General features: G+C 40.5%; 1 protein-coding gene across 1 annotated transcript; it reads right to left on the minus strand.

The window, feature by feature from the left end:
- Nucleotides 1–10825: 10825 nt before the first annotated feature.
- On the minus strand, nt 10826–99562 carry LOC124717348 (1,5-anhydro-D-fructose reductase-like). The gene is made up of 7 exons (XM_047244177.1): nt 99380–99562; nt 82805–82972; nt 70824–71024; nt 53808–54064; nt 34929–35088; nt 17109–17206; nt 10826–11855 (listed from the first exon to the last, which is right to left on the minus strand). The coding sequence occupies exons 1-7, from the start codon at nt 99452–99454 to the stop codon at nt 11813–11815; spliced, it is 1002 nt and encodes a 333-aa protein (XP_047100133.1). The 5' UTR covers nt 99455–99562; the 3' UTR covers nt 10826–11812.
- Nucleotides 99563–144179: the final 44617 nt, after the last annotated feature.

Raw genomic sequence — 144179 nt, forward strand, 5'->3', positions numbered from 1 at the left:
ATATTTTCCTTAATTGAGAATCTTATCTGATGATCCTACTTGAGTACTAAATAATTCTATCCCTCCCAACATTTTTCTAGCTATTTGCAAGATCAAGATGCTCTGTCCTCTCTGTCTGTGTGTGCCTCCTGGAATCTGAAGCTTATCGTTGTTAAATATCTTTAATAAGCACACAAGTGCATCTATCTTTCTTAACAGTGAAATAAATCTGCAAAGTTTAACAGTTATTTCTAATTATAAGTTTCTGTAAATGGTTAAACAGAAATAACCTTTATGGTAATGAGAGCACAAACAGCAAGAGATGTTTAATAATATAAGAAGAGCCCGTTGAAACTAAGACTGTGGTAGTGTTTATATATGCCTGGTTTATAAATTTTGTTTATTATACTGATTTGAGTTGCATAATAGCAGAAAAAATTGGAACTGTTGTGTTGTATATTGTTAGTCAGGTGTCAGATTAGAAAAAAAGGCGAAGAAGATTCTGGTATCTTTCGTTAAGCGAGTGAGTTGGTGGCTCACATTCAATATAACTAAACATTCGAGATTTGTCTACAAATATTTATAGAAAGTTCAAATGTTTCCAAAGACAAATATTTACATAGAAAGTTTATGGCTGAATTTTATTTCATTATTATTATTATTATATCAGCTTCATATTACTTTTAACTCTGTTTATTAGTTTGTGTATTTCTGTTATAAAATTGGAAAATATTGGTCTGTCCTCAAGAGAACACTTGTCAGGTTACAGTAATTTTAAATACATGACTAGTTTGTCTTTTCAGACTCCCCAAAATGCAGCCTAGTTTGTCTGTTTGAAATCAGATGTTAGATTTGTTGAATGTTCACTGCATTCCTCACTTTCCTAAGGGATTTTCCCAGTGTATTTGACCAATTTATATTTGGGTTGTACTTGTCAAATTCCTTTTCATTCTCTCACAGTGTTGCATTAGTTTGGTGCAAAAAATAATGTAAACATATTAAAATAAAGTATAAATCTCATTGTCGATTATCGCACTAAACACAGAATCCTTTGGGTGTGTTTTTTAATATGTACAGTATCTGTGCAAACTGTGTAGCGACTACAAGCCTGGAATATTACAACTAGTGTAACAGTGGGAATGTTGAGTTTTGGAAACCGAAGGCCCTTTTAGGAACCAGAAGGAAAATAGTTTGTAGTATTCTCGTTGTATTTCAGAGTTTAGATTTACTTCAAGCAATGAAGACTAAATATTATTCTGCTTTTCTTCAGTCGCTGTTAACTGTAAATTGCACGATTTATGCCTGAAGGCAATGGCATGAGACAATGTCTACTGTTCTTCAATAATTTTTCAAACGAAAGATGCTGTAACTTACCAAACGAGAAAGTGCTGGTAGATAGACAAAATAAAAAACACACACACAAATTTCAAGCTTTCGCAACCGAACGTTGCTTCATCAGGAAAGAGGGAAGGAGAGGGAAAGACGAAAGGATGTGGGTTTTAAGGGAGAGGGTAAGGAGTCATTCCAATCCCAGGAGCAGAACGACTTACCTTAGGGGGGAAAAAAGGACAGGTATACACTCGCGCACACACACTCGTATCCATCCGCACATATACAGACACACAGACAGGGTCTGCCTGTGTTGCCTTGGGTTGCGAAAGCTTGAAATTTGTGTTTTTTTTTTTATTGTGTCTATCTACCAGCGCTTTCTCGTTTGGTAAGTTACAGCATCTCTGTTTTTTATATATATTTTTCCCATGTGGAATGTTTCCCTCCTTATCTTTTTTTATTTTTTTTTTCAAAATTGTTTATGAAGTCAATCACATAATAAAGTGCTTCAGTCTCTGTATTCAAATGTGACACACTACTTCAGAGTTCTGAATGAGAATTGACAGTTCAGATTGTTTGTTTTACAGATATATCCATTGTTACCTGTGTGCATCTATTCTAGGGACTACACACTACTACTACTACTACTACTACTACTACTACTACTACTACTTAGGCCAGCAATTCATGGAGTGTCTACATTGTGCTCACACAGGTACTGCCTCTCTGTGATCGTTCGTGAAGTTACTGTGATATCCGTCCCATTTTGGAGATATGCTTCTGTACATGCGCATAGAACAATAAATCCACACAATAGCTGTATTCTCTTATATAAACTTTGTCTCCCCCTCCCCCCTCTCCCTAATATCATTTTTCGGTAAGGCATACACAAAGATACACATTACTCTTTCAGAGTGATATGTAATACAAGAAGTGTATCATTATGGGCAGTTGAAAATATATATAGCAATTACATGTGGCTGTAACTATTTAGTGCATAGTGATACATCAACAAGAATTACAGAGAATGTAAAAATAAGTTGTAAAAATAGCGTACTTTATAGGTGTTCTTTATGACTCTTCGGTCTCACAATCTCGTGATACTCCATTTCATACCATACATTCTGAAGCACATGTAGAGTCATTCACACGAGCATCATAGAAATGCATTTTATTAGTTCTGGAATAGTTTTTGACCAAAGAAGCAAATACGCTGTTTTTCATATCACCCCATAAAATTGATTCTTGGGTGTCATGTTCAGATGGTGTCCAAGGGCAGAACACAGCATCACCAGTCCATAGTGCTCCCATATCAGGTTCCCTGAAGATAACTTTTCTGTTAGTGAAAAAAATCTGGTCTACTTCACCAAGACGGGTAAGTATTGGAGTGAGTTAAGCTTGTAATTTGATTATTTGCTCAGAAACTGGCCAATGACAAATCACTCATGCTTTCATTAATGACACAGCTGAGGAGGCAGTCCATTATACCTTTGTCCAAATTGCTAGTAGCAGTTGGAGGGTAATCTCACAGTGTCACCTTGCCTGGCTTTTATTTCTTTGGGGTCATCCACTTTCTGATTTTCCATTTTATCAACTGTGGTGCAAATTGAGGTAATGCTTCCACAGTGTGCAGCCAAAAGGCACCCCAAAAACAGAGTGCCTCTCAACGCCAACTTTCTTCAAAGAAGGTGGCTCTAACTGCCTCCACTTCCACTCATCCTCGCTGGGAAAGGGAGTGGGGAAAGGAACTCAACATTCGGGTCAAAACCTGAGCCTGGTGCCATCAGACGTCATTCTGGCGCATCTGACATGATGATGACGACATCATAGATTTTGATGCCTCTTCACCAGACGCAGTCAGCCTCTGCACTCCGCCTCGCTCTACAAATGCCTCACCACCTTGGCGCAAAGACGGGCAAGTCAAGACCACATTGATGAAATTGCTCCCATACTCCAATGAAATATCAATGGATACAGGACTCATCTGGAGGAATTGAGACTCCTTGTATAGGACAGACCCTTCTGCGTTTGCCTTCAAGAGACTCATTGTAAAGAGACTGACACACCAGTACTTGGAAGCTATCACCTTTACAAAAAAGACGATCTTACTGGTGATAGGGTAAAAGGTGAGGTTGCAGTGTTCATAAGGACACTTTTCACGCCTCGCCTATTCCCTTAACAACACTACAAGCAGTTGATGTTCGGATGGGGGCCCATGTTGACTTCACTGTGTACTCATTGTGCTCGTTGACAGTGGGGTCCTCATTCGTCTTCTTGATTAACTCCCCAGCCCCTTCCTCCTTTTTTGGGACTTTAATGCGCACAGTGCACTATGGGGTTCTCACACCACTTGACCAAAGGGTTGAGCACTTGAGGATCTACTGCACACAACAGATCACATACTTTTGAACACGGGTCAAGCTACATATATTAGCACCACTACGGGTTCGTCTACCACCATAGACCTCGCCTTCTGCTCACCTGCTCTTGGGGACACTGCTCAGTGAGCAGTGGACGATGACCTTCATGGTGGTGACCATTTCAGTATCTGGATCCATCTGCTTGTTGGAGCTGATTCTGAAAGAAAGCCTCAGAGATGGTTGTTCAAAAAGGCTAACTGGGTGCTTTACAGACAGTCAGCCGTTTTCGAGCAATGTGACTGCATCCAGGACTGGATGGATCACATCACAACTGTGATTCACCATGCTGCTGATGCATCCATCCTAAAGTCTGTGGAAACGCCTAGGAAGCAACCTGTCCCTTGGTGGAACGATGAGTGTTGTTTTGCAAGGCGAGGAGAATAATTCAGGGGAGTAAGCAGAGGTCTTGGCAAGAGTTCCTGAACTCGCATCAATAGGTCCACACCTGCACGTAAAGTATGGGAAGCCATTGGGAAGATCTCAAGGCACAACTCTCGACCACCAATAGCAGCTGTTAGAGGGGTCTCTTGAAACATCGACAAGGGATATAACTCAGACATGGCTGAATCATATAAATTCATTAGGGCCGATTCCAGCCTCGATCCCGCCTTCAGTCGATATTGGGAGGCTCAGGGGAAGGCTGATCTTGATTTCTGGTCCACCAGCATGAAAGAATACAACCAGCCTCTCTGTGGGAGCTGGATTCTGCATTGTCAGTTGCTTGTGATATGACCTCTCGAAACGACCTGATAACCTACAGCGTGTTGCAACAGTTGGACCGATGGTCAAAAGAAGTCCTCCAGCTCTTCAATAAAATTTGAATAACTGACGACTTTCCCAACTTGTGGAAGGAATCTATTTTAATCCCAATTTTAAAACCAGGAAAGGATCGGATGGACCCTGCTGGTTATCGGAGTATTAGCCTGACAAGTTGCGTAGGAAAGACAGTGGAGCGTATGGTCAATTGGTGCCAAGTGTGGGTTCTGGAAACCAGGTCCCTACTCAGTTGCTCCCAGTGTGGGTTCAGGAGGTATCACTCCACTCTCGATAACCTGACCCTGCTCGAAGCTGCAATTCAACAAGCTTTCCTTCTTAAGCAACACCTTATCGGTGTTTTCTTCGATTTGGAAAAGGCCTACTACAATACTTGGAGGCGTAATGTTTTGTCGCAGCGCCATCAGTGGGAATTCCGTGGACATCTACCAACCTTCATGTGGTCCTTTCTCTCTGAGATACAGGGTTGGGAATGTCCTGTCTGACCGTTTGAAGCAGGAGAATGGTGTTTTAAGTGTCACGGCTTTTTCCATCGCAGTCAATATTATTACAACTACAGTGGGATGTTCCTTGTTTGTGGACGACTTCATATTCTGTGCATCCTCCAGCCTCACCACGGCTACTTGGCAATCGCAAATGATGATCAGGCGGTTGGAGGAATGGTCTCGCACCACAGGTTTTAAATTCTCATTAGAGAAAACAGTTTGTGTTGATTTTAATCATTCCCATTGTCTGTTTAATTTGCCTGTTTTGAAACGGGAACACTGTTCTCACTTTTAAGGAAAATGTGAAGTATCTGGGTCTTATCGTTGATGAGAAGTTAACATGGTTGCCACACCTTAAAGACCTGAAAATGAGCTGTCTCAAGGCCTTAAACATCCTTAAATGTGTTAGTCATAGGTCTTGGGGAGCCAACAGAGCGCATCTGCTCCAACTTTATAAGGCCTTTGTGTGACCCTGGCTTGAATACAGATGAAAGATTTATGGGTCAGCAAGGCCTTCATACCTTAAAATGCTGGATGCAGTTCACCACGAGGGTATTAGGCTGTCAACAGGGGCTTATCACACAAGCCCTGTTAGCTTGGGTGCAGAGGCTGCTGAGCCTCCACTGTCTATTCGACGTCGTCTTCTCATGGTACACCAAGCATATAGGGCATTCCGTTCCTACATTGCCATCATCCAGTTACATTGTTCAGCTGCCGCTGGAATGGCTGTTCGATCATCAACCACTAGCAACACGGCCATTTCCATTTGGGGTTCGTGCACAGGGAGAGCCATGAATTATTACAAGGAGGGGGGGGGGGGGGGGGCATTAAGGTCCACCAGGGGTGGAGTAGGGTCTCCCCCTGGCTACTGCCAAGGCCTAGACTGCTTTTAGAACTGACTGCTTACAAGCAGCATTGTACCCCAGACCATGTTTTTAAAATTAAATTTAATGAAATTTTACGTAGCCGCCCATATTTTATTACCATTTACACGGATAGTTCTAAGCAGGGAGACGTTTTCAGTTGTTCTGTCGTGTTCCCCGACATTGTACTCAGGGTAGAGCTCTCAGAACAGTTTTCAGTTATTACACAGAATTGTTTGCTATTCTGCGGGCAATAGAGCAGATGGGACGGCGTTGTGACAAAAAATTTATCGTCTGCTCCGATTCTCGAAGTGCCCTTCCCGCGGTTGGACAGATGTGCCCAGCAGATCGGATGGTGCAACAAGTGCAGGACACTCTCCTTCTCTTGTGAAGGCAAAACAAGGAAGTCATTTTTTGCTGGGTTCCAGGGCACATAGGCATCCAGGGAAATGAACACTCTGATGCTGGTGCTAAGGAGGCTTGCTCCCTTCCTCCTCCTGTCCCCGTTCAGTCCCTGTGTGGGCTGTCACTTCATTTGTGACTATGAAGGCCATTTGTTGGTGGGCGTCCCAGTGGCTGGAAGTGAGGAACAATAAGCTACGTTCCATCAAGACTCCAGTGCAACCATGGATCACCTCCATCCGCTTGCAGTGTGACGAAGTACCCCTTACTCGGCTAAGAGTGGGACATTGTCCATTGATGCATGGCTTCCTCGTATGCTGGGAGGAGGCCCCAGTATGTCAGAGATGCAGGACACAGCTGTCAGTATGCCATCTTTTAACCGAGTGTGTTTTATATGATGATCTGAAGGTTGAACTGGGTCTCCCACAGGATCTTCCCTGTATTTTAACTAATAACAAGTCTTAAGATTTCGTGTGGCGTCTGGAATTCTTCCCAAAATACTTGGTGTGAGATCGTAATGTGTCACAGAGTGGCTGGGTCACATATTATTTCTAAGTCGTGGCCTGGACATTAGCAGACTACCCTCCCTAACTGAAGTCTGTGACGTTACTGCCTGGAACAAGGACGTTTCTCTCTCCGATGATGTAAATGATGTCTCTTTACAGGATACAGTGGGCAAAGTGCACAATGACATCATGCCCCTGTGTGACACTTCTTTGTCTATCCTTTCATTTCCCCCATCCCCGCCCTATCTACAATGTGTACAGTCAATGTTGTGGGCCTTAAAATACTGAGATACAAGATTACACAGCGTTCGTCTTTCCGATAGCGCAACCCGCAACTCACATTCAACTAATGGGCAGTTTCCAGATGTCAGCAGATGCAGATGAGGACCACATCACGGCCAAGATCTCAGGTGACAGTGTAACTCCATTATTGTCCCTCTGCATCTGCCATCCACAGACCATGTCCTGGTCGATGAACCACCTCACTCTCATGCAGGATTTCACTTATGCCCTCCTACGTGGCTACAGGACTTCGTTGTGTCCAGCATCTTTCTCTGCTCTACTGGTGAACGGGCTCTGATGACTAATGATCACTCAAACAACACCTTTGTGCTTTGGTTGAACATACTATCTCGTTTTACCTTCACTTTCGTTTCTGTGCACTGTCTGGTTCACATACTGTGTTCTTGTGTATTCAATATTTACAAATAAAATTGTGTTCAATAAGTTAATGTGTGTGTACGCTACTATTCCCCCATCTACTGCAAGGGGACAGAAGTCACCACAGAGTCATATACAAGATATTGTCACTATGTTCACTTCAAAGAGCACAAGCGCAACTTGAACAGAAGATTGGTAAATACCACACGGGCTTTTGACCAGGACATTTGTGTATAGAGCAGATCTTAAACCTGAAAACAACACTGAACTAGAAGGTAACCCAAAACAGCCGAACCGTTTGCACTTTCATCAACTTCAAGAAGACACTGACACAGTATCTTTTTAACTAGGCCTAAAGACGTCAAGTCTCATCAAACAAAGGCACCAAGTCCAAAACAAAATGTTGGGGGAAAATATCAGAGCCTATAACAAAGCAGATGGATTCTTTCCCACCATTATGTTTTTCTATCCCGCAAAGTTATTTTATTATATCTTGAATGCTAATATTGATTCACGGTTTATTCATCTTAACTCTACTATCTATTATATGCCTATGGTTATCTGCAGTCAATTAATGTCATTAATTTACCTAAGAACCATGCTAATTACGAAACATCAATAATTTCAGACTTAATTATCATTGTTCATATATAAACATATAACCAATTACTAACTTCATGATAAAGGAAATGAAAAAGCTACATACATAAATGAAGCATCCATAAGATCAATGATCAAATTCTTTTGGCAATACTTGCACTCATTTGATTCCAGAATCATTAAAACACAGCTAAAACTTTGTCATTAAAATTGAGATGTAACATGTCATTCAAAGAATCAGATGTTCAACTTCCTCGATATCCATTGACTGACAAAAGACGTTCATGGACAAAGGAAGGTAGTAGGTAGCAAGCACCCTAACATTGGGAGGTTTTTTAATTGTACCGATCTTGCACTATTGGCAATGTGGACTGTGGACTGGCAGTTCTACTGGCTGGGTAGAGTCGTTTGCTCCATGGGGCCACAAGAGAGAGGCTTGGAGCACACTTGATCTCTACAATGCCAGTAAATTTCATGAGGGACAGGTGTTTGTAGATCTGACTTTTCACAGTTTTAGCAACTATGGTTTATTGGTACTGAATTGAATTTTATCATGCAGTAGCATACAAGGAGGACTCAAATGAATACGAGACAAACTATATAATGAGTATGGGGCAGATATCTATAACACAGATAGATGTGTGTATAGTATTGCTCGCTACTGGGAATCGGGAAGGAATGGCATGAACATTCACCACCATGCCGTTTCTCTGTTAGACATGCTCAATGTGAGATGGGCAAGTTGTGTGTTGTTCTGACTTCACTATGAAGGCCACAAAAGAGGAACAGCAAAGTGTAGTGTGTTTTTTTGACTGTAGAAGGAGTATCAGGAAGTGAAATTCATGCTACCGAGCCCAAACGCCCAGGAATGTGGACAGACAGCATCATTCTGCTGCAGATTACAGTGATTACTTTTGAAATAAGAAACAGTTTATTACTTACTTTTCCATCTGCCTTGTTTTCATTGGACTGACCCTAGTATTGTGCTGTAAAACTGTTCTGAAAATGCGAGTGATATTATATTTACCATTTTGTAACTACTTTTGTGAATGGGTCACTCAGGACTAAACAAAATCAACTTGGTGTTCTGTGCAGACCAAGGAGTGAGTGTGTTTCCAACCCCCCCCCCCCTCTCCCCCCCCCCCCCCCCCCCCACACACACGTGTACAGGGTGAGTCAGGAGGAAAGGTACATGCTTTGAGGGGTGATACTAATGGTGATTCTGAACAAGAAAACTCCTAATAAACGTATGCCCTTTTCATAACCGTTTCTGGGAAAAACAATGAAAACAACTAAGAACGGGAAACGTGTTACTAACCATGTCAGTATGCAGTTCACTTGCGCAGGTGCAGCTGTTTTCATCTCAGTCCGGCAGTGTTTGTCATAGTGCACAGCACTACAGTACTGTTACGTGAACAACGAATATAGTTTTGTGTAGTGAAAATGCCATGGATCTTCACACATGAAGAGTATGTTGTCATGTTGTTTGTCTATGGTTTGTCCAATAGGAATACCAGAGCTGCTGTGTGAGAATACCAGCAACAATTTCCAAATCACAGAGTGCCAGACAGCAGGGTGTTTCACAGATTGTGTGAGCATGGTACACTTCCCAGCATAAACATTGTCTCTGAATGTCCCGTACAACAAGTAGTGGAACGCAACCCTACTACTAGCTCTAGAACAATTGCTGCCCAACTTGGTATTCCACAAACACAAGTGACACGCACAGTACATGTGCATGGTCTGTATCCCTTTTATCGGCAGAGTGTACAACATCTGCATGAAAGAGATGCTGCCGCCCGGCAAGCATTCTGTCAGTGGATCATTGCCAATGAGCAATTACTCCCACGTATTCTGTTCACTGATGAGTCAACATTTACCTGCAACAGAATCAACAATATCCACAACTCTCATGTATGGGCAAATGAGAATGTGCACGCTACTGTGGAAATGAATTTTCAACAACGTTTCTCAGTCAATGTGTGGTGCGGTATTATCAATGACCAACTCATCGGTTGAGTTGTTTTAGATAACCGTCTTACTGGGACACAGTATCTTCAGTTTCTTCAAAATGTGTTACCAGAATCCATGGAGGATATCTCTTTGGCAACAAACTCCTATGTACTTTAAGCATGGTGGAGCTCCTACACATTCCGTACGGCCAGTGACACAGTATCTCAACACAACGTATCCTGGTCGTTGGATCGGTTGCTGTGGAGTCACTGCCTGGCCACCAAGGTCACTCGACCTTACCCCATTGGATTACTGTTTGTGGGGATGGCTGAAGAGCGACATCTACAAGCGCAGAGTGGACACGAGAGGAACTTCTCGCTCATATTTTACATGCTTGTGCCCAGGTAAAGGAATGCAAAACTGAGCTCTGATCGGCGACACAACACCTGTCTAAAAGAGCAGCAACATGCATTGAAGTTGGCGGTAGACTGTTTAACATCTTCTGTGAGGAAATGTACACAATTAAACAAGTCATAAAATAATAGTATCTTAATTTACCGTCACCTGCACCTTTCCAGTTCCTAGCTGTTTTCATTAGTTTACCTGGAGATGGTTGAGAAAAGGGCATATGTTTATTAGAAGTTTTATGTTCAGAATCACCGGTAGTATCACCCGTCAGAGCATGCTCCTTATGTGTGTCTGTGAACTGGTTCTAGTAAACTAACTTTTTACTAATGAAAAAATGTGATGAGTTAATACTAGCTTTATTGTTATTAAATTACTGGTTTCCAGTATCAACACTTGCCTGCAGTACAATTAAATATGCAATTGCATTTCACATACAATTAGTCTTGTATTGCCAATACATGTTGGTCAAAATAATTACAAATTTCTTGACCAATTTACTTAAAATATTTATATAGTACTCTAATGAATATATTTTTAAATATATATAGTATATAAATAAATACATGTAATATATAAGGAGGAAATCTTATTCATGAAGCAACCGTTTGTTGCGAAAGCTTGAATTTTGTGTGTATGTTTGTGTGTCTATCGACCTGCCAGCGCTTTTGTTTGGCAAGTCTCATCATCATTGTTTTTATATAGGGAGGGGGAAGGCAGGAGAAGATGGAGAAAGGGGGGAGAGGGGAGCTGGGTATTAGGACGTACCTCCAATTCCCATGCATATTGAGCAATTGCGAAGTATTGCCAAGTTTGCTAGCTATTTACGAGAAACGGAATTGTCAGGTTCGCTACTTATTTGCAACTAAAAGATGCACATTTTTTGTTGTTGTTTACTCTATCGAAGTTATGAAAACACTGTGGAAATACAAAAAAAATCACCACATATAAAACTATTAAACAAGCACACCACGTTATGTCTTCTACAATATCTTTAGAAAATGCAACACCTTGCACTTTGTTTTAATAATAAAAAAATGTAATTCACAGTAACTTCATCTATATCAGATGGGCCACCACAATAAAATTTAATCAGCAGTGTTGATTGTTCATCAAAAATGTTAGTGCAATCATATCACTGCAGACTTCGAGTTAATGCTACAGGCTTGTCTGTAGCGTATGACATCATGCTTGAGCTATAATGCCTTACTGTCGAAGTATGTGATATTGCATTGACACACAGCTGCTTGATAATATTGGTGTCTCCGTGACCTTGGACTGTCCCACTTGTTTGGAAATTGCTGTCAGGCATTTATTTTACACTATTGTTTTTTCTAGGTATTTAAAGCTCTTGCAATGCATTAACCACCAATTAAGATGCTACTGCATTTCAGTATCTTCTCATTGCTGGATAATGTTTTCACAACAATATCTCATTAATAGCGGTACTTCCATGGATATTCGGGATGATTTTCTTGTCTGAAAATTTAAGAAGCATAAGTTGGGGAGAACATTACAAAGAGCAATTATTAAAAGTATGAAGATAAACTTAACCAGTCATTAAGAATGCAGAAAGGTAACAATCACAGCTTAGTTTTAATGTCAGTAACATTTTCTGTACTACACACCTTTACTAAAGCTTTTGTTTCTTTCCTTAATCATAAAGCATTCTAACCAATTAGCACCATAAATACATCTTATACATTTGTGAAAAATTGTGTGTTTGAGCAGTTTACAAACTATGTTTAAACATTTGTGAAATAAAACTCACTCACAAATATATAGAATACTGACCATAATAAAACTGAAGAGTTGGTGGAAGAAAATGCTAACCCTAGGTAGTTAAGGGTTAGGCTGATCACATTATCTGTTTAGTTTTCGACTGCACCACATCTTGGTAACACCTAATTCCATATGTAATGCCAAAAAACGATGCCAACTAAATAGTTTTGTGTTATTGTTTTCCTTATTTTATTTATTTATTTGTCCATATCTCTTTTTTAGTACATATATCGTACACAGGATATTGGACAGAAAATCTTTTTATCTAATGGTTTTTCAGCGTGTATACGTGGACAAGGAAAAAAAATTCCTGGATTTTTCCCGTATTTCCCAGTTAAAAATACACATTCTCCCGGACGAAAACACACTTTTTCCGTGTTAAGTGACAGTATACTCTTCCTTGGCACTGTAAAAGTCATCAATCCTTTGAATGTTTATGGTTTTATATACCGACATATAATTTCCCGGCACTTTAGAAAACGAAACTCAGGAGGAAAAACATGTTCTGAAAGACCTTTGATGTGCAGCAACATGTACACTGCATATTTTCGTAATTACGACGGTATAAATTTGAATTCCACCAAATAACGCATGTCACTTTCCGAAGCATTGAAACTGAGACTGCGATGCGCTTTTGTAAGCGTCATAGCTCATTCACGTGACCCCGCCAGCTGGTGACAGCAATAGGACACGTGATGTAGTCAGCCAATAGCAAGAACACTCTTAAGTAGCGCGAATACACAAATAAGAAAAGTTAATGGCTTAAATTAATGTACATAGCATTCACATATAATACTGGTCTCGAAGATTAATAAGTTGGAAGAGAAGCTAAGCTTCCACATATAATGTTGATCTTTTTTGCGCCTGTTGCACTTTAAGATAACACACAAATGCGCCAGTAAAATTTTTAATAACGACGCAAATGACTCATCTTCTGGGCTCGAAATACTTCTAAATAGTCGTCCTCAAAGAGTTGATTTTTAAATGAGAGTCAAATGCTTTGTGATTTAAGAAATTCATTGTACATTCTCGCACATAATTCATCTTGCGTAAAAGGAAATCTGCTTTGAATGTAACGCTTTTCAAACCACCATTCGCAATATTTTCCCGCCACCTGTTAGAAATAGGTTCGTTTCAGCAGCAGTTGCGAGAAAGCGCCAGATATCTGGCGTCACCGCGCTTGCGCAGCTATGATGAAGCAGGAAGCCCATTATGTTCGTACGTGTAAAACGTTAAAAGATCTTATATATGTCATAAAAGAAACAAGACATCAAAGGATACTTCAAGAGCGTCGGGATTTCGCGAACCATACTAAAGTGCATAATTCAGCTTAAAATGCACATCTGTATGTAAATTTTCTTGGAGTAGGCCTACCAGTACTCAAGTTTGGTTCTTTATTACAGCATAATGCCATACGTGCACTTGAAATGAAGCGAACGGTTGGAACTAGCCAATAGTGTGAAATTAAACACTTCGTTTCAAATAAATTGACTGCCTCAGTAGAAAGGATTAATAAAAGCCAAATCTCTTTAGCAAACCAGCAAAAATAACTTCATTGTTCTGTAATGCGATTAATGCTTGACTGTCAAAGGTAGAAATAAAATCTGAAATTATTAACATATTTTAGCCTGCCGTAATTATGCGAACGTATTTTAAATCATTTGATAGCTCCCGGCCACAAAAATCCTTTTAGTTAGCATTTAACGTGAGAGCAATAAATGAAGAGGAAACAACAAAATCACTGAACGTAAACACAGGTCACGTGGAGACGACCCACTTCCCCACCACAACTCTGACTGTTCTGTGCATCAGCCCCGGATCTATGATATTTCCGAACCAGGCCAATATAAAGTAGTGGCGCCCACCCACACTTCCGTAACCAGAAGCGGGAGAAGGTACTACTCATATGCGACTCAACTGCGCATGCGCAAGAGCCCGTCCGCAACTGCTCAAACGAATCTAATTTAAACAGTTATATGTACTTGACTTTGAATTTCGCGATAGGCACAATATAAAGATTCACACAATCATGGCTTCCGCAGTGTAGTTTCAGCTCTCTGAGACTGCAGACGTGTGTGCAAGTTGCGCTTGCGTGAGTGTGTGTGTGTGCGTGTGTGTATGTGTGTCTACTCCTGACAAAAGCCTTAATGGCCGAAAGCTATGATTGTGTGAATCTTTTTATTGTGCCTATCACAACTCATCATCTCCGCTATATGGTGAGTAGCAACTTTCCTTCTCTCGTATTGCTCCATTCCATCCTGGATTTTCCATTGTTTGAATTTAACGCTCTTGGCCTTAGCATTTTCTTCTGCTGAATCCTCCAATTACACATATGCTGATGTAGGATATTCAAGATGTAATACTTGAAATGAACAGCTAGTTATTACACTTTGTAAACTCCAACACTGTTAAAAAAAAAGTAAACATGTGACAGAAATCTTCATTTAAAGTAACAACAATGTAGGAAAAGATAGATTGGTACGTACTGTAAAGATGACATGTTAAGTTGAAACAGGCACAATTAAAAGACATTCACTCATAAGCCTTCAGCCACAGCCTTCATCAGAAAAAGAAATACACATTGCTCATTCATACAAGCAAACACTCCTCACGCACACAACTGCCAACTCCAACAGCTCTGACCGCCAACTCTGACAGCTCAGACCAGAATGCGACTGTCATGTGGAATGGAAGCAGCAATCTGGAGGGGTGGGGAAGGGGAAGCGACAGCAACGTATGGGTGGGGGGGAGAAAGGAGCGCCATCTGGTGGAGTGTGCAGGGACTAGAACAGGTGCAATGTCAGGAGGTTGTGGAGCAGGGAGGTGGGGAAAATGGCAAAAAGGAGAGAAGTGAGGAAAGGCACGTGGGCGCGTTGGCTGAGGAAGTCAACAAAGAGGGTGAGGGATGAGAATGGGAGGAGATGATAGGGCAGAGGGGATGGAAACTGCTGGGTGGAGGGTGTAGGAACAATATGTTACTGCAGGGTGAGGTTGGGATAATTACGGGGGCACAGAATGTGTTGTACAGAAAACTCCCATCTTCCCCGTTTCAGAAAAAGCTGATGCTAGAGGGGAGGATTCAGATGGCTCAAACAGCAAAGAAGCCATTGAAATTGAGCTTGTTATGCTCAGCTGCATGCTGTGCCACAGGGTGGTCTACTTTGCTCTTGGTCACAGTTTGGCAGTGGCCGTTCATCCTGGTGGACAGCTGGTTGGTAGTCACACCAATATAAAAAGTTGTGCAATGATTGTAGCAGAGCTGGTAAATGACATGCCTGCTTCACAGTGGCTTGTTTCCTGATGGGGTAGGATAAACCTGTGTTAGGACTGGGTGGGTGGATTGGGCAGTCTTCCACTGGGATATGATAATTGTGGCAAGGATTGTGACTGGGAGTGGCATAGAGATGGACTAGGGTGTTGTGGAGGTCAGGTGGGTCGGCACTGGGAGTGGCATAGGGATCGACTAGGATGTTATCGAGGTTGAGGGTGACATAACACCACTTCAAGAGGGGTGGAAATTATCTCGGGTATGATGTCCTCATTTCAAGGCAAGATGATAGGTAATCAAAGCTCTGATGAAGGATGTTGTTCAGTTATTCCAGTCTGGGGTGATACTGGGTCAAGAAGGAGGAATTTCTTTGTAGCTGGTTCTTGGGGGTTGGGGGTGGTGGGGGGGGGGGGGGGGGGGATTGGCAGTGTATGGGGATATGGCATGGGAAATCCGTTTATGGACAAGATCTGGGGGATATTGGCAGTCGGTGAAGGCCTTTGTGAGTCCTTCAGCATACTGGGCAAGGGAGCTCCTGTAACTGCAGATATGCTGTCCCCAGGTGGCCAGGCTGCATGGGAGAGATTTTTTGATATGGAAAGGATGACAGCTGTTGAAATGCAGGTGTGGCTGGTGGGTCTAATGTGGATAGAGGTGCAGATGGAGCCATCAGAGAGGAGGAGGTCAACATCCAGGAAGGTGGTGCACTGGGTTGAGGACGGCCAGGTGAAATTGACGGGGGACAAGATGTTGAGGTTGTGAAGGAATGAAGGCAGGATATCTTGGACCTGAGTCCAGATCATGAAGGTATTATCAATGAATCTGAACTAGTCTAGAGGTTTGGGGTCATGGGAGCATAGGAGGTCTCCTCTAGATGGCCCATAAACAGGTTGACATAGGAGGGTGCCATAAAGGTGCCCAAGCCTGTGCCATGGATTTGTTTGTACACCTTCCCTTCAAAGGAGAAGTAGTAGTGGATTAGGATGAAGTTAGTAATTTATGAGGAATGAGGCAGTGGGTTTGGAGTCTGAAGGACATTGGGAATGGTAGTGTCACAGTAGCAGCAAGACCATGGATGTGAGGGATGTTGGTGTATACGGAGGTGGCATCAACAGTGATGAGTAGGAATTCAGGAGGTAAAGTGGTAGGGATGGTGGAGAGTCAGTGAAAGAAGTGGTTGATATGTAGGCATGCGGGCTAGATTACGGGCAATTGGTCAATGAGGGTTGAAATTCTTTCAGCGGGTGCACAGTAACCAGCCACAATGGGGTGTCCAAGATTGTTGGGTTTGTGGATTTTGGGGAGCATATGTAAGGTGGGTATGAGGGGTCTCGTAGGGCTGAGGAGCGAAATAGATTCAGAGAGGTTCTGGGAAGGGCCTAAGGCTGTCAACAGAACTGGAGGTTGTGCTGGACTTCTGGGATGGTATCACTCTGGCAGAGTTTATAGGTGGAAGAGCAGAAACAGTCACAGAATTTATAACAATCATTCTGCAATTTATAGAAAACTATCACAATGAACAGTGGCTGCTTTTTGTGTAGTAATACATAATCATCTTTATGCAGAAAATAAAAATCTGTCACTGCAGTCAAACTGTGTCCTAACAAATCATTAAAATGACTAAGTAGTTTTTGAGGAACAATGGAGTTTAATGACATCCAGTATCAGTAGTAAAAACTTACCCTGGAAAAATTACATCATTCACTTGTCGGCCCCGTTCTCCTTTATCCAAAGCTTCCAGTGAATACATGTCTTCTGGAGAAAGTTCAAAGTCAAAAACCTGGAATTTAAAGACTTTGTTAGTTTAAAAGTACAGAATTAAAGAGATGGGCATGGATAAACTGAAAGGACCAGAGGTTGTTGAGAGTTTAAGAGGGAGCATTTGGCAACATTTGACGAATTGGGGAAAGGAATACAGTACTAGAAGATGAATGGGTAACTAGCAGATGATACAGTGAAGGTAGCAGAAAAGCAAACAGGTAACAAGATAAGGCTGAATACTGAGATTAATTGACAAATTGAAAAAATACAAGAAAGCAGTAAATGAAGCATGTGAAAGAGAGTACAGGCATCTGAAAACTGAGACTGACAGAAGGTGCAAAATGGCTGAGGAGGAATGGCTAGGGGACAGATGTGAGGCTGTAGAAGCATGCATACCTGGGAAAGTTAGAAGCTGGCTATAGGGAAATTGAAGATACATTTGGATCAGAGAAGCAACTGTGTGATATTAAGAGCTCAGATGGAAAGCCAGTACTCAGCAAAGAAGGAAAGCCCAAAAGATGGAAAGAATATACAATAGGGCTATACAAGGGAAATGAATTTGAAGATAAAATTATATAACCAGAAGAGGATTCAGATGAAGCTGAGCTGGGACATATGATAGTGCAGAAAGAGCTGAGTAAATGGTATTCCTTCGTAATTTTTATATCCTCGAGAGGGCCAGGAATTCTATAACTATTTTTCCCGGTGTGCAATATATTTGAGACAGGCAGAATACCTTCAGACTTTGAGAAGAATATAATGATTACAATTCCAAAGAAGGCGGGTCCTGAAAGCTGGGAATATTACTGAACCATCACTTTAATACGTTATTGTACTGAAATACTTACAAGAATTATTTACATGAGAATGAAAAAACTGATACAAGTCAATCTTAGAGGACACAAATTCAGGTTCCGGCAAAATGTAGAAACACACAAGGCAATACTGATTGTACAACTTATCTTTGAAGGTAGGTTAAAGAAAGGGAAACCTACAATTACAGCACTTATAGGTTTAGAAACAGCTTCTGACAACGTTGACTGGAACACACAGTTTGAAATTATGAAGGTTGTTGTTGTTGTCTTCAGTCCTGAGACTGGTTTGATGCAGCTCTCCATGCTACTCTATCCTGTGCAAGCTTCTTCATCTCCCAGTACTTACTGCAACCTACATCCTTCTGAATCTGCTTAGTGTATTCATCTCTTGGTCTCCCTCTATGATTTTTACCCTCCACGCTGCCATCCAATGCTAAGTTTGTGATCCCTTGATGCCTCAGAACATGTCCTACCAACCAGTCCCTTCTTCTTGTCAAGTTGTGCCACAAACTCCTCTTCTCCCCAATTCTATTCAATACCTCCTCATTAGTTATGTGATCTACCCATCTAATCTTCAGCATTCTTCTGTAGCACCACATTTCGAAAGCTTCTATTCTCTTCTTGTCCAAACTATTTATTGTCCATGTTTCACTTCCATACATGGCTACACTCCATACAAATACTTTCAGAAACGACTTCCTGACACTTAAATCTATACTCGATGTTAACAAATTTCTCTTCTTCAGAAACACTTTCCTTGCCACTGCCAGTCTACACTTTATATCTTCTCTACTTCGACCATCATCAGTTATTTTGCTCTCCAAATAGCAAAACTCCTTTACTACTTTAAGTGTCTCATTTCCTAATCTAATTCCCTCAGCATGACCTGACTTAATTCGACTACATTCCATTATCCTCGTTTTGCTTTTGTTGATGTTCATCTTATATCCTCCTTTCAAGACACTGTCCATTCCGTTCAACTGCTCTTCCAAGTCCTTTGCTGTCTCTGACAGAATTACAATGTCGTCGGCGAATCGCAACGTTTTTATTTCTTCTCCATGGACTTTAACACCTACGCTGAATTTTTCTTTTGTTTCCTTTACTGCTTGCTCAATATACAGATTGAATAACATCGGGGACAGGCTACAACCCTGTCTCAGTCCCTTCCCAACCACTGCTTCCCTTTCATGCCCCTCGACTCTCATAACTGCCATCTGGTTTCTGTACAAATTGAAAATAGCCTTTCGCTCGCTGTATTTTACCCCTGCCACCTTCAGAATTTGAAAGAGAGTATTCCAGTCAACATTGTCAAAAGCTTTCTCTAAGTCTACAAATGCTAGAAATGTAGCTTTGCTTTTACTTAATCTATTTTCTAAGATAAGTCGTAGGGTCAGTATTGCCTCACACGTTCCAACATTTCTACGGAATCCAAACTGATCTTCCCCCTAGGTCGGCTTCTACCAGTTTTTCCATTCGTCTGTAAAGACTTTGCATTAGTATTTTGCAGCTGTGACTTATTAAACTGATAGTTCGGTAATTTTCACATCTGTCAACACCTGCTTTCTTTGGGATTGGAATTATTATATTCTTCTTGAAGTCTGAGTGTATTTCGCCTGTCTGATACATCTTGCTCACCAGATGGTAGAGTTTTGTCAGGACTGGCTCTCCCAAGGCCGTCAGTAGTTCCAATGGAATGTTGTCTACTGCCGGGGCCTTGTTTCGACACAGGTCTTTCAGTGCTCTGTCAAACTCTTCACGCAGTATTGTATTTCCCATTTCATCTTCATCTACATCCTCTTCCATTTCCATAATATTGTCCTCAAGTACACTGCCCTTGTATAGACCCTCTATATACTCCTTCCACCTTTCTGCTTTCCCTTCTTTGCTAAGAACTGGGTTTCCATCTGAGCTCTTGATATTCATGCAAGTGGCTCTCTTTTCTCCAAAGGTCTCTTTAATTTTCCTGTAGGCAGTATCTATCTTACCCCTAGTGAGATAAGCCTCTACATCCTTACATTATGAAGGTGGCAGGTATAAATACAGGGAACATAAGGCTATTTACAATTTATGCAGCAAACAGTCTACAGTTATAAGAGTAAAAGAACATGAAAGGGAAGCAGGGATTGAGAAGAGAGTGAGACAGGGTCATAGCCTATCTGCGATGTTATTTAATCTGCATATAAAGTGAGAAGTAAAGCAAATGTTCAGGAAGGAGAAATGAAAACTTTGATGATAATGAAAACTGTGGTAAATCTGCATTTAGCACTACCATTTGACATCCACCAAGCTTTCAGCTTAGCACTCCATGCTGGCCACGCAAGCAGCCCTGCGGCTCCTCACGCGAGCTCGAGCTTGCCAGATACGGATCTGGGGCCAACAACAGAGGCTCCACTGTCGCCCTCCAGTGCAAGTCTGTAACACCAGACAGGCACACCAACTTGACAGTAACACCGACAACACTGGTGACCACTACACTGGCACACTGGTGACCACTACACTGGCCTATATCTGGACCCATCCCAGCTTCTGACAATCATTCTTTGTCTTGCTACTGTCACCGTACCACGCTGCACCTCAGATCTGGTTACACTACACTGCTTGGACTTTGCTCTCAGTAACTTAACATATCTGCAATGCTACACTACACACTACAGAGGACTTGAACTTTGCTACGGACCTTTTCTCATCTCCAGCTGTTGCTTCCGTGTTGTTGTACTCTGCACCATTTTGTGTTCGATTCAATAAAAAAGATGGAGCATGCACAGAATAACCTTGCTGATAGACGCACAATTGGCAGGGCAAGTGGGGGGAGAGCGGTAGTGGTGGAAGTTGCGGGCAGGCATTGTAAGGGAAATGCCAAGCACTGGATGGGAAGTGCCATCTTGAATTGAAGCCTACACTCACATTTTTTGTAGATATTAAATCGGCCCTTTCCACATCCACCCTAGCAAGGTGACCATCCAAAAAGATCTGCTGTCACCTCTGCTTTGGCTAGTGCCTTAAAAGAATTCCATCCGACTTATTAACAATTTTAAAGTGTCAGAGAAGCATCATGAGAGGCAAATTTTGAGTAAAACCCACATTCCTCTTGTTGCATGTTAAAATTTGCTTCTTTTGCCAAAATACAGAGGAGTTTACACAATATCACCTCACTAACGAGTTATGAAGACACAGTTGTGAGAGAATTCTGAAACAGTGGTTTATTAATTTTATTAAGTGAGGAACTAAGCAAAATAAGGTCAATAGCTAACAAAAAAAGCACATCCTTAGTAGAAAAAAAAATGTATTATGTCTTCAGTTATGCTGTTCCAAAACCCACAGCATTTCTTGTTTTAACAGCTATTGATGGCCCTTAAAAATTACATTCTTTGATCAAAAAAGTCTAGGCAGCAGAATAACACAGTGGAGAATGAAGTTTTACATAGTAACCATGTGGCAAAGTACTCCTTTCTGTGCGCTCTCATTCGCCAAAACCTTTTGTGAAATATGAGGAATGTTGTAGATATTTCATTCTCGCTTGATCGCTGGTGCGCATGACCACAAATGGGTTTGTTACATCAATTTTCTTGAGATTGGTGATAGATAGGGACCCCACCAACTCTGAAGTAAAATTCAATGTGTTACCCAAATTTCATAAAGAGCAACATATTACATAATATGCACCAAATGCAAAATCATAGTGACTCCTATTTTTCACTCATAGTGACTCCTATTTTTCACTGCAAAGTTTTCCGAATTTTGCGTGGAATCTTACTTAAATCCAAATATCACAATAACTATGACATAAACAAAATATGGCCAAGTCGTCATGAAGCTGACATATAAAGCTAAAAATAATGCAAAAATGATTTTTTTTAATGAATAGTTTCTGTAAAATTGTTTGAGAAAGATTGCGGGGCATGCATCTCGATTCTGTCATCACGGCACGTAGCCATCTGGCTGAAAGTGGTCAAACAATGTCGGCCTCCTCGTCCCTCTTCCAAACAAATGAATGAACTCACCCAGCACACTGGATGAAAATTGGAGACAAAGAGATGAATACCGTAAGCAGGTTCCGATGAATGTAGTTTACAGTAGTTATTTGGAGATAAAGAGGTTTGCACAGGATAGACTAGTGTGGAGAACTGTGTCAAATGAGTCTTCAGACAGAAGACTGCAACAACAACAACACAGTACAATATCAAAAACAGACTTGTGACAGAGCTTCATAGTTCAGTTGAAAATATGTGTAAAGCAAATGTATTGCTCCATGGGCTGAAACCTAGAGGAGAAGTGGGCACACATACATCTCAAGCTATTTTTCACAATCCAGTTATTACACACAGTTAATGAATATGAAAAGCAGAGAATGAAAAGAATGTTATTGGATTTCAAATTGTGTAGGTTTCTGACTGAATTTTTGATTGTTTGTTGTGTGGATACATGTGCTCCAAAACACTGTTTAGTGCACGACAGAGATACTCCATCACAGTAGCACTTATTTCCTTTGCTGTTTCATCCCTGTACATATTGACGATCCTCAATGTGTGTTCTGCTCTCTTTATCTTATCCTCAAGGTCCTTGTACAATATGCATGACCGAGGCATTGTAAGCATTTTTCAGTCTACGTAAAGTATCAATTTTCTACACAAGGTATGATCAAAAAGTAACAGGGATTTTGTAAATTTGCATGCTGTATTAGCTTCATTCACATGAACATCCTGTATTAGCCCAATTGCATGGTTTCATTTGTTGTTGTGTTGGTAAACAAGTCTCAAAAGTATCTGTACAGTGTTAGCCATACCATATATTAAGCCTGCTGTCAGCTGTCATAAGTGTTGCATGTGTTTTGTTAGCATTGGCAATTAATCATGTGGCATATTATGGAACAGGTAATTCATATTAAATTTTGCTATTAACAATGTTTAATGCCATTTGTGTGAAGCACTGAAAAAATTCATGGCTTTTGCACTACGATAATGCATTCTTGAATGAATTTTTGGCCCAAAAACAATACTTTAATAGTGACCCACCTCTATATTTGCCAAACATGGCCCCATATTTTTATTCTGTTCCTGAGCACAGATGAGATTAAAAATACACTATTGAGAGAGCTAATATTAAAAGTTATAATACAGATCAATTTCCACAAGTGTTTTGGGGATTGAGAGTGTATAAAAATGTACAATATCTAATGGGAACTATTTTTAAGAGGCTTACATCGAAGCAGAAGAATAAGTAAAATTATTTCCCAAAACGTCAAAGATTCTCATTATTTTTTTTGAACACACCTCATCTTTACTTCTCTATGAGAAGTCATTATGTTCCTTCCAATACTCACATTCCCATGAATCACTTAGCAATTCTGAATGGACTACACCAACACATAACAACCCATGTAGCATATGTCTAAATTTCTTCAAGCTCTTCATTCAGGCCAATGTTATAAAAATCAAATACTGGAGGAATTGTGAATACCAACATAAAAGTACAGTATGCAGTGTGCTGGTTGCCTAGCCTTTCTTTTACATTTTCATTTTAATGTTTTCAAAAATGTAGAAAAAACAGATTGCTATTTACCATAAAGATGCAGATAGTGCAGATAGGCACAATTAAAAGACACTTGCATAATTAATATTTTCTTCTAAGGGTCAAGTATAGTTCATTGTGACTTACATCCCAAGTAGGTTCGCAATTTAGGGGAGGTCGTACATTCCTGTGGAAAGTGGGCTGCCAACGACAGGCTCCCTGTGCACCCATTGTTGGTAGCTGATAGGATGCATGTGAGAGAAATCACACCACACCTGCCAATCACCACCTGGACCACAGTCTAGCTCTGGCTTCCATCTGGCAATCTTCATCTACATCTACAGAGATATTCCGCAATCCACCCTAGAGCGCATGGCAGAAGGTACCCCTTAGCACTGCTACTAACTTCCTTTCCTGTTCCACTCGCAAACAGAATGAGGGAAAAATCACTGTTTATATGTCTCTATACAAGCCCTAATTTCTCATACCTTATATCCCTGCTCCTTACATCCAATATAGGTCCAAGGCAACAGAATCATTCAGCAGTTAACTTCAAATGCCAGTTCTCTGCATTTTCTCAACATCTGACAAGAACGTCACCTCCCCTCCAGGGATTCCCATTTGAGTTCCTGAAGCATCTCTGTAACACTTGATTGTTTTTCAAACCTACCAATATCAAATATAGCAGCCTGCCTCTGAAATGCTTCAAAGTCTTCCTATAAACCGACCAAGTACAAATCTGAAACACCTGAGCAGTATACAAGAATAGACTGCACTAGCATCCTATATGCAGTCTCCTTTACAGATGAACCACACTTTCTCAGAATTCTCCTGCTAAACTGAAGACGACAATTCACCTTTCTTACTACAACCCTCACGTGCTCGTTCCATTTCGTAATGCTTTGCAATGTTACGGCCAGATATTTAAATGATGTGACTGTGTCAAACAGGACACCACTATTGCTGTATCCAGACATTATGGGTTTGCTTTTGCTACTCATCCACATTAACTTTCATTCATCTACATTTAGAGCTAGCTGCTATTCATCACGTCAACTACAAATTTGGTCTAAGTCATCTTGTATCCTCCTACAGTCACTCAACTTTGACACCTTACCATACATACAGCATCATCAGCAAACAACCACAGATTGCTGGCCACCCTGTGTGCCAAATCATTTATGTATATAAAGAATAGTAGCTGTCCTATCACACTTGACTGAGGCACTGGAGATAATGGACTAATATCTTTGTCTCTGATGAACACTTGCCATTGATGACGGCATACTGGTTTCTGTAACTTAAGAAGACTTTGAGCCATTCACATATCAGTGAACGTATTCTCATATCTTCTTTAACAGCCTGAAATGTGGCACCATGTCAAATGGTTTCTGGAAATCTAGAAATATAGACTCTGCCTGTTGCCCTTCATCCAAGTCTGTATTATATCACATGAAAAAAGGGCAAACTGAGTTTCACATGAGTGATGCTTTCTAAAACCATGCTAATTTGTGGACATAAGCTTCTTGGTCTCAAGAAAATTTGTTGAATTTTAACTGAAATTATGTTCAAGGATTTTGCAGCAGACTGATGTTAGGGATATTGGCCCGTAACTTTGTAGGTCTGTTCTGTTGCCCTTTTGTACACAGGAGTCACCTGCACTTTTTTTCCAGTCACTTGGGACTTTGCGTTGGGTGGCAGATTCACGATAAATGCAAGCTCAATTAGGGGCCAATGCTGTTGAGTATTCTGTAAAAAACTGAATTGGGATTCCATCACGACCTGCTGACTTATTTTTCAACTCCTTCAGTTGTTTCTCTACACCAGGGATGCTTATTAGTATGTCATCTAAATGGAAGTATGTTCAATGGTCAAATGATGGTTATGTTCTACATCTATAACTACATTTATACTCCGCAAGCCACCCAACAGCGTGTGGCGGAGGGCACTTTATGTGCCACTGTCATTACCTCCCTTTCCTGTTCCAGTCGTGGACGGTTCGTGGGAAGAACGACTGCCGGAAAGCCTCCGTGCGCGCTCAAATCTCCTCATTTGTGATCTCCTCAGGATGTACATTTAGGGGGAAGCAATACATTCGCTACCTCATCCGGAAACGCACCCTCTCGAAACCAGGACAGCAAGCTACACCGCGATGCAGAGCGCCTCTCTTGCAGAGTCTGCCACTCGAGTTTGCTAAACATCTCCATAACGCTATCATGCTTACCAAATAACCCTGTGACGAAATGCGCTGCTCTTCTTTGGATCTTCTCTATCTCCTCTGTCAACCTGACCTGGTACGGATCCCACACTGGTGAGAAATACTGAAGTATAGGTCAAACAAGTGCTTTGTAAGCCACCTCCTTTGTTGATGGACTACATTTTCTAAAGACTCTCCCAATGAATCTCAACCTGGCACCCACCTTACCGACAATTAATTTTATATGATCATTCCACTTCAAATCGTTCCGTACGCATACTCCCAGATATTTTACAGAAGTAACTGCTACCAGTGTTTGTTCCTCTATGATATAATCATAGAATAAAGGATCCTTCTTTCTATGTATTCGCAATACATTACATTTGTCTATGTTAAGGATCAGTTGCCACTCCCTGCACCAAGTGCCTATCCGCTGCAGATCTTCCTGCATTTTGCAGCAATTTTCTAATGCTGCAACTTCTCTGTATACTACAGCATCATCTGTTTGTGCAATTCTCTTGCATGAACGATTTCTTGGACACGAAGTTGAAAACTTCAGCTTTCGTTTCACCATCTTCAACAGCTACATTATCCTGTGCTGCGGTGATGGAAGCTGTTGGCCAGATGATGGAGTAGTTCTCTGTTGCCTTAACAGCCACTACGGAAACAACCCGGTGGCAGTTGCCAGCTGCCGTCACCAAGTCGGGATCATGCCGTTACACCACCGGAGGTGAACACTGACTGCAGTCGTATGTCGAACACTGTTCCGGTTTCTGTGAGGTTTTAGATAAATGATAAAGTCACGTCCAGCTGCTCCTGATCTTTTCAGCCCCCCCAGCTCTCTATAAAAAAATGAGCGATAGCATTAACAGTTTACATCAGTCCTATAATGCATGAAAGTAGTGTGATTTTGCCTGTCTTTTCATCAATTTTATGAACATTACTTAAAGCTTTTTTTGCCCTATCTAGTATTTATCTTACAGCTCGAAACATCTATTTAACATGCATGGGCAATGTTACAATAATTACATTTAGATTATTGATACACAATATATATATAGATTAAATGCTATTAAGTAAAAGATAATTTAAGTATATTTAACATAGCATTCCTGAGGTCAAATCATGTCAGCACCATACTGTATGGGCACTTCAATAAAAGCCATTTTTAACTCATTTTTAAAAATTCTACCAGAAAGCTGTTTCAGGTTGTTTGGCAGAGAATTATAAAATATTGCTCCATTAATGAATGGGGTATTTGTTGTTAGATTCAATCTTCTGCTCACCATATGAAAGTCTGATTTGTGTCTTGTATTGTAATCATGGATTTCCATATTCCTGTTTGTCACTTTTTTGTCTTTTTTCACTAATAATATTGATTGAAATATATATACTGCATAGATAGTCATAATATTAAAATTATTAAACAGGTTTTTGCATGAAGTTCTGAGTCTTACTTTTGCCATAGTTCTTATTACTCTTTTCTGCAATACACATACCCTTCTTAAATTGTATTGGCCACACCCACCCCACAATACAACTCCATAAGATAGATGGGGATACACCAACCAAAAATACGCTATTTTTATAGCTTCAGTATCTACATATTGAACTAATCTCCTTAGTAAATACAGACTAAATGTTATTTTACCACAGACATGATCTATTTGCTGATTCCATGAAAGTCTGTCATATATATATATCCCCAGAATTTTACATTCTGAACAGGTATTTTCCTGAATGTCCTCATTTACAACAGTGTTTTTATTTGAGCCACTTGTCTTAAAATAAATTAAATTAGTTTTTTTAAATAGTGACCCTCAGGTTTTCTTTTTCAAATTGTGTTTGGGCTTTTTCAACAAAATTCTGTACCACTGAATTTAGGCCATCATTACTACGTGCCCTGCAAACCCCAGAGGTGTCATCAGCATACATAGTAATATGATGACTGGTGTCTAATGCTTCTGGGAAATCACTCATGTAGCAAATAAACAAGAAGGGGCCCAAGATAGAGCCTTGTGGCACACCAAGCACACCTACAGTACAGTATCCATATTTCCAATATCAAAACAAGGGACACAAATTAGAAGTTGAAATGAATCAACATTTTGTGAAACTTTCATTAATACAATATCTATACAGTAGTTCTTTGTTAAAACACACAGTATGTGCTACAACTACATAGACCAGTGTGCTTTTTGTTAAAACTTGCACTAAAAAGAATATTAAAATACATTACATTACTAAGCAAGTAAATCTTTTATTGTATTATTGCTGTCACATGGAAACAAGCGTGCAAAATAATTTCTCACTTCGCTGTTCTAACTTCAGAAATGGAAACTCAACTTTAATTTTATCAGTAAATACTAACATTTCATTGGCATGTCAGTGAAAAGTTAGCAATATGTCACACCAAGTAACATAAACTGTGAGTCTGACAGTCTAAAATAACACTTCTAAATGTGGTGACCTGAAGCAGTAGGTATGCACAAAGAAAGTGGAAGTGATAAAACTGCTTGCCACATAAAATCAAATAACTTCACTCCTTGTTCAGTTTGGCTTAGTCAAAGAGTGAATTTATTTTATTCTTTGGGTATGACCAATTAGTGCAACATTTGGTTATGCAACACATTACTTAGAAACACGGTGTTTCAAAATGTATGTGACAGGTAATGAAAGACGTGATAATACATGTCCCATAAGTATTTTGCAGAGACAATGGGACACTTAATATAAATATGGGACAATCCCATAAAATACAGAATGTCTGGTCACCCTAACCTATTGACACTAGAGGAAAGTGCTGTCCCACTTGGTAAACTTCAAATAAATTGTTCTTAAGTTCTACAAAACTATCTGTGTTCTCTGCTATATCACTGTGCGATTATTTAGTTGCTACATAAGTTCTGACAGCTGCAGCAATACAGTGGCTTAGGACCGAAACTGTCATTTACACATTAATTTTCTGGACTGAGTCTGGTTACAAATGGCTATCAGTGAATTTTTCTGCTCTTTTTGTGCTTCTTGTCAATGCTGAATGTCTTCTGGACCTCTTTACATGGAACAACAGCATTATTGAAAGTGACGTCACCACTTCACTGACTGTTCTGTACACTTTGGAACAAATGTGGAAGATCATAAATAGCAAACACTCTCTGCTCATTAATACCAAAATACCGTCTTTAAGGAGTAACATGTAAAAGCTTGAATGTTGTTGTTGTTGTTGTGGTCTTCAGTCCTGAGACTGGTTTGATGCAGCTCTCCATGCTACTCTATCCTGTGCAAGCTTTTTCATCTCCCAGTACCTACTGCAACCTACATCCTTCTGAATCTGCTTAGTGTATTCATCTCTTGGTCTCCCCCTACGATTTTTACCCTCCACGCTGCCCTCCAATACTAAATTGGTGATTCCTTGATGCCTCAGAACATGTCCTACCAACCGATCCCTTCTTCTGGTCAAGTTGTGCCACAAACTTCTCTTCTCCCCAATCCTATTCAATACTTCCTCATTAGTTATGTGATCTACCCATCTAATCTTCAGCATTCTTCTGTAGCACCACATTTCGAAAGCTTCTATTCTCTTCTTGTCCAAACTATTTATCGTCCATGTTTCACTTCCATACATGGCTACACTCCATACGAATACTTTCAGAAATGACTTCCTGACACTTAAATCAATACTGGATGTTAACAAATTTCTCTTCTTCAGAAACGCTTTCCTTGCCACTGCCAGCCTACATTTTATATCCTCTCTACTTCGACCATCATCAGTTATTTTGCTCCCCAAATAGCAAAACTCCTTTACTACTTTAAGTGCCTCATTTCCTAATCTAATTCCCTCAACATCACCCGACTTAATTAGACTACAGTCCATTATCCTTGTTTTGCTTTTGTTGATGTTAGCTTGAATATACCTAGATTACTAGCTACTTGATCCAGGACTACTTTTGGTTCCAGTTTTGCATGCTACAATAAAATAAATAGTTGCTTGTCACGCCCCACTAAACGTGTGTTTTGCTCCTGAATTAGATAAAAAGCATGAAACAGGTGTGATTGCAGTAAGAGTTAAAATCCCATGTATCATCTACTAAATCCAACAACAAAATCAATGAATTTTTGACAAAATAATACAATTGGATAGATAAAAAATATACTCATCAAGTGATGGCAGGACACACGCATAAAAGAAGGTTGTAATTAGGCAAGCTTTCGGAGCCAGTGGCACCTTCTTCAGGCAGAAGGGTTGAAGGCGAACAAAGAGGGTGAAGGAAAAGGACTGGAGAGGTCTAGGAAAAGGGGTAGATTTTGGGAAAGTCACACAGAACCATGGGTCAGAGGAGAGACTCAGTCTTTCCTTCTCATGCCGTCTGGTAAGTCTCCCCTGACCCACGGTTCTGGATGACTTTTGAGATTTTTAAAAAAAAAAAAAAAAAAAAAAAAAACCGAACATACCATGAAGGCCCAACGGTACCGACCAGCCGCCATGTCATCCTCAGACCATAGGCATCAGTGGATGCAGATATGGAGGGGCATGTAGTCAGCACACCACTCTCCCGGCCGTATGCCAGTTTCTGAGACCAGAGCTGCTACTTATCAATCAAGTAGCTCCTACCCCTACCCCTTTTCTTAAACCTCTCCAGTCCTTTTCCTTCACCACTCTTCCTTTCCCTTCAACCCTTCTCCTGAAGAAAGAGTCACTGGCACTGAAAGCTTGACTAATCATAACCTCCTTTTATGTGCGTGTTCTGCCACCACCTGGTGAGTAGATTTTTATCTGTCCAATTATATTATTGTACTAAATCTAGGTATTTTTAGTATTCCAGATGTCGCACTGTCGACATCTTGTCGAAAGAAATTACACTGACCATACCTACAGAAGTTTTTGTCGCAAACTTCTTGCTAAGTTGGTCAAAAAGATTTTTGGTGAAGATTGGTACAACTTTTGTGTCACCAGTGAATCATCCAATTGTAGACATACCTAATAATATGAACCCAACACAAAAAAGTTAGTATGCTACTAGAGATTTATAAAATATCACTAGAGATGAATTTTTCTCAATAGGGAACAGCTGATGTTTTTTTTACTTTCGCATTACATTTCAGCCATTGCCTTGGGACAATCACACAGGAAACAAAAATATGTTGCCCAAGCATACTATACAATTACAAAGAAGGACAGCACTAATGATTACTTGTTTGACCCATGGGTGAATGTCATGGAGATGATGAAAGAATTGAAGTGCAGATACTCAAAGACAGACTCAAACTATCCCAAGAAAGCCTACTTACAATGTTTTGAGAACCAGATTTAAGTTATGATTGTTTAGGAATAATCTACAAGCCCCTACATATTGCTCCTGCACAGTCCGAAAGCCCACAGATGCATTTAAGCGATCATTCTTCCTGCACCCTACAATATGTGAAATGAGGGAAAAGCCATAATAACTGACACAAAGGTAACTACTCTCTGCCATGCACTTCACAGTGGTCTGCAGAGTACAGCAGTAAATGATAACTCTCTTTCTCTAAATCCATCAAAGATCTTATTTGTGTGTGTGGGAGGGGGAGAGGGAATGCACTGAAAGTCTAAAAACAATTAAATTCGAACTGTTGCATCAGTCTGAAGCTTAGAATACTTTCATAACTTGCCTATAATTGTGCTTTCATTTTTTAACATTCTTATTGTGTACATACTGCGAAAAATGGGTCTTACATAAAGTTCCAGCTCATTATCACTAAGATCGACTACATACATTTGGCTCATCCATGACACAGTGTAAGGCCACAGACTTTTACCGACCATAGTGCTACTTAATCAGTGTTGCACAAGTAACGCTGAGGCACTGCCAATGCCTGGCGGCTGTTCCCCAAGGTGGGTTTCCTGCCAAAGAGCATCATAGGGCAGTCTGGTTCTTATGTGATCTAGGGTTCAACAAACAAATCAGCAATAACAGAAGAAAAATATTTAAATACATCGATACAATGGTGAACTCAGATGAAAGCATAATCTTCCCAACAGAATTTGTAAATTTCTTCCATATTCCTGGAACAGCATCACAAAAAAGCTTCTAAACAACAACACAGAACTGGAAAGGTAAGGACATGTCAGCACTCATAACACGAATTCCACCCACTTCATCTAACTTTCCATTCAGCTTTAAAAGGCTTCAATTTACGATAAGACTATCATACAGTACTACTCTCATACAGCACAAGGACAGACATTCCCCTGCTGCAGAGAAAATTTAGAAGAATATTGTTTCTCAATTGGAGAACTACATGTAACAGATTCATATGTACAAACAACAAAACTTATTTGAAAACAAAAGCAAAACACCAAATGTAATTTATACGAATATACTTCGAATAATTTTAATGGAGAAGTAATGGTGAAAAGGATAGAATCTGATAACAGTATTCCTGGATTTGGGAAAAAATGACAATGTACCAAAGAGTAAAATATGGGAATGGTCCAGAAAAGATAATGTCCCTGATTCATTGATTATAAAAGCTCAGGTACTACATGAAGGTTGTGAAAGCAGTGTACAAGTAGGAGGTGGAAGATCAAAACTATTTCACAGAGAGGTGTTCAGCAAGGCAGTTCATTTTCCATGCTATTCTTCATTACACTCATGGACACTATCACAAAAGAAATGAAGGAAGAAGAAAATGAAGATCTCACAATGCTCTTGCTTTTGCTGGTGACATCACCATTTGGGGAAAGACAGCAATAGGGGTTCAGCGGAGGCTAGATTAATGGCACGAAAAATTTAAAGAATTCAAGTCAACTGTGAGTAAGAGCAAGACAGTGACAATGAAGATGAGCAGGACGCCCACACCTGTAAGATATACAAGAAGGTGAGAAGGCTGAATGTGTGAAAAGTTTCAGTTATCTGGGTAGTGTCATATCAATTGAAGTGATATCAATGGAAGTGCCAAACTAGAGTAACTAAAGGAACTAGCTTCTTCCACCAAGTAAGAAACCTAATCTGGAACAAAGGAGTCCCTTCAAGAGCTACACAGACCATCTGCAAAATGTATCTCCTGCCAATCGTGATGTACAGTCTGGAGACCTATGTTGTAAATAAGAAAGAAGAGAGTTAGATGCAGGCATGTGAAATGAAGTGCCTCAAGTCAGCTCTACTAAACACCAGGAGGAGAAGGAGGGAGGGAGGGAGGGAGGGAGGGAGGAAGAGAGAGAGAGAGAGAGAGAGAGAGAGAGAGAGAGAGAGGGAGGGGGAGAGTCAGGAATGAATATGTAAGGAGAGACCTGACGTGAACTTGGCAATGGAGGAAAGAATGAGTGCTGCAAGTCTGAAATGGTCAAGTCATGTGAAGCAAATGTGCCTGACTAACCCGACATCAATATTTGGAGATAGAGGTACCAAGGAAAAAGAGTGATTGGGAGGCACCTAGGAAGACATGGACAGACCAAAATTATGAAGCCCTCAAGAGGAGAGGAGTAATGCGGGATGAAAAAAAAACTATCAGGCAATGGAGGCATATCATTCACAAAGTTCCTTCCTAGTTCACTGGAAGGAAATCCTGATGGCGATGAATTTTGGATGAAACCAGACCACTCATAGAAGTGCATAAGTGTTGTCTGTAGGAACACACAAAAGAAAGAAACTTTTATCTGGGCAGCAGTTTGGCAGTGGCCATTTGTCCTGGTTGACAGCTGGTCAGTAATCATATGAACATAAAAAGCTGTGTTGTGTAGGCAGAAGAGCTAGTATATGACATTGCTGCTTTATAACAGGTGGTCCGGCCTCTGATGTGGTAGGATAAGTTAGTGACAGGACTGGAGAAGGAAGTGCTGGGTGGGTGGATTGGGCAGGTCTAGCACCTGATCCTTCCATAGGGATACGATCCCTGTGGCATGGGTCATAAGTAAGGATCCTGGGCAGGATGTCCCTCATTTCAGGGCAAGATGAGAGATAATTGAAGCCCTAGTGAAGGATACAGTTTGGTCATTCCAGGTACTGTTGGCAGTTAGATGGGTTTAATGTGGACAGAGATTTCGATGGAGCCATCAGAGAGGTGGATGTCAGTGTCCAGGAAGGTGACACACTGGATAGAGGAGGACCACGTGAAGCAGATGGGAGAGAAGGTGTGAGGTTGTGAAGGAATGCAGATAGGGTGTCTTGGCTGTGACTCAAGATTTGAAGATATGATCAATAAACCTGAACCAAACTAGGGGTTGTGGGGTTTTGGAGGCCAGGAAATTTTCCTCTAGACAGCCCATAAACATGTTGGCAGAGTAGGGTGCCCACGGATGTGCCACAGATCTTTTTGTATAACTTCACTTCAAAGGAAAACTAGTTGTAGTCAGCATTTAGCTGGTAATATGTACAAGAAATGAGGTGGTGGGTCAGGAGTCTGAAGGATGTCGGGAGAAGTAGTGCTCGATAGTGGCACCGCCACAGACATGAGGATGTCCATGTATATGGAGATGCACCATCAGTCACGAGTATGGATCCAGGAGCTTAAGGGGTGTGATGTTGGAGATTCGGTGAAGGTAGTAGTCGGTGTCTGTGATGTGGGAGGCTAGATTTCAGGTAATTGGTTGGGCATGTTGGTCAATGAGAGCCAAAGTTTTTTTCAGTGGGATCGGAATAACCAGCTACAATAGCATGTCCAGGAATGTTGAGTTTGTGGGTTTTAGGGAGTATGTAGAAGATGGGTGTGTTGGATGTTGTTGGGGTGAGGAGCAAAATGGACTTGAGAGAGAGGCTCCAGGAAAGGCCTATAGATTTCAGTAGGGACTGGGCATTATGCTAGACTTCTGGGATGAATCACTCTGGCCGAGCTTATCAGTGGAGGAGTCACACAATTGGCAGAGGCCTTCTGCCCAGGTAGTTGCTGTGATTCTTAATGACAGTGTTTGAGCCTTTGTCTGCAATTAGGATGATTAGGTGAGTATCTGTTTTCAGATTGTGTACAGCTATCCTTTCTTCTGCTGAAACAGTATTCTTTACCTCCAACTCATCCTCATCATCCTTCCCCAGAACCATTCCTAAGAACACTAACCTTTTTCCCAATTCAGAAAACTAGTAGGGAGGAAAAAGAGGTGAAGCAAGTCCTTTTCAGCTGGTGGTAGTAGTAGTGGTGGTGGTAGTACTAATAATAAAAATGATCTTGATCCCTCCAAAAAGTTTTCTGGTGTTAATTTTCAAGATGGACACTGACATATAGTGAAAGATAAATGTTTACATACTCACATCAAAATTTTGCTGAATGTGCTCAGGATTAGTACTCTTCGGTATAACGGCCACTCCAAGCTGCATGACAAACCGAAGCAGTACCTGTGCAGCTGACTTCCCGTGTTTCTGGGCAATGCGCAAGACAACAGCATCACTCAGGGGATGTTGTTTTGGTATTCTGAAACAGGAAGAATGATGGCAGTTGCATGTAAGATCCTACAACGTTTTGGCATGTCCCTACTGGTCAATAGTGCAACAAATGTTATTACAACAACTGCATCAGTAATTGACCATGTGGCCACAAATATGGACAGAGAAAACTGTGATGTAGTGGTAAAAGATCTTGGATTACCAGACCATCTCTGTCAAATGACAACAGTAAAATCAGTCATCGAATCATTCCCTAAACTACAAGCCTACAAACGACATCCATCAGAAATCAAAATAAAAGATTTTTCAAAGGAGCTAGAAAAAAAAAACTGGAATGAAGTGTATAAGGAAACCAATGTGAATATGAAATTCTCTAAATTCTCCACATTGTTTAAATTGAACTTTGAAAAGGCATTTCCAAAAGTATGTATGTCTGTACCAACATCTCACAAAAACAGATGGATAAAAACAGGTATTATGAAGTCCTCCCAAACACTTCAACACTTCAGTTCCATGAAAAAGATTCACAATGATCCCGAATTCTTAAATTTCTATCATAGATACAAAAAGATCTATAGGAAGGTGCTGATTGCTGCAAAAAAGTCATTTAATGACAATATAATATATAATTCAGAGAATAAAAGCAAAGCAGTCTGGGGTATTATAAAAAGGAAATGGGGAGAGGCAAACAAATGTAGAATAACATACTGCTATGGGAGGGGGATAAGGTAATAAATGATCCACAACACTTAGCAAACTATGTAAATGAGCATTTTTCAAGTATTGCAGAGAAGTTACAGCAAAAATTCCCCAAAACAAATATAACGCCTGTAAATAATGTTGCACTAAATACAATGATGTTACTTCCAACCACAGAGAATGAAGCCAATAAAACTGTTCAACAACTAAAAAATAAAAAGTCAGTAGCCTTAGATGAAGTACCAATGTGTGTACTGAAACAATGCATAGGGATTATACAAGACCCCTTAACAAAAATAATAAATGAATCCTTCACATCAGGGACATTTCCAGAGCAGTTAAGACAGGCAAGAGTTGTACCTTTGCTTAAGAAAGGTAATGCAGAAGACATACAAATTACCGGCCCATTTCCTGCTGCCAGCATTCTCAAAAATAATAGAAGCAATTATGAAAGACAGATTAATGAATTACCTGAATAAATACAATCTTTTAAGTGAATCACAGTTTGGTTTGCGAAGTGACAAAAATACGGAGTCAGCCATAGCAGAATTCACAAAAGTTGTACTTGATACTCTTGATAAAGATTAGTGTGTCACAGGCATATTTTTGTATCTTTCTAAGGCGTTTGATATAGTTAACCACACAATTCTATTAAATAAATTAGAAGCATTAGGAATAAGAGGGGTAGCTAATGACTGGTTTCGATCATACCTAACAGGTAGAGTACGAAGAGTAGGGATAACACATACCTCAAATAGATCTAAACTTTTAGTAAAACACTTATCAGAATCAAAATACATTAATATAGGGGTTCCACAAGGTAGCATATTAGGACCAACACTGTTCCTGATTTACATCAATGGTGAAAAAATTCTCTTCGCTTATGACAGCAATATTATAGTCACTGAGAAAACAAGAGAACTCCTTGCCGAGAAAGCAAATGAAATTCTCAAGGAAGTTTATGATTGGTCAATAAGCAGTAAAGTGACAATGAACATAAAAGAAAACTAATGCCATGAATTTCAGTTTGAAGAGGAAAAATAACCATGTTAGATTAAATGTAGATAGCACCTCTATAGACTGTGTAACAAATGCAGAATTTCTAGGACTGAATATTGATTCTTATTTGAAGTGGCATGAACACACAAAGGTACTTGCAAACAGAATGTCATCAGCATGTTATGCCCTTCGAATCCTATCATCAGTGTGTAACATACAGTGTCTTTTAGTTACATATTATTCATATGTACACTCAATTCTTAGCTATGGCATTCTTTTTTGGGGAACAAATGCACAAAAATGAACACAATTTTCAAACTACAGAAAAGAGCCATAAGAATAATAACTAAAAATACTAGTCGAGCTCATTGTAAAGATCTGTTCAAAACACTAGGGATTTTAACTGCTCCATGTGAATACATTTACCAGCCAGTTGTACACATAAAAAATAACATTTGTAATTACTGCACAAACAACTCTGCCCATGACCATGCAACAAGAGGTAGACTCAACTTACATTTACCAAGATAAAATAAGCAAAAAACTCAAAACAGCATTTTCTACCAAGGAATAAAACTGTACAATAAATTGCCAAAAGAGATTAAAGAAATTGCAAAAATACACTTATTTAAAAAGGCAGCTAAAAAGAACCTTTTATGCAATACATTTTATAAGTTGAAGGATTACTTAGATAAAACAGAGTAGGGGTTTGATAATGTTATGCAAATAAATAATAATAATAATAATAATGATTATAAAACATCCAACAATTCCACATAACCTTCACTTTATGTTTTTTCCCCTTCTTCTTTCCTTTCTAGAAATACTTATCCCCAAGCTATGTATAGCACAATACTAACACCCCTTCCTCTTTCTGAGCTCAACATCTAACTCATTATGGAGGGATGCTGACTCATTTTTTCAGGATAGCAAATGGGAAGTTGCGGTACAAAAAATGGCCCAGAGATCACCAGTGTGTGTGTGTGTGTGTGTGTGTGTGTGTGTGCGTGCGCAGTGAGTGAAGTGTTATGAAACAAAGTGTGTATAGTCTGTGCAGTGACTGGTAGTGAGATATGAGTGAACAGTGTGGCATTACATTATTTAATAAGTTACTTGTAAGAAAAGTATTGTATACCAGGAGTAAATCTAATGATTGTCTCTAACTAGAGTTCTGTAAATATATGTGTATAGAAATTAGCTTATTTTAAATTGATCTAAACTTGTAAATAATATGAATATAATAGAGGGAAACATTCCACGTGGGAAAAATATATCTGAAAACAAAGATGATGTAACTTACCAAACAAAAGCATTGGTATGTTGATAGACAAACAAACGAACAAACACATACGCAAAATTCAAGCTTTCGCAACCCACGGTTGCTTCATAAGGAAAGAGGGAAGGAGAGGGAAAGACAAAAGGATGTGGGTTTTAAGGGAAAGGGTAAGGAGTCATTCCAATCCCGGGAGTGGAAAGACTTACCTTAGGGGGAAAAAAGGACAGGTATACACTCGCACACATACACATATCCATTCGCACATATACAGACACAAGCAGACATATGTAAAGGCAAAGAGTTTGGGTCAACAGCTCTCGTTGCTAGTCTAGCTTGTGCAAGTCTCTTCATCTCTGCATAACTACTGTAATATACATCAATTTGAACCTGCTTACTGTAGTCAATCCTTGGACCCCTCTACAATTTTGACTCCCAGCCCCCTTCCCCCCCTCTCTCTTCCCTTCATTATCAAATCAATGATTCCTTGACGACTATGTGTTCTGTCAATGAGTCCCTTTTTTTAAAATTAGATTATACCATAAATTTCTTTCCTCCCTAATTTAATTGTTATCTCCTTTATCTACCAATCCAGTTCTTCAGCATTCTTCAGTAGCACCACATTTCAAATGCTCCTATTCTCTCCTTGTCTTAACTGTTTATCAAGCATGATTCATTACCATAAAAGGCACACTTCTGACAAATACCTATGCAAATATTTCTTAATATCTAAATTTTTATTTAATGTTATCAAATTTCTCTTTTGAAAATGAAACAATGGAAAAACCAGAACGGAATGTAACAATATTGTGAAAAGGAAAGTTGCCACTCACCATATTGCGGAGATGCTGAGTTGCCGATAGGCACAGCAAAAAAAAGGTCACAAATAAGCTTCCAGCCAGCAAGACCATCACCAAAAATAGACAGACAGACAAACACACACACACACACACACAGTCACGCAAATGCAACTCGCATGCACACGCCTGCAGTCTCTGGCAACTGAAGCCACATTGTGAGAGGCAGCAGCAGTGCTTGATGGGGGTAAGGAGAAGGCTGGGGTGGGGAGGGGGAGGGATAGTAGTGTAAGGGATGGGGGACAGTGAAGTGCTGCTGAGGAGCACGCAGGGAGAGAAGTTAGGGCAGCTATGTGCAGTTGGGAAGTTAGACGAAGGGGGGAGGGGGGGGGGGGGGGGTAGCAGAAAAGGAAAGAAGTAAAAAGACTGGGTGCAATGATGGAATGAGGGTCGTGCTGAAATTGCAAATTTTTTGGGATGTAACTCTACATTATTTACATAATTTTTCATATTTTTTCCATCACCATGGAGCCTTGCTCCTTCTATCTGCATCAATACAGAAAAGTCTCCTTATCCCTAGCCAGAACCCAATACCACATACTGTTCCGGCATTGTTGCTTGGCTCATGGAATCCCTCCAAATGGCCTTACCATCAAATTCCCCATATCCAGCTGCCACCCCTTCTTCCTCAATGACCTCCATATGTTCAGATTCCACCAATCCTTAGCCCTCACATAGTCCTGCAAAACCATATCAACCAAGCCCAAACCTCCTTGCAGTATCTTCTCTCCATCTACAAAATTCTCCTGCTATGCAATCCCAAAATTCCTGGAACCCGTAATATACATTGAAACTAGAGCAACATGCACAATACCACCTCAAAAATCTCTCCACTCTGCTCACTTTCCACTCTCGCCTTAGAGTATCACTGCCCACCACCTCTACAACCTCCAAACCTCCCCCATGTCCCCTCATGGCTGACAAACCCTGTCTCGCAGATCTACTACATTTACCCTGCCCTCCAAAATTCTCTCTCACCACCACACAGAAGCCAGAACACAAACAGACCTGAAACACAGTCACGAACCTTTCCTCTAGAAGCATTAGGCCCACAGAAATATTCCTAAAGGCCTCGCCTTTTGCCCCAGTCCCAAATTCAATCATGCAGGACTTGTTAAAGACTTTCTCTCTTTCTCCCGGTCTCTACAGTGGAAACACTTTTTTGCCGCCAACCCTACCGAGCAGACTCAACCGAAGACTGATGCTGAACCCTGACTCAGTACACTCCTCCATCCAACCGTGAACCACCACCACTACTCCGAAATCACCCCTTGTTAACTTTCTAGAATTTTTTGACCTTGAACCTTGCCTCACCATCATTCCCCAAATTCCCTAACATGCAAACTACCTTTGCAACCGCAGAAAGAACCGCAGTCCACCACCTAAAAGCTGATTCCGACATATAATCTTACCCGCGAACAAAGGCTCCAGCACTGTTGTATTGAGCCGCAAGGGTTATCTGGCAGAAGAACTCCACCAACTATCACCTATCAAGCTTCCCACAGTACCCCATTCCAGAAATCCAGCAGGATCTCCAGTCACTCCTCAAATTCTTAAGCCCTTCCCAGAACCACTCCCCAGAGTCCATCTGTCTGCTCATCCCTACCACTCCCAGCACTCCTATCATGTACATACTTCCTAAAGTCCATAAACCCAACCACCCAGGATGCCCCACTGTGGCCAGTTACTGTACCCCCAAGAATCTCTGCTCTCATAGCCCAAAACCTTCAAGCTCTTACCCGGGATGTACCCTCATATATAAAAGATACCAGCCATTTCCTCCACTGACTCACCAAAGTTCCTGTCCCTTTACCACATGGTGCCCTGTTGTCACTATAGATGCCATTCCATTTAAACGAACATTCCTAATGCCTATTGCCTTACCGCTATTGAACACTACCTTTCCCGATGCCTGAAGGATTCCAAACTTACAACCTCCTTCCTAGCAGCTATGACCAACTAATCCTCACCCACAATTACTTCTCCTTTGGAGGCATTACCTACAAATAAATCCAAGGCAAGGCTATAGGCACCTGCATGACACCATCCTATGCCAACCTACTCATGGACCATCTAGAGGAACCCTTCATAAATACCCTGAATCCTAAACCCCTTACCTGGTTCATATTCACTGATAACATCTTTGTGATCTGGATCGAGGGTGAGGACACACTCTCCACATTCCTCCAGAACTTTACTAGGTTCTCCCCAATTTGTTTCACCTGGTCCTACTCAACCCAACAAGCCACCTTCCTAGATGTTGGCTACATCAGTACCTCTGTCCATATCAGATCAACTAACCATCAGCAATACCTCCACTTCGAAAGCTGCCAACCATTCCATACCAAGACATCCCTTCCGTACAGCCTAGCCACCCATCGTCATCTCATCTGCAGTGATGGGTGGTTCCTCTCGAAATACATCGAGAGTCTCACTGAAGCCTTCTAGGACCAAAATTATCCTCCCAACCTTCTACAAAAACTAACCTCCTGTGCGTTATCTTTCCAGTCTCCCACCACCTCTCAAAGTCTCACCGTCCGGCCACAGAGGAGCATTCCCTTGTAACTCAGTACCACCCAGGACTGGAGCAATTGAATTACATTCTCCACAAGGGTTTTGACTACCTGTCATCACGTCCTGAAATTAGGAATGTCTTGAAACTTCCTGGCAGATTAAAACTGTGTGCTGGACCGAGACTCAAACTCGGGACCTTTGCCTTTCGCGGGCAAGTGCTCTACCAACTGAGCTACCCAAGCACAACTCACGCCCCGTCCTCATAGCTTTACTTCTGCCAGTACCTCGTCTCCTACCTTCAAAACTTTACAGAAGCTCTCCTGCGAACCTAGCAGAACTAGCACTCCTGAAAGAAAGGATATTGCAGAGACATGGCTTAGCCACAGCCTGGGGGATGTTTCCAGAATGAGATTTTCACTCTGCAGCGGAGTGTGCGCTAATATGAAACTTCCTGGCAGATTAAAACTGTGTGTCGGACTGAGACTCGAACTCGGGACCTTCGACTTTCGCGGGCAAGTGCTCTACCAACTGAGATACCCAAGCATGACTCATGCCCCATCCTCACAGCTCTACTTCTGCCAGTACCTCGTCTCCTACCTTCCAAACTTTACAGAGCTTCACTGTTCAAAAAGAAACCCAACTTTTGAAATAGTGCACCAACCAGCAGAGAGAGAGTGCTGTGGCTACTGAGCATACTTAGTGGTAGGTTTAGACAACAAACTGCCATTTGCCGCATCTCACTCAGACAATATTCAAGCGAACCACAGCTGCTAAAGTAAGCACATGTGCAGCCCGCTCAACAGAACAGTGCAGTGAAGGAGCTTGAAGAACAATATGTGCGTGTGAAATTCTGTTACAAACTTGGCAAAACTTTCACACAGACATTCCAAATGCTTAGTCAAGCAGACAGCGAGGACTGTATGAGTCATGAGTTGCACACAGTGCTACAAGTGATTTAAATGTTTTCAACACAGCAGAATGCCTGTCTGTGACGATTCCAAGTGTGGACATCCTTCCACATCAACAGGGGATGGCCATGTCGATAGTGTTCGTGCTGTGATTCACAGAAATTGTCATTTAACTGTCCAGGAAGTTGCTGAGGAAGTGGGCATCAGCATAGGATCATGCTATCAAACTTGACATGCATTGTGTCACTGCAAAATTTGTATTGCGTTTGTTGACTGAAGATCAGAAACAGACCCATGTTGAAATGTGCGAGGAACTGCTTGCCACTGTTAATGACAGTGAAAACTTTCTTAAGAACATCATAACATGTGATGTGATGTGGGTGTATGGCTATGATGCTGAAACAAAGATGCAGTCATCGCAGTGGGTGGGCAAAGGGTCACCTCGTCCAAAAAAAGCACGCTTGAGTCGGTCAAAGATAAAGGAGATGTTGGTTGTGTTTTTTGACCGGGAAGCTGTTATCCACCATGAATTTGTGACACGTGGTCAGACAGTAAACAAGGAAGTCTACCAGGGAATCCTAGTGCACATGAAGGATGCTGTGCGCAGTAAGAGGCCTGAACTGTGAGAAAACCAGAGTTGAATGTTGCATCACGATGATGCGCCAGCTCACACGTCACTCCTTGTCTGCAGCTATCTAGCAAAACACCACATTCCTGTTGTGCCCCATCCACCGTATTGTTCAGACCTAGCCCCACCAGACTTTTACCTGTTTCCCAAACTAAAAAACACATCCAAAGGACATTGTTCCCAAACCATAGAGGAGATATACGACAATGTGACAAGAAACTTGTGTGCCATCCCACAAAATGTGTTCCAGGTGGCATTATAAAATTGGAAAAAAATTATGGGAATGGTGTATTGCTGCTAGAGGGGACTATTTTGAAGGGGACAGTACTTAAAATGTTGTACAATAAGCAATAAAGCTGATACATCAAAAGTTCCTTGGGTAACAGAAGAGATACTGAATTTAATTGATGAAAGGAGAAAATATAAAAATGCAGTAAATGGAGGAAGTGAAAAGTCTCAAATGTGCAAACTGGCTAAGCAGGGATGGCAGGAAGGACAAATGCAAGGATGTAGAGGCATAATAGGCACTGCGTACAGGAAAATTAAAGAGACCTTAGGAGAAAAGAGAACCACCTGTATGAATATCAAGAGCTCAGTTGGAAAACCAGTCCCAAGCAAAGAAGGGAAAGCAGAAAGGCGGAAGGAGTATATAGTGGGTCTATACAAGGGCGATGTACTTGAGGGCAATATTATGGAAATTGAAGAGGATGTAGATGAAGATGAAATGGGAGATATGACACTGTGTGAAGAATTTGACAGAGCACTGAAAGACCTTAGTCAAAACTAGGTCCCGGGAGTAGACAACATTCCTTTAGAACTACTGATAGCCTTGGGAGAGCCAGCCCTGACAAAACTCTACCAATTGGTGAGCAAGATGTATGAGACAGGCGAAATACCCTCAGACTTCAAGAAGAATATAACAACTCGAATCCCAAAAAGCAGCAGGTGTTGACAGGTGTGAAAATTACTGAAGCATCAGTTTAATAAAAAATACTAACACGAATTCTTTACAGACGAATGAAAAAGCTGGTAGAAGCCGACCTCGTGGAAGATCAGTTTGGATTCTGTAGAAATGTTGGAACTCGGGAGGCAATACTGATCCTACGACTTATCTTAGAAAATAGATTAAGGAAAGGCAAACCTACGTTCCTAGCAAGTAGACTTAGAGAAAGCTTTTGACAATGTTGACTGGAATACTCTCTTTCAAATTCTGAAGGTGGCAGGGGTAAAATACAGGGAACAAAAGGCTGCTTACAATTTGTACAGAAACCAGATGGCAGTTACAAGAGTCAAGGGGCATGAAAAGTAAGCAGTGGTTGAGAAGGAAATGAGACAGGGTTGTAGTCGATCCCCAATGTTATTCAGTCTGTGTAATGAGTAAGCAGTAAAGGAAACAAAAGAAAAATTTGGAGTAGGAATTAAAATCCATGGAGAAGAAATAAAAACTTTGAGGTTTGCGGACTTGGAAGAGCAGTTGAACAAAATGGACAGTGTCTTGAAAGGAGGATATAAGATGAACATCAACAACAGTAAAACGAGGATAATGGAATGTAATCAAATTAAATCAGGTGATGCTGAGGAAATAAGATGAGGAAATGAGACACTTAAAAGTAGTAAGGAGTTTTGCTATTTGGGGAGCAAAATAACTGATGATGTAGACTGGTTATGGCAAGGAAGACGTTTCTGAAGAAGAAAAATTTTTAACATCAAGTATAGATTTAAGTGTCAGGAAGTTCTTTCAGACAGTATTAGTATGGAGTGTAGCCATGTATGGAAGTGAAACATGGAGGATAAATAATTTACACAAGAAGAGAATAGAAGCTTTCGAAATGTGGTGCTTCAGAAGAATACTGAAGATTAGATGGGTAGATCACGTAACTAATGAGGAGGTACTGCATAGAACTGGGGAAAAGAGGAATTTGTGGCACCACTTGACTAGAAGAAGGGATCAGTTGATAGGACATGTTTTGAGGCATCAAGGGATCATCAATTTAGTATTGGAGGGCAGCGTGGAGGGCAAAAATTGTAGAGGGAGACAAAGAGTGAATACATTAAGCAGGTTCAGAAGGATGTAGGTTGCAGTAGTTACTCGGAGATGAAAAAGCTTGCACAGGATACAGTAGGACGGAGAGCTGCATCCAATCAATCTCTGGACTGAAGACCACAACAACAACAACAACAACAACAATGGCAAAACTTTTAGTGTCCGATTTTCTTATCTCATTTCCTTGTCATCACCTGATTTAATTCTGCTACATTAAATTATCCTTGTTTTACTCTTGTTGATGTTCATCTTAAAATCTCTTTGTCAAGGCACTACCCATTTCACTCAGCTGCTCTTTCAAGTCCTCTCATGTCTATGTAAGAATTACAGTGTCATCGTCCGCCTCCGGTAGCTGAGTGGTCAGCGTGACAGACTGTCAATCCTAAGGGCCCGGGTTCGATTCCCGGCTGGCTCGGAGATTTTCTCCGCTCAGGGACTGGGTGTTGTGTTGTTCTAATCATCATCATTTCATCCCCATCGACGCGCAGGTCGCCGAAGTGGCGTCAAATCGAAAGACCTGCACCAGGCAAACGGTCTACCCGACGGGAGGCCCTAGCCACACGACATTTCATTTCATTTTCAGTGTCATCAATGGACTCAAAGTTTTTATTTCTTCCCCCGACCTTCAGTTACCTTTCCATATTTCTCTTTGGTTTCCTTTAAAGCCTGCTCAGTGTACAGACTCAGTAACATTGGGGATGAGCTGCAAATATGTCTCACTTCTCTCTCAAACAGTGCCTCCTTGTTATGTCCTTTGATCCTTATACCTGCAGAACAGTTTCAGTACAAATTGAAAATCACATTTGCTTAAACTAATTTACTGATGTTACCTTAATAATTTCAAAGAGTATATTCCAATTAACAACATTAGGGAAAGGATAGATTGCCACTCACTATAAAGATGACACACTGAGTTACAGACAGGCATAACAAAAGATTGTTACACATTTCCAAAGCTTTCTTCAGAAAAGAAAACATGCACACATTCATACAAGTAGCACCCCTCACAGATAGATAACTGCCATCATCAGCTGGTCAGATCGGAATGCCATTCCTGTTAAAAATGCCATAAACTTTTCTATAAATCTCTAAATGCTACATATATAGATTTGCCTTTCTTTAACTGTCTTCTAATAAGATGTACAGTCAGTACTGGCTCGCACGTTCAGACATTTCTCTGGAACCCCAACCCATCTTCACCAAGATTGGCTTCTGCTACTTTTCCCATTCTTCTGTAAATAATTTGTGTCAATGTTTTGCAGCCACAACTTATAACAGTGATGGTTCTGTAATATTCACACTTGTCAGCATCTGCTTCCTTCAGTGCTGCAATTATTACATTCTTCTCTAAGACTGAGGGTACCTTGCCTGTCAAGTACATCTCAAAACCAGGTGGAAAAGTTTTGTGATAGCTATCTCTCACAAGGATGTCAGAAATTCTGAGGGAATGTTATGTTCTCCAGGGGATTTGTTTTTGATCTAGGTTTTCCAGAACAATCAAATTCTTCTTTCAGTGTCATGGCTCTCTTCTTATCTTCATTTACTTCGTCTACTCTTTCTATGAAATTACTATATGTGATCAAAAGCATCTGGACACCCCCAAAAACATACGTTTTTCATATTAGGTGCATTGTGCTGTCACCTACTGCCAGATACTCCATATCAGCAATGTCAGTAGTCATTAGGCATCGTGAAAGAGCAGAATGGGGTGCTCTGTGGAACTCACTGATTTGAACATGGTCAGGTGATTGGGTGTCACTTGTCTCATACGTCTGTATGTGAGATTTCCACACTCCTAAACATCCCTAGGACCACTGTTTCCGATGTGATACTGAAATGTAAATGTGAAGGGACACATACAGCACAAAAACGTACAAGCCAACCTTGTCTGTTGACTGACAGAGACCACTGACAGTTGAAAAGTGTCGTAATGTGTAATAGGCACACATCTATCCAGACCATTACACAGGAATTCTAAACTGCATCAGGATCCACTGCAAGTACTATGACAGTTAGGCGGGAGGTGAGAAAACTTGGATTTCATGGTCGAGAGGCTGCTCATAAGCCACACATCACACTGGTAAATGCCAAACGATGCCTCACTTGGTGTAAGGAGCGTAAACATTGGACAATTGAATAGTGGAAAAACATTGTGTGGAGTGACGAATCACGGTACACAATGTGGTAATCTGATAATGGTGTGGGTATGGCGAATGCCTTTTGAACGTCATCTGACAGCATGTGTAGTGCCATTCGGAGGCAGTGGTGTTATGGTGTGGTCGTCTTTTTCATGGAAGGGGCTGGCATGGCACAGGTCTACCTTGATGTTTTAAGCGTCTTCTTGCTTCCCACTGCTGAAGAGCAATTCGGAGATGGCGACTGCATCTTTCAACATGATCGAGCACCTGTTCATATTGCACGACCTGTGGCGTAGTGGTTTCACAACAACAACATCCCTATAATGGACAGGGCTACACAGAGACCTGACCTGAATCCTGTAGAACACCTTTGGGATATTTTTGAATGCTCTTTGTGCCAGGCCTCATTGACTGATGTCGATACTTCTCCTCAGTGCATCACTCCGTGAAGAATGGGCTGCCAGTCCCCAAGAAACCTTCCAGCATCTAATTGAACGTATGCCTGCAAGGGTGGAAGCTGTCATCAAGGCTAAGGGTGGGCCAACACCTTATTGCATTCCAGCATTACCGATGGAGGGCACCACAAACTTGTAGTCATTTTCAGTCAGGTTTCCGGATACTTTTGATAACATAGTGTATCTTCAAGTTTGTTTCCATTATATAGACCCTCTATGTATTCTTCCCCCCTTTCAGCCTTCCATTCTCTGCTTACAAGGGGAAGCCACGACGTTTGGAACGCTGATTTACTGTAAACTTTGTACACTCATAGTACTCCATGAGGACAACAAAATGTGTGAGCAGTAGTGTGTATTTCTCAAGCGTTACTAAGAGAATCGCAAGATAATTTCGGTCGCTGAATATATATTTGTGCGTGGCCATTTTAACCATGAAGAGGCTGCACCAGAGTGGTGATGGCACGATAGCTCAGCGTGTTCGGTCAGAGCGTTAGCTTCCCTTTCTAATAAAAAAACTGAACGAACAAACGGAACAGGTGTCATCGGATGTCCGCCCTGAACAAATTAAGCGAAAAATACGTATCTTTTTTTTTTTTTTTTTTTTTTTTTTTTTTTTTTTTTTTTTTTTTTACAATGTTATTTGGCAGTGTACTAATTTTTATTATCACAAATAAAACAATATTCATAACTATTGAATACTAGACAACCAAACGCATAAAGTGATACGAAAAATGTATTCTTGTCCGTGTCTTCGAAACTGTTCGTATTTAATCGAAAGAGAACGAGAAATTGCTTCTCGGAAGACGCTATTAAGATACACTCGATAGTGCATAACCAATTATCAGTGCCGATTTTTAAGGAAATACTGTGTGATGCGTGGTTTGCTTCCAAACTATCGTCTGAAAGAGAGGTTTTCGAAAATGTTAACAAGGTTTGTTTTGCCACAGAAAACGTCAAAAGACCTTGTGTATGCGGAAACATAGCATTTATTCAATACAGCTTGTGCCGTTTAACTTTATGTTTTCCATGTTTTTACGAAAAATACCATCCTGCAACTTGTAATGTCTAAAGCGACAATTAATTGTACATCTTTCGAAAGCTGTCAGTGCCGGTCAAAACTTGGAGGTAACAAGTCGTTAGACTGCCAAATAACATTGTAAATTTAATAAAATTTCATGTGATTACACGTATTTTCCCCATTATATCAATTGTAATAGAAATAATAAAGAAAATGACTGTGTTGAAAATAAAAAAAACCTGACAAACAGAACTCGATCCAGCGACTTGAACGCCAAACACTTTTAAAAAAATAAATAAATAAATTAATTAATTGAAAAAATTGTTGTATATTGTTCATTGAGTTTGTTCAGGGCAGACGTCCGATGACACCCATTCAGTTTGTTTGGTGATCCGTTCACTCAGTTTTTTTATTATAAAGGGTAGCTAACATTGTGACTGAACATGCTGAGCTACAGTGCCGGCACCACTCGGCTGCAGCCGCTTCATGGTTAAAATGGCCACGCACAGATACATATTTAACGACCGAAATTATCTTGTGATTTTCTCCATAATGCTTGAGATGTACGCGCTACTGCTTACACATTTTGTTGTCCTCATGGAGTACTACAATTGTACGAAGTTTGCAGTAAATCCGCATTCCAAATGTCGTGGCCTCCCCTTGTTAGTAAAGAACATCGATTCAAGCTCTTAATATCCATAAATATGAAATAAGAGGTAATAATTATCAACCTACAGAGAAAGACAGTATTTTTTACAAAGAAGACATAGTCCCCCCTTCCTCCACAGATAGTACTCTCACATGTCATCATTAGGGGCCAGACACAATAAGTGTGGTGGACATTACAGAAATCTCTCAGTTTTTCCATTTCCAAGGCACCTTTACAGGCAACTGTATTCTTTTGCAATGCAATGGTATTGTTGTCACTACACAAACTTTCTTTTGCATGTTACCTGACTGTTGTCATGTGTGCAGCTGTATCATAGAACTGTCTAGATGTGATATTTCAGAAGAGAACACTGCTGTCTAATCTCACTGCAGCTGACTCCTGCAGGGAATAGCAGCCATTTTATATGCTACAGAAAACCGACAAGAGTTCTCTAGTGTAGACAGCATTCCTTCAGTAATACTGAGATCCTCGGGAAGTCTGCCACTACAAAACTATTCCACACCATGAGCAAGATATTTGAGATGTGCAAAGTACACTCAGACTTTGTGGAAAGTCCTATTTCAAATGAGGCAGGTAGCGGCAGGTATGAGTACAGTTAAAACCCCCTTTTTGCACTTTTCGGTGAACTCATCCAAAAAGTACAGGAAAGTGAAAAATGTAGGAAAGCACAGGAAACACAACAAGCAAAAATGATCAAACTACGCATAATGTCATTCTCTTTATATTGTTCAAAATATGAAATTAAAACAATTTAAATTTTGCCTTTTCAATAACTCTGAAATAATTGATTGGAGTTGTTTTTTAAACAGCAATTAGCTCTACCTGTCTCTCCAAAGCATAAAAAGCAAGTGCTGACATGAACAAACATGCGTGCAGATTTATCTCTTCATTCTGATCGTGTCCAATGGTGTAAATAAAACACAGCAGCGAAAGTCTTTCATGAAACCACTATAAAAAGATACTTGTGTTCTAATGTGACACTTATTATTGATAATCACTATAAAATTACAGTACATAAAACTTGAAACACAATATTGGTTAAAACACTACAGTTGGCAGTCTTTGTAAACAGAAACAATAGGTATGGAATCTACAGCTTGTTGACGACAGGGAGGTCACTCAGCTCAGGGATGTCTCAGGTGAGAAAGAGAGTGGTAACTTTGATGTTATGAAGCATCTTGAGGAATGTTTACATCTGACATCATTAGGTCATACCAACTTAAGATTGCGCACATAGTACAGATTAGTGTATTTCATGTGGTAGTAATGACGATTCGTGAAAGCCCATTACAGAGACAACCATCTTCAAAAGTGGAGTTTACTTGTATAAATGACTGTGAAACAAATTAAAGCTGTTCTAATCCAACACAATGAGCAGAAGGAAGGTTACTACTAGAGTCACTATCACTGGATAGTGATTATGATTAAGGCAGCCACATAAAATGCTTTCTCACCCTTAGAAACACTATGACCCAACACAGCAACAATGAAAATCTTGCTTACTGTGCTAACCCTACGTTACACAATCAATAACTCTGTGTATAGTCTGCATTTGCTACTTTGTTCCAAGGCTGACTCTGAGCACTAATACAAAGCACTTTTTGCAGAAATCTGTATAAAAATCAATGCTAAAGGTTGTGATAACATCAAAGAAAACTTAAAATGTAGGAGATGGTGTAACACAGAACCGTTAATAACACGAATGCATTGTATTGCGAGAATAGGATTTCTGTTGAGACTGACAAAAATGAATGTAAAATGTGGAAACATAAAAACTGAGTTTTACTGTGTTACAAAATTATCAGTTTAGTAAGTCACATTTGCAAAATACTTACACAATTATCTATAGCAGAGTAGAACAACTGTAGAAGCCGATCTCAGAGAAGATACATTACGTTGCAGGAACATGCAAGACAATACTGGCTCCATGATTTATGTTACAGAATATGCTGAAGAAAGGCAAACCTATGTTTCTCGCATTTGTAGATATAGAGAAACCTTTTGACAACATTGACTGGACTACACTTTTTGAAGTTCCACTATAACTTGTACAGACACTGAGTTGCAGTTACAAGAGTCTAACGACATGAAAGTGAAGCAGTGGTGAGGAGGGACTGACAGAGGGATGTAGCCTATCACCAATATTATTCAATCAATTAAGCAAACAGTAAAGGAACCCAAAGAAAAAATTAAAATTGGAGAAGTAGTTGATGAGTTTTTCGATCAAGACAGCAAAATACCTAGAGACAGCCAAAGTAAAATGATATAAAATGTATACTGGGTACTCCCATAGGTAAACAAACCATCTCCACTAGAGTAATTTGTTTACACGATTTAAAATTGCTGTGAGGCACAGTTACAGTTAAAAGAACATTGTCTCACATCTTGTTTTGGTTGTAGGACACCACCACTCCAAGGAAATTTCATCATTACGGAAAACAAAAAGCGAAAGCTGATGCAAAATGTATCATAACATGAAGTAACCGCCTGAAAGAGAGCCTCTTGGTTTGAAATCAGTAAAGGCGCTTTTTAAGTAAATAAATAGCATTGTCACAAGTGGCTGGTTGCTGTTGTCTTCTCTGTAAGAGTCAACCTACATCTTGTACACAGCCACGGGCTCAGAATGTCAGTTTTCAACAAAATAGTAATAAATAATTATTATCTTCAAATTTCAATGGTGACAGCTTCAGGGCCGTTTGACAGGCACATTTATTGTACTACATGACAATTAGTTCAACAATAAAAGTACAATAACAATACATATTTACACTGTACAGTGATTGAAAATAATCTAACCCACATAATCAAACATTGGAAAATCCAGGATGGAATAATGACAATATTATTAAAAGGACAGACTGCTATTCACTACACAGAGGAGATGCTGATTTGAAAACAGGAACAACAAAAAGAGCTTACAGCCAAAAGATTTTCTTCTAATGTAGAAAACATAAATATTCATGCAAGCACAGCTCACACATACATATGTCTTTTTGTTGTGCATGTCTGTGAATCAACAACTGCTTTACACAGTGAGTAGCAATCTATCCTTTTCATAATATTGTCATTATTCTAAACCACATAAAACACTTGTCTTAACATTTGACAACCGTGAAACTGTTTAGCTATATTTATTTGGTAAACTCTCAATCACTTATTTCTCAACATAGTGGAATGTGTAATTCAGGAGAAATTGGTATAGCTTAGTTTTGAAAAGGAATTCACTATTCCTTAAGTTTTTAAGGTCAGTGGGAACAAAGTTGATAATGTTTGCAACAGAATTCTCAGCAGCTCCCTGCACTGGGGGCGGACTTTTTGACTGGTAGTGTATGTCATTTTTACATCTAGTGTTAAGCATGTGGACTGCTGAGCTGCTTTCAAAGAGAGTATGGTTCATCAGGAAGCACACGAGAGAAGAAATATTTTGATAAGTAGTGTCAGGAATTCCTAGCCCGTTAAATAATTTCTGACAAATAGTTCTTAGTCTCACTCTGCAAATCATTCTGATCACTCCTTTCAGAACAATGATGATTTTTTTGAGCAAGAGAAGAGTTCCCTCCAGAAGATAATTCCACATGACACAGGGGAGTGCACATATGACCTCCAGTAAGAGCAAAAGCAGCTGAGCTCAATCAGTGCACAGTTCCAGAAATGTGATGTTCCCACTTTAGTTTGGAATCTAAGTGAAAATCCAGGAACTTAGTGCTGTCAACTTTAACTTCTGGTTAAATCAAACAATGGAAGCTCCAGATAGGAATATCAACAGTGTAGAAAAATACAGATTGTTACTTACCGTAAAGAAGACACATCAAGTTGCAGGCAGGCGTGATTAAAAGACACTCACATATACCTTTCAGCCACAGCCTTTGTCAGTAAAGAAAGACACACACGCACACACACACACACACACACACACACACACACACACACACACACACACACACACACACACGAGAAAGCACACCTCATGCACACATGACCGCCATTGTGTGTGTGTGTGTGTGTGTGTGTGTGTGTGTGTGTGTGAGTGTGAGAGGGGGGGGCGCATTCATGCATGTGTGTGTCTCTTTAGTGATGAAGGCTGTGGCTAAAGCTATATATGAGGGTCTTTTAATTGTGCCTGTCTGCAACTTGACGTGTCTTCTTTGCAGTAAGTAGCAATCTATCTTTTTCTATATTGTTAACTTCCAGTTACTGATTTTCACTGTCTAGTCCTCTGATTTTTGTGACTCAATGATTGAAACTGCCCAAAAAGTTATCTTGTTAAGGTTAGTATAAACAGAGCTAACAGCAAACCAGGTACAAACTTTTGGTAATACGTTATGGGTGAGGGTTTTCACAGATTTTCTGTTACAAAGCTGGTGTCATCTGCAAACACACAAACATTGGCACTTATCACCATTCCCAGCTGTAGACACATTGTTGACATAAATCAGAATCAGTAAAAGAGCCAGGAGAGAGCCCCCCTTCCCTATTTTCCAAATAAGAACTTTCCTTACAAACAATGAGTTATAGAATCTGATGGCTGGAAGTATTTGCTTTACCTACTAACATCCAAGCCCAGGTTTTCAATGTAGCTGTAGTAGCGAGGAGAACCGAGAGTGAAGTACGAGACGATGGTGATGTCCAGAGCTCGGCAGAAGGCACGCAGTTCCCGCTGCTGGTGGTAGACGTGGAGCTCCACCTGCAAGTTCGCTGGTCTGATCCGTGCTGACCGCCAGATGCGTTTTATCTGCTCGGCACTGAAGTTGGAGAGACCAATCGACAGAGCACGGCCCTCATCTACCTGGGTTTCCATCGCCTGCACAAATTACATAATGTATGAGTTAGAGCTTCTGTTGTTAAGTTACAAATTTGACCACTTAATATACTGAATTTCTTGCAAATTATGTTCCAAAAAATACACTACTGGCCATTAACATTGCTACTCCAAGAAGAAATGCAGATGATAAACAGATATTCATTGGAGAAATATATTATACTAGAACTGACAATGTGATTACATGTTCACACAATTTGGGTGCATAGATCCTGAAAAACCAGTACCCAGAACAACCACCTCTGGCCGTAATAACGGCCTTGATATGCCTGGGCATTGAGTCAAACAGAGCTTGGACAGCGTGTCCAGGTACAGCTGCCCATGCAGCTTCAACACGATACCACAGTTCATTAAAAGTAGTGACTGGCGTATTGTGACGAGCCAGTTGCTCGCCCACCATTGACCAGTGATTTTCACTTGGTGAGAGATCTGGAGAATGTGCTGGCCAGGGCAGCAGTCAAACATTTTCTGTATCCAGAAAGGCCCATACAGGATCTGCAAGACGCGGTCGTGCATTATCCTGCTGATATGTAGGGTTTCCCAGGGATCAAATGAAGGGTAAAGCCACGGGTCGTAACACATCTGAAATGTAACGTCCACTGTTCAAAGTGCTGTCAATGCGAACAAGAGGTGACCGAGACTCGTAACCAAAAACACCACATACCATCACACGGGTGATACACCAGTATGGCGATGGCGAATACATGCTTCCAATGTGCGTTCACTGCAGTGTCACCAAACACTGATGCCTCCATCTTGATGCTGTAAACAGAACCTGGATTCATCCGAAAAAATGACGGTTGCCATTTGTGCACCCCGGTTCATCGTTGAGTATACCATCGCAGGCGGTCCTGTCTGTGATGCAGCGTCAAGGGTAACCGCAGCCATGGTCTGCGAGCTGATAGTCCATGCTGCTGCACAAATCGTTGAACTGTTCATGCAGATGGTTGTTGTCTTGCAAACGTCCCCATCTGTTGACTCAGGGATCGAGACGTGGCTGCACGATCCGTTACAGCCATGTGGATAAGAAGCCTGTCATAGCTACTGCTAGTTATACGAGGCCGTTGGGATCCAGCACGACGTTCCGTATTACCGTCCTGAACCCACCGATTCCATATTCTGCTAACAGTCATTGGATCTCGACCAACGTGAGCAGCAATGTTGCAATACGGTAAACTGCAATCACGATAGACTACAATCAGACCTTTATCAAAGTCGGAAATGTGATGGTACGCATTTCTCATTCTTACACGAGGCATCACAACAACGTTTCACCAGGCAATGCCTGTCAACTGCTGTTTGTGTATGAGAAATCAGTTGGAAACTTTCCTCATGTCAGCATGTTGTAGGTGTCACCACCGGCGCCAACCTCGTGTGATTGCTCTGAAAAGCTAATAATTTGCGTATCACAGCATCATCTTCCTGTCAGTTAAATTTAGCGTCCATAGCATGTCATCTTCATGGTGTAGCAATATTAATGGCCAATAGTGTACTACTATTTTTATTAATGCAAAACATCCTACAGGGTGATTAAAAAAAACATTTACAAACTGAAACAGCACATCAGGCACAGATCAAAGATCAGTAATCACATGGAAACTGAGAATCACAAATGCCACAAGAGGACACTACGGTCACAAGAGAGTGTTACTATATGAACACTGGAGTACAGAGAGACTGTTGCCATTCACACCATGGAAGCACCTACAATGGGCTTCCATCGCCTGCACAAATTATGTAATGTATGAGTAACATGGCTAGCTACATGTACCTCGAAATGGATGAGATGCATTTGATTTATGGCGCGACCAGATCATGTTGTTGTATCATGTGAAATATCTTGATAGAAGGGTGCCACACCATACATTATTCTCCATCCTCCATTGCCAATTGTGCAAAACCGGCTCATTCCATGTGCACTAGTGGGTACGTGGTTGTCAATGAACAATACGGATAGCTACAGCGGATGAAGGCAATTTGAAAGGGTGCAGCTTACGTCATCAACAAGGACACGACGTGTATCCTACACCACTGATGTCCACCAACCCTCTACCTTGCACACTGTACACGATGAAAGTTCCATTTTACCCTTTTCATTTCCAACACGTCCAGGCACTACAACCAGGGGACAATAATAAGTGCATAGGATCTGTCTGGTTGTTTCTGCAGGAATCCACTGCAGACTGAAGCTTCACACAGATTGTGTTCTTCACCGATTAGGCTGCATTCTCACTCAAGGGTGTGATGAATTTTCATAACTTGCATATGTGGGCAGATGTGAACATACATGCTACAAGTATGGATGCCTCACAGTGCAAATTTACCGTTAACGTGTGGGCTGGCATTGTTGGAGACTGTTTAATTGGGCTGTACATTCTCCTGGACCAAATTGATGGTTGCACGTACCTCATATTCCTGAGAGAGGTTCTGCCAGACATGCTGAATAATGTTCCCATACGTATTCATTGCAGCATTCAACTGCAGTATGTGCAGCCCCCAGGCATTTCAGCAGACAAGTGAGGGCACATCTGCAGGCTACCTTTCCCAGCACATGGATCGGTCGCAGTGGACCACTCGCATTGCCACCACAATCACCCAGTCTGTCCGCAATCGATTTTTTCCTGTGGGGCATCTGAAGGGCCTTGTGTATGAAACAGCTGTTAAATTACTGGAGGACCTGGTGGGCAGGATTGTTGTTGCAGCAGGATATCTTTGAGGTGCACCAAGTATCTCTGAGAGGATGCGCTCTTCAGTGTAGCCTCAGTGTCAAGTGTGTCTCAACGCATCTGGACAAAACTTTGAACATCTCCTGTAGTGGGTGTCCATTTATATCATGTGACCAAATAACTGTAATGCCATATAGTTGCCCTGAAAGGCATTTACAATATCTGCTTATTTTATGATCCTTTTTATATGCCCGATGCACCACATCAGTTTGCAAACATTTTTCTGAATCACCCTGTATAATTAATTACATTACATATAGACATAAGAAGATAACTTTTAAGACTCAAAATAATGATTTACTGGACTCACTAAAGTATCGTGGAACTTCAAGTCATTTTTTCTAGTTTCTGTGCAGCTGTGAAGTCTAACCATGTATTGCACAATGGTTTCCTGTGAACATAAATCTTGGAGGAGTTGGCCGGAGCACAATGGATGTGTTTATCTTGTACCACTGATGAGCACTTGTCACTCAAATCATGAACTGTCATCACTTTCAGTCTCTACTGAAGTAGCGTCACATTCTTCTTCACTTTCAGAGCCGCTAAATTGAATGTCAAACTGAGGATCACTACAGCCACCCTGTTTTGAAAGCATTGCCTAAACAACAATACAGGAGTGAGGCTGAAATCATGCCTTTTGGTTTCATGTACTGAAAGCTGCACACAGTAAAAACGATATATATATATATATATATATATATAAAATGGAAGGAAACATTCCACGTGGGAAAAATTATATATAAAAACAAAGATGAGGTGACTTACCGAACAAAAGCGCTGGCAGGTCGATAGACACACAAACAAACACAAACATACACACAAAATTCAAGCTTTCGCAACAAACTGTTGCCTCATCAGGAAAGAGGGAAGGAGAGGGGAAGACGAAAGGAAGTGGGTTTTAAGGGAGAGGGTAAGGAGTCATTCCAATCCCGGGTGCGGAAAGACTTACCTTAGGGGGAAAAAAGGACAGGTATACACTCGCACACACGCACATATCCATCCACACATACAGACACAAGCAGACAAATATGTCTGCTTGTGTCTGTATGTGTGGATGGATATGTGCGTGTGTGCGAGTGTATACCTGTCCTTTTTTCCCCCTAAGGTAAGTCTTTCCGCACCCGGGATTGGAATGACTCCTTACCCTCTCCCTTAAAACCCACTTCCTTTCGTCTTCCCCTCTCCTTCCCTCTTTCCTGATGAGGCAACAGTTTGTTGCGAAAGCTTGAATTTTGTGTGTATGTTTGTGTTTGTTTGTGTGTCTATCGACCTGCCAGCGCTTTTGTTCGGTAAGTCACCTCATCTTTGTTTTTTATATATATATATATATATATATATATATATATATATATATATATATATATATATATATATATATATATATATATATATTTCTCTCTTTTTTTTTTTTTTTTTTAAAAAAAAAGGTATGCTCTTAAGATGCAAGGTATGATCTTAAGATGGATTTGTATACTCAGGATTTTACCTTTCTGTCAAAATAATAGAAATGAGATAACTCCAGATTTTATCTTAAGCTGTTAATCTGCAAATACAATGCTTAGATATTACTTTCCAACTGCACTATTACATATCAGGCCACTGGACCTGAGGGATATCAATACAATCCTACATGGTGTATGAGAAATAGCTACTAATACTATTCCAGCAGCAGTTCTCCATAGATTACAGTGTTCCTAGCGATCAGAAAAAAGCATGTGTCATTCCCGTTTTCAAGAAGTGTCATCAAACAGATGTACAGAACTACTGGTCTATATCTCTGACAAGCAATCTTTTACATATGACATGTCTGCAACCTGAAAATTTGGTCTGCAGGAATTAGCATGAGTTTCACAAACAATCATCGTATAAAAGTGAGCTCACTCTGTTCGTGCACAAGATCCAGAAAGAAGATACAGGCACCCGGGTTGATGCCATGGTCCTAGAGTTGGAAATGGCATTTGATACAGTTATACACTGCTGTCTAATGAACAAAATAAGAGCATGGAAAATATCAAACTAGATGTGTGAATGGATTCCAGAGTTTCTAGGAAACAGAACTTTGTCTTGTTGGAGAGAAATTTTCCGATGTAAAAGTGACTGCAGGCAACCCAAATGGAGTGTTAAAGGACCATTACTTTTCACAAAAAAGTTGTGTACAGAGAAGTCGCAACAGCTGAAAATTATACAGAAATGCAAAGAGACCTACAGAAGATCAGCACTTGGTGCAGGGATTAGCAACAAACCCTCAACATAAACAAATGTAACACACTACACACAAATATACAGAAAGACCCATTATTCCATGATCTCAGAACTGTCACTGGAAGCAGAAATTTCTAGGAGCACATGTATAGGCAATATTAGCATAGACTGCTACTTACCATAAAGATGACACATTGAGTCACAGACAGTTAAGACAGACACACTATTACGTGTTAAGACAGACACACTATTACGTATAAGCATCCAGTCAAACCCATCTTTAGAGAAGAAATCTGTCTCTCTCTCTCTCTCTCTCTCTCTCTCTCTCTCTCTCCTCTCTCACACACACACACACACACACACACACACACACACACACACACATTCCTACAAGCAAGTATACCTCTGTATGTCTCTCTCTCTCACACAGATACATACACGTGCGCGCAAATGCACACACACACACACACACACACACACACACACACACACACACACACGAGACCGCCATCTCCTGCGACTCCACTTGAATGCAACTGGAATGTATTGAATGAAAGCAACGATCCCAAACGGGGTGGGAAAGGGAGACCGATAGAAGGGTATGAAGAGGGATGAGCACTGCCTGGTGGGGTGTGCAGTGACTAGAGGTGGCAGGACAGGGCTCCAGGAACATTGTCAGGAGAGGGAGGGCATGGGGGAATGAGTATGGGAAACGAAAGGAGCAGAAGTTATGGATATTCCGACCTAGACTATCCATTGTCTGAGTATGGCATGGAGAAATTTAAAGTGGAATGACCACATAAAACTAATCGCAGGTAAGGCAGATACCGGACAGATTCATTGAAATAAATTCTCATGAAGTGTAGTCCACTCACAAAAGGACATAGCTTACAAAACCCTCATTTAACATGTACTTTAATATATCTCTTTGGTCTGGAACGGGTACCGGAGAGGTCGATAGAGGAAAGAGAGAAGATTAGTGCATTTTGTCACAGGTTCATGTAATAAGCATGGAAGTATCTGGAGATGCTCCACCAACTCTGTGCCAGATACTGTGAGAGAAGCATTTCGCATCACTGTTAAAGTACCAACAGCAGACATTCCTAGGGGGGTCACCCCAATATATTGCTTCCTGCTACGTGTAACTCAGAAAAGATCACAAAGCTAAAATTAGGGAGATTCGAGCTCACACAGAAGCTTACCGAAAATCGTTCCTCCTGTGAGCCATTCACAGTTTCAACAGGAAAACTGTCACTGATACTCCTCCACACACTATAAGGTAGCATGCAGAGCATAGATATAAATGAGCATCTACAACTAAATAGTGTTATGTTCCAATAATGCTTAGAGACTCCTGTAGTACTGAAAGTTTGAAACTATGTGACATACTTACTTTTCACCCATGCATGGCGTATCAAGATATAGCACAGAGTTTGGGGCAATACCAGTCTGGCTAAACACTCACTCATACTTGGAAAAGAGACTCATATGAGTGTACTTTCAAGTATTTGAAACCACGGCCCTATGTATATTTATGAAAGTATGTGTTTTCTGAAGGCACATGAGGAATTCTCAGTGTTAATAAGTCTATAGCTATAAAATAAGAGAGAAGATTTTCGTAGAGAAATGAGAATCCCACATATGAAAAAAAAAAAAACCTCAAAAAATGTTAATATGCAGCAGCTTTTACAATACTGAAAATACATAAATGATCAGTATTAAAAGCAGAGTGTCTTATTTCCTTCATAATTGTGAACTGAAGTTGCATTTTTTTAAATAATTGTTTTCGAAGAAATTTAATAATACTTCTGTTACTGTGCTAATTTATGTTCTGCCTATTGTTATAAATATGCATGGCTTCGTATCGTACATAAGAATATTTCACTCATTCTCTGGAATGGGGTGAATCCTGTGACGCAAACTGAGAAGGTACTCAACCAATTGGGATCAGTTTGAGCCGTGGTGGCTCATTTCACTGTCGATAACTTGTCACTGGCGTCTCATTAGGGGGAATATGTTACTCCCTTATACAGTTATCACTGCCTCACTTAGTCTTCAAAAGCAGCTGCTAGAGTCATGATGACAAGGGAGAGCAGCCTCCAAAGAGTGTGGTGCAGACAGCTGACAGGAGTTCTCACACAGTGTGGAGCTGGGGGCGGCAGCGGTGCTTGGAACAACATACACACAGTGCGAATCGGCATGACGTCTTTTCCGGGTTGCCATTCACTCTTCTTTGCCAGAAATGGGAAGAAAGCAAAGGGCTGGTTCACTTATGTTGTGCACAACTAGTTGTTTAGCTCTGTGCACTGATTTCCCACTCCGCAAGCTGTTTGAACAGATGTTCCAGTTTATGTTCACTGAGTCGTCATGAACGCTTTGTTACTTGTCCCTGTGATTTTAGGAATAGTGTATTGTACTATCTGCTCTGTGTGATTTTGAAGTAACTTGTCTTAATTTGCCGGTCAACCTTCTCTCTCAAAAAAAAATTGCCATTTTTAATGTTTTTATGGTTATGTTATGAACCCTGTTGCCTGTCTATCTGTATCTAGTTGTTTTTTATTTTTAATTTTGGTTTATTTTACAATTCTGATGAAGAGAACCAGTTGTTCTAAGTTTTAATGTTCATTTTCACGATGTTTTAGAAGCTCGTGGGCTCTCTGGTATTACTTTTATCCAGCACTTTTAAGCATGTTGTGAGCTCCAGCTAATGATAAGACCCTAGCGAGCTGTTTATTATCTTTCTTCCTGGAAGAAATTACAGCTCCCTTTCTGTAGTTCTGTCAGTGAATCCTACTTCCTAGGGCTTATCAACTTATGCGAAATGCTCTATAAGTGCAATCACGGTTAAACCATAACTTCACTTGTAGTATAATCCAATCAAACAGTTATCTTCCTTGACTGTAAACAGCACTTACTAAAGAGAATATTCCATGTTGGTGGCTTAGTTGTGGCCATGTGCACAGCTCTCTACTATTTCTTAGTCTGGCTTGCTATTCGTTTGCAGACACGTGTACTGGCTGTCTGTGCTCAAGTTGAGTCTCTTATTCTATCTGACTTGCACTATAAATTAAATTTTGTTGTCAGCCAAGGGGCCTTTGATCAACTGACTTTGCACAGGAAATTTTCTCTTTAATGTTTAATACATTTTGTAGTCTTGTGCTACGTTTTATTGTTAATTTTTTGTGTAATCCTTTTGGGTAATCCCTATGTTATCTTTGTTCATATTTATCTTTTAGGGGTCTACCTAATGTCTTGGATTTGAATTCTCTTGAACCAATTTATCTAGAACTGTTTTAATTATTTTAATTGGCTGATTTATTTAAAAATTGTTTAATTTTTTTTTGTTAAGGTTTTGTTTCCTGAATATGCTTGATGTCATTATTACTGTAATTTAACAGCTGTCTCACTCACCATTTTGAACTCCTGAAATGGCTAGTTAACTTCAATTTTTCTACCTGTTTTCCAAAGGGGGCTGGTTGTTATCGAAGAATATACAGAAAAGTAAATTTTTTGTCCAAGGGAAAATTATGTTTAAGGGACCTAGTCCTTCAATGTCATTTCCCTGACCCTGGTAATTCCCAATTTCACTGAGGTCAAGAAACCCAACGACGACTAGGGGTGCAGTGTACTGACAACAGGCATGCCCCCTCCCCCCCGCTCCCCCATTCCACATCCAATTGCATCATCGGCAGATGATGACACAGTGATCGATTGGGCCCGATCACCCTGTCTAGGGCCATGACGCAGAACTTCATCTTACCTTTAGTGAGCGAAAAGCTCTAATTAGGGATCAGAATATGTTTCACTATTCTTTGTCTTCATGTGATGAACTGAAGAAATGGCTGATGTTCCCTCAGTGACTGTCGCTCTTCCATTGGGAGCTGCGGTTGGCAGTTCATTACTGTTGGTAATAACAAACCAATTGGTAATATATGGCAGCCAATGAAAACTGCTCAATATAATAATGTTGGCTGTAATAAATACACAGTTCTTTTTTCTTCCAAATACAGCACAATTTCTGAGGTAGTTGTTAGGTTGGGACCTAATAACTCAGCTTAAATTGCTGTGAATAAAATGAACAGCAATGAAACACAATGATGTAAAAAGAATTTGCAACACTAAGCAGGAGCTGTGCGAGATAAACAGAAGTCGGTAGGCTTGTTTCTACATCTTAAAGACGACGTCTATTCAAATTTCACTTCAGTCACATAAGAGTGGTGATAGTAGCATCATTATGAGGACGCAAATCAGGTTTACTTTAAATACACATTGTAACAATTGCCTTTGAGACTGGACGTGGTGAGTTGATTTTAGTCAAGAATGTCTTTAAGATGACAAAGATGTCATTATTGACACCTCACTGAGTTTGAACAAGATCGTGTAATAGGGCTATAAGAAGCTGAATTGCAGAAAGACTTGGCACCAATACAGCTATGACATGACTGTTGGCAGCAGTTGCCTCAAGAATGTACAGTTACAAGAAGACCGGGCTCCAGTCGGTCACTTGTCACTACTGAGGGGAAAGACCACTGTGTTCAGTGCACGGCTCTGGTGCATACTACTGCAACTGCGGCACCAATCTGAGCAGCAGTTGGCACAACAGTGACACAGCAGTTAAAACTGGCTACTTCAAGGACAGCTCCACGCATTCCATTAACCACAAATTACCGCCATTTGCAACTTTAGTTGTGTTGAGTGAGAGATCGTCGGAGGGCTGGGTGAAAGCCTGTTTGTTTTCTGATGAAAGCTTGTTCTGCCACAGTGCCAGTGGTGGTTGTGTGTTAGTTAGGAGATTAGTTGAGGGCTTGCCACCAACCTGTCTGTGTACTAACACACTGGATCTGCAGCACACTCTGACTGGGGCCGGGCGTGTTGTGCTGCCGCTCGTGAACGGCATTCCGTGGAGTGTCTTCCAACAGGATAATGCCAGCTCACATACTGCTGACGTAACCCAACACACTCTACAGAGTGTCAACACATTGCCTTGGCCTGCTCGATCGCCAGATCTGTCACCAATCGAGGACATGTGGGAGATCATCGGATGGCAACTCCTGTGTCGTCCACAAACGGCTTTAAGTGTCACTGTATTGGCCGACAAAGTGCAACAGGTATCGAACTCCATCCTACAAACTTGTCTGCCACGTGTACACACAATGCGTGCACTTTTGTGTGCTGCATTCAGCAGTGTGGTGGTTACACCAGTTGTTAATATGCCAGCATTTGACATTTGCAATGGCTTATCTCGCCCTTACATTAACCTGTGATCTTGCAATGTTAATCACTTACCTAGACAAATGTATTCCCGAGATTTCATTAGAGAAGGGGAAAGAACTAGGCAGGTGTGCCAGCAGAATAGAAGGCACATGTAGGGCTGCAGTGGGAACAGGGAAGGGGATAGACAGATGGAGGGCAGAGACTAGCAAAAGTCAACGAAAAATATGCTGTAGCGAGAGTTTCTCTACTCAGAAAAGCTGGTGTTGGTGGAAAAATCCAGATGGCGCAGACTGTGAAGCAGTCAGAGTCGAGCACATCGTGTTGAGTGGTATGCTCTGCAACTGGGTGATCCATCTGTCTCTCAGACACAGTTTGTGCAAACAAATGGCTTATTAGTTGTCACACACACATAGAATGCAGCACACCAGTTGCAGCTAAGTTGGTAGATCACACGGCTGTTTTCACACAGTGCCCTGCCTTTGATGGGGTAGGAGATGCCTGTAACAGGACTGGAGTAGGTGCTAGTGGGAGGATGTATGGGGCATGTCTCATATCTATGTGTACGGTAGGGAGGAGGCAAAAGGCTACGTACAGGGATAATGTCTGCCGTATATAGCGAGTAGAGCAATCTACAAGGGTGGTTTGAAGAGTTCTCGGAACAGAATAGAAAAAAGTACTTACATCACTGAAACATTTTTTTTTATTTTTCAATGTAGTCTCCTTGTAGACTAATGCACTTGGTCCAATGATGTTCCAGTGCCTTGATCCCATTACGAAAATGATTTTCCTCGAGGTCTGCAAAATAGTTGTCAAACTGCCTATTAATTCTTCGCTTGAAGTGAATCTTTGTCCACCAAGAAAAATTTTCAGTTTTGGGAAGAGATGGAGCCACATCAGGCAAATAAAGTGGCCGTGTCAACAATTCATACATTAGTTCGTGTAATTTTGCCACGGTGACGGTACATGTGTGGGCGCACATTGTCTTGATGGAAGATGACTTTCTTCCTTGCTAAACTTAGCCTTATTTTATGTATCTTTTGTTGCAGTTTGTCCAGGAGGTTAGCATAGTATTCTCCAGTAATTGTTTGCCCAGTGGGGAGGTAATCTACAAACAGAATCCTGTTTAGAATTGGAAGGAAAATCAGCATTGGCTGTATTTCGTTGTTTTATTGTCAGCAAAATCGATTTTCAGTCACTTAGTGACTATCCTCAGTGCTGTAATATACAATTAAAATTGGTAGGCACTGGTATCAAGCTATAACCACAAGCTTACAGTGATCACATAAACTGAGCTCAGTTCATGCGCTCGCTCTCAGTGCTGTAATATACAATTAAAATTGGTAGGCACTGGTATCAAGCTATAACCACAAGCTTACAGCGATCACACAAACTGAGCTCAGTTTATGTGCTCACTCTAAGCTTGTGGTTATAGCTTGATACCAGTGCCTACCAATTTTAATTGTATATTACAGCACTGAGGATGATCACTAAGTGACTGAAAATCAATTTTGCTGACAATAAAACAACAAAATACAGCCAATGCTGATTTTCCTTCCAATTCAATCCACTATTTGGTCGTGGTGCACACAACTCCATGGAGTCGCCAATCAAAGAATCCTGTTTGCATTCTAGAACACTGATGCCATGACATTTCCCACCAAAAGAATTGGCTTTGCTTGCTTTGGTGGCAGAGACCGTTGTTTTGTCTCTGGGGTATAGTAGTGCACCGAAGTTTCATCTGTGGTCACAAACCGGTGCAAAAAAGTTTGTTGTTTCTCCTAAAATGGACCAAACATTAATCCAATATGCCAATTCTAATGCATTTTTGATCCAGCATCAACAATTGCAGCATCCATCTTGCAGATAATTTTTTCATTTCTAATTCTTCAGTTAAAATGTGATATACCCTTTCAGATGACATCTGGCAACCATGAGCAATTTCATGCACTTTCAATCAGCGATACTCCATGACCATTTTGTGCACTTTTGCAATGATTTCTAGAGTAGTGACACATCTTGGCCAATCACTGTGCGGATTATCATATAAGCTCTCCCAACCAAATTTAAATTCATTGTCCACTTGGAAACAGTTGAATACGAAGGCGCAGAGTCCCCCAGTGTATTCTGGAAATTGGCATGAATTTTCTTTACGAAGTATTTAATCACTGCTTGAATCTCGATTTTTTCCACCTACACAAATTACTACACAGGAACAACAGAGCCATGTCACCGCCACAGCTCTCTTGCAAGAGCACTGACATGGCACGTGTTTACAGGCAACAGTCCAATGAATATCACATGAACAACTCTTTTGCTAGTGCTGACCTCTCTTGGTGATTCCGAGAACTTTTCAAACAACCCTCATACTCTTTACGACTGTTGTTATTCTGTCATGGATTTTCTACTGTTTGTACTGTTGACCACTTAAGAATTACTGCAAATTAAAACAACACATAATTTGCTGTACATTTTTTATGATTTCTGTACTATAATTCAATGATATGCATTTGTACAGAAAACCATAAAAAATGGATACATAATCAGGTTGAGTTTTTGCCCCAGCTGCATTATCTTTTTTCTCCTTTATATTAATTTATCTGACATCTCTTTTTACCTTTTATGTTTTGCAGCTTTACTGTGGCCACTGCTTCTTGCATTATGGGTCTCGTTGAAAGTTTTGGGTTCACTCTGATCTTTCCTGTTCAGCAAGTTCTTTATTGTACTCTTTTCTATTCCTAGCTTATCTGTACTCTTTTCTATTCCTAGCTTATCATTTTTTTAAAATATTATGTACCAGAATAAAAATGCTCATGTCATAGCACAAAAAGGGGAATGTGCTCTGGGCAGAGTTAAGATGAAAAACCAATCTTGTAGATTCAAAAACATTTAAATCAAAACATCTTGACATGTTCACATTTTTTACTTGTTAGTGTTAGTACCTGTGTTATATAACATGTTGCTTTGTGTCAAGTAAAGTAACATGATACACGATATCATGTTGTATAACACGACACATGACACCATGTTATCCAACATAGCATGTCACATTGTGGAATATGAAATAACATGTTGCTAAAGTTTAGGATAGATGCATCTCCCCTCTGGGATGCTTCCTATTATAGATGCAACCCCACTCTTGGATACTTCCTATTGTGGTGCACCTCATTCTCTAGAAGCACTTAAATGTTTGTCTATTCATTCTTTCATCCCTCACCATACATTATTTCCCTCCTGGGAAAAAAATCAACTCCCCTCTACCTGCTCCAAATACTGAAATCAAAAAATTCCTCCATGAACCCCCCCCCCCCCCCCCCCGAAAAAAGTTTTTTAGCTATTACATATATGCTCTTCAGGCATATATTATATATTGTCTACTATTGCTGGTGAATCTTCTGGATCTTGGGCACAGGACCAAGGACTTTGGCCCATAAATTGCAAGATGCAGGTGTGCCAACATCTTGCAGGTAAGACAGCTCACTGTGCGGGGAAGTGGAGCTAACTCGTAAAAAAGTGCAAATATGTCAACATGGTTTAATTTAAATTTCTTTGAAACTGCCAGATAAGTCAAAAAGCTAGTTGTTCCCTTTTTTTACATTCCTAACCCTACCCAGGACACATTTGCATTTTTTGTGCTGTGACAGGAACATTTCTCATCCTGGTTCTCAACTATTACTCTATCATAATTCTGACATTAAATCGCCATAGCTTGGCAACTGATGTAGATTTTTGTTGACTCGGGCAATGACTGTTCCAGTACAGGTTTGTTTATTGTCTTTCAAACTATGTTTCTTGAATTGGGCATCATTAGTCTGGGGCTCCTCTATCGTTATCTGCCTGGTATGTTTGAATCTGCCCAGTATAGCCTGCTGTGTCCAACCTTTTAGCTTAACTGGGCCATATTGGAAGAGAATGAGTATTTTTGAGCTGCACATAAATACTCAACACAAACAATCACAGCTGGGGAAAAAAACTCAGCCCATATGATTAACATAAAACCAGATTTATATGCATTTTATGAGCAACTTAAGACTGCTATACTGTGGAAAAGGATAAAGCTTTTACAAAACAACAGGACAACCATTAATTACATGTATTCGTCTGCCTTCTTACAAAATTTGAACTGATTCACACATGTTTGAAACACAGAAGTGTCACACATAAAAAACTTACAAAAAATTTGTAGGTTAAATTCAAATGAAGCTAAATTTTTGAAAGTTTCAACTTTACCATAAGAATACATTTTTTATTTATGGATAAACTTTAAACCATTTCTGAAGATTCAGTTCACTTAAGAATGAATTTTATGTGCTACATTTAGCTCGACTTTAAACCATCTATCTCAAAAATGGATAAAAATTATTGGATAAAAAAATTCATTTTGAGTTTATCCATTTACCTTCATGTGAAGTTTGAACCAATTCATACAAGTTTAGAGCACAGAAATGGTGCACTTCAAAAGCCTTCCAGAAAAATTAGCTTTTGGCACTTAAAACCCAAACACAGCAGGATTTTCCCAAACTGTTAAAACTTATCTTACACAAAACTCCTATACATCAGTGGACCAAATTTCAACCATCAGTCTTGCACGTAACATCTGAACAATGTGACTGTTTCTTCATGTAAAATCCAAGTGGTGCACATACAAATGGAGCCATTAGCTGAGCATTAATTTCACCCCAATTAAAATCTTTAGCAAAATGAATTAATCAATTTGCACAATTTGCCTGAGTGCCAGCTCTGGTTTGTCTTTCCTTTCTTGCTTAATGGCCACTGGTTTGGAATACATCAAAAATTTTCACCCCATGTTTCTATCTCAAATTGGAACCAAGCTACAAGAACACCCCCCCCCCCCCCCCCTCCACTCGAAACTACTATTCTGTGTGCAGGCTTTTCACACATACTTCGTTACAGCGCTTCCTTACTGGCTTTCCTATTAATGCACGAATACTCCTCGTTTTTTCACATTTACCATGTTGTCAGTTTAGAGGAACTGCGAGTTCATTACAAGGGTGAGTCAAATGAAAACTTTAAATATTTTTTTAAATATTATTTATTGTGCAGAAGTGGTACAAAGCTGTATCACTTTACAACATAATCTCCCGCACTCTCAATGCAAGTCCTCCAGCACTTACAAAGTGCATAAATTTGTTTAAAAAAAAAATCTTTTGGTAGTCTGTGCAACCAGTCTTGCACCACGTGGCATACCTCTTCATCAGAACGGAACTTCTTGCCTCCCATTGCATCTTTGAGTGGCCCCAAACATATAGAAATCACTTGGGGTAAGGTCTGGTGAGTATGGTGGATGAGGAAGACACTCAAAATGCAGGTCTGTGAGTGTTGCAACTGTTGCAAGGGCAGTGTGGGGCCTTGCATTGTCATGTTGCAAAAGGACACCTGCTGACAGCAATCCAGGTCGCTTTGATTTGATTGCAGGCCGCAGACGAATTTTCAGGAGACCTGTGTATGATTCACTGGTGACAGTGGTCCCTCTAGGCATGTAATGCTCCAAAATGACGCCTTTTTCATCCCAAAAGAGAGTCAGCATAACCTTCACTGCTGATGGTTCTGTTCAAAACTTCTTTGGTTTTGGTGATGAGGAATGGCACCATTCCTTGCTCGCTCTCTTCATTTCCAGTTGGTGGAAGTGAACTCAGGTTTCGTCCCCAGTAACGATTCTTGCAAGGAAGCCATCACTTTCCCATTCAAAGCGCCAAAGAAGTTCTTCACAAGCATCAACATGTCGTTCTCTCATTTCAGGAGTCAGCTGTTGTGGCACCCATTTTGCAGACACATTGTGAAACTGCAAACACATTGTGAAACTGGAGCACATCATGCACAATGTGGTGTGCTGACCCATGACTAATCTGTAAACATGCTGCATCGTCATTCAGTGTCAGTTGGCGGTTTTCCTTCACTATGGCTTCAACTGCTGCAATGTTCTGTGGAGTCACAACTCGTTGTGCCTGATCTGGATGAGGAGCATCTTCCACTGAAGTCACACCATTTGTGAGCTGCCTACTCCATTCATAGACTTGCTGCTGTGACAAACATGCATCACTGTACTGAACCTTCATTCGTCGATGAATTTCAATAGGTTTCACGCCTTCACTACACAAAAACCGAATAACAGAACGCTGTTCTTCCCTGGTGCAAGTCGCAAGTAGGGCGGCCATCTTTATAGTGATACTGTGACGGTATGTGTGCATCTGCACTATGCTACAACCTACAGGCCATACTGTACACAGTTTGTAGCACGCTTACCAACTTACAGGATAACGGCGCAAAATTTCGATTTGTTGTTACAAATTTAAGGTTTTCATTTGACTCACCCTCATACATTTAAGTGTGAATGCCCATATAAATTTTATTTCGGTTATTGGGTAAATCCAATTTGACTCCGCAGCCATTTTCAGTAACCTGTAATGCTGCTTCGCCACTGGTTGTGTCAGGCTATAGTAGGAGATACCTGTAGTGGGCCAAAACAGTTTAGTTGACCAATAACATACTTACTCACTTCTTGTCCCTTACATTATGTTCCACACTCTTGCTAGACACAGTAAACTCCAATACCTAAATGATTAATGCATTTGTATAAAAACCTTCCACAGGCTGATATGGTCCGTGTTCATATCAAACAAAATATTCCCATCCTTGTCCTTCGGAAAACTTTCATCTTGTATTTCCTGGAGGCCAACAGGGTAATGTATAAGATACAGATCCACATACTTCAGCTGCAGAGCAGCAAGAGACTTCTTCAGGTACTTCTCAACACACTCTGCCCTGTTTCCCACTGGTGGTAGCTGAAACAACACAAGAATGACATTTTCAGTAACAATGCAAATTTATTACTAATCTCAATCAGAGACAGTTGTAATTGAGAGGAACGGATTGACTCTTTAGTGGCATATGCACCACAACGGATGCCGAATACTGTATACCTGAATGGAATTCAAACCCAGACAGTTGGTCTCAGGGGGTGGTGGTCAGTTGGAAGAACAATGCCCATAACAGGTCTACCTGGCATGTTCAGTATTAGTTTTGTCAAATTTAGTGATAGTTGTTGTTGTGTACATAGTTCCGCGTAGTCAGCACGTACACAACTTTCCCAATAGAGCGCGCCCCGCTAAGCACAACAGCGCAGGCGCAGCGCTCGTCCGTCTCCGCACTACGAGATGGCGCTGTCTTAGAGACGGACCAAATTCTGCTTCCGCCGATCCGCATATTAATATGTAACGCAGCCAATGAGATTGCTGCTAACATAGAACCTTTTCTCCTCGTGGATCACACTCGCGCAGTGATACCTGACCGCTCGAGGTATTATAACGAGTAACAGACCTCCGAGTAGTCAGTCTGCATTACTCTGCATTTGTCTATCGTCAAGTTTCAGTCTGTGCCTAATAAGATTACCAAATTCCTGTACATAGCCATGAAGATAAATGTATAGACACTTTTGTCAAGTATCAAGTATCAGAGATATGTGAGAATAAGATTAACATACCAAGACCAAAGGAACTTCAGATTGTGAATTGTAAACAGCATCCAGAATCAAGTTAAGTAATTTCTATGATTTTTATTATTTTAATAAATGTGTGTGAAAATTAATCAAGTTCTGTTTAAAGTTGGTCACCATTAATCTGCTACTTTAAGTGTGCAAGTGGCATTTCTATCGTCCGACCTAACGGCAGAAGATAAACACACCACAGTAAGACCACGAGACATATTGTTGACACTCGCCTACTTCGTTAGAGCGACAAGTCAAATAATCTGATGGTGTGTGTACTGAAGGTCTTACTGTACACACACCAAGTTGTTGAAGACTTTGGTGTTGTTTTTTGGCAAGTTCGGTGTTACTTTTTGTCACACTAAGTGCCATTTTGCTGCCAATTGTCTCTTATTTTATTTTCTCTATTTCGGTATATTTCTCCAATTTCAGTGCTATTTTTGGCCAATTTTGTTGTTATTTCTATTTTGGCCAGTTTCCATATTATTTTTTGTGAAATTTGGAGTTTTTTGCCAAAGTTTGTGTTACTTTTTGCCAAATTTCGTATTACTTTTTGCTGAATTCTGTGTTACCTTTTTGCCAAATCTAGTGTTATTTTTACGAAATTCTGTGTTACTTTTTGCCAAATTTGGTGCTACTTTTTGCCAAGTTCAGCATTATTTTTTGCCAATTTCAGTGTTACTTAACTGCAGTTGGTTATTCGAGACACGAACCGTCATTTTTAGATTACACATGAACCTCAATCTTGAGAAAAAAGGAGGGAACATGCAATTTCAGTGTTCAGTAACAATCAGCTATGAATACTGTTAAACTGCCGCCCTCACATTTATAACATCTTACACGGAAAAGTGACAAATCTCACAACATTTCCTAAAAATCCCAAATTCATATTGTTCTGCTAAAAACCACCAATTTCGTGCCATTTTTCACATTATCGTTTTTGCGAAATTTTCATGCCCTTATTTAGACCTTCTGATGAAAAAACATGTTTAAGATTCCACAATGAATTTTCACTCTGCAGTAGGGTGTGCATCAACTTGAGACTTCCTGGCAGATTAAAACTGACTGCGAACATTTGGCTTTCACAGATGACTGCTTTGCTGACTGAACTATCCACCCATAACTCAACACCTGTCCTCTCAGCTTCACCTTTCTTGTACTTTCCAAACTTCACAGAGCTTCAGCACACCTGCTGGACTAACACTGCTAGAAATAATGAAACTGCAGAGAAATGGCTCAGACACAACCTGGGGGATTGTCTCCAGAATAAAGGCTCTGCATTCAAAAAATGGTTCAAATGGCTCTGAGTACTATGGGATTTAACATCTGAGGTCATCAGTCCCCTAGAACTTAGAATTACTTGAACCTAAAGACATCACACACATCCATGCCCGAGGCAGGATTCAAACCTGCGACCGTAGCAGTCGCGCGGTTCCGGACTGAAGCGCCTAGAACCGCTCGGCCACCGCGGCCGGCAGTTCTGGATTCAGGTCCCTATCTAGCACACAGTTTTAATTCACCAGGAAGTTTCAAATTGATCTGGAAAAGGTCACAAAATATCCCCTTTTTTTCTATACAGCTAATGTATTGCAAACCACATGCACACACATAATTTACATTTTAATAATAGAACCCATTACATTGTTCTAGCACGCAGAGGGGTGATACTCCACCATGGGCATGTGGTGGACTGGGCATCCTCACTGGTGGCCTTGAGCAAAATCAAATAGCTCTCAGGGATCAAACACAAAACAGCCACTACGGTTAATGACTGTACTTGTAACTCGGAGCTTTTTCCATATGAGGTTGACTACCTTTGAAACTCAAACATGGAAGGATATCTTTTAAGGAAAAATCCGCTGTTTGGCAACTGTCAAAGAAGACTGCACTCAGATACAGTAAGCAGTCATTTGAAAGATATCTTAGATGAGTCGGGAAGCACCTGAAAACACCCAATACTGACAGAAGGTCAAATTTAGATTCAAGATGGGACATGTAAACTATATAGTAACACATAACATCAATTTCATCATACAACCAGGGGAACTGAAATTTTGACACACAAAATTGATCACAAAGGAATTATAATAACTGGAATAACAGGAAATATGAAAGACAGATCAGAAATGAGAAAGACAGATCAGGAACCAGTAGAATCACAATGATATAGAATTTATGAGGGAATCTCATGAAAAAGAATAATTAAGCAATGTCCACAATTTGCAAAAGGAATTGTGATCAGTCTCAAAATAACGGAATCCCTAATAGAATTTAAATTACAATCTCCAAGGCTATCAACACTAACTTTGAAAGCTGTAAATAAAATATGTGTAATAATACATTTCCACACTCCAACTAATGATAAAAATAATAATAAAGAACACAGAGATGATGTGGATGGATTTTGGGAGCTTTGAGAGCAGGTGAAAACAAATAAAAATTACATCATTATTTTAAATTGAGATTTTAATGCCCAGTTAGGAAGGAACAAGAGATACAGGGACATGATAGGGAAATTGCCAGCACAAATAAGAACAAAGACAGGTGGAATTCTGCAGAAACCATGACATGATCTCAAAATCAACAGTCTTCAAAAGAAAAACAAATAATCTCAAAGCTTGGAAACACCCAGACTGGAAAAAAGGAGAATAGCAACTGGATCATGTCTGTAAAGATAAAAATTACCACACAGAAATCTACACTGTGAAAGTTCTGAGAGGGAAAGATACTTGATCAGATCATTACATGACTAAAAAATTTAGTTCACCCTGTTGACAAAGAAAAATTCCCATCCCAAAAAGAAGAGAACCTACGACCCTCATAAATTGATAATTACAAAGAATATGAAGAACAAACAAGGACTATACAAATGACAGATGGTGGAACAATGAGTATGATAAAACAGAAGAATCACACTTGGATCTCACAGAATAAAGAAAGATAACCCAAAAATAATAAGAAGGATTATGTGCCAATATAAAAAATATACAGTTCTAATAATAGAAACAAATAGCAAGAAAACAAACTCAAAGGATTACTACAAATTATTTAGCACACATCTACAAAGATATGACCATCCCACATTAATGTTAATGGATAAAAATAATAAGATGGTCCACAGAAGCAGAAAAATGCAGAAATTTTAGCAGAAACACTTAAAAAATGACTACGTTGCAAAGGTTCTCCAGAACCACTACAAATTAACACAGATAACCCTATTAAAACACCAGCAGAAAGCATAAACCCATCCACAATCCATTAAGTCTGCAAAGGTTTGAAAGAGCTCAAAAACTGCAAAGCAAGTGGAGAAGATCAAACATTTGGAGAATTTTGGAAAAATGCAGCAGAACCAGTAAAGAGATCATTATACCGATGCAAAGTGAAAATCTGGAGTAAAACAGAATTACCAGAACAATCAACTACAGCTATAATCCAACCGTTACACAAGAAAGGAGATAAAACAAATCCAGACAACTATAGAGGAAATTCTCTGTTGTGTTCACATATAAAGTAATGTCAAGAATTCTACACAATTGTCGCACAGATCAACTTGAACTAGACTAAGAAATACTAAGGAGAAATTAGACACTGGAGAAGCTGCCCAGAACAGAAAATTGCTTTGAAATTATTAATGGATTACTACAAAAGAAGACAAAAAACTTCAAGTCACAATCTTTGTAGACTTCAAAAAAGCCTTTGACTGTATCCATAGATCTTCAATGATGAAGATACTACAGAATTATGGTCTTCACCTCAAATTAATAAAAACAATAAACTTAACTCGAACAAACACCAAAGCTAAAGTAAAGTTCCAAGGATTAATATCTGAGCTGTTTACAATTAAAATGGGGTTGAGACAGGGTGTTAGTTTATCAACTATGCACTCGGGTACATGATGAGGGAATGGTACAACAAAAAATAGTAAAAACATAAGATGTGGAACCAAGGAAGATCAAATAAACTTAAATTGCTTGGGATTTGCAGATGACTTACGGTTACAAGCTAATAACATTCAAGAAACCAGAAATCAAATAACAAGCCTACAAAATACAGCACAAAAGTAGGACTGCAGATATAATTCGAGAAGACAGAGATAATGGTAGCAGATCCACTAGTAATCAATCACATAACAGTAAATACCAGGAAAGTAAAAATAGTGAAACAATCTAAATATCTATGAGACATTTTAACACACAACTTGGCAAGTAAGAAATAACAAACTGATAAAAGCTCAAAAATTAACATGGTCTATATACAACAAAAATATCTATCAATCAAAATTAAATTAAAATATTACAATACGATGGTTGAACCAGAAGTGACGTACAGAAGTGAAACTCTTTTCAAAGTCACCCAGAGAAACAGAGTTGACAAAATCCTATAGGTAGAGAAAAGAATAAGGTACAGCAGGCATAAATAAAAAATATCAAAAACATGGAAAATGGCAAATAGTGCCAAATGAAATGGTGTACAGTGAACTGGAGCCCATTACAAATACTATAAGGAAAAATAGGATTTCTTTTCTTGGTCACATTATGAAGACACCAGAAACCAGATTATCAAGAAAAAGTATACAGAAACTTTGGCACATGAAGCAACAAGTATATGGATAAAGGAAATGAGGGAGGAAATGAAACAGCTACAATTAATTCTGGACCATTTGCAAAACAAAGGAGAAAATTTAAAGTTACTGAAAAACATAAAAATAAGATTTAAACAAAAAAGAGACAAATGAAAAGAGATCAGAATGAATGAAAAGATACCTAGAAATTTGGAAAGAAAACCAATTGGAGACGATGACCAGAAAATGACTGACTGAAGTGGTCAAATGGGGCCATAATGAAGTGGTCAAATGAGGCCATAAAAGCAGAAGGAGAAGAAAAATAAGAAGAAGCCACTGTTTAGGGATTCCAAATTGTTGTAGACTTACCTCGTCAAGCACAGTGGCAACTGAAATGAGGTTTTGTTTCACATTATGGCTGAACAAAGAATTAGACTTAGCTCAGTAACAGCATGAAATTGATATATGATAGCTATACATATATGAGAACTCTCTGAAATTAGCAAACTGATTTAAGCCTAAATACACAAGAGTTCATAATTCAAAACTCTCACAAACAAAGCAATGACACTCAACAAATACACAGTTAACAAGGAACAGAAATTTATCGAAGATTCTGTAATTGAACTTTTTTATTTAACTGATTTGGTGAGCTTGAGGAAGTGTAGCGCCCCAAGAACTACACTTGACAGGAGATATGTAAAACATATTGTGCATGAAAAGGCATGTAGCTAACCATGTATTATAGTTTTGAAAGTAGATTAATTTGAAACCTCATAGTTACATTTTCCACTATGTTATTAACATGATTATGAAAACCACTTTTTCATGCTAATGATATGACATTAAAGCCTCATTTGTTTAAATCTAGTGTGTCCAGTGAGTTAATAAATAAAGCTAGAAAGTACTCACAAAGATACTTTTAGTGCTCACGAAGATACTTTTACTGATATACCAATAATATTGGGCTGAGACTAAAAAATTAAAATTTTTTACAGAAAAATATCAGCTGACATAGAAAATCTTGTTGCATATCTACAAAAATAAACAGGAGAAAGTTCCACTGATTAACACTCTTCAAAGTTCACGTGAAGAGAGAGAGAGTGCAAGCGGAGAGGGGAGGAGGGGCGGGCAGAGGGGGGAGGGGGGGGGGAGGGGGAGGAGATGACTTATCCAATGTCAGTGGTATCTAAAACACTATGTTTGCTTATAAACCTACCCATCTAATCATGTTAATGGATGTATTGCCTTATTTTCATGTCTTCTATGCTTTTGTGTTAACTGGCATCAATAAAGTTGAACAAAGATATCTCAAAGAGCACTTCTGAGCTGCTTGAGAAAATTGTAACTCAGGTCCAGCATCCAAGCAAATGGATGTGGGAAACCTCCAAAAACGGAGCTCTAATTGGTTGGTAGAATCAATTGTTCACAATTCTGGAGTGAACCAAGACAACTCTCATCTTCTCAGTATGATATATTATTGTGCATCAATGTCTTATAACAGCAGAAGAGGAATGTGTAAAAACTAGTCGTAACCGTTATGATCGAGTTTTGCAGCTGCAGAGACAGCTGGCCTTGTGGGAACAGAAGGGCAGATGCCCGACATGATATTGACTAAAGCCAAACCTGCACTGAAGCAGACAAGTGTATCCTCAGTATTGGCTGTGCATCAAATTGTTCAACCTATTCATTTGTTCATCCATTCATACTGTTCTGAAGGTATTGTCAAAAAGAACCTTCGAGGACGTGGACTGAGTCGAAGTACATATTAACAAAGCATGAGGAAACCATAGAAATTTCATCTGTATACTACGCACATCAAAAAAAGTTTTGCATCACCTCGGTTCTGAGAGTTCCGGAATCTGTACAGAAAATTGGAACAGAGATCAACATAAACACCATTTCCACCCTTTTATTGCTCATGAAAACCACACATTGCATGTTGTACCACCATACAGCGAGACCTTCAGAGGTGGTGGTCCAGATTGCTGTACACACCGGTACCTCTAAGTAGCACGCCCTCTTGCACTGATGCATGCCTGTATTCATTGTGGCATACTATCCACAAGTTTGTCAAGGCACTGCTGGTCCAGATTGTTCCACTCCTCAATGGCGATTCAGCTGGTGAATCACGTCGTCCATAAACAGCTCTTTTCAATCTATCCCAGGGCATGTTCCATATGATTAATGTCTGGAGAACATGCTTTCCACTCTAATAAAGAGATTTTGCTATCCTGAAGGAAGTCATTCACAAGATGTGCATGATGGGGCGCAAGCTGTCATCCATGAAGATGATGCCAAGCCTGACCGGGTTGCTTTCAAACACATCTCCAACGATTGTCTGGGCGAAGGCATATGCGACACTCAAGAGGTGAAGAGAATGTGATGCCAATCCTGAGCAGTTCATTCAGCATGTTGTTGGACCCATCTGTACTGTGCTGCATCGTGTCACGGTTGCAAGTATGGACCTCGCCATGGAAATCTGGAGTGAAGTTGCACATCACACAGTCTATTGTGTACAGTTTCAGTCGTAACACTGCGTCCTGTGGCTGCACGAAAAGCATTATTCAATATGGTGGCATTGCTGTCAGGGTTCCTCTGAGCCATAATCTGTAGGTAGCGGTCATCCACTGCAGTAGTAGCCCTTGGGAAGCCTGAGCGAGGCATGTCATTGACAGTTCCTGTCTCTCTGTATCTCCTTCATGTCCAAACAACGTTGCTTTGGTTCACTCCAAGACGCCTTGACATTTCCCTTGTTGAGAGCCCTTCCTGGCACAAAGTAACAATGCGGACACGATCGAACCGTGGTATTGACCGTCTAGGAATGGTTGAAATACAGACAACACAAGCCGTGTACCTCCTTCCTAGTTGAATGACTGGAACTGATCAGCCGTCGGACCCCTTCCATCTAATAGGCACTGCTCATGCATGGCTGTTTACATCTTTTGGCGGGTTTAGTCAGATCTCTGAACAGTCAAAGGGACTGTGTCTGTGATGCAATAGCCATAGTCAACATCTATCTTCAGGAGTTCTGAGACTCGGGGTGATGCAAAACTTTTATGATGCGTGTATATTAACAGCAAACTATCATTATGCTGCTTAATCTTGTCCTCACAGAAAATATCAATAGTTATATGCTAAATGAACTCTGTCTCCAACTTTTCTGAAGAATAATTTTCAGAGACCTAGGAGTGAACATTGCTTCTTCAAATAGTACTATCATATTTTTGCTGCTAGTGTTGCAATCCTAAAAAGAGACAAATTCAATGGTGTTTCACTCTTTGAAATCTGATTACTCGTTTCTGAAAAGGACATGAACTACACAATAAGAATTCTGATTAATGCCTTGGACAATCACAAACTGACAATAAATGTAAATATTACAATAATGGTGCTCTCGATAAATTGAACAGAGAACTAAGGGCAAACATTAAGATAGGAAATAAAATACTAATGCAAGTGAATGAATTTTGCTACATGAGAAGTACAATACCAGATGACAACAGAAGCATAATGGATATTACAAGATGAATTCCAAACAAGCTAGACTAGACTAAATTAGACTACACTAGACTAGACTAAACAAGCCTTCAGAAATAAGAGTAATTATTAACAAACAACCATCTTTAGATAGAAACAAGAAATAATTTTTGAAGACACTTTATTTTGTGCATTTTAAGCAATGGTTGTGAACTTGGGAAACAGAAAAAGAAAAAATTTGGAACCAACAGCGATATGGATATGAATCGGTGAGTGCAGAAACCACTTCAGTCACAAAAATGCGAAAAACCGTTTTCGACGAAAAGATGCTTAGAAAGGAAAGATGCGTGTTGAGTGCAAGAACCATGTTAGTCTGTTTAGTAGATCCATAAATACAGGGTGACAGGGTGTCTTTTTCGAACACTGAGTGCAGAAATAACATGAGACAGTGACTGACATGGTTTCTGTTCCCACTGCTACATCGCATGACCAGTCTTGCCCCTTTTACAGAACATGTGCCATGTATTTACCAGCCTAAACAGCTGCTCTTATCAAAATCTTTGTTTTGTTGATTGTTTTCAGCGTGTTCCAAGTTCGTGCTTAATGTTTCCTGTTCTATGTTAAATATGTCTGTGAGTACCACAAGCAGTGAAAGCGATCGTGAAACAGCTCATAAGAAGAGCAGGAGAAATGAAGAAAAACATTGAATAAATGTCATTAGAACCTCTAAAGTTCGTGGGGTTGAACACATCAACTGCAAAAGGCATCTCATGCCATTTAGAACAACAGGTGCTGCTTGTAACGATAAATTACAATGCTTTACTACATTTAGTGATGATGAAAAATCTGAATTTGTTGCTAATCTGAATCAGTTGAAATCCAAAGACGAGCAAGATATTTTCTTACAACTGATTGAAAAACATGCCATTAAGTACCATAGGCCTTGTTCTGAACAGCCTAGAGAAACAGCCGGCAGTTTTTAATATTTTTTGCTATGCAGAGGGAAAAGGAAAAGGGTATGTAAGAAAGCATTTATTTCATTCTATGGCATTACTGAGGGCAGGATTTGAAGGCTTACTGATCTCCTAATAGAGGATAAATCACCTCAAATAAACAAGGTAAAAATCTCAAGAAGAACACAATTTCTGCCGAAGTTTGTTCTAAAACACATGAGCGTATTTCATCATTCCCCATCAAGATTACCCACTATTGCACTAAAGATATCAGTTATCTTGATGCCCGCCTTGATGTTAAAAAACTGCATTCCTTGTTTAAAGAAAAGTACCCTCATTTGGATGTAAAATATGAGTTTTATCTTACATATTTTCATGACAACTTTTCATTATGGCTCGGATGTCTGCAGGTAGATACCTGCATAAAATGTGAAGAACTTGATGTAAAAATCAAGAGCTCCTCCATTGATGATGCAGCTAAAAGGGCTGCTCTTGCTGAACTTACTATCCACAGAAGACGAGACAAGAAATTATGTAATAAACTTCAAGTTGTGAGAGGAATGTGAAGACACAGTCACACTTTCATTTGATTTTATGCAAAATCTCCCTCTTCCAGCGATCACAGTTCAGAATATATTTTACTTAAGGCAACTTTTGGTGAACTGTTTTGGGATAAAGAAACTAAAAACTATGAAATCTGAAATATTCCTGTACCATGAAGTAGTAGCCCACAAAGGAGCCAATGAGATACACAGCATGCTGTTGAAATACATTGACACTAGTATTCCATCAAATGTTAAAAATCTGTGTTTCTTTTCTGATGGCACCTGTGGACAGAATCGGAATCACACCATGATAAGATTCTGCCTTGCTCTTGCAGATACAGGATGTTTTGAACAAATTTTTCATTACTTTCCACTTCGAGGGCATTCATATCTTCTAAATGATCGAGTTTTTGGTACTAAGGTTTTGATGGTTGATGGAAGGAATATTACACAAAAAACCCATTAGCCAAAGACTGTCGAGGGAGGAGTGTGCCAAAAGTAGCAAAATTCAAGTTTGCTCCCAGTCGATTTACAGAATTGCGCTATGACTCTAAAGAAAAAGGGGTAATCGCAGCATGCACTTCCATTAATGGATTACAAAAACACAGCTATCAGCTGCTGAAACCTGCTTCCCAGAATGTAGATACTGATTTTCCTTCAAGTATTGCAGCATACCCATCAGGGAAAGTTCCAGTCAACATCAAGAAAATGAAAGACATCAAGAAGATGATAATTCATATTCCTGAAAATTTCAAAGTTTTTTATGATGAACTATTTACCTGGCCAACCACTGCACATGACAATGATACAATGGTTGAGAATGATTTATTTTAAGAGCATTTTACTTTGTCGTATTCCTGTTTTCTGATATCTTTGCAATACAGTAACTTCATTTTTGACATAATATGAAAAAATATACACTTTAAATGAATGATTACCTTTTTTCAAGTTTTCAGCTGTCTGTAAAAACCAGTTGAGAACAGAAACAGCATACGTCCAGATCAAATTTTAAATTTTCCTGAGCCTAATTTATGTCAAAATTAGGAAATTTTTGCATGATGGCAACATAAATGCATGCTGTGACAAGAAAAAAAGTTAAAATATTTGATAATTTGGAGGCGCTATGACGTTTTTCTCTCTCCTGAAAAATTTGCAATTTGTGACTGAAGTGGTTTCTGCACTCACCAATTCGTATGGAGAAGAGCTACAAAAACACCCTGAACTGTAAGAAAATCTAATGAACAGACACTATAGGAAATTAAAAAGAAAACAGCATTGATTAACGACATAACCAGAAGAAAAACTAAAGTAACTGCACACCTAATTTGACATAACAAAGTCATAAAAAAGAAACACTCTAGAAGGAAAACACCCGAGGAAGAAAGTCAAGTGGTAAGTGCAGAACATTTGTATCACAAAGTGAACTGCAGCAGCTACAACCAAATTAGAAACAAAGGACAGAGAAGGCTAGCTAAATCGGCAATGCTTTGCCTCTAGTATTTAAAGATGATGAATGTGACATCCATAAAAGTTCTCTTACCTTAGTAACAATAAACAGGTCATCCCTTTTTATTTTTCCAGACTCAAACCATTTTTGTAAAGCCCTCCCAATGGCAGCCTCATTCCCATAGGTAGCAGCTGTGTCTATGTGCCGATATCCAGCTTGTAATGCAACATCAACAGCTTTTTCCACTTCATCTGGAGATGACTGAAATTTTCAGAGTATTGGTAAAACCCACATGAGCAGAAAGTAACTGTAAAACACAAAGCAAATACATCTAAGTGATGCAATTTGATTCCCCAAGACTCATCTTCACAGTCTTATCGTATTATGTTGTCATAATTTGTACACAGCAGTTTTCGCTGGCCTGCTTCTGTTATCAATTGTACAGACACTGTAAAAACACAAATTTTTTCATATTACATCAAATTTTCATTCACACGTTATCACTCTGAATACTTATGTACAAATGCCATGTATAAATATTGATGAAATAATACGTTGGGCACATGAATATAGATTTATTTCTTTATCTATTCACTGACAGACAATTTGAACTGTAGGAATGTTGTCAGTACATGTACTGTATGAATGTTGTCAGCACATAAATGTGCACAACACAGAAACACAATTACATAAATGTATCAAAGTTACATGTCTGTATATCATATGTCACTATTTTATTAAATGTATTGCAAAATGCTTCTGACCTGTAGCAGTTAATCATTAGCATAATTGTCAAATAATCCTCGATAGTACAAAAACATTTTTCTAGCAGATGATTTTTTAAAGAGTTTTCCTGAAGGCATGTATTTCACTTTTATCTTTGCTTACATGTGGAAACTTGTTTTATAATTTTATTCCACTGCTAAGCACAGTCCCCATCCCCCATCCTAACCCTTTCCTACTGAGGTGTAAGTGGTAGTTGGATATGGTTCCATGTTCATGTAGAGACCTGTTTGTTGAGCACTGGTCAATGTCTTTCTTTATGTGGATCACCGTTTGCGAAATGTATTCACATGGAACAGTCAAGATTTCCATAGACTCAAACCTTTTCAAAGAATCTGAGAAATTCTTTTACACCAGACTGGAAAGAGAAAACAATAACCACAGCAGTATATGACTACCTCAACACAACTTTCAAATTGCCAGATAGTAAAGAAATAACTGCTGCTATGATGTAAACTTTCTAAAGCCAAGATTGCATAAATATTTCTTTATTTACAACAATCGGCTTCAACTGATTTTGCTGTCATCTTCAGGTCTTCAAAAATGTTTGTACAAAACATGATCATTTTGAGTTGGAACCTTTCATGTCGAGTTGTCATGTCGGTGGCAAAAATGTAGCACATTATACAAAGGTTTGTCATAAATAAAACATTTAAAATCAAAAAGCGCCTTGTGCACATGGCCATGTTCTATACACAGTGCTCACAGATTATTGTTACATCATAAATATAATGGTACACAATAAAATGCAGAGTTGCACATCTGTTTACATAATCAGGGCATTTTATAATCATTGAATATCAACCTTAGACAGCATACCTTATATGCCATCTAAGGTGAATTTTTAATGATTAGAACATGTCCAGCTAAAGTAAATAGATGTGCTACTGTGCATTTTATTGTGTAGTACGGCAAGGCGTACAAAAAAATTACAGGAATTAGGTACGAGCATGCTTAAAATGTCAATGTAACAAAATCAGCCAACATGCCCTTACACCAATATCACATTTTCCAGCACCAGATAGATGATTTGCGCACATTCATGTGGATTTAATAGCACCGCTACCTTCTTCTAACAGACAATGGTACATGGTGATAATCATGGATCATTTTTATGAACCAAGTGAGATGGTGCAGTGGCTAGCATACTGGACTTGCATTCAGGACAATGGTTTGAACCTGCATTCAGCCATCCAGATACAAGTTCCCCGCGATTTCTTTAAATCACTACAGGCAAACGCAGGGAGGGTTCCTTTGAAAGAGCATGGTTGATGTCCTTCCCCATCCCTCCCACAATCTGATCTTATGTTTCACCTCTAATGATCTCAGTATTGATGGGACATTAAATCCAATCTTCCTTTCTTCCTTCTTTTTGTTTTACAAAACAGCCAGAAGCGATGCTGGTAGCAGACATTTCAGCAGAAGCTGTGACGAAAGTATTATTTGATGAGTAGTTCACACATTTTGTAATTCCACACTCGATCACAACAGATAGGGTTTGTCAATTCAAATCACAACTGTTCACAGAAGTAATGAATATCCGCAGCTGCAACCATCTATGTACAACCAGTTACCATCCAGCAAGTAATGGGATGGTACAAAGGTTTCATAGGATGGTAAAGGCAGTGCTTACGTATTTGGAGAAGGGTTGCAAGTTCCTAGAGAACTAACAACACTAATGACACCCTCAGGTCTGAAAGAGCAAAGAACAGAATTTCCCGAAGCACACAGGACAGTTACAATCACTGTGACCCATCAGGAATGGGGTAGAAGGATTTTTCTATGTAAGGACTCACAAACATGCCCCTCTGTCTGGCTATGTGATGACACTGTGTGACCACTGCTACAACCACCTTATTTGGGTCCTCATAAAGTGTTGACAAAAGGAAGCAATACCTTTATGATAGACATAAATGGGGAACAAGAGACGGTAACAACTGAATACTTGAAACCTGTTACCAGTACACGAAGGGAACAGTACGATGCAAGCAGGCAGACACACCTACTGTCAGTGACTAGATAGTGTAAAATGGGATGGAAAGTCGCTCAGTAGAGAAAACTTCATAACAGGAAAAAGACATTCCAGCGCAGCAGCTGTAGGCTTTCATTGCCATTGTATCAAGCACCAGTACCGCAACTTACCTGGGGCAACTAAAACTTGGAAAAGGAATTCCCTAAGAATTCCAGGTGAGGCGGGGAGGGGGGGTGGGGTGGGGATTGGGGGGGGGGGGGGGGGGGGGAGCGAGCATACTACAAAAACGATTTTTCTATCCTTTCAGCTGATATATACCAGCCACAAGCAGTAGTTTAGCCACAGTTTTTAAACACTTATAATTTATATGGGATAATATTCGTATAATGAACACACTGAATTTTTTTATTTATAAAACTCAATAAATTTCAATTTCAATACTAGGTAAAAAATGTAGAATTCCTAAAATTTTAAGAAATTCCTGAAATTCCCTGAGAGTTCCAACTAAAATGTAATTCCCTAAGAACTACGGGCTTTCCAAAAGAATCACCACTGTGCTTACCCAAATCTGTAAACATGGTTTACAGTAACAACTCTAACAGATGTTTATTGCACAATACCTTAGGTCATTTATAACAGCAAAAAGCTTCTGGTAGAAGAAGAGATGTGTTTAACGACAGTAAAGATGAACAAGTGCTGATAGCTCTTAAGAGATGCATTTTAGAACCATGTTTACTGGATATTTTTGTCTTTTTTTTTTCCACAATACCACCTCTGAAATTATGGAATACTTTTTTCTACATTCTGAATATTAACAACATAAACAATCAAGAATCAAGAATTTTATTCACCATAGATTATTTTACAATGATATTGGCTTCGTCATACAGGATGTGCTAGTACATACAGAACAATAAAATAAACTAGTGTCAGTACATTATAGAACACAATGCTATCTTTAAGACATATTACACTATTTGTTGATGACACAAGAATTCTGGTAACAGATACTGGCAAAGCTGACCATGACCAAAAAAAGATTAAACCACTGATTTCATCATGATCTCACTCTAAGATGACACCAACTCACATCAGGTTCAGCCTCTCATCTCAATAACTATAAATCCCTGGCATACTCCAAAACAACCAGTCACTGTCTAATGTAGTGTTATGTTCCTTAGTATACAGCTTGAGGAAAATGTTAAATGGAATATTCATGTCAATTACATCTAAAATAAGATGTCAACTGTATGTCACATTCTAAAGATACTCAGCAAATCAGTCACCAGTTCAGTTGTACTATATCATTCTTACTTTCACTCCTCATTATAGTATGGAATTATGTATTGGGGAAACTCACCCTGCAGCAGAGATACATTCAGAATGACGAAACAGGCTATTCATATAAAGTGCAAACTGAGACTAATGAATCATGCAGCCAACATTCCAGTAGTCTTGACATTACGATTGTACCACCTATTTACAATTACAAGAGCATATCATTTGTTAACAGCTACCAACTAAAAAAAAGACAGCTCACCAATATTAATGTTTGAAACGAGGTGGCAGCTTGACCTGCGTGTGGTCAAATCCAGAACAATTTATTACCAGAAAAATGTGCTATGTCTTGGGATACGGATGTATAATAATTTGCCACACAAAGTTAAAGGAACAGAAATGGCAAGAGGGTCACATAAATTTCAAAACCAAGTTCTACTGGAACAAAGCTTTTGCACAGTAAATGATTTTTTTGAAAATAAGGTTTTAAGTGTTAAATAATTCCTTCACAAATTTTCACCTTCCCTGATAAATTATATGTAGTGTATGTGTTATTAATATATGTAATGCATTGGTCTGTATTTATTTTTCTTTTTGCTCCCACCATGTTTCATTCTATCACATATTATTTGATCTTATTGCAAAAACAAAGTGCAAGACATCTAACAAGTGAAAGTGCAATATGATGTCTGTTACAGTCTTGTAAAATATACAGGGTTTCCTGTAACAAATTAAATTATAAAAATATATACTTGTCCTGTGTAATATATGTACTAATTGCATATATTAAAGGAGACCACTTACCGAATAGCAGGAGCACCAAGTTGTCAATAGGCACACATAAAAGGAGGAAATTTGCTAGCTTTCAGTGTAATCCTTTGATGATCTGGGGTAAAATAAAACTGTAAGAGCATTTCAACAGCTGTCATTCCTTCCACAGCAAAAAATACCGTCCGTACAGCCTAGCTGCCCATGGATGACTTATCTGCAGTGATGAGCACTCCCTTGCCCAATATGCCGCAGGCCTCACAAAAGTCTTTGCAGACAGGAAACACCCCCCCAAACCTAGTCCACAAACAGATTTCCCATGCCACATCCTCGTACACCCACAGTCCTCCCACCACCTCCAAGAATCTGCTACAAAGGAGCGCCGTCTTCGTCACCTTGGACTGGAACGACTGAACCGCATCCTTCAATAGAGCTTCAATTATCTCTCATCCTGCCCTGAAATGAGGGACAATCTCCCTCAGATCCTTCCTCACCCCTCCTAAAGTGATGTTCATCACCCACCCAACCTATACAACAGCCTAGCCCTTTGCTACACCTACTACCAAACCCTTGCCACAAGGATCTTACCCCTGTGGAAGACTCAGGTGCCAGATCTGCCCAATCCACCAATCCCTTGTACCCCAGTCCTGTCACAGGCTACCCCACCTGTTAAAGCAATCATATTGTATACTAACCCCCCCCCCCCCCCCCCCCCCCCATGAACCATGGACCTTGGCCGTTGGTGGGGAGGCTTGCGTGCCTCAGCAATACAGCCGTACCGTAGGTGCAACCACAACGGAGGGGTATCTGTTGAGAGGCCAGACAAACGTGTGGTTCCTGAAGAGGGGCAGCAGCCTTTTCAGTAGTTGCAAGGGCAACAGTCTGGATGATTGACTGATCTGGCCTTGTAACAATAACCAAAACGGCCTGGCTGTGCTGGTACTGTGAACGGCTGAAAGCAAGGGGAAACTACGGCCGTAATTTTTCCCGAGGGCATGCAGCTTTACTGTATAATTAAATGATGATGGCGTCCTCTTGGGTAAAATTTTACAGAGGTAAAATAGTCCCCCATTCGGATCTCCGGGCGGGGACTACTCAAGATGATGTCGTTATCAGGAGAAAGAAAACTGGCATTCTACGGATCGGAGCATTGAATGTCAGATCCCTTAATCGGGCAGGTAGGTTAGAAAATTTAAAAAGGGAAATGGATAGGTTAAAGTTAGATATAGTGGGAATTAGTGAGGTTCGGTGGCAGGAGGTACAAGACTTCTGGTCAGATGACTACAGGGTTATAAACACAAAATAAAATAGGGGTAATGCAGGAGTAGGTTTAATAACGAATAGGAAAATAGGAATGCGAGTAAGCTACTACAAACAGCATAGTGAATGCATTATTGTGGCCAAGATAGATACGAAGCCCACACCTACTACAGTAGTACAAATTTATATGCCAACTAGCTCTGCAGATGACGAAGAAATTGAGGAAATGTATGAAGAAATAAAAGAAATTATTCAGATAGTGAAGGGTGACGAAAATTTAATAGTCATGGGTGACTGGAATTCGGTAGTAGGAAAAGGGAGAGAAGGAAATGTAGCAGGTGAATATGGATTGGGGCTAAGAAATGAAAGAGGAAGCCGCCTGGTAGAATTTTGCACAGAGCACAACTTAATCATAGGTAACACTTGGTTCAAGAATCATAAAAGAAGGCTGTATACATGGAAGAAGCCTGGAGATACTGACAGGTTTCAGATAGATTATATAATGGTAAGACAGAGATTTAGGAACCAGGTTTTAAATTGTAAGACATTTCCAGGGGCAGATGTGGACTCTGACCACAATCTATTGGTTATGACCTGTAGATTAAAACTGAAGAAACTGCAAAAAGGTGGGAATTTAAGGAGATGGGACCTGGATAAACTGACTAAACCAGAGGTTGTACAGAGTTTCAGGGAGGCCATAAGGGAACAATTGACAGGAATGGGGGAAAGAAATACAGTAGAAGAAGAATGGGTAGCTCTGAGGGATGAAGTAGTGAAGGCAGCAGAGGATCAAGTAGGTAAAAAGATGAGGGCTAGTAGAAATCCTTGGGTAACAGAAGAAATATTGAATTTAATTGATGAAAAGAGAAAATATAAAAATACAGTAAATGAAGCAGGCAAAAAGGAATACAAACGTCTCAAAAATGAGATCGACAGGAAGTGCAAAATGGCTAAGCAGAGATGGCTAGAGGACAAATGTAAGGATGTAGAGGCTTATCTCACCAGGGGTAAGATAGATACTGTCTACAGGAAAATTAAAGAGACCTTTGGAGATAAGAGAACCACTTGTATGAACATCAAGAGCTCAGATGGAAACCCAGTTCTAAGCAAAGAAGGGAAAGCAGAAAGGTGGAAGGAGTATATAGAGGGTCTGTACAAGGACAATGTACTTGAGGACAATATTATGGAAATGGAAGAGGATGTAGATGAAGATGAAATGGGAGACACGATACTGCGTGAAGAGTTTGACAGAGCACTGAAAGACCTGAGTCGAAACAAGGCCCCCGGAGTAGACAACATTCCATTGGAACTACTGATGGCTTTGGGAGAGCCAGTCCTGACAAAACTCTACCATCTGGTGAGCAAAATGTATGAAACAGGCGAAATACCCTCAGACTTCAAGAAGAATATAATAATTCCAATCCCAAAGAAAGCAGGTGTTGACAGTTGTGAAAATTACCAAACTATCAGTTTAATAAGTCACAGCTGCAAAATACTAACGCGAATTCTTTACACACAAATGGAAAATCTAGTAGAAGCTGATCTCAGGGAAGATCAGTTTGGATTCTGTAGAAATGTTGGAACACGTGAGGGAATACTGGCCCTACGACTTATCTTAGAAGCTAGATTAAGGAAGGGCAAACCTACGTTTCTAGCATTTGTAGACTTAGAGAAAGCTTTTGACAATGTTGACTGGAATACTCTCTTTCAAATTCTGAAGGTGGCAGGGGTAAAATACAGAGAGCGAAAGGCTATTTACAATTTGTACAGAAACCAGATGGCAGTTATAAGAGTTGAGGGACATGAAAGAGAAGCAGTGGTTGGGAAGGGAGTGAGACAGGGTTGTAGTCTCTCCCCGATGTTATTCAATCTGTATATTGAGCAAGCAGTGAAGGAAACAAAAGAAAAATTCAGAGTAGGTATTAAAATCCATGGAGAAGAAATAAAAACTTTGAGGTTCACCGATGACATTGTAATTCTGTCAGAGACAGCAAAGGACTTGGAAGAGCAGTTGAACGGAATGGATAGGGTCTTGAAAGGAGGATATAAGATGAACATCAACAAAAGCAAAACGAGGATAATGGAATGTAGTCGAATTAAGTCGGGTGATGCTGAGGGAATTAGATTAGGAAATGAGACACTTTAAGTAGTAAAGGAGTTTTGCTATTTGGGGAGCAAAATAACAGATGATGGTCGAAGAAGAGAGGATATAAAATGTAGACTGGCAATGGCAAGGAAAGCGTTTCTGAAGAAGAGAAATTTGTTAACATCGAGTATAGATTTAAGTGTCAGGAAGTCGTTTCTGAAAGTATTTGTATGGAGTGCAGCCATGTATGGGTGTGAAACATGGACAATAAATAGTTTGGACAAGAAGAGAATAGAAGCTTTTGAAATGTGGTGCTACAGAAGAATGTTGAAGATTAGGTGGGTAGATCACGTAACTAATGAGGAGGTATTGAATAGGATTGGGGAGAAGAGACGTTTGTGGCACAACTTGACTAGAAGAAGGGATCGGTTGGTAGGACATGTCCTGAGGCATCAAGGGATCACAAATTTAACATTGGAGGGGAGTGGGGGGTGTGAAAATCGTAGAGGGAGACCAAGAGATGAATACACTAAGCAGATTCATAAGGGTGTAGGTTGCAGTAGGTACTGGGAGATGAAGGAATTTGCACAGGATAGATTGGCATGGAGAGCTGCATCAAACCAGTCTCCGGACTGAAGACCACAACAACAACAAACAACATATAATTGCCTATCCTCTGTCTGTATTTGATTCTTACCAAATGGTGACCACTATCTTCATCTGCACCACAACTATCCACTTCTAATATATTTGAAGCATGTTGTCTATTTATGAATACATCATCAATACGATTTTTTGTGATCCCATCTGGGGAACACAATGAAACTTTCCTTATATATATCGTCTGCACCCATGTGGTTTTAATAATCATGTTATTGTCCATGGCAAAATCAATTAGTCTGAAAGCATTATCATTAGAAGCTACATTCAAACTCTCCTTGCCTGCTGCTTTCCTGTATGCAGTTTCTCTTCCTACTTCACCCGTTATTGATTTTCCTACTCGGGTGGTAAAGGATAGCAGCTCACTGGTAGATAACTTCTTTATAGACCTAGATAAGTTTAACCAGATAAATGCTCAGCCTGTTCAGAATGGTCTTTCTGATAATGGTGCACAGCTAGTTACAATATATGACATAGCTCCATTCAGCAATACTAAACAGTTGTCCAAAGTAGTACATTCAGTCAACGATTTAACAATTGAAAATTTCAGGGAAAGCCTACAGCAGTTAGACTGGGATGAGGTGTACCGTGAACCTGATGCCAATTTAAAATATAATTTATTTCATGACATTTTTGTAAATGCATTTGAAAACTGCTTCCCCAAGAAAGGTGTTAAATATACTCGTAAGAAACCTTGTAACAAACCATAGCTTACTAAGGGTATAAAAATATCTTGTAACTGGAAAAGGGAAATGTATCTGACAGCAAGAAGGAGTAGTGACCCAGAAACTATCAAACATTATAAAAACTACTGTGTTATATTAAGAAAAGTTATTAAAAAATCCAGAAGTATGTGTATCATGTCTGAAATCAGCAACTCTGATACTAAAATTAAAACAATTTGGAATATTATTAAAAGAGAAACAGGTCAACCAAGAGCACAGGAAGACAGTATTACCATCAAATTGAATGAAAACTTTACGAACAAAAAGTCAGAAGTTGAAAATATTTTTAATAATCATTTTCTAAATGTTGTGGATATAGTAGGATCCAGGTGTTCATTAGAAGATGCTAGGCTGTTAATGGAAGAGACCATACCTATGCATTTTGATACAATTGAAATCTCACCCACTTCTTCCTCAGAAATTAAGAAAATAATAAACTTGCTTAAAAGCAAAAACTCACATGGAATTGATGGCATTTCCAGTAAAATACTAAAAGCTTGTTCTGAACAGATAAGTAAGATTCTCAGCCACCTGTGTAGTAGTAGCTCTCTGGAACAGGGCATTTTCCCTGATAGACTGAAATGTGCTATTGTTATACCTTTGCATAAAAAGGGGGATAGATCTGATGTCAACAATTACCGTCCAATCTCCCTTCTAACAGCTTTATCCAAAATTTTTGTAGAAAGTAATGTATTCAAGAGTAGCTTCACATATCTGTAAAAATGAAGTACTAACAAAATGTCAGTTTGGTTTCAAGAAAGGTTTTTCAACAGAAAATGCCATATATGCTTTCATCAATCAAATTTTGAACAATCTGAATAACTGAACACCACCCATTGGGATTTTTTGTGATCTCTCAAAGGCTTTTGATTGTGTAAATCATGAAATTCTGCTAGACAAGTTCAAAGTATTGTGGCATGAGTGGGACAGTGCACAAATGGTTTAATTTGTACCTAACTGGAAGAGTGCAGAAAGTTGAAATAAGCAGTTCTCATAATATGCAAAGATCAGCACATTCCTCAAACTGGGGAACTATCAAGAATGGGGTTCCACAAGGGTCAGTCTTGGGTCCTTTGTTGTTCTTAATATATATTAATGACTTGCCATTCTATATTCATGAAGAGGCAAGTTAGTTCTCTCTGCTGATTATACAAATATAGTAATCACACCTGACAAACAAGAATTAACTAATGAAATTGTCAATACTGTCTTTCAGAAAATTACTAAGTGGTTCCTTGTAGACGGACTTTCACTGAATTTTGATAAGACACAGTACATACAGTTCCGTACAGTGAATGGTATGACGCCATTAATAAATATAGACCTTAATCAGAAGCATGAATATCAAGAGCTCAGATGGAAACCCAGTTCTAAGCAAAGAAGGGAAAGCAGAAAGGTGGAAGGAGTATATAGAGGGTCTATACAAGGGCGATGTACTTGAGGACAATATTATGGAAATGGAAGAGGATGTAGATGAAGATGAAATGGGAGATATGATACTGCGTAAAGAGTTTGACAGAGCACTGAAAGACCTGAGTCGGAACAAGGCCCCCGGAGTAGACGATATTCCATTGGAACTACTGACGGCCGTGGGAGAGCCAGTCCTGACAAAACTCTACCATCTGGTGAGCAAGATGTATGAAACAGGCGAAATACCCTCAGACTTCAAGAAGAATATAATAATTCCAATCCCAAAGAAAGCAGGTGTTGACAGATGTGAAAATTACCGAACTATCAGCTTAATAAGTCACAGCTGCAAAATACTAACATGAATTCTTTACAGACGAATGGAAAAACTAGTAGAAGCCAACCTCGGGGAAGATCAGTTTGGATTCCGTAGAAACACTGGAACACGTGAGGCAATACTGACCTTACGACTTATCTTAGAAGAAAGATTAAGGAAAGGCAAACCTACGTTTCTAGCATTTGTAGACTTAGAGAAAGCTTTTGACAATGTTGACTGGAATACTCTCTTTCAAATTCTAAAGGTGGCAGGGGTAAAATACAGGGAGCGAAAGGCTATTTACAATTTGTACAGAAACCAGACGGCAGTTATAAGAGTCGAGGGACATGAAAGGGAAGCAGTGGTTGGGAAGGGAGTAAGACAGGGTTGTAGCCTCTCCCTGATGTTGTTCAATCTGTATATTGAGCAAGCAGTAAAGGAAACAAAAGAAAAATTAGGAGTAGGTATTAAAATTCATGGAGAAGAAATAAAAACTTTGAGGTTTGCCGATGACATTGTAATTCTGTCAGAGACAGCAAAGGACTTGGAAGAGCAGTTGAATGGAATGGACAGTGTCTTGAAAGGAGGATATAAGATGAACATCAATAAAAGCAAAACAAGGATAATGGAATGTAGTCTAATTAAGTCGGGTGATGCTGAGGGAATTAGATTAGGAAATGAGGCACTTAAAGTAGTAAAGGAGTTTTGCTATTTGGGGAGCAAAATAACTGATGATGGTCGAAGTAGAGAGGATATAAAATGTAGGCTGGCAATGGCAAGGAAAGCGTTTCTGAAGAAGAGAAATTTGTTAACATCCAGTATTGATTTAAGTGTCAGGAAGTTATTTCTGAAAGTATTCGTATGGAGTGTAGCCATGTATGGAAGTGAAACATGGACGATAAATAGTTTGGAAAAGAAGAGAATAGAAGCTTTCGAAATGTGGTGCTACAGAAGAATGCTGAAGATTAGATGGGTAGATCACATAACTAATGAGGAAGTATTGACTAGGATTGGGGAGAAGAGAAGTTTGTGGCACAACTTGACCAGAAGAAGGGATCAGTTGGTAGGACATGTTCTGAGGCATCAAGGGATCACCAATTTAGTATTGGAGGGTAGCGTGGAGGGTAAAAATCGTAGAGGGAGACCAAGAGATGAATACACTAAGCAGATTCAGAAGGATGTAGGTTGCAGTAGGTACTGGGAGATGAAACAGCTTGCACAGGATAGAGTAGCATGGAGAGCTGCATCAAACCAGTCTCAGGACTGAAGACCACAACAACAACAACAACAATCAGAAGCATATAGCTAAGGTAGAAGATTCCAAATTTTTAGGTGTGTCCATTGATGAGAGATTAAATTGGAAGAAACACATTGAGGATCTGCTGAAACGTTGAGTTCAGCTACTTATGCAATAAGGGTCATTGCAAATTTTGGTGATAAACATCTTAGTAAATTAGCTTACTACGCCTATTTTCACTCATTGCTTTCATATGGCATCATATTTTGGGGTAATTCATCACTGAGGAATAAAGTATTTATTGCACAAAAGCATGTAATCAGAATAATAGCTGGAGTCCACCCAAGATCATTCTGCAGACATTTATTTAAGGATGTAGGGATATTCACAGTAGCCTCTCAGTATATATACTCTCTTATGAAATTTGTTATTAACAACCAAACACAATTCAAAAGTAATAGCAGTGTTCATAACCACAATACTAGGAGAAAGGATGATCTTCACTATTCAAGATTAAATCTAACTTTAGCACAGAAAGGGGTGAATTATAATGCCACTAGAGTCTTTGGTCACTTACCAAATAGTATCAAAAGTCTGACAGATAACCAACAAGTATTTAAGAAGAAATTAAAAGAATTTCTGAATGACAACTCCTTTTACTCCATAGAGGAATTTTTAGATATAAATTAAGAAAAAAACAAACAAAAAATATAAAAAATAAAAAAATTTAAAAAAAACAAAAAAATAAAAAAGTTGTTATATTAACTTAAGTATGTTGTTAAATTAACTTAATTATGTCATGTATTGGAAAATTTGACTCGTTCCACATCATTACGAAATATCGTATTCATGATCCATGGAACTAGTATTAATCTAATCTAATCTACTTGAGCCTTTAAGTCCCCACATAACCACCTTAACATCATGCTTTGCAACCCTTGCTATTTCCTGTTCCAGTTGCTCATAGAATGTATCTTCTTCCATGACCTCTGCATCTTCTGTTGGAGCACACGTACATATGAAGGATGTATTGAAGAAGTGGGCTTTCATTCGTAATACAGAGACTCTGTTGCCAACAGGCTTAAATTTCAGTATGGCACCCTTGTGGACATTATCAACCAGAAAACCTGTGCCTCCCTATCCTCTGCCTCCACAGCTGTATAACAATGTATGTGTCCCAGATACTAATATTCCACTTCCTTCCCATTTAACCTCTTGTATTGGTGCCATCATCACATTATATTTCTTCATTTCATTTTTCACATTCTGTAGTCCTCCAGTCTCATTCAGTGTTCTCACATTCCATGTCGCTAAATACCAATTCATATGCTATTTCCATTGTCAAGGCCATTTATCCATTACATCCGTCTGGCTTCCTTCATGATCTGATTCTGTAATGAAATCTCTTTTCTGGGATAGGGTGTTAGCCCCGCACACAGCTCTCCTCCTTTATCCACACTTGGGACTGCCACTGGGATTTCCACGGTGTCTGCAAGTGACAGAGTTTGTTCGATGATTTTGCCAATTCATACTCAAATTATCATGATATACTGTGCATGTCTATGAAATATACTGGATTATTATATACTGTGCTTGTCTATGAAATACACTGGACTACTTTACTATTACATTTGTATTGGCTGTTTGTATTTTACCATACAACATTTGTATTTACTGTTTTGTTAAAGATAGCTAACTTCCTCATTGCAAAATAATGTAAAATCAATTTATTAAATATTACTTGCAAATATGTTCCCTTGACCTGTCCAATGTCATATGAACAACCTTGCAATTCTATGATTTGTATTAACTGTTTTGTTTAAGATAGATAATTTCCTTGCTACAAAACAATGTAAAAATAAATTTGTAAAAATGACTTGTAAATAGCTCTCTTGACCTATCCAATATCATATGTACAGCTGTACAATACTATGATTGCCTGGATCAATAAAAATACAATACAATACAATCACCTTCCAAGCTAACCTAGATGTTGGACTATGCTACAGATCAGTCTGTCAGCACAACGTTCAGTTTGAGAGAAAGATTAATTTTATGTGTTTGTTCTGTTAGCTCTCAACCAAATTTCAGTTTAGGCACTACAGACACTGTGCCCCTTCTAGTGCATCTGATTGTGTTATGTGAAACTATCATCCCATTGGCTGTGCATAACTGATGCAGTAAACAAACATCGTTGGGATGAGCACTGGCCCCAGTCTAGACTATAGCCTGGTAATGTCATTCTTCCTCACGTACCTGTCTCCGACATGCTGATGACTTTGTCAATCAATCGGCACTTAGTACTGCACCATTAAATAATGCCCTGCTCAGAGACACAAATGTTTTATGTCCCGCCTATGAAACATCAGACTAAAAGTAAACATCTCTATCAGTGTTTAACTTATTTTGTAGAGTGTGTACTACCAGTGAATGTAACCTATCTTCAGCCCTCATTATTACAGTTTAAATAGCATTTCTCACTGATAAATAACACTCACGAGTAGACTTCTGTCTCCAACACAAAGATTTTGCAAGTTCTTCCAACAGTTTCAAAATATGTGGTAAAAGTGAAAAAAAGGTAGAATCAATTTTCTATTGTAAAAGACTTTAACTCAGCCATGTAAGTGCTTAATAATACAAAATTTATGGAGGTCTGGCTTAATACAACCTTTCCCTCAGGAAAAGGAATAATATAATGGTGTCAGGTGCTCCATTGAAGAAAATGAGTTAAAAGTAGATATAACACAGGTTTTTAACAGGGCTGAACTGAAAGTTTTTTATGGCTACTTACAACTCACAAATCGCTACTTACAACCAACCAATGGTCTTCCAGAATATTAAGAATACACCATACCCCAGGCCTTGGGGCCCCTAGAAACTATCATATAGGTTTCTATGGATGGGATACACATATTGATGGTGTATTTAAAAGATTAAGTACCATGTGCTATTTAAGATGTGGGTGAAAACTGTTGCCATAACCATACGTTAAAGTATATTCTGTCCTAAATTACGTGATCAGCCTCCGGGGTAGCTCATAATCCTATTTAAAATATTCTAGGACGTAAGAAAAAAAGCAAGAGTTGGGGCAAGAGTAAAAAGGATCCAACCTTGAAAGGAGCTCTTTAAATTAAGGAATTTACGATATGTCCACGTGTCTTTCTCAAAATCGAAAATTTTCATAATCGTATTGCAAAACGGAACACACACTTCTGCATGCACCAAGTAAAAACTCTTTGCCAAAATATCTTAGGTAAAAATATCTACGATAAGGTTCCAAACGAATGTAATATAACGACCTTATAAAATTCACATGAACTGATTCTACAGTCTGGATGATTTCCTCCAGAATCTTTCAGTCAATAGCATAATCAATACAGCAGGAATTCAATTGTCATTAACTATGAGACAACTGTAATATGAAGTTTCAACCACGTGTCTTTTCTGGCGAATCTTCGCGTCACTAGAAAGTGAGTACTTGGATGAAGCCAGGGGGAGAAAAAAAACCGTGGTCTAATCAGGATTCGATACTCCCACCTTTCGGTTACCAAACCCGCGCTTTGACCGGTAGACCATTTTTTACCTCATTTAGTTCGTTATATTTGATCGGCGCGGGCTTCCTATGATGCTTGTTCTGGTTCATCGGTGATCCATTTACTCAGTTCTTTATTACCAAGGGTAGCTAAACCACTAACCGAACACGCTGAGCTACCGTGGCGGCGAATATCTACTTAATGTTGACACGAACCAGATATGCTCATGTATATTATTATTACAAAATTATCCTCTACATCAGAAGTTCACTTGTACCATATATACCGATGATAGTCAATGAAAATTTCTTAACTCCATTTTGAAGCAAAAACGGTTTCTCGAAAAATTTGTGAAGTGAGACAGACAACGTTGTTACACGTGTAAGTGTATAAAGCAGAAGCCTAGATATTTACAGATTAGAGAAATCCACGCACTTTCAAATCTCCCTCTGCTAACGGATTGCTGGTTACTGGAATTGCGAAGTTTTCACTTACCGTCGATATGTAAAAGATATTCAATTGTAAATATCTATTCTATTTTGAATTGTTATAATGACTTGGTCAGTATCTAATGTACTGTACGGTACGTGTGAGACTTTACGGACATGATAAAATGGTGTACCGAATAGCGTGTAATACTTGCCTGCCAGGTCCCCAGCCCAATAATGGGCATTTTCGTTCCATTGTAGAAAGTGATGGGCCCCAACACTATTTCCATTTTCGTCGATACTTATTGTAGTATAAAAGTATGGATACTGGGCAGCTCGACGAAAGCGTGGCTTCTCTTCTGACATACCACACGTGACAACTGTTTACTATGCTGTGTTGCAACAGATCTTATCTGCAGCAGACGGCAAACTTCGCGCAGTAGTGATTTGCAGATTTACGTACGTTGATTGCCAACTGTGCAGCGTACCAGTAGCTAGTGTCGACTGCACTGTCGTCTGCTTTGTCACTGAGGTGTGTTTTGTTGCCTAATTTTCATTGCCATTTTTCGAGAATGAATGATGATGCGCTTGCTGGCCCTTCGCGGTAAAGGAAGGCCGTTTTAAGGAGCGAGTACTGGAAAACAATGTTGAATGTGGTGAAGTGCTCCGATGCTGAGAATATTCAGAAAGAAATGTTACGCCCTACTGCACAGTCTTCCGTCAGGGCTGCGACGTACGCCGGCTAGAGCTTGCGTAACTGTTCCAAAATTACAACGTTTGCCAGGAATCACCCAGGTGCGTTCCTGGGGACTCCTAGCAAGCTCGTCGTTTGGTCTCAATTACTTTAAAGTGCGTACTCTGTTACTGTCAGAACACTTTGTTTTCGATTCGTTAGGCCAGCACAGTTAATCTGCTCTGTGTTAATCATAGCCAATGCACCGTATCGCAAACCAAGTCAACAAACCGGCTATAAAATATGATAGGAAAGCATCTATGATAGCGTGTGGCTGCAGAAGAGAAAAATCCGATGCGATAAGAGCATGTCAAAAGAGTTTCTATATGACCTGATTCTGGAGAGTAGGTGAGCTACGAAACAGTATGCAGTTGCCGTATTGGTCGCAAACTAATTCACTTGCTGCGACACAACTGCGATTTAAACGTCATAGAACTACGTGATCAGAAATAAAAATACTCGGGATTACAGAAGTGTCCGATTCCACCCGTCTGCTTTGACCCATGACGTCAACAATATGGCGTTTAGGATCCCTATCAGGTCGGATTAAGGGAGGACATAGAAGCAATTCAGAGGCGAGCTGCTAGATTTGTTACTGGTAGGTTTGATCATCACGCGAGTGTTACGGAAATGCTTCAGGAACTCGGGTGGGAGTCTCTGGAGGAAAGGAGGCGTTGTTTTCGTGAATCGCTACTGTGGAAATTTAGAGAACCAGCATTTGAGGCTGACTGCAGTACAATTTTGCTGCCGCTAACTTATATTTCGCGGAGGGCCACAAAGATAAGATAAGAGAGATTAGGGGTCGTACAGAGGCATATAGACAGTCATTTTCCCTCGTTCTGTTTGGGAGTTGAGCAGGGAGAGAAGGTGCTAGTTGTGGTACGAGGTACCCTCCGCCACGCACCGTATGGTGGATTGCAGAGTACGTATGTAGATGTAGATATGGCGGAAATAGCCATTCTCAGCGTCTCCAGTATGGTGCTTATCCGTCACTACGTACACACGGCAACAAACACGAAAATACATATAAACAAGACAATAACATCCCCTCCAAAAATACAGTCAAACTAAAGGGACAACAGAGGGAAACTGGGGGTTTTAGGGTGGGGACAAGCTAAATATAACAGTAAAAAATACCACGATCCCAGAAACCAAAATGACGAACTAAAAAAAAAACCCACACACAGTGACAATATCCGCTACACGAACAAAATCCACAGAAATCGGACACTATAGCTCAACCGCAACTGTTGATACCACAAAAACAACACCTGCAATTACGAAAAATGGAACTGGACATTTCCTTTGACCTATTTAGGTCAACCACAGCTGACGATACCAAAACACCAACATCTACAACTACATAAAATAAAACCAACATACCACCACCTCAAAAACCCAAAAATCAAACATCCCCATAGAAATTAAAACACAATCAGTACATCATAAATACACAAAACATTACAACTCTAGAAGAATAGACCCAAAGAAACAATTACTTACCACTTACCACCTACAATATTCGGCGCTGCAAGCTAGATGGCCACTCTAACCAACCACCCACTCACACAAACAAGGAAAACACAAACAAAAAGACCCCAAACCACCCACAACAAAAATAAAAAATGTATCACTGTTGTATTTCATCGTCATATCCATGCCTAACAACAGAAGCTACACAGTAAATTAAACGTCTTATCGCACCACAAACAGCGAACCAAATATACTTAACAAAAACACCAAACACATAAACAAAAAAATTAATTGATAGTTCACTTAAAAAATTTCCAATCCTTACGTCCCGAACTGCAAACACTGCCAAAACATCACCAGAGGGCACCATCCCATCAACCACAACGAGACGACGCCTTCAAACACAACCAACTCAAACTCCGCGCCGTAATGACGTCACACACCACAGCACCATTACGTCACGGGTCAAGCAGATGGATGGAATCGGACGTTTCCGTTGACCCAAAGACGGGACTCTGTAGGGAGCGCAACTTTACAAGGGAATGTCATCTGAAAATCTGTTGAATCTTGCAAGTGCTTGTTTTCAGGCTGTTACTTGGAAGAGTGGAAAGGGTATTATGAAAAGGCACAATAGCTTGGGGAGGAGTAGGCCTACTGACAACCTGTGTCGGCACTAAAGATTCTAGTGACGAATCTGAGAACACACGTCTAATAATGAAACTGTTAGCGCAAAAGAAGCGAAAGGGACCTCTGCTGTTTCAGTCCCTTCTTATTTTTTATGTTACTGGAGTTTCGTTAGCCCTTAACCGGAATCGAGTGTCATTTTGGACCTGCCGACAACAATAAAACCGAAACTTCCTGGCAGATTAAAACTGTGTGCCGGACCGAGACTCGAACTCGGGACCTTTGGCTTTCGCGGGCAAGTGCTCTACCGACTGAGCTACCCAAGCACGACTTACGCCCCGTCCTCACAGCTTTAATTCCGCCTGTACCTCGTCTCCTACCTTCCAAACTTCACAGAAGCTCTCCTGCGAACCTGCAGAACTAGCACTCCTGGGAGAAAGGATATTGCGGAGACATGGCTTAGCCACAGCCTGGGGGATGTTTCTAGAATGAAATTTTCGCTCTACAGCGGAGTGTGCCCTGATATGAAACTTCCTGGCGGATTAAAACTGCGAACGTTCGCAGGAGAGCTTCTGTGAAGTTTGGAAGGTAGGAGACGAGGTACTGGCGGAATTAAAGCTGTGAGGACGGGCCGTGAGTCGTGCATGGGTAGCTCAGTCGGTAGAGCACTTGCCCGCGAAATGTAAAGGTCCCGAGTTCGAGTCTCGGTCCGGCACACAGTTTTAATCTGCCAGGAAGTTTCATATCAGCGCACACTCCGCATTAGAGTGAAAATTTTATTCTAGGAACAACAAAACCGTCTAGCAATAGAAACGCGCAGAGTTTCAATTTCACGCGCCAGTGTGATCTCAGTACATTGTGAGGTGCTCCAGGGAACTCGCTGCTTGAAATTTACTGGAAGTGGAGGTTAAGTGCCATCCCTGGGTCCAATTTGACCCACGATTCCAGATACGGGATTTATTTAGTCAGTGTATAATGACTTATTTTGTGGTGTTTCAGGCACTTTATTGCCACAATGGAGCGGAGACTCATTGGAAAAGAAATCAGTGAACTATTATTAGACGAAAATTATTCAGACATAGAATCTTAAAGTGATTTTCAACCTTGTGATGAAGAGAACATAAGTGACGATGACATAAGTGGCGATGAAAATATACAAGAAATTTCTTCCGATTCAAGTAATTCATAATCTGATGATTCAGTAAAGAGAGATAGCCGGCTGTCAAGTAGCTCATATTTTCGAGGTAAAAATCGATTCAAGTGGTTTACTCATCGACCATCTAGGTCCAGAGTCAGAAACCACAACATCACCACTCACCTGCCTGGTCTCATCGGTACAGCTCGTGAAAAACGAAACATGCCACCAATTGAATCATGGCAGTTGCTGATATCAGATGAAATGATCGCACGTATTTGCACTCACACTAATCAGAAAATAAAAGAATATTCAGGAAAGTATAAAACTATTGCTACTTACACCAACCATGTGAGTATTATGGAAATGAAAGCATTCTTTGGGTTGTTGCTATTATAAGGTGTATTTAAATCTGGCCAAGAAGATGTAGAAAGTTTATCGGTAACTGGTGGAACAGGCCGAGATATAGTTCAGAATAACGAAGTCAGTAAAGTGATTTATGTCCCTGTTACCCGCTTTGAGATTTGATGATGAGAATTCTGGGGAAGAATGAAGAACTAATGATCGCACTGCTCTCATCTCAGAAATATTTGGAAATTTCATTCAGAACTGTCAAAAAAACTATAGCTGCTCAAATTATTTGACGGTTGATGAAATGTTTTGGCCCTGTTGGAGAGAAATATTTTTTCAGATTTTATATGAAATCGAAGCCTGCTAAATATGGTATTAAGATTTTGTGCCACTGCGACACCAAAACACACTATTTATACTTTCATCTATACTAAGAAAGCAATAAATAATAAAACAAGCCAAATTTCAGTTCCAACACAGAATGTACTGCAGCTTGCAGAACCTTTATTTCGAACAAACAGAAATATATCTGCCGATAACCGGTTGTCTTCTGTGGAGGTGGTCGACAAACCGATTGAAAATGGTTTGACTTACGTTGGAAAGATGAGCAAAAATAAAAGGGAAATGCCACCAGAATTTTTAGCCAATAAACAACGGGTAGTAGGATCTACGTTATTTGGGTTCATGATAGTTAAAACATTGGCTTCTTACGTCCCAAAAACGAATCGAAGCGTAGTTGTGGTCTCATCAGTGCACCAAGACAATTCAATCAATGAAAACAGTGGAAAACCTGAGATAATTGAATTTTACAACAGAGCAAAAGGTGATGTTGATACATTAGATCAGATATACGCCAATTATTCAGTCTCTAGAAGAACTCAACGATGGCCATGTGTAATTTTTTCAGCAATATTGAATGTTGCGAGTGCAAATGGATTCGTATTATGGAAGGCATCAAACGGTGGAAAACGTATGAAACGTAATCAGTACATAAAAGAAATTGTACTAAATTTGATAAGGCCATTTATCACAGAAAGAAAGATAGAGTATTCTCCATTTTCAGTAGATTTGAAGAGTAGGATGGATAATTTTTTTAGGGGCAGCTGATGAACCACAAAATGACCTACGACTAGAAAATTCACCTTGTAATCAAAGTGGCTCACGAAAAAGAGGAATATGTCATTTACTCAACAGTGTCAGAGACGTTCTAAATCTGTAATCTCTGTGATAACTTCACATGTGGCAAATTCTTTTTGGTGTATGTGTGCGTGTTTGGTGCTTTTCACAATATGGTGAGGTACAAGTTACGTAAGTGCTGGATATATTTAGGAATATGCGAAAATACAATCCTGCAACTTCGCAACAAAATCGCGAGGAATTTTCGACGGCAACAACACACCAAAAATACTTCGCCACAGTGGAATAATAAAAACCGAAAACGGCCGATAATGTAAAGTGTATCTTTAAAATCATGTGAACAGCCGTCTGATGATAAACGTGTCAGTTCGAAACCGGTAACGGCGCTATTTACCTAAATAAATAACAGTATTAATAGTGGTTGTTTGCTGTTTCCTTCTCTGTAAGAATTAACCTACATTAATTGTACACAGCCACGGTCTCACCATGTCAGTTTTAGACAAAATAGCAAAAAGCTAAAACGTTGAGAAACCGTGGGAAAAGTTATACATCACGTACTGGTAAAATTGTCAAGGCTCGAAAAATGGGTGCACCGTGTACGGATAAATGTATCCTCTCTTGTACAAAGAAAGTAACAGAAGGCTATAGATGTCAGATGTTCACGAATTACTGGGCACTGGGATCGCTACAAAGACAACGGGATTTTCTAAATACATGCATTGAAACGCTAATTCTCAAATATCGTCGCATTACTGCCAAGAACCTAGAAAGCTGAATCGCATTTTCTACTTGGTGAAAGATGAGCAGAAGATTCGTGTGTGTAAAACATTTCTGATAAACACTTCGGTAATAACCGAAAGGCAGATCCGTACTGTTATCGAAGATAAAAGGACTGGAAGTGGGATGGCACCTGTGGACAAAAGGGGACAACATGGAAAACACTGTAAGACTGTAACTCTTCAGGCTTTTCCGGCGGTCTAATGACATCTTGGGTTGTCGGGTGTTCTGCCGGATATCAGCGTCGTACTTGCACGATATTTCGGTCACGTAGCTCGAGACCTTCATCAGGTGCGACCTGAGACTGCTCATCGAGTGGACCTGGTCCAGTATTTATGCCTATGGCCTTCCCCCTCCACCAACGGCTGCAGGCGCTTCCTCTGTGGTCCGCGCCCATACCCTGTGACCTGCTGGAGCGTTGCTGCTCCGTTTTCCGTCCGCTGCGGTTCTAGGTGTTCCCTCTGCGGTCCGCGCCCACCAAACCCGCTCCTGGGGGTTTCATCTACGGTCTGGGGTACCAGGCGTTCCCCCTGCGGTCCGCGCCCGCTCACCACGACCTGTTGGAGCGTTGCCGCTCCGTTTTTCTGCCGCACATCGAGGACGTCAGGGGCAGAGCAATAGGGCGCCTTCGCGTCCTGTACCCTCTGCTCAATCCCTCGTCTGCGCTGCCACCTCACCACGGCATCACGCTGTACCTGGCGCTGGTACGTCCAGTGCTGGAACACGCGGCTGTGGTGTGGGGCAACGCGGCCGAAACACACATCAGCAAGCTGCAGAGGGTGCAGAACAGGGCGCTCAAGCTCGCTCTGCGCCTGCCGAGATTATATTCGACCGCTCGGCTACACGAGCAGACTGGAATCCCCCTCCTCCGCGACCGCTTCAAGCAATCGGCGCGGACGTTCTACGAGCGGACCGAACGGTCCGAAAACCGGCTCATCAGGGATCTGGGCCACCCTGCACACCACAGGCCAACAACACGTTGGCCTGACCTGCTGCGGGAGTGAAAACTTCCGCAACAGAGACAGGACATCCGCATACAGGAAAACCTAGAGGCCAATCCATGAAGAGAGGCTGCAGTTCCAATGTAAAGTTTACGCAGGAATAGCAGAAGACTGCTTAGCCTGCTCCTGCACGGGTCAGGGCAGACCCGTAAGGTAGAAGCGTGCGTGCGTGCTCCGTTTTTCGTCTGCTGCGGCTCTGGATGTTCCCTCTGCGGTCCGCGCCCACCAGTCCCACTTCTGGGTGTTCCATCTTCGGTCTGGTGCTCCTGGCAGTCCGTCAGGGGCTCGTTTACCATCTCCATGTCTCTGGTTCTTCTGTTTGTGTAGTGTTGCAGCTGGCCCCGTTGCTCCTTTAACAATTCCAGAGCCGGATCCCAGGCTCTGCTTAGCTGGTACCCTGTGTCACGATTCATAAGATCGTCAGCCATTTTAATCTCAATCGATTCTCTTATAACACTGTCCCAAAATCTGGGTGTTTGTGCTAGAATCTTGGTATCCTCATACTTCATGGCATGATCTAGTTCTAGACAGTGTTCAGCAATGGCTGACTTAGTCACCTGTCTTAATCTAGTGTGCCTCTGATGTTCTTTGCACCTGATCTCCACAGTTCTTGTCGTCTGGCCAATGTAGGACATGCCACATTGACAAGGTATATTGTAAATCCCTAGTTTTCGTAACCCCAGGTCGTCTTTGACACTCCCCAGCAGTCCCCCTATCTTGTTGGATGGACAGAAAACACACTTGATATTGTGTTTACGCAGGATCCTACTGATTCTGGCAGAAATAGAGCCAGCATAGGGCAGATATGCCACCTTCCTTGCTTCATCTTGGTCTTCTTCAGGAACCTGTGGTATAGTGGCTGGTCGGAGTGCCCTCTCAATTTGTCTGTCCATGTATCCATTCTTGGAGAAAACTGTTTTGAGACGTTATATCTGTATGGGTAGATTCTCTTGGTCTGACAGGGCACGTGCTCTGTGGACCGAAGTCTTCAGAACCCCATTCTTCTGCGCAGGGTGGTGACAACTGCTGGCCTGCAGATATAAATCAGTGTGTGTAGGTTTTCGGTACACACTGTGGCCAATTGATCCCTCTGCTTTCCTCTGGACTAGTACATCCAGAAATGACTGATCTAGAAATTTTGGAGACAGTGCGGAATCACATAAACTGAATTCCCCATATTGAGAGTCACTATGTAAGAAGTGGCACAACAAGAGTATTCCTCGATGGTGGCTTATCCAGCGCAGAAATGCACAGAAATTACTCTTCAGAGCGATCTTGCGCTAACCTGCCACCTGCAAATTATGACGCCTACACGCATACATCTACATCCACGTTTATACTCCGCAAGCCGCCCAACGGTGTGTGGCGGAGGGCACTTTACGTGCCACTGTTATTACCTCCCTTTCCTGTTCCAGTCGCGTATGGTTCGCGGGAAGAACGACTGCTGGAAAGCCTCCGTACGCGCTCGAATCTCTCTGATTTTACATTCGTGATCTCCTTGGGAGGTATAAGTAGGGGGAAGCAATATATTCGATACCTCATCCTGAAACGCACCCTCTCGAAACCTGGACAGCAAGCTACACCGCGATGCAGAGCGCCTGTCTTGCAAATTCTGCCACTTGAGTTTGCTAAACATCTCCGTAACGCTATCACGCTTACCAAATAATCTTGTGAAGAAACGCGCCGCTCTTCTTTGGATCTTCTCTATCTCCTCCGTCAGGGTGGAAAGTATTTAAACCGACAAACTCTGGGAGGTTGTAGGGGACATCAAAACAAATATTTTTCCCTAGTGTCATTTTTTCCTACGAGGATTATTTAAACCGGTCGAGGCCGTATTACACTCTTTAGTTGTTAGAGGCCGTATTACGATCTTCAGTTGTTAGAGGGCTTATTACGCTCTTCAGTTGTAGGCAACTGCTGTCCACCAGTGTAGTAGTGCATTGTCTGTGATTAATAATGGAGCGATACACCTGGAGTGAGTACACTGATATAATTGGTGCGTACTACGTCGCGCACCACAACGGACGAGCTGCACAGCGGGTTTATCAACAACAATATCCTAATCGCCGTATCCTGCATCATACGACCTTTGCTGCTGTGTACCAACGTCTGCGTGAGACCGGGTCATTTAGCACATTACCTGGACAGGGACGCCGTCGCACGGTAAGAACGCTGCAATTCGAGGAAGTTGTCTTGGAGCATTTGGAGCGGGATCCTTCAATCAGCACTCGTGCAATTGCACGTAATATGGGGACGAATCAGACGAATGTAAGAACAGTCCTTCGAAAGCAATTGGTACGTCCATTTCACATACAACGTGTCCACAACCTGGAACCAGTTGATTATCCACCCAAAGCACAGTTTTCGCAGTGATACCTGGAACAGTGTGAAATGCATCCTACATTTCTATCCTCTGTGTTGTTTACCGATGAAGCAACGTTCGGGCGTGATGGAGTCTTCAACATGCACAGTTCCCATGTTTGGAGTGATGATAACCCACATGCCACAGTTACTAGCGCTCTTTAAGTGCGGTTCTTCGTTAATGTGCGGGTTGGTGTTGTTGGGGACTGTTTAATTGGGCCGTATCTGCTACCTAGGCCATTAAATGGCAGGCACTATTACAATTTTCTCGCCAGAGCATTGCCAGAATTGCTGGAAGACGTCCCGCTCCCTACAAGACAAAACAAGTAGTTCCAACGTGACGGGAAGCCGGCACGTTTCAATCGTCGTGTGCGTTGATTCCTGGACCGACGGTTCCCAGGAACGTGGATTGGCAGAGGTACCATGGCCTGCTCGATCCCCAGATATGTCCCCTCTGGACTTTTTGTGTAGGGAGAGATGCGCAATCTTGTTTACCCAACTCCTGTTGTATCAGAAGAGGATCTGGTTGCCCGGATGGTAGCAGCAGCAGGAACAAATCAGGGTAGTCCTGGGGTTTTTGCCCGTGTCAGACAGAACATGATCCGACGGTGTAACCTTTGTTTTCGTGTCAATGGAGGCAGTTTTGAAAATCTACTCTAATTGAAATTGGGTTGTGTTAATGTGTTGTCTCTTGGTCATAAAAAATGGAAAACTGTTTGTTGGTTTAATTAATTTGCCGCCAAAGAAATCTTCCTCTACCGGTTTAAATACTACTCATAGGGAAAAATTATATTAGGGAAAAATATTTGTTTTAATGTCTCCTACAACCTCACAGAGTTTGTCGGTTTAAACACTTTTCACCCTGTATATTCAATATCGAATTTAACATCGGATTTTTTTGTCCCAAAGAAGGATCAGTGCGACCAATGTGAAACTTACAAAAACGCTATAGATGAAGACAAGGCAAAGCTACAAGAAGCATTTCAAGAACACCAGGAAGAAAAAGAATTGAGTCGCATAGAAAACAACTTGGATAAAGAGCTGGCTCAAAATAAGAAGATACAACTAGCTGTTTATGATTTACAAGCTGTCTTACCGGTACCAACGGGACAAACATCTGCCTTTTTCTGCAAGTAGAGGCTCAACTGTTACAGTTTCACAGTAAGCGTCCATACATACATTTTTTCACTATATATTTTTACTCTTGAAGTCCCTTCTACTTATATTTGTTGTTTTTTGCAGGTCACAGATTGTAACGACAAAACTACTTTTATTTATTTTTTATTTGAAATAAAGGTGTTGTAGAAATAGCTACTTGTGCCTTACAATATCTTGAAGAGTTATCCAAGACCCTTCCTGGGACGGATGTCGTATTTTACTCCGAAAATTGTGGATGGCAACAGAAGAACAAGTACCATAAACTCAGACTGTGATTCGCAGAAATCATGTAACAAAGTGTTTCTATTGTTAAAGTCGCATTGATTAAAGCGTTCATTCTCTTGTATTTCAGATACATGATTGCAACATATTTGTATTCAGTACAAAGGCTGGATATTCGGTCCATTACGCACAACTATTTGATTCGTGGTCACACCCAGAACGAGGAGGAGAGAGCAGTTAAGAGTGCTAAGAAGTCAGGGCCAATTTATGTACCCGATCAATACATACATCCGAAATGCAAAAAAGAAGGGAAATTCGCTGCATCAAAGTGTCCGAAATTAAATTATTTCGATGTGAAAAGGGAAGTGATGTGTTTCAGTATAAGAACAGCTACAAACAGTCTGAATGGGGACAAGTTCAGTTCAAAGGGAGAAAGAGACGTTTAACAGGGAATGTAGATGGGAGTAATTTGGATATGAAACCTGCTTATACTACAAAAATGACCCTCTCACGAAACAAAAATCAAGATTTAAACAATCCGGTTAATAGCAACATCATTCCTAAATATTACAAGGCCTTCTACGATTCTCTTTCCACATAAATGTAATTTGTTGCTTTTATGTCATTTGGAAGTTCTTTATTTCACTTAGTATATTATTTTACGAGCAGCTATAAGATGCAAATAACAAAAATGATAATAAAACAGTGAAACTGTAAGAGTGAACAAAAAAACAGGGTATTCTAAAATAATGTATACACTCTTTGAAACTGAACATCTCTTTAATGAAAGGGCTTAGATATACAATTTTAGTGGTCCGACTTATGGTGGAAAATGTTCAAGTTGGTGTCCGTCCATCGCAATACACCGTCGACAACGACTTACAACTGAGCGACATGCCAACTTTATTGTTTCCAACGGAACAGCATCACAGGCTTGCTCAGTTTGCTCTCTAAGATTATTCAGTGTGTGTGGTCTCGCAGCGTAAATTGTGTACTTGAGAGTACCCCATGGAAAGTAGTCACGAGGAGTTAAATACGGAGATCGAGCGGGATACTCCACACAGATTTCTTCGGGGACCATGTATATGCCTGGATTACTGCATCAACACACTATCTTTTGAACTTTCGTCCGCTATGTCCCTTCTTCATATAGTGCACCGTTCTCATCGACTTCAGACTTATATCTGATTCTTGTAATTGTTACTCTTGTCGGTGGTGATGTTCCAAATTTAACTCTCCAAAGTCGGCGTACCGCACTCACATTCTCTGTTTTCCAGTAAAACTTTTAGCACCCATTTCCGTTGTTCAAACGATAACACCATGTTTGCTGACAATCCTGAAACAAGCATTGTTATGTTTTTCACCGCCTTCTAAATTATTACCCATAAAAATTGTATTTCTGTCTCCTTTAATTAAAGAGATATTCTGTTTCAAAAAGTGTATACATTATTTTGGGACACCCTGTATTTCTTTTTTCCCCACACTCCTTATTTTTTCGTATGTGTTAATTTCGATAACAATGTCGAAAGAACAACCCGGAAGTTGAGTGGTTGCCGGCACGGTAGCTCAGCGTGTTCGACCAGAGGGCTGCTCGCCCTCTATAATAAAAAAAACTGAGTAAAGGTATCAACGATCAACCTGAACAGATGTCTTGTGACGTCCGCCCAGACCAAACGCAACGAACAATACCGAACAAAATAAAGGAAAAGAAAAAAGTAGCGCAACAGAATGTGAATCCTTAGCGCCCGGGTTCGATTCCCGGCTGGTTCGGAGATTTTCTCCTCTCAGGAACTGGGTGCTGTGTTGTCCTAATCATCATCACCTCATCCCCAACAACGCGCAAGTCGCCGAAGTGGAGTCAAATCGACAGACTTGCATCTGGCGAACGGTCTACCCGACGGGAGGCCCTAGTCACACAACATCTACTTTTATTTAGGGGGTGAATGGGGTGCTGTCTGGAGGAAATAATTTTTGTGTTTTGTAGAGAACACTTAGTGTCACAACTAGGCCAACTTTCAATTCCATAGATAATTTTACTGTTGTTTTATGAAGTTTTAAAAAAAGTCGTTTGGTTTTCTGCCTCTCTTGTAAACTATTAAATTTGACAGTTATGTCATTGTTCTTCTCGAATGGCGAAATATTCTCTATTGGATTTAATACCGGGTGGTAAGGAGGAATACGTAAAGCAACGTGTTCAGCAGGTTGTACTAGAATATGCTTGGGTTGATTTTTCGAACAAGCTCATACAGAACAAGTTTCAGCACGTCATCTGGGAGTAGGATTCCTTCTTTTGTTAGCCACTTTCTGATATAATCTTTATCACAGTTAGACGTTGGAGCTTTGTTTATTTTAACATTGTGGTATGGAGCATTGTCGAGTATTATTACAGAGTTAGGTTTCAAATTACGGATCACCTTTTTCATGATTTTGTAGGTTTCTATGGTTACAATAAACGCCCGTCGCTTGATTTGACTTCCACGTGACAAACGAATTAGTAATAAAGCCGTTTCACTGCCTGCATTAGTTATTATTAAGCGTTGTCTCTTTGACACCGGTTTGCGCAGACTGTGAGTTCTGTTATCACTCCGTGATTTCCCACTAACATGTGATGAAAAAAAACGGAAGTTTCATCAAAGTAAACAATATCTCTGTTTTCCTCCTTAATTTTTTTTAATTGCTTCAAATACGCAATTATATTTTTCGGATGTCACTTCTCTCTAGCAATATGAGCCTGCTTGATTTTTTTTTTCCAGCGGAAACCCAATTTATTTAATAACTGCCTTACATTAGTATTGCAATCCTGAAAGTCTACAGCTTCTTTCAACTTCTGTTTAGGTCCTTCCAATGTAGGATCTCGTTCTTCAGTCAGATAAAAGTTGTAAACAATTCTCCTAACAACAACCTCATCACAACTGCCAATGTCTATAACTGTTTTGCGTTTACGTTTTTTATCTGGAGTTTCAAATTTCCTTCCTCCTCCACATTCCACTAGGTTGCCTTTTCTTTAAAGTTTTTGGATAGTACTACACGAAACGCCTGTGGCCACTTGGGCTCTCAGTTTAACTTGCTGCACCGGAATGTTCCTTCCTTCAGTGGATTCATCTTCCATAGACACTAAAAAGTTAACTTGTAAATAATAGATTTCAGCTATCAGTCGTTCTTTTGAAATTTTATTGGCAGATCTAGATTTCAGCCAGAAACTAGCCATTCTCAATGCACTATCATTTTTGATCAACGCATGTAATGCCTGTTGGTCGGGCTTCATCCACAATTTCAGCTATCAGTCGTCTTTTTGAAATTCTATTGGCAGATCTAGATTTCAGCTACAAACTAGCCATTCTCAATGCACTATCATTTTTGATCAATGCATGTAACGCCTGTTGGTCGGGCTTCATCCACAGTTCATTGAACTCAATGAACTGTGGATGAAGCCCGACCAACAGGCGTTACATGCATTGATCAAAAATGATAGTGCATTGAGAATGGCTAGTTCCTAGCTGAAATCTAGATCTGCCAATAAAATTTCAAAAGGACGACTGACAGCTGAAATATGTTATTTACAAGTCAATATAAGTCACTGCGTGCAACAGCCTTCTGAATGGAAGGTAACCTGACTAAAAAATTATCCACAATCTCCCGAGATCGACTATTCTTTGTTTCTGCCTTTCATTTTTGAAGTACTAATAGGTGTCATATTTTCATTCTTACGTCACTCACTATAGTGCAATAAAAATTACTTGATAGTTGACACTCTACGCGCTGGCGATGGTTTCCTCCGACCAGAAGGCTTAACGTCATGCCCCCGCCGTTCGCCGTTGCCAAATTGCCGGAACAATATTTATCAGGTCACTTCCAGGTCCTCAACCGGCTTCTTTCTTAATACACCCCTGGAAATGGAAAAAAGAACACATTGACACCGGTGTGTCAGACCCACCATACTTGCTCCGGACACTGCGAGAGGGCTGTACAAGCAATGATCACACGCACGGCACAGCGGACACACCAGGAACCGCGGTGTTGGCCGTCGAATGGCGCTAGCTGCGCAGCATTTGTGCGCCGCCGCCGTCAGTGTCAGCCAGTTTGCCGTGGCATACGGAGCTCCATCGCAGTCTTTAACACTGGTAGCATGCCGCGACAGCGTGGACGTGAACCGTGTGTGCAGTTGACGGACTTTGAGCGAGGGCGTATAGTGGGCATGCGGGAGGCCGGGTGGACGTACCGCCGAATTGCTCAACACGTGGGGCGTGAGGTCTCCACAGTACACCGATGTTGTCGCCAGTGGTCGGCGGAAGGTGCACGTGCCCGTCGACCTGGGACCGGACCGCAGCGACGCACGGATGCACGCCAAGACCGTAAGATCCTACGCAGTGCCGTAGGGGACCGCACCGCCACTTCCCAGCAAATTAGGGACACTGTTGCTCCTGGAGTATCGGCGAGGACCATTCGAAACCGTCTCCATGAAGCTAGGCTACGGTCCCGCACACCGTTAGGCCGTCTTCCGCTCACGCCCCAACATCGTGCAGCCCGCCTCCAGTGGTGTCGCGACAGGCGTGAATGGAGGGACGAATGGAGACGTGTCGTCTTCAGCGATGAGAGTCGCTTCTGCCTTGGTGCCAATGATGGTCGTATGCGTGTTTGGCGCCGTGCAGGTGAGCGCCACAATCAGGACTGCATACGACCGAGGCACACAGGGCCAACACCCGGCATCATGGTGTGGGGAGCGATCTCCTACACTGGCCATACACCACTGGTGATCGTCGAGGGGACACTGAATAGTGCACGGTACAACCAAACCGTCATCGAACCCATCGTTCTACCATTCCTAGACCGGCAAGGGAACTTGCTGTTCCAACAGGACAATGCACGTCCGCATGTATCCCGTGCCACCCAACGTGCTCTAGAAGGTGTAAGTCAACTACCCTGGCCAGCAAGATCTCCGGATCTGTCCCCCATTGAGCATGTTTGGGACTGGATGAAGCGTCGTCTCACGCGGTCTGCACGTCCAGCACGAACGCTGGTCCAACTGAGGCGCCAGGTGGAAATGGCATGGCAAGCCGTTCCACAGGACTACATCCAGCATCTCTACGATCGTCTCCATGGGAGAATAGCAGCCTGCATTGCTGCGAAAGGTGGATATACACTGTACTAGTGCCAACATTGTGCATGCTCTGTTGCCTGTGTCTATGTGCCTGTGGTTCTGTCAGTGTGATCATGTGATGTATCTGACCCCAGGAATGTGTCAATAAAGTTTCCCCTTCCTGGGACAATGAATTCACGGTGTTCTTATTTCAATTTCCAGGAGTGTATGTTTGGGTCCCGAATCATTTGTCTTGCACTTTTATTTCGTGTTTCATCACACATGATAACTATAGCAAAAACAACACATACATTCACACACACACACACACACACACACACACACACACACACACACACACACACACACACACACACGCACGCACAAAGATGCTAATGAAATACGCACGCTTCATACACAGCACCAACCAAACGCTATTGGATGCTTCCGCACGCAATTCAGCGTCACATACACATTTATCAGGATCACACACATCTGCTTACATCAGATAAGCTTCGCACGACTCTGCATGAAGCCGCCTGAAGGCTGCACTTCATCGTTGCAATTGGTTCACTAGTCATAAACACTGTATGCTTACAGTATTTCACTGAGAGTTATGGTGTAGTGTAATGATTGGCACATAAACTTCACGTGCAGGAAGTCTACAGTTCAAGCCTTATCAAATACAGCAAAAAAAGTTACTTTCTAAATCTGATCAAAACAATTTATTATTTTTAATTATTTGAAATGCAATTTTTCATTTCTAATTCTTTTCTGCATCATTTTAATCGTCGTATTGACTTTTTTATTTGCTCTTTTTTCCTATCATTCTCTTTTCCTTTGGAATCTGCCTGTGTCGCCTTTAATCTCCTACCGAGTACCAACGAGGACTGCGCATCGGTTGGTAAGTCAATAGTTCTCATAGTGTGAGGATAATTTCAGGCAATCAATGATAGTGAGAAATTACAGTTTGTTTTAGCTCTGAAACTGAACTTTTTTCTGTCTTGAGTTTACTCGTAGAGGTTAGCTTTAACCGCCAGGAACTAAGCGATCGTGATTTTATTCTGCCGCGGATTGCTGATCGCCGTTTTCTCTGATATTCGCACGTCACGAGGTTGTGGTTAGGTTAGGATAGGGTGTCCATTCGTCCCGTTTTTCCCGGGACAGTCCCGTTTTTTTACCAAAATGTCCCGCTGTCCCGAAAGTTTTTTTGGGGACACTCAAGTGTCCCGTTTTTTTATGATTCCCCTTGGCTAGAGTATTTTACGCTACTGGTTGTTTGACTTGCTATTAACTAATTATTTACGCTAGGAAGCGTGTGATGACTTTCAGCATACCCCAAACATGTACGGAACTGTCAAAAATCGCAAGTAATTTTAAACGCAGTGTAGGTCACGAATAATAACGAAGATTCTTCTCTTCTAAATCGATCCACTGAATCCGTCCTTTCGGTCCAGAGATACTCTACACCACTGACACTTGCTCTCTGGCTTTCGTCACCACACTGTTTATGTTTTGCACTGTGCAATCACTGTTTCATTATGCCAAACCGAAAGTGTGATTTTAACAGCAATATAAAAATCGACTTTCCTTTTATCACTGGTTGTGGAGAAGCTGTAGAATATACGTTGTGCAGATCAAAATTTTCTGTTGGTCATGGTGGAAGGTCTGACTCTGTGAATCACATTAAGACGAAGAAACATTGCATGAGTGATCATACGAAAAGGGCAAATAAATGCGCGAGTGACTACTATGTAAACTTAAAATCAGTAACAGAAATGGACAGACAGCTGACAGCACAAGAAGCTAAAGTTTGCATACCACAGTGCAATGCATAACCATAGCTTTAAGTCAATGGGCTGTACTACAGCAGTTGTTGAAAACTTTTCAATCCTAAATTCACATGTGGACACACAAAATGTAATGCAATCATTTCAAATGTTATTGCACCGTATGCAGCTCAGCAGGTTTTTAATTAACTGAAAAGTGCTCGGTTCATTTCTGTAATGATTGATACATCGAGTCATCTGGATTTGAAGTTGGTTCCTCTCCTTACCAGGTATTTTCACCCTGAAAATGGCATCACGGTGAAAGTGCTCGAATTGGTTAATTTAGCTGTAGAAACTTCAGATTACTTCAGAATTATGTGCTGGAGGTTGTAAAGAAATATGATCTTGAGGCAAAGGTGATTGTAGTTTCTGCAGACAACACTAACATCAATTTTGGTGGTAAGCAGAGGAAAGGAAAAAATAACTTGTTCTATAAACTGCAACAGAACACAGTGAATAATATAGTACGTGTTGGCTGTCCAGCACATGTGGTGCACATTTCCTTACAAACTGGCTCAGACTGCCTACCCATCGACTGCCAATTAATTGTAAACAAAATCTACCAGCATTTCCACATGTATACAGTAAGGGTTGAATCTCTGAAATAATTCTGTAAGTTTACTGAAACTGAATACAAAACTGTACTTGGGCACAGCAAGACAAGGTTGCTATCTCTGCTGCCAGCATTGGAAAGAGTTGTAGAGATATTTCCTGCTTTGAAATCATATTTCATTTCCCTTGATAAGTGTCCTGTTATCCTTAAACAATACTTTGATAACCCTGTGTCTATTGTTCTTCTACATTTTCTTGTTAGCCAGCTTAAACCTTTCTCCACAACAATTAGATGTATTGAGAAACAAGAAATCACGATAGTGTAAGTTTATCAAGAAATAAACAAATCTGAACGATTTCTCACATCCTTTGTACATGAGACTCTAAGAAAGCTGGAAGAAGAGGGTGAAATTACTGTAGAACAGTTTCATATTTATGCTGACATCTTCTATGACTCTTGCATTGAGTATATTAAAGAATGGTGTTTACCATTTCTCACACCTTATAAAGCATTTGACTGGGTTAATACTGAAAAGGAGCAGCTACAGTGGAAGGATATTCAGGAATGTTGTGTTTTTGTTAAAAGTATTGTACCAAATTTTCCTGTTGGTGAAGACGAATTGTTCGATGAATTTTCATGTGCACAGAACTTCATAAAAAATGAAGGAGACAAAGAAAGTGTTAGTGCAACGTGGTGTAAAATATTTGCTTATTTCAAAAGTAAAAACATCAACATGAAAAACATGATTCATTTGGTGGAGTTTTGTCTTGCAATTCCTGGGTCAAGTGCTGCTGTGGAACGTGTGTTTTCGTTAGTGAACTCTTTGTGGTCAGATGAAAAAAACAGAATGAAAGTTGAAACAGTGAGGGCCTTGCTCATTGTCAAAACACACTTTAATGGTGTATCGTGTACTGACTTTTATGATACAATTTCAAACGAAAATGCACTTCTTGATAAAGTACATAAAAGTGAAAAGTACGGTTATAGTGTGGCAGAACAATTGTAAAAAGTGATTTGGGATCATCTGAGTACACGTTGTAAAGGTAAACTTGTATGTGTATTAAATTTAGTCAATACAATATTTATGCCCCGTTTTTTTTCTTAATTGTGCCAGGTTTTTCTCTAATATACTTTAAATGTCCCCTTTTTCAGGACAGAGCATCTCGCATTTCCGACACACCTCGCGGCGGCAACTTTCAACGGTGCTTCGGATTTGCGAAATGACCCGCCGTGTTTGTGTGTCACCTATAACCGAGCGGTAACCGGCTGCCGATGTAACGCCAAGTGACTTCCGGCACGGTAGCTCAGCGTGTTCGGTCAGAGGGCTGCGTGCTCTCTCTGATAAAAAAAAAAAAAAAAAACTGAGTCAAGGAATGAACGACCAACTTGAACGGATGTCATGTGACGTCCGCCCAGAACAAACGCAACGAACTGCAAAAAAAAAAAAAAAAAAAAAAAAAAAAAAAAAAAAAAAAATGGACGGACGTCAACTATCAAGTAATTTTAATCTGACTATAGTAATACAGGCACGGAAAAACACACAATGGACACACGTGGCAAACTGTAAGCAACCAGATGTATTGTAACAGCCTCGAAGCTTTCAGCTACCTGGTGTGTAATTTCTTTCTTTTTCTTTTTTTTTTTTTAAATTTTAGTACACTACTGGCCATTAAAATTGCTGCACCAAGAAGAAATGCAGATGATAAACGGGTATTCATTTGACAAATATATTATACTAGAACTGACATGTGATTACATTTTCACGCAATGTGGGTGCATAGATCCTGAGAAATCAGTATCCAGAACAACTACCTCCGGCCGTAATAACGGCCTCGATACGCCTGGGCATTGAGTCAAACAGAGCTTGGATGGCGTGTACAGGTACAGTTGCCCGTGCAGCTTCAACACGATACCACAGTTCATCATGAGTAGTGACTGGCATATTGTGACGAGCCAGTTGTTCGGCCATTGACCAGACGTTTTCAGTTGGTGAGAGATCTGGAGAATGTGCTGGCCAGGGCAGAATTGGAACATTTTCTGTATCCAGAAAGGCCCGTACAGGACCTGCAACATGCAGTCGTGCATTATCCTGCTGAAATATAGAGTTTCGCAGGGATCGAATAAAGGGTAGAGCCACTGGTCGTAACACATATGAAATGTAACGTCCACTGTTCAAAGTGCCGTCAATGCGAACAAGAGGTGACCGAGACATGTAACCAATGGCATCCCATACCATCACGCCGGATGATACGCCAGTATGGCGATGACGAATACACGCTTCCAATGTGCATTTACTGCGATGTCGCCAAACACGGATGCGACCATCGTGATGCTGTAAACAGAACCTGGATTCATCAGAAAAAATGACGTTTTGCCATTTGTGCACCCAGGTTCGTCGTCGAGTACACCACTGCAGGCGCTCCTGTCTGTGATGCAGCGTCAAGGGTAACCGCAGCCACGGTCTCCGAGCTGATACTCCATGCTGCTGCGAACATCGTCGAACTGTTCGTGCAGATGATTGTTGTCTTGCAAACGTCCCCATCTGTTGACTCGGGGATCGAGACTTGGCTGCAGACGATCCATTACAGCCAAGCGGATAAGATGCCTGTCATCTCGACTGCTAGTGATACGAGGCCGTTGGGATCCAGCACGGCGTTCCGTATTACCCTCCTGACTCCACTGATTCCATATTCTGCTAACAGTCATTGGATCTCGACCAACGCGAGCAGCAATGTCGCAATACGATAAACCGCAATCGCGATAGGCTACAATCCGACCTTTATCATAGCCGGAAACGTCATGGTACGCACTTCTCCTCCTTACACGAGGCATTACAACAACGTTTCACCAGGCAGCGCCGGTCAACTGCTGTTTGTGTATGAGAAATCGGTGGGAAACTTTCCTCATGTCAGCACGTTGTAGGTGTCGCCACTGGCGCCAACCTTGTGTGAATGCTCTGAAAAGCTTATCATTTGCATATCACAGCATCTTATTCCTGTCGGTTAAATTTCGCGCCTATAGCACGTCAACTTCGCGGCTAAGATATAACACACTACGTTTACATGCGACACATCTTCCGAAAGACGAAAACCGAATTGCGGAAACAGGTTTCCGCTGTCGTGTTTACATGTTAAGGTCTGAAGCGGATTTCCAGAATCGATTCTGATGCGTTTGCATGACCAACCAGAAGCGCTATTGGGAAATCGGTTTACGAAATCCAGTTTTGCGAGCCCCTTGTTAACTGGTTGATAGCTTTGCTCTTAAGGCTCGATTCACACGGTGGGCAATGTCACGTCAACGTCAGTTTGCCTGCCGGCCGGTAGACTTCCAAAGAATAGTTTGACGTTGACGGTGGGGGTCACGTAGTTGGCGAACTGCTTACGATTGGCTGTTCTGCGGCTGCTCGCATGGCACGAGTTTGATTCTGCGAGCAGTGTTCTCCACATCGAAAATATCTACTGAGTTTTTAGTTATAAAATGTTTTTATGTAAACATGAACGACGAGAACTTAATGGAACTTGTTCGCCAAAATTTGGAGTTGTATGACATGAGCTGCAAAAAATACAGCGACACTTTGTTTAAAGAAGTATGGAAGAGAATTGGATTGATTATCGGTCGCCCAGGTAAATAACTGTATGAAATGGTTCTAATGGCTATGAGCACTATGGGACTCAACTGCTGAGGTCATTAGTCCCCTAGAACTTAGAACTAGTTAAACCTAACTAACCTAAGGACATCACAAACATCCATGCCCGAGGCAGGATTCGAACCTGCGACCGTAGCGGGCTTGCGGTTCCAGACTGCAGCGCGTTTAACCGCACGGCGACTTCGGCCGGCAACTGTATGAATCTTGTAGGCCTACTGCAGATTATATTTATTTTGTATGTAATGTATTTAGATGTATAACATCGCACCTGCATCTATTTATGTATGTATGTACTCACGATTAGGAGATGAAAACGCTTAGCAGAGGTTAGAGACTTCCTGCTTTCCAATTCCACAATTATTCGCGAGTCGTGAAAGTTTATTTCGACCATGTTTATACGTAGTAATGATCATTCCGAAGCAAATATGAGTATTTTACGCCACATAGTCATTTTGGCTAATAGTTTACTTATGTATAGTATTTATTTACATACTTTCTGGTACTGAGCCTCACTCAACATTTCGTATGGATACAGCTTATTTAAGTACAGCTGCAGTAAAAAGTTCGATGCTCCACATTCATATACTGTGTGCAGTTGATTCTCTGCAGTTCCAAAGTTTATGCAGGACGAACTGTAGCAGATTTAGATCTGCATAACATGGGGCCATAAATTGTGAACGTTTAGCCTATAGATCAATTTGTTGATAGTGTGCAGTATTACAATAAATATTCTGTTCTATAAAATACGTTAAGGTACGGAACAGGAACCCTCAAAGGAATTGGTAAAGCTGAAGCATCATACTCACCTCAAACAAACCGTTAGTTTTTCTCGTGGAGAAATTGCACGGCGCATGTTTGTGTCTGCTTTCTTGATGCTGCTGCTTATCAAAGACAGCAAATTAAAAAATTGCTGTCTCGACATTCGTAAATATTTATAAAATGACGTCTCCTATGCAATGTGTGATATTCGCCTTCACACATTCTCTTCAAAATCATTTTCTTCACCCACGTTCGTTTTGATTGCCTTGCCAATTTCCGCTCTCTTATCTCATCATCTAAAGCAATTGTAATCGTAGCAAGTTCATCAAGACTAAATATAATCTCCCCCATCCTCTCTCGTGAACACTTCTGCGAGTTTCCAATAACGCGCCAAAACGGTTGAAGTTTTGCCGTCGCTTGACGTTCCGTCCAGTGTGAATGCAAGTGGATTTTTGACGGTGTGTGGCGTCACTGACGTTGACGTGACGTTGCCCACCGTGTGAATCGAGCCTAAGCCACTGTCACGATCAAAGATTGTAAAAGTAGGTCACGTAACAGCAGCGCCCAAGCGTGCATGTGCGGAACCGCAGACTGGTTCGCGTCACCAGATTAAACGATGCACGCAGGATATTACTGGCGCGAATCGAAGCATGCGAGCATCACGAAGGAAACTGTCTGATTTCTTGTAAAGTCTTTCATGCAACTTAGAAATATCTGAGAGCTCAAGGTTCCTATTTAGTAAGCTGAGCCGTGCACGGTTCGTGTTCGTGCCATTTATTGTTTGTCATCTTCTGTTTCGGTACTGCCGCCTCGTTTTCTTATTACATTTACTGGCATCACTAACTTCCTGCCTTACTTACCCGTGAGTGATAGCAGCAGAGCGTATCGATAGTGCACTGTCGTACCATCCCTTGAGCGACCGATAGTATTTCCGGGTCGTCGTGTGTCGGGAAGTGGGTTGGAGACGGACCAGGAGTGCAGTCGGGGCGCAGCAGCAGTGAAGTCGGGGACGGAGCGCCGGTGGGACGCCGACAGCCAGCGCTCGCCGACCACTGGCGACGCTCATGAACTAGTGGGCAGTGTTTAACGTCCCGTCGACAACGAGGTCATTAGAGGCTCATGAACTGTGCGACGGGAGGAGATTGGAGCGGGATGACCGTTGGTTGGTCGTTCGGTTGGTCGTCTCATCCGCCGACGTGTATTTGGTCCTTTGACCGTTTCCGGGCCTGGGCAGTCGGTCGGTTGGGGCAGAGCAGCGAGGAAATCTCCGTGGCGAATGGTCAGGCCGGAGCCGCTGGTGGCTTGCACGCGCAGTTGGAGTTGTGAGGCGCTTCTTGTGAGGGTTACGAAGTTCGTCGCCCACCGATCCTGGACACTATAAAGTTGAGTGTTCACTTAACCTACAGGGTGTCCGAAAAGACTTTCCCTGATTACATAAATTGATAACTCAGGCTAGAAGTAAGATACAAATATGAAACTTGTGTCGAATTGTTTACAACTATCAAATTTTTTTTTCTGTTTTAGGTTCGCAGTACGTAAGTAGTGGATGAGGTGCAGTGCCCAAGAAGCTATGTTAACCAATCAGGAGAAGGCACAGTGTCTTCTGTGGTACCATGAGACACGATCACTAACCACAGTGCAGAGACACTTCCAGACAACATTTGGAAGGAATCCACCTGATGTCAAGCGCATTAAAGCCTGGTATGAGAAGTTCAAGAACACAGGATCGGTTGCTGACCTTCCGAGGTCTGGTCGACCGAGAACCTCAGCAGACAGGGTGGAAGCTGTAAGGCAGTCTTTTCTGCGAAGTCCGAAGAAATCGGCGCGCAGGGCCACACGTGAATTACAGATGCCAAAAAGCTCTCTCCATGACGTTTTAGACAATCGTTTATTGTTTCATGCATACAAAGTGCAAACTGTTCAGGCCTTGTTGCCCAATGACAGTACACGTCGATATGACTTTGCGGTCGAAATGCTATCACATATTGAGGACGATGATGGTTATCTCAGACGAATTGCCTTTACCGACGAAGCGACCTTTTTTGTCAGTGGAGTAGTGAATCGCTATAATGTGCGCATTTGGGTTTCACAACCCCGTGGCGAGGTCATGGAGTGCACTAGAGGCAGTCCAAAGGTGAATGTTTGGTGCGCGCTATTACACGATCGAATTATCGGGCCATTCTTTGCTGAGGCTACCATCACATCTGCAGTGTGTCTGGACATGTTGCAACTGTATGCTGTTCCTCAGCTGCTTCAGTATCACCCCGATGTCTTGTTTCAGCAAGATGGTGCTCCGCCTCATTGGGGTTTGGACGTTCGTGCCTATCTCGATATGACCTTTCCTGAGCGATGGATTGGTCGTGATGGGCCAACGGTTTGGCCTCCACGCTCTCCTGACATAACCCCATTAGACTTCTTTTTATGGGGTTATGTCAAGGACGAGGTCTACCGAACACATGTACCAGATCTTGAAACCCTGCGGCAACGGATAACCACAGTCGTTGAATCGATCCCTCCAGTGACGTTGACTAATGTGTGGACGGAAATTGAATATCGACTAGATGTGCTACGTGCTACCAGGGGTGCTCATGTGGAAGTTTACTGATGTGTGAAAAAAAAACTTTGATAGTTTGTAAACAATTAGACACCAGTTTCATATTTGTATCTTACTTCTAGCCTGAGTTATCAATTTATGTAATCAGGGAAATATTTTTCGGACACCCTGTACTATCAAGCCTCAACTGCTATCACATCTCTTCGTTTGATCTTGGTTGTCGCTTTCTGGGAGATTCCTGCGAGCAATAACGTATGTACATTGAAGTCGACTAGAATTGCAGCCGTCTTCCTGTGTGGTGTTTAACTTAATTTAATTCATTCCTTCATTAATGAAGTGACCAGCGGTATCTTCTGCCTTGTGGCCGTTGACGTTCCGGTTACTTGCCCTGGGCGTTGACACAGTTTTAGGCAGTGTTTTTTCCTCGTCGTGTTGATGCTGTCCAACATGGCGTGTAGTTCGACAGCTGAGATGTTGTTGGTAGTTTTCGGCGTTTACTGTGACTTGGCTGGATTGGCCATCAGTATCCAGAATGCTGTGCTATTGACACCTTGTTGTCGTTTTGTTGGTCGGGTGGAGCAGAACTGATCTTGTCGGTTGGTTCGTCGGCTGGCTTACAGGTGGGTTGCCTTCCGATTGTCGGTCTGGCTGCCTGTCTCTCCTAAACGTGCGATCCTTGGAACCTTCTGAGCGCCGCTCCTTGTGTTTTACATAGTGATTTCCTTTTTAGTCTTAAGCACTCTGTGTGGCCTTCAGCCGAGTTTTAGCTTATTAAAATTGCAAGACTTTTCTTCTTAGGCCTTAAGCCGTAGAAAAAAATTGTTTCTTGTTTAGTATGTGGCCTTCAGCCGAGTTTCAGCCTTTCAAAATTAAAATTGAAAATTCCTTGTGCCTAGGCCTTAAGCGATAAATTGATTTTAAGTTGGTATGTGGCCTTCAGCCGAGTTTTCCGGCTTAAATTAAAAATTTGAAATTTCTTTGTCTGGGCTTTAAGCCATGAGATTGTTTGGGTTTCATATGTGGCCTTCAGCCGAGTTTTATGTGAAGAATTTTAGGATAAAGCCTTTAGCCTATTTTAGTTGAAATTTAGAAGCTCTTCCCTTTAGACCTTAAGCCGTAAAAATTGTTTTCTGCATGGTGTGTGGCCTTCAGCCGAGTTTTAATCTCTCTTAAATTAAAAATCCTTGTCTTGCTCTCAAGTCATAAGATTTTTATTCTTTTGCATGAGGCCTTCAGCCGCGTTTTACACGAAATATTTTAAGATAAGGCTTTCAGCCTTTTCAAATTGAAAGCTCTTCTTCCTAGGCCTTAAGCTGTTAAATTGGTTTGTTGAGATGTGGCCTTCAGCCGAATTTTCAACCTATTTAGATTAAACATTGAAAATATTTGTCTCGGCCTTAATCTGTAACATTGTTCTTCATTAATATGTGGCTTCAGCGGCGTTCTGTGAAAAAATTTAAGCTAAGGCTTTCAGCCTATTTATATTGAAGATAATTTTTTTTCCTAAAGAAGTGAAACCTCCAGAAGAACTCCTGTACCTCAATTCCTTGCTTAGGCCTTGTGCCTTGGATTTTCGACGTGGTCTTAAGCTGATCTAAATTAAATCAAAGGAGGTCCTTCGTTAAAACGTTGAGAGTTTTCATACAATGTAGGCTTTCACGGCCTTGTTGTCTTCAGTTAAAACTTCCGGGCTGAGAGGCTATGGTCGATTTATAAAATTTCCACTTAACATTTCGTCTCCATTCGTCTTCGTTAGGTGGAGATTTTATACATCGACCATAGCCTCTCAGCCCGGAAGTTTTAGCTGAAGGCTTGAGAGTTTTGATTCTTGCATGTGTGATTGTGAGTTTTAACAAATAAAGTTTATATGTTGAGTGCAACTGACAGTAACATATTTTGGCCCCTTTCCACGAATGTAACCTCATCCGCTCTGTCCTGCTAGCCCAGGGATTTCATAAGTAACTGTTCTTTATTTTCAGTTATTATTATTTATTAAGTAACCGTTGATCTTTTATGTAACTATCACGGAATTATCTTATTACTGTTCTGAATTCTGGGCTGAACCATTCTTTTCCTACATCTATACTCTGTGAACCACTGTGAAGGGCATGGACAAGGGTACGTCCCTCTGTACCAGTTATTAGGGCTTTTTTCATTCCATTCATGTGTGGAGTGCGCGAAGAATGGTCGTTAAATGGCTCTCCCCTTGCTGTAATCTAATCTTGTCCTCCCGATCGTTATGGGAGCGATATGCAGGCGGTTGTAGAATATTCCTAGAGTCATAATTTCAAGGCGGTTCTTGAAACTTTGTTAGTAGACTTTCTCGAGATAGTTTCAGTCTATCCTCAATAGTCTGTCAGTTCAGTACTTTCAATATCTCTGTGACACTCTCCTGCGGGTCAAACAAACCTGTGAACATCTGTGCTGCCCTTCTCTGTGTACGTTCAGCATCTGCTGCTTTAGTCCTGTTTGGCACAGGTCTCACACACTAGAGTAATATCCTACAGCCAGTCACACGATTGATTTGCAAGCAACCTCCTTTGTAGACTGACTGCACTTCCCCAGTATTCTATCAATAAACCGAAGCCTGCTACCTGCTTTACCCACGAGAGAGCCTATGTGGTCGTTCCATTTCATGTCCATTCTGGGCGTTACACCCAAGTATTTGTATGAGTTTACCAATGCGACTGTGACTCACTGGTATTATATTCATAGCAAACTATGTTTTTTCGTTTTGTGAAGTGCACAATTTTGTAATTATGAACAGTTTACGAGGCGTATTCCGAAAGTAAGATCCGACTGGTCGCGAAATGGAAACCACAGTGAATATCAAAAGTGTTTTATTTGCAATAGTTAGCTATACCTTCCAGCAACGTCTCTACATATTCGCCGGTCCATCTGACACATTTGTCGTAGTGTTGTACCAACTTTCCAATACCCTCGTCATAGAAGGCAGCCACCTGCACTTTTCGCCGATTGTCAACCCTGATCTGCAGTTCGTTGTCTGTGCCAAAACGTTTACTTCATAGCCAGCGGTTCACGTCAGCAGAGATGAAAATCAGAGGGAGCAAAGTCCTGGCTGTATGGAGGGCTATCAAATATTTCTCATCGAAAACGCTGCAGTGGTGGTGGTGGTGGGAGGGGGGAGGGGGGAGGGGGGAGGTGGGGGGGTTGTCCTCATTGCCTGTGCAGAGTGTGTGGCCGAGATCTGTCATGTAGATGGAAATGCATGACAGTAATGTTGTGCGGGCTGCGTCAGATCAGGCGCAATCTCTCACGGGCACTCATATTTGGCGGGAGACGCTGTTTTCTAGGCATCTTTACGTGCTCACACGGACGTGACGCGATCAACAGGCATACTAGAGACACTGTCCAACACACCTATGCAAAGCTTTATCCGATTTTCACTGTGGTTTCCATATCGCGACCGATCGGACCTTACTTTCAGAATACGCCCCGTATGTCTGAACTGTGACTGGGCCGGCCACTGTGGCTGAGCGGTTCTAAACTCTTCAGTCTGGAACCACGCGGCTGCTATGGTCGCAGGTTCCAATCCTGCCTCGGGCATGGATGTGTGTGATGTCCTTAGGTTAGTTAGGTTTATGTAGTTCTATGTCTAGGGGACTGATGACCTCAGATGTTAAGTCCCATAGTGCTTAGAGCCATTTTGTATTGTGACACTCTGTAGCACAAGAATATGTTTGTTGAAATTTATGTTTAAGCAGCATTTTGCACATGGAAAATGCAGTTGTTTTTGACGTTATTGCCCTGGCAGTTGAGTTGTGAGGGTATGAAATTTTCCAGACATTTTGTAGCCAAAGTTTGGAAATAAATAATTTCTTTGAGTAGAAGTGAAATTTCGTCCTAAATTTGAATATAAATGAACAAACTTTATTAGTAGAATTATTTGCGTTTTTGTTACCCCAAATAATCGCTCAGAATCATTATATAAGAAGATTTATTAAGGGACAAATCCTTTTTTGTGTATTTTATTATTTGTGTAATGTATTCCGAATCCTGATGGGCAAAGTAGTCAAACGCTGCAAAGAGTCTTATGCGCCAGCCCCACTGTCAAGGAATACCAATGACCAGAAGTTCATATCAGTAATGTATATATGTATGTATGTATGTATATATGTATGTTAATCGTTACCCAGAAGAGCTCTTGGAACAAGATACTTATCATCTAATGTGTTGTATTTAAAGGAGCTATAAAGGCCGTAAAAGATCGGAGTTGCGAATTACTGGTTTTTAATAAAAATCAAGTTATTCTACAGATAATAAGAATATTCAACGAGTCGGTGGTTCGCACACTGCTGCGAGCTGAAGACTACAGCGAGGTAGCTTAAAATATAAGCGAATCCTCGCACAGTCTAACCATTAGGACTAGCGCAGGATAACGACGACGAAAATCCAGATGTTGTTGAGCTAAAACCCGACTGGGGAGAAGCGACAAAGGCAGTGGCACATTTTTCCTATTAATGATGAGGCCTGGAGATCAGCAGGAATTTCGGAACTTCGTGAGAATGGACACGGCTTGTGTTGACAAACCGCTGTCGATGGTAAAAGAACCAGTTCGGTCAACTGAAAGGATAATGTAGTAGGCAGTGCCACCTAGTCGGAATTGAGAATTAAACCATCTGTTTATTCATTTTTTGATCGGACTGTTACCCCTGTCATGCTGAAATATTTCGCATAACTTGTGTGCAACAGCTAACTAGTCTGCATACGATTGTATTATAGATTACGTCAGTACGACCAATAATTCGCCAAATTCAAATTTCCGAATAGCATTATCAAGCAAAATAACGGAGCTACCGGGAAATTTAGGATCCGATTTCTAGATTTCTGTTCCAACTATCTGATCCAAAATATGCAGTACAGAGAATTTAGTTGAACTGTAATACCGCCACTGGTTTACGCACGCATTCGAACTGAATACAGGGCGGGACTAAAATACAGGGAGGGAAAGGCTATGTACAACTTGCACAGAAACCAAACTGCCGTTATGAGTCGAGGGGCATCGGACGAAAGCCGATGTTATTCATCGACAGTGACTGTTTTAAAAATATGAAATGGTTTCCAAATACCGCCACCAGTCACAATATTTGTTGACAAGTAAATTATTTATTTAGCGACACGTTCGAGGTGACACCTCATCATCAGGCTTATTGTTATATATTTTTGTTTGAGTAATATGTATTATCTGTAATTGTTTAAACATAAGGCATATGTAGATATAGATATGGCCAGATATGAGCAGTGTTGCACACCGAGATGCTTTCAAAGTTTACATGCTGGTATGTGGAAAATGAACGTACTGTTTGAGGTGTATAAGATGGTGGTGGCTGATATTAAAGAGATACTCTCAGAACAATAGCAATACAGATGCCAGTCAAACCTGAGTACATTCGTAACCTTCATTCAACACTATAAAAAAAAAACAAAATGAAAGACACGAATAACACAGTAGTCGTGAAATATACAAGCAGTTTTACATAATCATTCCTATTTACATACCAATAACACTAGAGAAATTAAAAGCAAGAAATAAAAGACAGAAAAGTTGGAACCTTTTGACTGAATCATTGAACTGTTGAAAGTGGCAACACTTTTAGAAATAGTCAACTTGAGGACTATGGATAAAAGTGAGTAGTGATCATGGTGTCTGTGCTACACATATGGAACCTACGTACCTAATATATTCGTCCTGTTATGGAAATAAATGTTTGTTGTCAATTTTTTTGTTGTTTTTTGACAAGCAAAGCACAAAACCACAATCAGCAGTTGTATAAAACCTTGCATTTTTGCAACATATACGTTACATCGTCCTTAGTTAACATTCTTTACGAATAAGTTTTAAAACATGTTATCCAAATCTTCGCCTTTTCAATTATCAGAGTCGTATGAGTTTTCCCGTTTATTCTTGAGCTTGTGTGTGGTCATGATTGTCTTCCAGACTTGAAAATAAGTTTCCGCTGCTTCCAGTAGATAAATTAAAAGAGCACTTCAAATTTTTACCACAGCATATCCATAGTACTTCAGATTCTAGAATGCATCACATTGCAGATTAAATGTACATTGTCATGACAAATAAAACGTAACAAAATCTACCTTTGCCACAGTATTATTTTAAATGGCTAAGTTAAATTAGACAACGAAATTTTACATAATATTGCACAGATGTCTAACCAGTTGGGGGGGGGGGGGGGTTGGACTGTCCTGAGTACAAAGCTTTCCGAGTTCCAATAAAAGTTTTAACTGATCATTTTCGCCAGAACACTTGGGACACAATTCAGAACTGAGATCAGAACTGTTATACGAATTTCTTTTTGATGTTGTGAAAATGTGTCCCTCATTATCTCACAGACCATTACTGGCATAAAAAGTTCATTGAGATTTTCTCTATTTTTTTTTCGAAATTCTGCAAGAAGTATTCAAATTTTGTTACAGGGAACTCTAGAATTATAGTATACCTATCAAGAACTCCGAAAAAAAAGTATTTCTCGAAGGTTGGGTGCCGACTTCAGAGCTGTTCAGCTGTTCACAATATTATGGTTATAATTTTATTCCAGAAATTCTGCAGAACTATTCAACTATTGTACAAAGAACTCTAGACCTATAGCATATCTACCAAGAACTCTGAGCAGCTAATGACTGGTTTGAAATCAGTCAGTTGGGAATAAATACTGACAAAACAATAAATCTTCTCTTCAGTCTATGTAGTATAGAAACATTAACAAATCAGCGAAGCTCCTTGGTATTCACTTTGACTCAAGACTAACATGGGAGGCACGCAAAAATTTTATATGCGCTAGCAAGAGTCATTTATTGGATAGGCCTAGAACTCGTGTTAGTGATAATATTTTATTTACTTTGTAACGTACCTTATTCCACGCATAGTTATCATATGGAGTATTGCTGTGGGGTAACTCATCAGGAGCAAAGAAAATCTTTATTTGGCAAAACAGCCATCAGACGCATCTTATGAATTTCTGATTGTAGGGCTCTTTGCAGAATACATTTTAAAAAGCTAGAAATACCGACCATCTTACCTTATTTACAGTCGGTTGTTTATTACACATAAAAATGAACGTACAAATTGTGACCGCCCAGTTAAATAGTTAAAAAATTAGTCAGCCGGTGTCGTAATTTTGAAATGTCTGTTAGAATGAATGTCGCGTGATAAATATTTCGCGTGAAGCACCATTAGGATAGAGGCAAAGGTCAATTGTGGAAACTAAGCCACTGAATATTAAAAGTAACATTAAGGAATACACACAATTGATTATACAAAATAAGAGGGCACATACAATCGCGAGTGAGTGGTTCAAAATGAGAATTAAAACTGTAAAGGAAATGGGTCGTAAGTATTGTTACATCGGCGTACACTCAGTTGTACGCAAACGTACGATCGCGATGGAGGCACGTACGTTCTAAGTACTATCATTCACCGTGGCCTGGGTAAAAACAATTGTGGTTAAAATGCATCTATACATCAGAGGAAGAAAATAATCGGACTTTGTAATTAAATGAAAAGAAATATTACACGTTATGAATGTCTCGGCAAAGATGACCTAAATATTGAAATTGACATTGGCGGTCACGATGGGAAAGAGATGAACACATCCACGTACCACTATTGTTGAGCAACGTCGTCGTGAAGATCGTCGACTCCATCTAAATTCTCGATACAAAATTAAAAGAATAGTCTTCCAGAGTTAGAGATGGGATCAATGGTATCGTAAATGAGAAAATCGTTTTGTTTCAGGAGTTGTTTTCATTATTTAGCACAATTTCACTTGAAAATACAGAGCACTTCGTCTATACGTCTTACCTGCAAGTAGGCTTCAGAAGAGAATTAACGGCTTAAAGTACACTACTGCCCATTAAAATTGCTACACCAAGAAGAAATGCACATGATAAACTGGTATTCATTGGACAAATATATTATACTAGAATTGACATGTGATTACATTTTCACGCAATTTGGGTGCATAGATCCTGAGAAATCAGAACCCAGAACAACCACCTCTGGCCGTAATAACGGCCTTGACACGTCTGGGCATTGAGTCAAACAGAACTTGGATGGCGTGTACAGGTACAGCTGTCCATGCAGCTTCAACACGATACCACAGTTCATCAAGAGTAGTGACTGGCGTATTGTGACGAACCAGTTGCTCGCCCACCATTGACCAGTCGTTTCCAATTGGTGAGAGATCTGGAGAATGTGCTGGACAGGGGCAGCAGTCGAACGTTTTCTATATCCAGAAAGGCCCATACAGGACCTGCAACATGCGGTCATGCATTATCCTGCTGAAATGTAGGGTTTCGCAGGTATCGAATGAAGGGTAGAGCCACGGGTCGTAACACATCTGAAATGTAACGTCCACTGTTCAAAGTGCCGTCAATGCGAACGAGAGGTGACCGACACGTGTAACCAAAGGCACCCCATACCATCACGCCGGGTGATACGCCAGTATGGCGATGACGAATCCCTGCTTCCAATGTGCGTTCACCGCGATGTCGCCAAACACGGATGCGACCATCATGATGCTGTAAACAGAACCTGGCTTCATACGAAAAAATGATGTTTTGCATTCGTGCACCCAGGTTCGTCGTTGAGCACACTATCGCAGGCGCTCCTGTGTGTGATGCAGCGTCAAGGGTAACCGTAGCCACGGACTCCGAGATGATAGTCCGTGCTGCTACAGACGTCGTCGAACTGTTCGTGCAGATGGTTGTTGTCTTGCAAACGTCCCCATCTGTTGACTCAGGGGTCGAGACGTGGCTGCACGATCCGTTACAGCCATGCGGATAAGATGCCTATCATCTCGAGTGCTGGTGATACGAGGCCGTTGGGATCCATCACGGCGTTCCGTATTACCCTCCTGAGCCCACCGATTCCATATTCTGCTAACAGTCTTTGGATCTCGACCAACGCGAGCAGCAATGTCGCGATATGATAAATCACTATCGCGATAGGCTACAATCCGACCTTTATCAAAGTCGGAAACGGGATGGTACGCATTTCTCCTCCTTACACGAGGTATCACAACAACGTTTCACCAGGCAACGGCGGTCAACTGCTGTTTGTGTATGAGAAATCGATTGGAAACTTTCCTCATGTCAGCACGCTGTAGGTGTCACCACCGGCGCCAACCTTGTGTGAATGCTCTGAAAATCTAATCGTATGCATATCACAGCATCTTCTTCCTGTCGGTTAAATTTCGCGTCTGTAGCACGTCATCTTCGTGGTGTAGCAATTTTAATGGCCAGTAGTTTATTTAGAAGTAAAGATTTTTTTAAAAAATCATATGATGTTATATTATCTGCTTTTAAAAATGTCACAAAGAAATGACTCAAGGTGAAGCTTTTTGTACGCTAGGTGAGTTTTATGCTTGCTGTAAAGATGACCTTATTTACTGACTCTCTTATCTGTGGGAATGTTAAAGTCCTGTAGTTCTGATTTGCAAATTTTTAACCAACATACTGCAACTGATATTCTTTGTATAGAATGTCCATATATTTTCTATGTATTTGTTTTTGTGTACTTTATTTAATGTTCTTCTGTACGACGACATCAGTTGCGTTGTAAAATTACAATGAAATGAACACCCTTAGCTGCTTACAGGCTTTGACATACGTCTACGGGGACAGATGAAAATGTGTGCCCCGACCGAGACTCGAACCCGGGATCTCGAGCTTACATGGCGGACGCTCTATCCATCTTTTTTTTTTTATTCCACAAAAACAGTAACAAAAATGGCTACAATGAAATGCCTGAGCCACCGAGGATACAGAGGATAGTGCGACTGCAGGGATTTATCTCTGGCACGTCTCCTGCGAAACCCACATTCTCAACGTATTGTCCCGCACTACATTCGTAGTGGTTCAAATGGCTCTGAGCACTATGGGACTCAACTGCTGAGGTCATTAGTCCCCTAGAACTTAGAACTAGTTAAACCTAACTAACCTAAGGACATCACAAACATCCATGCCCGAGGCAGGATTCGAACCTGCGACCGTAGCGGTCTTGCGGTTCCGGACTCCAGCGCCTTTAACCGCACGGCCACTTCGGCCGGCCATTCGTAGTGCCCCCGCCCATTATACTCATTACTCGCGGCGCGTTGCCGATTCCCGTAAGAGTTCGGGCACTGTTTGTGCATTCGCACAGAAGAAGAAGATGGTCGATTGGCCGGTGAGCCTTAACGATATATATACTAAGATGGTATCTGTCCGAAAGAACAGATACCATCGGTGACCATGCAACTCGTTAGAATGAAATTACAATGAAATGAACACCCTTAGCTGCTTGCAGGCGTTGACATACGTCAACGGGGACAGATGAAAATGTGTGCCCCGACCGGGACTCGAACCTGGGATCTCTTGCTTACATGGCAGACGCTTTTTTTTAAATCTTATTTTGTTCATTTTCGTTCGTTGTATCTGCTCAGGGCGGACGTCGAAAGACACCCGTTTCAGTTCGTTGTTGATCCATTAACTCGGTTTTTTTTTATTACAGAGGGCAGCTTGCCCCCTGACCGAACACGCTGAGCTACCGAGCCGGCGCTTTTTTTTTTTTTCGCTCTAGTTCGTTGCATCTGCTCGGGGCGGACGTCGTAAGACATCCATTTAAGTTCATTGTTGATCCGTTAACTCAGTTTTTTTATTACAGAGGGCACGTTGCCCTCTGACCGAACACGTTGAGCTACCGTGCCGGCAATCTGAGCCACCGAGGATACAGAGCATAGCGCGACTGCAGGGATTTATCTCTGGCACGCCTCCTGCGAAACCCACATTCTCAACGTATTGTCCCGCATTACATTCGTAGTGCCCCCGCCCATTATACTCATTACTCTCGGCGCGTTGCCGATTCCCGTAAGAGTTCGGGCACTGTTTGTAAATTCGCACAGAAGAAGAAGATGGTCAATTGGCCGGTGAGCCTTAACTATATATATACTAAGATGGTGTATGTCCTTTCGGACATGTCCGAAAGAACAGATACCATCTTAGTATATGTAGCGTTGTAAAATGTTTAAAGATGGAATAATATGACTTCATTTGATTTGATTTGGAAGAAAATGTATGTTTCTCGAAAGTGGGGTGCCAACATCACCAGAGACAAGACAGCGCATCCCCTCCGGAGAAACACACTCTCGCCCTGTCCTCTGGACGAGTCCAATAGTGTGTTCTGAAGGGGCGACAACCTCACTTGTGTGTGTTACCTGTTACTGTCTCTCCTCCACAGAGTAAGGCAGCGCAGCATCCACGCACCACACGTGCAGGGAAATTGCTTATATAATGCGCGGCACATTGTGTGCAGCACCATAAAATTTATGTCGGAAGAGGCAGATGAAGGAGTAAACATCCAATTCAGAAGTGTGCTAGAGAGGGCTGCAGCAGCCACTGACGTTTACCATCGAAGGATAAGGAGAATATGGAACGAGGGGAGAAACATGGCTTTCAATACGTCCCAAGGCTTCTGTACTCCAGGAAAGACGCGTAACAAGGAGATATAATTTCCATGCGACAGAGAAACGGTGCCAGACATTAAAGTCATTATCTCCATCAATCAAAAAAATACACCATTTGAAGGAGGTATTTCATCATTTCGATCCTCACTGCACATGTTACGCTTCAGGTCCGTTAGTTTATATATATTTTTGTTACTTGTGTAACCAGTCAATTATAACTGGGACATTTCCTCACTGGCTAAAATATGCAGATGTTAAGCCTGTATTCAAGAAGGGGGATGAAGAGGTACCATCTAACTACAGACCTATTTCACTTTTGCCAGCATTCTCAAAAAATTTAGAAAAAGTAATGTACAGGCAGCTTCTCAACCATCTGACCACAAATAACATATTATCAAGAACACAGTTTGGATTTCTGAAGGGTTCTGATATCGAGAAGGCTATTTACACCTACAGTGAAAATGTACTTAATTCATTAAATAACAAGTTACAAGCAGCAGGTATTTTCTGTGATTTGTCAAAGGCATTCGATTGTGTGAACCACAACATCCTTTTAAATAAATTAGAATTCTATGGTGTCACGGGCAGTGCTGCAAGATGGTTCAAGTCATACCTCGCTAACAGGAAACAAAGGGTGTCAGTGCAAGGGACTAGTGAACTAAGTCATCAGTCATCATCAGAATGGGAAGAAATTACATGTGGTGTCCCACAAGGATCCATCTTAGGGCCATTGCTTTTTCTTGTGTATATTAATGATCTCTCATCAGTTACACTGCCAGAAGCAGAGATCGTTTTGTTTGCAGATGACACAAGTATTGCAATAAATAGTATGTCGAGTGTAGTTCTAGAAAGATGTGCTAATGATATTTTCATGGATATTAATAAATAGTTTAAAGCCAACTCACTGACATTAAACTTCACAAAGACTCACTATATGCAATTCAGACCCTGTAAGAGGTTTCCACCCAGCATATGCATAAAGTATGAAGAAGAGCAGATAGAAGAGATCGACAGTCTTAAATTCCTGGGATTACAACTTGATAATAAATTCAGTTGGGAGGAGCACACCACAGAACTGCAGAAACGCCTTAACAAATCTGTATTTCCAATTCGAGTGTTAGCAGACGTAGGCGACATAAAAATGAAAAAGCTTGCATACTTTGCCTACTTTCATTCCATAATGTCATATGATATAATATTTTGGGGTAACTCTTCAAGTCAAACAAAAGTTTTCAGAATCCAAAAGCGTGTAATACGTATTATTTGTGGAGTAAATTCACGGACGTCCTGTAGAAACCTCTTCAAAGAACTGGGTATACTAACCAGGTATTCTAACTACTGCCTCTCAGTATATTTACTCCTTAATGAAATTTGTCCTAAATAATATATCTCTTTTTCCAACAAACAGCTCAGTTCATACAGACAATACCAGGAACAAAAATGATCTGCACAAGGACTTAAAAGCACTTACTTTAGTTCAAAAGGGTGTCCACTACACAGGAACACTCATCTTCAATAATTTTCCAGCAAACATAAAAAAATTTAGTTACAAATAAAGATCAGTTTAAAAGGAGCCTGAAAGACTTACGAGTCGCCAGCTCCTTCTACTCCATTGACGAATGTTTTAATAGAAAAAAATGATGTATTGTATATATTCATACTATTAGTATTGTTATTTCAGCTTTTTATACTTAAAAAATTGACATGTTCCACATCCACGAAGATCTCCTCAGTACGGGTCAATGGAACGAAGAAAAAATCGAATCTAATCTTATTTATAAATATTTAAATGTTCGTTAAGTGTACTAAGTAAACGTTTTGACTTTCTGAATAACGTTTGAAATTACCGTGAACCACATATCTCGTCAAAAGATACACTCCAAGACAAAAAAAGAGCACCACGAAGGAATTATATAAATTGGATGGAAACCTGTACATGTGATGCACGTGTACAGAGCAAAAAATTATTACTCTAGCCAGTTGCAACTCCTAATGAAAATTTTAATGAGTAATACAGATAACCAAATTTTATTCAAATATTTCAAGGAAAAGTCTATAAACATAAACAAACCATTTGTGATGTCGTGGTAGGCATTAAATAACCAGAAGAACTGAGCTTTGCGTATGACCATTATTTGTGTTAATTTCCTAAATGTTGTGACTTCTCGAAATTTAAGACTAGTGAATATAATGATAGCCTTACCTTTATCTATATGCGTTTGAACAACGTGTGGGTTCGATAACGAAAATAGTGAAAAACTTTTTTTACAGCCAATGGTGAAGCACTTATTTGAACTTTTGGTCTATTTAAGATACTACATATTTATCATTTATGGACATTTGGAATTAGTGAAACATTTTAAATATCACTTCCTTGCCTTAATCAAAGGGGACTGTACATCGACATATCAGTATTTTTTCTTGTTTTTCTTGTGTTGCTGAAATTACTTTCACTAACTATAATGAATTACTTATGCACCGTACTATAAATAACAAAGAAATTCGTCTTATTTATGAAGTATGAATCAACAGTGTTTCAGAATCAGGAGGAAGTGGTATAAATTACAGTATCTCTGCGATGTAACCACAATATTTTGTCTGCCTTTTTTCTTCTGCCACTTCATTCTATAATTTTCCTCCTCCTGACCTTCTACTGTCAAGCGCACATATTAGTCTAAATTTCCGATGTGAAAATAATTATTCTTTTTTTTGTCCAAACATTGTGTTATGGTCTTTCATTAATACTAATGTTACCCTTTAAATGTTATTAACAGGTTTTGTAAGCATATGCAGATGAGTCTTGGTGTGTGAACGACAATAACCAGCTTGGGCGAAGTTTGCGGACATGTCATTATGGCCATCTCAACGAGATAGCTACGAAGTTAAGTAATTGCATAGAACCTGCATATCATTTGATTAAAAATGTCTGATTGCCCAAAGCGAATCAAAATAGTGCACTTGAGATGTTGCAGATCTTCACGGTCGCGAAAATACGAAGCCAAGCCAGTTATTCCAAGAAAATAATGTGTTTTGTCTTACAAATTTTAAATCCACAGGGCCTTCGTCAACTTAACTCGCCCGGTTCTAATTACGGCGAGTTAAAATATGTGATCAAACTACTCCTCTAATTCTTGCAGTTCTTGATTCGAATTATGGAATATTTACTTCACCTTCTTTGGTGAAGAAATTTTGGAAAACCGTATTTATTAACTCCGCCGTAGTGGCCACTGTGATCGGTAGCATTACCATGGCTATCGCACACTTAAGGTGATGATTGCGTCTTGCTAAGTATTGTGCCACAAAATTGACCGTCTGACAAAGGCAGTACGAATCAGGAAGGACTGATTAAAGGAATCATACTGTTAACGTGCATACAGGGCAGAAGTCTCATCACATACTTTAACTCACCGTAATTAGAACGGGACGAGTTAAACTGAATGAAAGTTCTACGGATATAAAATCTCTAAGACAAAATAGTACGCTCTCTGAATAACTGCTTGGCTTCGTACTTTCTCGACTGTGAAGATTTCCAATACCTCAAGTGCACTATTTTGATTCGCACTGGGCAGTCAGATATTTTTAATCAAATGATATGCAGGCTCTAAGCAATTACTAAAATTTGTACTTATTTCGTTGATGTGGCCATAATGGTAGCTCTGCAAAATTCGTCCAAGCCGGTTATTAGCGTTCATACAGCAAGATTCACCAGTATTTCGCTACAAAATGTGTTAATAACACATAAAGGGGGACATTAGTATAGATGAAAGACTATAATACAATGGCTGGACCAAAAAATGAGTAATTATTTTCACATTGGAAATTTACATCAATATGTGCGATAGTATAAGGCAAGGGGGAGGAAAACTAACAAACGAAGTGAAAGAAGAAGAAAGACGGAAAAAAGATAGACGTCACATTACAGAGATGATGTAAGTTATACAACTTTCTCCAGATTTTCAAACACTATGAATTCATATGCTATCGTCTGCACTGGAGCTCGCTGAATCACTAAATTTGCAGTCACCAAGCAAATCTTCTTCATCTGAAATATCGTGATGTGACGTGTCAGCTACTTTGTTGCAGAGCTCACTAGAAATGAAATTCTTGTATTCACCCACTATTTCTTCTGCAGAATTTTGATCTTTGACCACTGCAATGGGAGCATCAGGGGACAAAAGTATACTGCCAGTCAGTATTAGTGGACGAATACTATTTTTTACCTCAAAGGGCGTAGGATTATTATAAAATGCACCAAGACCACGAATTGTAGAAAAGAAATTTTCGAGACGATTTTGATTCATTCTGGCAGGCAGGACGTAGGTTTCCGGGGAATTTTTCACATCTGCAAGAAGTCCAAAAAGTGAATTTATTGATTGAACAAATCCTTTTTGAAACAGCGGGAGACTGTTTCTTTTCCCTATTTGGATGTTCGAGCAAATTCCCGAAACCCTCTTCAAGGAATTCTCTTGACTTCTGAGGTTGAAACCATAAAACCACTTCTAAAAAGTGCTTCCTGATCTTCGGTGTTCATTGAGTTTAACACATCGAAAACATCGTTTACAACTCGATGGAGGTTCCTTCTCGGTCTTTATGGAGGACGTTTCTAGCAACCACAAGAATACGCGTTTTTTTTTCCACCACACGCGTTTCACTTTATTGAGATAAAGCGTCGTCAGTGGTCTATAAGTAAAGAAATTTACAATTTGATTTGTTTTTAAGATCAAAAACAGTTCGTTAATAATATGTTGCTTTTTAATTACGGTGATTTCTACTTGGTTTCTCGCCTACAACAGGAAACACAGTCTGCTAGCACACCTTTAGTGTTTTTCTTCATTAGACAGTCTAATTTCTAGTTTTTCTGCAGAACGATGCACTTCTTATGTTTTACACAGCACACTTTTTCGCAGACCACTTTTTTCCCTTTATTTTTATATTTCTAAGTGTGTATTGCGGTTTGTGTTTTTTAGTGTTGCCAACACAACATGTTTGTCTTTGACCTATACCTTTTTCTCTATTTTAGTTAATTGTGTATGTGTAATTCCATTTCATTAGTCGCTGTGTATTTATATACTGTGTAAGAGTAGTGAAGGAATAGTATGGAGCGGTTTTTATTTAAATATTTATTTTAGGTGAGGGAGGGAGAAGCCACGATGCAACGACGAATGGTCGTAAGCGTATAGTAGTTTGATGTTTGATCGAGTGTGAGTTGGAGGAGAAGGCGAGGAGCAAGAAGTGAAATAAAACTGGGATTGGGGAAGGGGGCGGTGGTGGGAGAGGATGAATGATGGAATAGGCTCTTTTCTTTTTCATGTAATTTCTTCAGTTATTTTATATAGTATCTGGTTTCCAATATTTAGTTGGTCACTGTGCAACTGTTTATTTTGTGTTAATGCTTTGCATATGTGGAAATTTTCTTGGAAAGGGAGGAGGTGTCTGTCTTTACTGATTCTTGTGACGTTCATTTGTTTTTCAATATTGCTTGGTCTGTGGTATTCTTGTTTCACATTCTGTGGTATTCTTGTTTCCGTAAGAAAGTCCCACCACCTTTTGGAAACCGCAAAGGTGGGGAAAAAAGTCGGTTGGAGCAGGACTAGAACGATTTACCGACCTAAGCACTGCTCATTGACATGTAGCCTCAACTCAGTACACTATAATACAACTTCATAATAAGTGACTATGTATTTTACGTTATACTTTCCTATAGGATTTAACTGCCTAAAAGTTATTAGTTTATATTTAATTATAACAAATCTTAAAAAGACGTTTTCCAATGAACCTTCTGTGTGCCCTAGTCCTAAAACGGCGTACTGTAATAAAGCGCGAGTTAGGGCTTATAACGCGACAATAACTAAACATGGAAGTTCTTCAACCAGCAATAGGACGGTTCCCGTTGTTTTATTGGAACAAATTGTACCACTAATGATTCGTTCTCCAGACATTCAGTGTAAAGGTGCTTAGGAACAGCATGTATCCATGGAGTGTTTGGTATGAAATAACCCACCGAATATGAGTTCCACTGAACACGACAAATACAACATACTTCATGTGACTCGTCGTCGCAATATCGCAGAATTTATTTTGTGTTTCACGTGACGAAATGGCATGGTGGTAAAACAAAGGGGGGAGCTGGCAGTCCGTCGCAAACTTGAAGCCGATGTCCGCCATCTTAACTAGCCCAAGACATTAGGTTCATCCCGAGCATACACCCATAGTTCACCGCGGTGACACTTCTACAGGGCTTCGCTCTGACTGTGTCGTATTACTAGGGCAAATACGCATTCAAGAACAGGAAAACGTTCGAAATTGTCTCCCTGACACTATGTTATTCATCTAAGCTTCATAATTTTTTTATTGAAAACAATTGTTGCCCGCACACGACAGAAATAATGAACAAGAAGCACCCGTAAACGGTAGTCTGCTAACGTTTTGAGCTACTTAAAACGGCGGCAGGTCCCTCTTCAAAACAACGTATAGCGTCAGTCTATAGTGCCACCTCCCTTCTTTTTCTATCTCCGTGCGAAATGGGTCCTCAAAGTGAAATGCCAGGAAGTGACGTCACAAAACTCCTAGAGCGCCACGTCAACGTTATGGGGTCTAGTGTAACAGGGGATACAACCCGTCGGCTTTGAACAATGACGTCATTCCTTAGTCGTAGATAGTAATGTCTTCACTTCGAGGTATAGATAATAAAGCAGTTCTGTGTTCTAATAAGCGCTATCATCAAAATAATTGAATGTGAATCTAAAAGCGATCGCTTATCTATATTTCACTATTTTACCATATTTCACTTTCTTATTCCACCAATATGCTTCAGTAGCTGATAAGTGTTTTTTGGCTTATCAAAAAAAAATCTCACGAGATAAAATAAACTGATCCTAAGATACAGATGCTTCAGTAGCTGATAAGTGTTTTTTGGCTTTTTTTAAAAAAAAAATCTCACGAGATAGAATAAACTGATCCTACTTCATTAAGCAATCAATAAAAAAACTAACAGCTTTTGCTGTTATGTTTTAGTTTAGTTTTTTTATTGATTGCTTGATAAAGTAGGATCAGTTGATTCTATCTCGTGAGATTTTTTTTTTTTTTTAAAGCCAAAAAACACTTATCAGCTACTGAACGGAGCTACAACACTAACAAGAATCGCTTCTCGGCTTTTGACAAGATCAATGTTTATCTCTCTCGCATTCCTTTGTTTCTCAACATTTTCCTCAACTCTTTCATCTTTGTAATACATGCTCTCTGGCGACTTGTGACGTCATTGTTCAAAGCCGACGGGTTGTATCACCACCACCTAGAGACAAGGCCGCGGCGCGAAATTCGTAGTAGGTCGTGACGTCACGCCAAGCGGGCCACCATGTTGTGTTTGGAAGCGTTTGTTTATCTACACGTTTGTTGGATCGAGTGCTATATTCGTGCTTAAAACTAGCGATTACAATGTTTGCGTGTAGTGAAGCTACTGTGAACATGGTTTACAAGTGCTGTGTGCCAAGGTGTCGTGTGAATTACGGAACTCGACCGAAAGTAATGTTGTTTTCCTTTCCGAAAGATGCGAATCTGCGTTGGAAATGTCTTTCAGCGATTCATCGGGCCAATTTCCAACCCACTGAGCACACGAAGGTATGTAAAAACTATATACCTAGTACAATTGTTATTTTTTCTGGTGGAATATCTTGCATTTTGGATACATTTGACTAAAATTGTGAGCAAAAGTTCGCAGTAAGTAGGCCTAGTATTCGTTATCAAGTGGCTTTATTTTGATTTTGAAAACGAAATATAAATTTGTGGCTCGTGTTACTTTTTATTCGTGTTTAAATTTCTCTGCAGTTCGTATTTTGTTACGCACTACCGATACGTTTTATTCTCTATTTGTGAGTGGGTGTTGTTTTTCACTCTCGCATTAGTTAGCATGCGTGCTAACGAATGTTGAAACTGCTGTTTTCATGGGTCAACAGAAGCGTCCGATCTTACCCGTCGGCTTTGACCCGTGACGTAAGCGTGTTGTGGTGTGTGACGTCATTACGGCGCGGAGTTTGATTTGCGATTGTGGCGTGTTTGTAGATGTCTTGTTTTTGTTTGTCGTGCTCTCTGGTGGTGTGTTCATGGTTTTCGTTTGTTTCGTTTGTTTCGTGTGGTGGGGTCAGTTTTCTG

This window comes from Schistocerca piceifrons, chromosome 9, assembly GCF_021461385.2.
Source record: "Schistocerca piceifrons isolate TAMUIC-IGC-003096 chromosome 9, iqSchPice1.1, whole genome shotgun sequence".
Taxonomy (NCBI): Eukaryota; Metazoa; Arthropoda; class Insecta; order Orthoptera; family Acrididae; genus Schistocerca; species Schistocerca piceifrons.

Coding starts and splice junctions, on each gene's coding strand:
- LOC124717348 (XM_047244177.1), bottom strand. CDS start 99,454: ATGGAAATAGTGTTGGGGCCCATCACTTTCTACAATGGAACGAAAATG. Junction 71,025..82,804: donor ACCTGTTTATTGTTACTAAG/GTAAGAGAACTT, acceptor GTGTTGTTTCAG/CTACCACCAGTGGGAAACAG. Junction 35,089..53,807: donor CTGGGCTTGGATGTTAGTAG/GTAAAGCAAATA, acceptor TTCCTGTTTCAG/AATACCAAAACAACATCCCC.